A 144,179-nucleotide genomic window follows, 5' to 3' on the forward strand; every position below is an offset into this window, starting at 1 on the left:
ATAAAATCAAATATTCCCACACAAATAAATAAAATCAAAAGCATGGTATAAAAAAATGAATCTCTGCAAGACTTGTCCCTGATCCTTTCTTTGTCTAGTAAAAGTTACTTTTCAATTTCAGAATTTGCTGAATCCATAAGAAATAATTTGCCTTTCTGTGTTCCCTTCTAGAATTTCTGAACTGCTTCTTCCTTCAGGGGTATCTATCTACTCCAATTGTCAGAAAAAGAGTTAGACGTAGTAAGAGTAGATCATTTTTCTTAACTTCTAATTTGTTCATTAATTTTTATCCCATTTATTTTGTATTCCATTTTATCTGATTTTAATACTAAGCCATCCTATATTTTGACTAAACCTACATCATCTTATTGGCAAAATAGTTGAGCGAAGTTGGAAGAGAGAATTTTTCATCTCCTGTTGTGGAGTTATGGTTGAGTCTTGCAGTTGCTTCCGCCTTAAGCATTTTATGTCTTATGTTCTACCACCTGCTGAGTCGAATTTCTCTGAAATAATGAATTCACTTTCCTTGTAAAAGCCAATGCTTTCTTGCTTCAGGCAATAACTATATGATTAAAAAAAAATCAAATGGCCAATCTGATATTTAATAAATTTGGGCTGAATGAGTTGGTCCAACTACAAAGCCATAACTTAATTGGTTGCCATGTATAAAAACTTAATAATTGAAAAGCTAAGAAACGTTTTAGGGAAAGTTACATGTTATCACAAATGGTTAAGGTATAAAGATTTTGTTAATAATAACCATAGTTACCAATTGTTGAAAATATTTTAATGTATTACCTACTTTATGGCTATTATCTCATGAATATTCCATGTAAAATGAAGTTATTAATCCTCTATTACAAAAAAAGAAACAGAAATTCAGAAAAATTAAGTGGCTGAACAGTAAGTAATTGACAGAGAAAGAAAACGTCTGACTCCAAATTCCACTTTCTTAAATATGTTATTCTGCTTCCCTGTACTAAACATTTTTAAAATTTTAATTCATATAATTACATTTCTTCACAAACCGCAAACTGTGATCAGAAATATATTCATGAGTCTCTCATGACAGTTCTACTCCCAGCCTACGAGGAAGGGACTTACCTTCACTTACCTTATAATCATGAGTTTTTGGAAGCCACAAAATCGATGTCTTCATTGGGTTCAAATCTGGGCCCTGAATTATGAACCAGGTGTGTCTAGGAAAGTCCACTATTCTTTTGAACCTAGGTTCTCTGTCTATGAACAACATTATTGCAAGACTGCAATAGCAAAGATTATGTGGGGGGAGAAAAACAACACAGTTTCTGGTATACTTTAGCTACTAAATAGGAGATCATCTCTTTTATGGGGGGAGGGGGAGGCATTTTAGAATTCATTCTCTCACCTCCTTAAATGAAATTTAAGAACGGTCCACTTTATGTTGAAATTCTAATACTAAATGTGAGTAGTAACAAACAGTAAGCCCGCTCTATTGCTTTCAGAACTACACTTTACATCTTTCAAAGGCAACTTTGTGCTGTCATCTTTATAAGCAGATGAAGTGTGGAACAAGTAAATCTAGCTTCACTTGTCATCTTGATCCTTTATGTTAAGTTGATATTGGTCTATATGGTTTCTGATGTTGTATGTCTTTCCCCATCTAGAGCAATGCTTTCTGGACTAAATCTCCAGTTCTCATGGGGGATGGTCCACATTCCTGAGATTTGCATGGGCTAATTGTTTCATAAATGAAATTACTCAAGAGTAATTATTACTCATCTTTAAAATTCTTTTGTTCCTTCCTAACCCTGCCCAAGATCATATATATAAATAAAATGGAAGTTGTGGAATTTTCTCCAAGAGAAAGTATGCTGAATGTTCTTATAAGCAAAATAGGAAGTGAGTTAGGTTGAGATTGTTTAGTTGTAAATTATAGTTAAAAAAATTTAATTGGTTCTATGTTCTACATTTAACACAAGGACATTAGATGATTTGGGATATATTTATGACCAACCATAATAAAAATGCATCCATAGCTACAAACTCATTTTCATTTGACTCCACAGAACACAATTATTGTAAACATCAAAAATTGGGAGCTACTGAACAGATGGGGCATTAGTGTCTTAATTCTTGATCTTTGTTCTAGTAAATCCTTCCATTTCATATCCTTTCCACAAATCCTATGGCCATTCAGGGCATGATGAATGATTTTTTAAATGCTGCTTTAACGTTTGTGTCACTTTTTATGTTTTATGATTTCAAACAAATATGTAAATGAAGCTGCCCAACAGGATAATGAGGCCATGTTAAAATCCTCAAATATTCTAAACTAGGTGTATCCTTATCATGTCAAAAGATTCTGCATAAACTAAATGCAATTTCTTGGTACCAACATGACTTTTTTTTTTTTTTTTTTTTTTTTTACTGTTTCTGATAAGTAATCTTTCTAAATTGATTCCCCAACTCAGATCTTTATTTTTCCTTTCTGTATGCTAGACACTTAATAACTGATATTGATTGAAGAGCTATTCATTATGTTCACCTTAACAGAGAAAAATAAGGGCAAATATGCATTCTAATGAGTTAGAGGAGTTTATCCAGACTATGTGTACATATACACACTTGAAGTTTACCAAAGAAGACACATCCTGAATGGCTTAATGTTACCATAAAAATAGAGAATGCGTGTTTCCTCAATTCAAGTTATATAGGATATGCCATTTAAAAAACCCAATCTAGAGTTGTGACAACATTTTAATAGACTATGCTCATTTTCTTACCTCCCTCCTGACTTGCATTGCAGTCTTCACATTGCTAATGGAATCTAGAGTCTAAAATCTTCTCAAAGTTTTGAAAATTATTGATACTTGATATTTGAAAATAAATAATTCTTACACCTATCAGCTTATTATCATTCCTCTGAACTCTGAGTAAATCTGCGTTTTCTTGCCTGGGTTGATGTGTTTGACATCTGTGAAAAGAAAAGATGTTGAAAGAAAATCGGTGAATCTGGGTTACACGTGAGTTGCTGATAAACTGAAAACTGCCACAAGAAAACTGGGTACTGTCCTAGTTACGTGACTATTAAAAAGAGTCTGGCTCTCACACATATGTTTTATTCCTAAAAGGTATTAGTTGTGTTTTTCTTAAATCTTATGGGAAAACGTTGTAAAATGTCCCTTGGGGGGGGGGGGGTCTGTGGCTGACTGTAGAAGCTGTGGTTGAAGCATGTGTTGTGGTTGGTTCTGTCTTGGAGCTGACTCCAAATTTCCTGGTTTAGAGTGTATGTTAAATATTCAGTGCCTAAGGCAGGTGTAGTGAGAAGCATTCTTCTTCTCAGAACAACATAGAGATAAGAATATGGGCCTGGGATTAAGCCTGGCATGTAAGCCAGCTTGTTGTGGTATCTTGGCCAATAATGGGAGTTCATGTTTCAGTTAAATCTAATATATAATAGGGATAATAGAATCATTATTGTGAGTTATATGAAGATGCTGTGCAGAATGGATTACAGTGCTTGAAAAATAATGAATTTGCATTGAGATAAAAGAGCGTGAAGGAAAGTGGCATTCATTGGATACCTCCTAGGTGTATGCAAGAGGACTATGTGACTCACATTTGTTTTCCCATATAATGCCACAATCAGCAAATGAGGTAACATGACCTCATTTCATTTATTTTTTTCAAAGATTTATTTATTTATTTTAGAGAGAGCGCGCATGAGTGGGAGGAGCAGAAGGAGAGAATCTGAAGCAGACTCTGTGCTGAGCATGGAGCCCCATGTGGAGCTTGATTTCACAACCCTGAGACCACGACCTGAGTGGAAACCAGGAGTCCATCACTTAACCTACTGTGCCACCCAGGTGCCCATTGCATTACCTCATTTTAAATCTTCAGAAAATGCGGTTCAGAAAAGTTCAGCAATATACCAGTGGTCATGAAGCTATTAGATACCAATGACTTCAGATATATATCCATGTGTGCCATGCTAACCCAGGTTCTACTTCTACAAAGATCACAGGTTTTTCCTTACATAATCTTTGATCTGTTAAATTGGTTGGGGCAGACAATCTCTAAATCCCTTTAGAGTGCCAAACATTTATGAGCCAAACATGAGAAAATGTTGATTTTGTTTCTATTATACATACCCTGTCTCTCACTATGCTAAGATGTCAAACTAGCCGTCTAGCATGGGTAAAAAGAATTTGTCTAAGTAACCCAGATGACAAAGGTGTCTAGGTGAAGGTACAAAAAGTACTCTATTACTTAAATCGCAGTTCTTTTTCCCACTGAGCTATTATTTCAGTACCAATTAGAACAGAAGGTATAGCCCTCTGGATGTGCTCATATAGTTCATTAGCAAGATGGTTTGTATGATAAATAGGGAATCAGAAAAGGGGGACTAGTTTAGTGAGTATAAAAATTCCATTTTAGGGGCATCTGGGTGGCTCAGTCATTAAGCATCTGCCTTCGGCTCAGGTCATGATCCCAGGGTCCTGGGATCAAGCCCCACATCGGGCTCTCTGCTTAGCGGGAAGCCTGCTTCACCCTCTCCCACTACCCCTGCTTGTGTTCCCTCTCTCGCTCTCTCTCTGTCAAAAAAAAAAAATCTTAAAAAAAATTCCATTTTAATACCCGAGTGTATATATAAATAAATGTAGGTGGCATCATGTTTAACTGCAACTGTACATTTATTGTTGCAGAATGATAACCATGTTTCCTACATGTTAAAATGTACTTTCAGCATACATATCTAAGCCATGCAAAGACATTAAAAAGACCACTTTATTCTAGATTTCAGTTGACACTTATTTGATATCTCATTATTTTTACTTGCTTCTTCTTCTCCCTCACCCCAAATTATTTTGTAAATGATAAAAAGCCACACTGAATTAATGAGAACACTCTTGCTACTTTTTTTCTCATTTGGTTAACATTTAGTTGGAGAAAGTAAAAACATTTTTGTTGAAAAGAATCAGTACCACTTCTTCAATTAGGTCAGGGCTTCCTGCCATTTAAAATTGACAGAAAAAGCAAAATGTACCAGACTACAACACTGGAAATAGAGCTATTAGGCCTCCCCAGGATCTGTGGTCCTAGGTGTGACCTCAAATCCCTTCTGCCTACAACCAGTGATGGTTTGGAGGTCCTTTGAGGGAGTGGCCTCGTAAGAAGGAAAATAGCAGAAACCTCTGAAACACTAAAGTAAGCCTGACACTGTGTTGCAGTTTGATGCACTAAACCAGCATTCTAAAGAAAGAATCTTGTCCCGAACAAATATTTTAAAAAATGTTCAGAGGTAGGTTTTATGTAACTGATATGAAAATGGTAAACATAGATATAAGATGAATAAAACAGATTTTAACGTGAACTTACAACTGTATAGTAATTAAGGAAATAAAAGTAATGTAGAAGGGTGGTTAAGAAAATAAGCTTTGAAGTCAGAAGATCTGGGTTTGCATTCTAGCATGAACATTCCATACCTATGTAACCTTTGGAAAATCTCTCACTCTCTCTAATCCATAATTTATTGAATGATTTGTAAAGCAGGTATATTAAGACTATCTCTCACAGACATGTTTTGTGAATTAAAGTAAATGATTTATGCAAATTTGTTAGCATATTACTTGGCACCAAGTAAACACTTTAAGAATATTAAATATCATGGTTATTACTATTTCAAAAACTTACTTCAATCAGATGCACACACACTTTGAAGGGATTTATTCCCCTAGGTAGAAGAAAAAACAAGAGTGTCACCAATTATCTAAAAGATTCAATATAACAAGACAACATAAAGTAATTATTTCCTTGCCATTAATTTCTTATATTATTTCTTTTATTTATTCCTTGGTATTATGTGTATATGTTAATGATACCTTGATGGGAAATAATAAACACACTGATAATTTAGAGTTGCAATTGTTATTTTTGGAGTAGAAAAATTATCAATGTTTTAAACAGCCACACTTTATTTATTAAATTCATTTATTAAAAACATATGTCCCAGGGCCCCTGGGTGGCTCAGTCGGTTAAGCGTCTGCCTTCGGCTCAGGTCATGATCCCAGGGTCCTGGGATCGAGTCCCGCATCAGGCTTCCTACTTGGCGGGAAGCCTGCTTCTCCCTCTCCCTCAGTCTGCTGCTCCACCTGCTTGTGCTCTCAGTCTCTCTCTCTGTCAAATGGATAAATAAAAAATATATATATATGTCCCAAAACAAATCATACATATATCATCTAGTAAAAACTGCCTTGTTTTACTTAGAGGATCATAGTATGGACATTGCCATTTCCATATATGCATTATACTTTTAAGATAAACCCAATAATTATTTATAAATATTTATTGTTTTAAAACGTATGGAAATGCTGTGCAGTTGTATCCTGTTGGATAGTCACATAACATTTAATCTGAAGAAAGATGCGATTGACATTGTTCTCAGAGTATTTTGCAAATGATAACGTTTCAGTAACTGTAATTGAAAAAAAAACAATCAGTAGAGTGATTTGTTGTATGGTATTAGATATAGGATATAAAGTTATTCCCATTTGCAGAGGAGAATAGAAGGAGCTGTGACAGTTTTACCAGGAGGAAAAAAAAAAGATGAAAAGATTACATTTCTAGGACTATCAGTCTTTGTTGAATCAAAACAAAACTATGGAATTGCATTTTATATTGTCAGGTAAGAAAACAGTATTTTCTAATTATTAACCCAGGGTTTCAGAACTTTACTGAAGTGAGTTTTATTCTCAGAACTGCTCAATGAGTAAGTGAATTAATGGATAAGTACATAAGTAAATAAAAATTGAGTAATGTCATATAGGGAAGCTGTGATGATCCTCAATGGATATCTTTAAGAATACATTGACCTTTGTCCTATCTGAACAGAGTAGGCAACATAAGATGATCTTCAAATCTCTCTTCCTTGAAGATTTATTTCTAAAATCATTTCCCAGTAACATTTCCCTTTCAAAACTCATGATTACCAAGCCTGATTCTGAATGTGGTCATCAGTTTTATTTTCCTTGTTTTTTTCAATAGGATAGGTTTATTTTCAATCACCTGTCCTAAGTTTTAACCACCTAAGCTGGTTGCATTGCAGCACAAGGTCAAGGAAGGCTTCTAGCCTCAAAAACCAGTGAGTGGTATAGACTGGCCATTTAGGTTTTTCTTTACTTTGCCAAGCTCCGCCCCTATTAAAAAAAAAAAAAAGTCTCCTCTGCTAGAAGTCTTCTTGGGCAAAATAACTAGGGAGCTCAAATTTCGGACCTTACTCACCAGAAGAATTACCTGGAGGCACCCTATCTTTTCAGCGCCTCCTACCTAGTCTGGCGCAAGTACTGAAGGGACAGTTTCCAGAGCTTCGGGCCATTTCAGAAAGCACCCATCTAAAAAAAAAAAAAGAAAAGAAAGAAAGCACCCATCCCCTCTGTGCTGCAAACACCCATTCACAAAATCCGAAGAGAGAACTACGTTGCCCCTGGTTCCTTGGAAATTTAGTTAGATTGATATTGAAACACACCCTCCTTCCCTAAGTGTATAATTATTCGTGGGTGGAGAGTCACCAGGGAGGGTAATAGAAGAGGGCAGGAAAAAAAAAAAAAAAAGTAGAAGACGGTTTTGCCTGACTTCTAAAATCTTTTTGTTAATCTTCTCTCCTCCCCCTCTCCATTTTCCTAATCCAGAGAATGATGGAGTTCGAGGCAAGGGAATGATTCCGGAAATGGAGATATGACTCTCAAACCTAGAAATGATCTGGGTGATTTATTTAAAGTTAAATACTCCTCGTCTTGGGAACCCAGCACAATTCTTATTTAAAGGAGGCTGTGTTTTCTCCTTCATAACATAAACAGTTGCTTCCAGAGATTAAAAACCCTGTTCCGGAGCGCGTTTCTTGCTGCCCTCTAAGCTACTGACGAAGATGGAGTGGAAAGCACTCACAACCTGTGAAAGTGCGAAAGCCTCGAAACCTGGGGGCCAATTCCCTACTGGCCAGAACTCTTCTCCGCCATCCCTCATCATTCGTGACTCCGCAAGACACAGGGACTCAGACATGTGTGTGGGAGTGCGTGCGAGGGAGGCAGGCGAGAGGACAGTGGCTCTCCACATGTGCAACCCTGCAGCTCCCTGCATTCATTCAGATGCATGCAGTGGTTGAATCTTTGATCAAAGCTGGACTAGTTACACTGATCAGTTGTTTTTTTAATGGACACACCTTAAAATAGTGTTCATGAATTGAAAGTGTGATTCTGAGTGGAGTCCCTAGGTCTCTAACCCTTTCTACCCTTTCCTCCCCCCATTCCTACTCCCCCACAAAAAAAAAAAAAAAAAAAAAAAAAGAAAGCTTGCAGCAGATTGTTGAAGGATTTGAGTCTGCAGCCAGAGAGAAGGGGATTAGGGCCAGAGCGGTGCAAGTTAAATTGTGCTGCATATAAAAAATGGGCGGATTGGTCTCCAGATCCAGAGGCTGGTACCACCTTCCTTTCTAAAATAAAATCTCTCTGGCATGAAGTCACCGCCTATTTCACATCCGGTTTGCCCTGGGACGTATTACTACTGTCTTGGTAAAGAGAAATCTTTTGTTGTATAGCTGCAGATCGGATACTGGGAAGCAAATTTGGGTGTGAAATCTTCAGCAAAGGAGCACGCAGAGTCCATGATGGCTCAGACCGAGTGAGTGAGAGGCAGAGCGAGGACGCCCCTCCGCTCCCTGCGCGCCCGGACTCGCGGACTCGCGCTGGCTCCAGGCTCTCCGCGATTTTCTCTCGCACACTTTTCCCGGGTCTTGAGCGATCCTGTGCCCAGAGGGGGCCCGAGGTAAGTGCGGCTTCGGACCTCTACACACTGAGCTTTGAACGTGGCTTTTCCTAGCTGGAGAGACAGGAATGCTAGAGAAAAAAAGAGAAAGAGGGAACAGGACAAGAGCCTGATCCCATAGCAGGTAGAAACAACGAATGTTTTTCTTTCAGGGTGAAAACCGCAGCGATGTAGAAGCATTATTTTCCCCCCTCTGTATCTCTTCTTTTCTTTCCCCCTTTCTTAGGCAGATATGAATTTATTCCGCGGGGTGGGTGGTGACATGTTGTTTTGATTCCTTTTTTTTTTTTTTTTTTTCGAGAGGTAGCTGAGATGAGCTGGGGAGGGGCTTTGGGGGGCATCATCTAAAGTTAAGATGCTGGGACAGAAAGCCTGTCTTAAGGTTCCAACCTAGGGAAGGCACTCTCACATTCTGGCTGCAAAAATGCCTCTTTTCTCCTTTCCAGTGGACGCTGCTAAAATGCCCTCTGGTGTAGGGGTCTTTCTGGTTCTGAACATGAAAAACTCAACTTATCATTTGATATGGGTGGCATGGGATATGGGTGTTTGGAGGGTGTGTGTCTGGTGGGGGAAGGTGGAAGGTGGAAAAGGGTAAGGAGGCAGTTTATGATTTCTTTTAAACTATTATGCTTGTATTTGCAAGAAACTTTCTTACTCAACAACTCAAGTGCCATGATAGGTTTGTTTTTCTCTTTAAAATGCCAGAGGAGGACAAAAAGCTATGGTACCTTATCTTGGGATTTTGTTTTGTTTCATTTACCCCTTCGGAAATCACCCTTTTTTTATAAAGACCAATAATTATTAAGAGGGTAAGAGAAGTTGCTTTTCCTTCATAACAGATGTTGAAGATTAATGCAAGGATGAATTATAACTGTGCAATTTAGATGCAATATTTTAACATAATGATATTTATCTAATATTTCTTGTCATCCATGCCAAAACCAGTGACTAAATGAAGTAAAAACTGTGAAGCTCACAGCTCTTATATGTAGATCTAGACCATTTCACTCTAAACACATTAATTATGTTTCATTGCTTACATGCCTGTTTGTAATGGTTTTTACTGATATAAATGATCCCCAAGAGTGTGGAAAGCATTTGTGTAGATGTACTTAAAGGCATACCACATTAAACCATAGAGTGGTCAATGAAAAACATACTTTAAAAGACATGCAATCCATTAATCACTGACTGTACTAAGGAGTATAGATTCAGGGAAGTGCTAATAAATACCTTTAACATTTCTCATGTTATAACTGCCATTAATTGTAGCACATTAAATAAAGTGTTACCATATCTGCTCCTTAACGAGGTAGTGCACCAATTTTTAAAAATTGACTCCACAAATAGATCATAATTTTTTGAAATTCTCTAAGCTTTCCATACTCCTCCTTTCCTCCAGCATCCCACTATCAAGTCTAAAATTCAACAATCAGATGGTGATTGATTGCACTTTACCTAAGAGGGAAAAAAGATTCCCGTATTCATGCAAAGCAAAGCACTCCAGCTTCCATCTGTTTGAGATGAAACATTTTCTAGCAGCAACCTGGCAGAATATAAGAGGGCTTAAAAGATATGTGTGGGCATGTTTGTATGCATTTACGTGAGAGTGGTTTGTGTGTATGAGAGAGATCAGCACATGGCTTGACTGTAAAGTGTGTCCTTTAGCCTCACAGAAGCATTAGTGAGCATATTTAACAAGGCAATCACAGGCAGAGAATATAAGCACGACTTCAGCATTCAACAGTGTGTTTCCTATTTTTTTTTTTTTTTAAGATAAATACAGTTGCTTCTGAAATCAAGGTACATCCAGAATTCAAAGATGAATTCGGTCATCGAAGCATATTAACCTACCCCATCTCAGCTCCAAAACATGCTTTCCCCGTTATAGACACCAGCTTAAAAATTTCAATGCACAATTCAGGCAGGGAAACTCCAATCAGAAAGGTCAAAATTTTCAAATGATAAACAAGAAGAGAGCAATTCACACTATATTGGAAATATAAAACCTAGAGGAAAAAAAAACTCACAGTTTTTATGTTGAGCAATATTGTCACCTGAAAGCATTTCAACTTGTATTCTTTTACAGGAGAAATTAAGACACTGATATATTTCTGAATGGAGAAATGGAAGGGAAAGTGGAGAATGGATGGTCCAGGTTTCCATTGCTTCCAATGAGGTGTCATATCCCAGTGAGGTCATTTCCTGACTTCAAAGCATTCATCTGAACTGCCTCAGTCAGCCCTAGTGGTTATAAACCTGATGTTTCTTGCAAGAGACATTGATCTCTACTTGTTCTACTTTTCAGCTCCACAAGCCCGCGATGAAGAAAAGTCCGGGTCTCTCTGACTATCTTTGGGCCTGGACCCTCCTTCTGAGCACATTGACTGGAAGAAGGTGGGGGCACTTTATTTTAAATCTGCATGAGAATTTCTGTAACTTTTCATTTATTCTTTCAGGGGGAAGAAAATTGTCCTTGGATGAATTCATGACTAAGGGAATTCAAAAAACTTAATGGCAATAAAATCCCAACTAAGAATAAAGAAGAGCAGTATGAAAAAATAGCCATCTTATTTGCGTGATGGTTAGAATACACTTAACACGTTTTTGTTTAAGGAATGTATTAATTCAACATTTAAGTCTTAAATTGAACTTTTCACTGTTCAGTTGTAACTGAATGAAATATGTGGTTTCCTAATTCATAGAGAAAGTTACCCCCATTAATGTCTGCATACTCTATGAGTTGATTTTCCACCAAGAAAATTTCTAGCCGCATGTAAAGATCATAGAGTAACTTGTGACTCTATCAAAGTGGAAAGTTTAAAATAATATTTGTAGTTCTAAAGTCCTAAGTCTCTGTAATGCGTGTGCATATTATGTTTTGAAACCATTCTTTGTATAATCAATAGAGGTAGAATACACCGAACAAATACTTAAGAACATTACATAAAATCGAACTTCTCTATCTAAGCGTAACTACTGTGGGGACAAGTTATGAGAAAAATGTAATAATATGCTTAACCATACTCAAAAATCTGCTAATGATCAAATCAAGCATATAAACATATTATAGTAACAGTGATATAAGTGACCAAATATTTCAGATTCTTCTTTATCTGCTTTAATACTTCTTGCACAGTCTACTCCTATGGCCCTTAAGAAAGTCTTAGACATATTAAAAAAACCTAAGGTTCTTCAAGATGTAATGGAAAGTGAACTCTTAACAAGTTAAGGCAGAGAGAAAGAATAATCTGGAAAGATATGAATTTAGGAGGATTTTTTTTTAATTGAGAAGTTGTCTGTTTTTATTTTTTGCTGTTGTGTGTGGTAAATAATGACTCCCAGATGAAGAGGAGATTCACTATTGCCAGATACTCTTAATCTGAGGAGTTAAATGTTCTCCATTGCTTTTGAAAAATTATATGAAGTGTTACTATTGTAATGACCTGTAGATGGAGTTAGTGCACAGTGTTTTATTATATAGTGGTTCATATGGAATCAAAATCAGGTACTGTAACTGACATTTCTCTTCAAATTATATATTCAGTTTAGGAAACCTTACATTGGCATAAGTGTTTAAGAGCAATAAACAATCTTGATCTTTATCCTGGGGTTGTTCTCTAACAGTTATAACTGGACATAGTAAATTAGAAGAGGAGATGAAGAATAACCTGATTAGAAAATCACAGGAAATAAAGATTACTATTCCAGTTGGGATAGCAGAACTAGTTTTCTGGGAGGGACGGAAAAGTCTCTTTTGGCATTTGCATTCTGATGCATACAATTGGTGGAAATGACATTGAGAAGATAAAACCGGGGATGAAAGCTTTTCCTGAATTTGGTATAAGCTTCAACACAGAGAAAATGCAGGAAAAGGTAATAGACAACTGCATATTCTAGGAATTGTATCCAGAATCGAATTATGCTCTGTCACTCACCCCATCTCATCTTTACCCCTTATTTTGCTGCTTTCTTCCTTAGACTACTTGATCAGGCCCTCCTCACAACTTAAAGTGTACTGGCATTTCTTTTCCACCTTTATCAAGATGACCTTCCTATATCCTTGAAAGATGCATGCATGGCAGTTTGTTTTGTGACGAGTTTTTATAAATAATTGCATTTAGACAACTATTTTTGCTTTACTGGTATTATCTGCTAATGAGACATCCTAGAAGACACAGAGCTCAGTGAAAATTGGATTTCAAAAACTAGTAAGATGTTTAATTTTGCCAAAGGAGAGTAAACCGTCAATCTGTGTGGTATTAATGTTGAATTTAGGAGAATGGAAAATTATTCCATAGAGTTGCATTTCATATATTTAACATCCTGAATAGCTTTTAGTTATAATAGCTTTAATTATTAAATTAAAATTTTATCAGAAAAATGGCCATTGAGCTTTGCCAATATAAAAGTAATTACCTTTTTAAAAATAGTGTTTGTTTTTGAAATGATACTTTCATTATATTTCTTGTTCCTGTCAAATAAGTGAATCCTGGTTTCAGATGTTACTATTTTTTTACATTGATCGGTAATATAAACACACAAGAGTGAAGCCAAAAGCATATTAAACAGAGAGTATGAAAGTGATATTTTTGTGGCATTTCTTAGTTTACACTCTGTATTCATTTTTTTTTTTTTACTCAAGGTTAGAGCTATCATTGAAATATATCAGTGAGTGTGATCCACTGAGATAAAAAATAAACTTTTCTCTCAGAGGATTTTGGAGGTGTCTTCCTAATCATTACATAAAATATGATTCAACGACCATAAATGATAATGTGATTGATAATAAGAAATATACAGTATTTGAACTGTAGTCACTATGTGGTTGAAACTCAAAGACTCGTAATGATAAGGGGTAAAAACTATACCTGCAACTAGAAAGAAGAATTATAGAAGAATAGGATTAAAGTTTTAGACAAAGTTGAAGAAAACAGGGTTCTAGTTCAAGCTCTGCTTACAGATTGCTGTGTTTTCTTAAACAAAACACTAATCCCACACTACAGTTCAGTAAACCATAAATTAAGAATATTGGACCATATCTTTTTCAAGGTATCTTTTACTTCTAATACAGAAATGACAAGAATTCAATTAATTAGAGGTTGAATAGACACATTGTAAAAATTGGTTCATAAAACTTAAGGGGAATGGAAATTACACACTGATTTGAAACTATAATTATCCTAAGAAACAAGTTTTAACTATTTTTCTCATCTAAATATCCTGAAAGAACATCAAAAAAACAAATATATATATATAAAGTGGATGAAGGAAGTGTATGTTGGTAGGTGAAATCTTAGGCTAATGCTACACGTTAAATTAAATGAAAGCAAAACTACTAATTTGATAACTCATAAATACATATTTTTTTTATTTGGGAAGAAGTTTGCCAGATTTTTTTTCTCCCTAGCATGCATTAACATTCTTGCCCAGAGAAAACATGCATTATAGCATTGTATACATACTGAGATTTATACATGCAGAGACAGAACTCATTTCCTGTAATTTTCCTTCCATAGTTAGAAATACTAGAATAAAGAGCTTATCATGCCTGATAACAAATATGAGAAAATGGTAAAAATTAAAATATGACTTTTTTTTTTTTGCCAGAAGGAATTTTCAAATTAAAATTCAATAGAAAAGGAGACAGGAAAATCTAGGGAAGGCTTTATTTGGGGAAGGGTTTTAATAAAAAAAAAAAAATTGTATAATTTATATTGTTACCTGCCTTTATGTTTTTTTTCAGCTGTGGACAACCCTCATTACAAGATGAACTTAAAGACAACACCACTGTCTTCACCAGGATTTTGGACCGACTCCTAGATGGTTATGACAATCGTCTGAGACCAGGATTGGGAGGTGGGTTGCATTATTGTGTTATTATTATTCTTATAGAGAACAGTATCAAATCTTTACTAATGAAGCCTTGCTTTCCTTCTAAATGGTAAAGTAATAAGAATGGCAGCATGTAGTTTAAGGACTAATCCTATTTTTAATAGATTGATCAATGTGAATTCAATTTACTATGGTAATTTTGTGCACATACCTATATGTAGTAAAAGGCAGATACAAACATCTCATCATTACGTAAAAAATGTTATTTACTTGGCAATCATAATGTTTTCTGTGCAATGATTTGATTATCCAGGGAAAAAATGAAGATAATATTCTCCCTTCCAGCCCAAAGATTGCATCTACTTCATTTGGCATTGCTATGTTTACGTTGAATTCAAGTAGATTATCTCTGAGCCTAATGCTCTAAACATTTATTTTGGAATATTACATATTGATCCACTGTTTTGCATTAGATTAGCACCAACTCTGGGATAAAAGGTGAATGAGGTAGATGGTAATTTTTTTTAACCATGCATTTGAACTTAAACCCTAATTTTCTATAGTAAAAATATGTTTTTCTTTGTATACCAATTAATTAGTTACACTAATGGGTTTCTACTTAGGAAGAAAAAAGCACTTAATAACACAGTATTTATAACAATAAGAGTAAATAGTGCTAAACATTACTCACTTATTTGAATAACATTTGAATAAGATAATCAACCAATTTTATTTAGTTAAACAGAGACTAATGAAGCCAAAACAAAATACTGATCCCAGACTAAAACAAGGGAAGCAAGGAAATAAATTATTGTTTAAAGTCACACAGGAAACCAAGGTGAGAATCTGTGATTCCCAACTATAGCTAATGCTACACCTTCTCTGAAGCCTTTGTTGAAAACTACTTAATAGCAATATTTAAATTGCAATTAAATGATGATATTAAGAAAATCATCTCTTCTTCACTTAGATAGCAAATATATACAAAAAATAAGCTTAAGAATCCAAATTTTGATTTTAGAACTGAATGATACATGGATTTAAAATTTTTTTTTTTTTCAATATTTTGGGTAGTGTAATCACATGGATGTGGATCATAGGTCCGTTTTGAGGCTGCCAAACACCATTAGTGTCTCAGAGGCTTAAGGGGAACTGCTTTGTCAAAGACACAACTCAAATATGCGTCAGAGGCCTGACCAGGTGTCCTTTCTTGTCAATTTCAAACATCCATTCTTGGACATGCTCTACAAATTCCTTCAGGTTTGAATTCCACCTAGTGTTCCTTTAGTACATTCTGAGAAAAAAAATCTTAAGGAACAAAATGTATCGGTCATAAAATGGAATGCATAATTGGGTATGTGATGTATTACAATAATATTTGTGCATATCTAAACTTCTAAATTGGCTTCAAGAAAATTGTTCTTAAGTCATAAAATTTGAAATAAATTACAAAGACTGTAGGTAGGGAAGGAATGCACAAAAAAAAGAAACAAGATAGCAATATAACTTTTAAAAAGTAAGGCTTTCTAGAGTACTAATGGGCATGCATCTGATTCCTGTACTTCCCACTCCATGATATCAATCCTTACTAAATCAACAGAATTTTATAATGCATCTAGGAAACATTGTTTTCATTCTAGTTTAGGAAATGCCTTTTAATACTTTAACATGTAAATATGAGTATCCTCTATAAGCTCTATGCATAATTTTCAGTTTGTTAAAAATTTTAAACACACACACACACACACACACACACACACAGGCACACACTTTTATGATCAGTTGTATTGTTGTTTGGAGTATAAGTAACAAACCCAGGACTGCTCCTTTACATTTAATTATATATAATAATTCTTAAATAAATGTGTATGTTAACTCTTTAATCAAATATAGTGTAAGCAGGAAGCATTTTACCTACTTCTCATCTGCACACCCAGACTTTGGAGAGCCACAAAACTTGAGGATGTATAATATAGACTAAGAATGAGTTGAAAAGCTAATTTTCAAGAACTGAGATAATGCTAGATCTGTTAACAGAAACAACTGCATTGATTCAACCTGCAACATTACTATTTTGGTAGAATCTGCTTTTAATATCTATTTACTCCCCAAAATAAGAAAAATAGACATGTATTTAAAGAACAGAAATAGTAGTTGGCCAAATGTAGTCTAAGTATATTCTTTTTAATTGAAATGGATATAATGTGCCATGAGAATAGAGAATTTGACTCAAGAAAATTTAAGAGAATAGATATACTTTAATTTTTGCTAAAGATGACTTTTCTGATATCTATGATTCCTGGAAACAGTGATTTTGAGGGTATGGTAGACAAAACAAATTAAAAAGTAGCTCAAATATTTACCTCTGTTTCTATTTTATGTATCATCCTGGAATGTACTACATACAATTAAATCTGATAAATTTGACTGTTCTGAAGAAGCTTTAATACTAACTTAATTTTTGTTAAATATTTTGGAGTGCATCTTTAAACCTTAAGGGGTATACTAACACGTGTTTATTACATGTATCTCCAGAGTCATCAATATTTTTATGTACATTTTGAGAATGTCTCTCCGTCTTTAGAAAACTACACCTTAAAATATTAAATACAGTTTTTAGGTATTTTCAAAAGCATAATCAGCTACAGAATTAAAAAAATATTACCACCATGCTTTCTGGATACTATAAACTGAAATTATTGAATAAATATTTCTCTATAGTTATTTAATTTCGTTTCTTTCCATAGATTTCTGCTAAGTATGACATACATTCCAGTAGATCTCCATTGCAGAAATAGACCTTTCTTGTTGTTGTTGTTGTTGTTGTTGTTGTTACATGATCCATTTACTTTTTTATCTACCCATTTTCATAGATGAAAAGCCCATGTAAAGCAAATACTTGAAAGATTATCAGTTTATAAGAGGGTAAAAGTTTCCTCTTAACAGCTTCATGATCACCACTGAGATAATCTCTTGCGAGAGAAATGGGCCCACTCTCTTCTCTATTATGACAAAAGTCTGGTTTTATAAAAAGAATAACGTTATGCAGAAGGCAGGGATATTTTATCCTGAATGTCCTCAGAAGGTATAGAAATGTGATAAGCTGAGACTAATGGAAGAAACTCTTTATGTGCAAATTCATCATGACCTGTTTTTCAGAAAAACACACTGCCACCCAAAGGCATAGCAATACTCTTTGGAGATACACACCCTGGGTCCAATAACTAAGAAACAAAATATGTACAAAATATGTAACTTGGTTCACCTAGATGATAGAAATCAATTTGCAGATATTGTTACACTATTTAAAAATTCTACCTTTTCAGAGCCCAGAGAGCAATCCTGAGAAGACAAAAATGAAAGGATAACATAGAGATATCTGGGAAGGGATTTTTTTCTTTTTCTTTTCTTTCTTTTTTCTTTTCTTTTCTTTTTTTTTTTTTTAGATAGAAGACATGAAAAGAAATACAGTGTGTGGAATTCTAATGATGTAATGTACTCTATTCAGGAATGAGAGAGAACAATAATTTGGCCATGTTCATATTTTAAATACAAAGTTAATGAAGGAAACTTTAAATAGACTTGAATTGAAATAATCAGTAGCCAGAAAATACAAATCAAAATTGTCAGAAATTGTGGAATTCATTCTCATTTAAAAATCTCTTTTTTTGAGGGCAAGGTGTAGAGGGCCACTTCTTCCATGCAACCAGGGACTAAAGAATGTTTTTGAAAGGCTTTTGCCTAAAGCCTGGTCAGTACAGAAGAATAAAATGGTTGGGGGAGGGGAAAAGGTAGAAGCCAGAAAGAATGGCAAGATAGAAAAGAGAAGGTTAGAGAAGAAAAGTGAGCAAAAGGGGGCATTGAAAATAAGGAGAGGGAAGTGAGAGGGATAGAGAAGGTGAAGGAGAGCAATACAAAAAATGGTAAAAGAGAGGGATCTGTGTTCTAAGGATGGGTAGCTTCAGATGTTCCTTGAATCAAGATTCCTGTTCTCATTTTAAATCAGAACCAAACCAAGCACGTTCTGAGACAATTCATTTTCCGAAGGTTTCTCCTTATTGACTGTGATTAAAATATACTAAAGAAGCCTGAATTTTCTCCAACTTCCTAAACAGCTAAATGATACAGCCCCTGAACTGCAACCATCTAAGTTAAATGTCGCCCACCATCACATTGGTTCCCCCTGCACTCTAGGTGGGGTAAAAACAACCTAGAAATGCAGATCCCAAACTTAACTCTGAAGGGAGGTTTCAGGTTTTTAAGGATAAGTAATGCCCTTCCAGTGATATCTTACCCTTCCCTTTGGCCCAGCCTTATGTACGGGCTACACTTTATGGATGATATGACAAAATGCCAGGGTGAGCTGGGTTGATGTGTACAGTTTATTGTCTGGAACATACCACCAGGCTGAGGGGTTACCCTTCCTCCTGTTCACAGGCTTCTTCTTAAGCGTCTTGCTCACAAAAGACCTTTTCTTCTATAAACAATTTTATTTCATTACTTGGAAAACTGATTAGGGTAAAACCATTTTTAAATAGAACTCAAACAGGATAGTGCCAAAGGAATGAGATCTTGGTTGAGCCACATTTTCAAGGGACTACAGAACTTTTCACTCTCTCCCTCCCTGCTTTCTGGAAATATTATTCTAAATTTCTAAATATTGCCTTTGGTTTAATCTCAATAAATAATATATAGGATGATGGATGCCTCTCAAAGATTTTATCATCAAACCATAAAGATGAAGATGGTAAAGGAAAGAGAGTAAATGCATACTCACCATGCAACAAACCCAAGTGGATGGAAGTAAATAAGTAAATGAGTACATAGGAATGTAGGTAGATAATGGACTTTATTTATCCCTACCACACCCTTAACAGATATTTAGTTAAGATTTTCTTCTTTTTCCTGTAAGTCTATAGAGTTAGGGTTTTTATTTATTTGTGTCATATTTTACTTGAATGTATTAGTCAGATGAATATTTATAAGTGGAGTATAATTGGGGTTTTCTCGTTATTTTAGCACTAACATAATGTTTAACAGACAATCATACTGCAAAGCAGACTTTCTGCTTATCTTCCTAATTTCCCAACTTTGGATTTGTAATGCTATATAAGACCTTTTAGATTTCCTTTAGCCCAATCATTGCACGAGATCTCAGCTTCAAGATGTAAACGTCTCCAGCTAAGCACAGTGACCCGGTTGGACATGCATGTAACTGGCAAAGTGGTGTTGACTCCCTGGGGACTTAGCTTCGGATCTTCCGTTATGGGGTTTTGTTTTTTTACATCAAAATAAGTAAAGGTGGAAAACTAAGTGCTCTGGAAAAAAAGCAGATTAACTTTTTGGAAATTTTGTGTAACTTTGTAAAGTTTAGGTGACTAGGGGATAGAGAAAGCATCATTTAATTCTTTTTCAAAATTCAGCTTTGTTCTATCTCAGGATTATAAGGCATTAATATTCATGTAATTTTAAAATTATTATTAATTTATAATTTATTTATATATTTATTATTTTATTATAATTATTATTTTTATTTGTATCCTGTGTGATGCTGAGATCAGAGGTAACCATTTTATTCATGTTCAACTGAAGTTAACACACACATTTTATATTTCTATTAAACAGCCAGAATTTCAAAAATTAAGAGGATGAGATATTAAGAGGACAATGTGATGGCTTTTGGCAGAATAAAAAGATTCTAAATTACTAACAATATCCAAAAAAATTTAAAAGGTTAGGTCCGTCTAATATTTTTTGTTGGTGGAAGTGGTGTTATATTTACTTTACCAGATCATGGCTTTAATATTATCTTTTGAAATTTGACTCTGGAATCCTTCATTCTGAATTTGCTGGAGCCTTATCTGGCTCTTTTAATGCAAGGTGTGGAGCAGATACTCAGACTCTGGCATAATGTAATCCATTTCCACAGAAATACTATACCTAGACATTCCATAATTCAGTTGAAGTTTTGAGAAAAAGCAGTTACCAAAAACCCAAGAGGAATTGTTAAAATGAACAGAGAACACCTTTCAACCTTTACTGGCTGAGATCTCCAGTCAGCTCCTGAAGCCAGCTTGTCTAATGAATCCAAGCTGGATACCCAAAGGAATGTTGTAGCATGTTTAGAAACTTTCTACTCTCATCTTTTCCTGTTGTATATAAATCATCGACTGATCAGTGCCAAGAATTTCCTGGGGTAAAATGTAGCCACTGAGACTATGCTCAAGTAATAAAGACCAAATTATTAGTAAACAGCTGCAGCTTATTTTCTGTGCAGTTACTTTTGAACTTTTTATAGTTTTCATTTCCTGTCTTGATTCTAGAACAAATGTAGGATATTTTTTTAAATGTTTTCTGTAGATGATTGTTTTGTTTTGTTTTCAGGTAGAATCTGAATTCCTTACTTGAAAAATAATGTTGTAGTGTTTCTGAGATGAGAAACTGCCATTTTGAAAAACTTAAGAGAAAACAAAGTCCTAAGTGGTTGCCATATTCCTCCAAAGATTGCTATAGTGTTAGTCTTAAGTAACTAAAATGCTGTGATGGGAACAGGAAGTATGATGCCTCAAAGCTATTACAGGTTATACAATTTTGATCAAGATTTACATAGACCAAAAGAAACCCATTCCTCCAACACAGACATCATATTCTCTATAGATTACCCCCTCCCAATAGAAATTGCTTATAACCTAAGGAGGGAGGGAGGGAAATTCCAAATGGAAATGAGATTAATCTCTGCCACAGTAAAATTTACTTTTTTTTTTTTTATTCCCCTAGAAGATGCTTGTATCATTTGAGTATTTGGAATGTGAAGACACAAAAGGATCAGGGATTAGTTAGACACCTCGAAATGTGGGTTTCTACCCCATATCCAGATTTGGTAGCTGAACATAGCCATAATTAAGTAGCTCTACATATCAGCTAGGGAAAGTTGCCAATTATTTTAAAGAATTTAGGGAATGGAAATGAAGGACAGGGAGCAAAAATGTTGCCCCAGGCAGACTGGCAAGGAGTTGAAACATTGTCCAATCCAGGAGTACACACTGATGGTTATGTAGGGAGCCCAGAATATTTTCAATTTCCAAACAGGACCATTTCCAAGTGGGGTTTTAAGATATACTTTATTATGATAACTAATGTTAGTCCATTTAGTCTCCATACAGAGACTGCCTCTGTAAATTAATAGATACAAAGTAACTTAAAGGAGGCAATAAACCTCCTTCATAAGTTATAAGTCCACACAACAGGGCCTAGTGAATGTTACTCCGAGTTCCTCAGTAGACAGCATTTCCAGTGAAAATATGGCCAATACCATATTAAATAAATTGTTGTGATAGACATTCCTAATAAAATAACACCTATAATTCTTCATTGTTGATTCCCTATTCCATTTTTTAATTACACTCTTACAATGCATTATTCACACAGCATCAGTTATCTTCTTAAACTGCAAGTAACATCATTTCACTTCATTACCCAAAGGCTTCTTACTGCATTAGAATAAAGGTCAACTGCTTAGTGAAATGCACAAAGCTCTTTAGGTGTTGCCCCACTTGCATCCGGATTGTCACCTTGTACCATGATCATTGGCATCACCAGGTTCCAGATATATTATTGGACTTTCTGTTTCTTTTTTTTAAGATTTTATTTATTTGAGAGAGAGAGAGAGAGAGAGCACAAGTGAGCAAAGGGGCAGAGAGAGAGGAAGAAACAGACTCTCCGCTGAGCAGGGAGCCCGATGCGGAGCTCAATCCCAGGACCCTGGGATCATGACCTGAGCCAAAGGCAGATGCTTAACCAACTGAGCCACCCCTGGACTTTCTGTTTCTTAAACATCACACATTTACTCTCACCTCAGATCTTGTTCTTCCCTCTCATCCTTTAATTGTCTTTCCCTTTCTGCTCATCCCTGAATTTTTCTCATCATTGAGGTCTCCGTTCAGAAGACATTCTTTCAGAGCATTTATAGTGATCTGAAATGAATTAGTATAATTTGTGTATGTTTGTATATAACTATATGGAATTATATCTGTCACCTTCCTATCATATACCAATCCATGTGTCTAATCTATCATCTATTTATCTATCTTAATGTTTCTAATCTATCTAAAATAAGTTTTCCCCAAGACTGTAAGATGTGTTAAAGAATAGGAACATTTGCATTTTTGTTCACCAATGCATTACTATTACTTAGAACAGTGCCTGTCTATCAGGTAGAAAATGCTCAATAAACATTTGTTCGTTAAATTAATATACCCAACAAATACATCTCAAAGTGTTTTTGGCATCAAATCTTATTCCACCCTTACTCTAGTGTGATGTAGTCAACTGTGCAGGTGTTATTTCTTCACTGAAAAGGCGAAAAAACAGGCTCAGAGAGATTAAAGGATTGTACCTAAAATCACACAGCTTGTTCTCCAGGAGAATCAAGTTAAAATCTGAGTGTTTTGACTTTTAATCCAATGTGCTTATTACTTACTACACTATACTGCTTTTCTCATTTCTGCCTCAAGCACTAATCATCTTTTTGAATTATCACTTCAAAACATCTGTTATTTCAATACTTATCAGCAGGATATCAACATTGGAAGAAATCTCTGGTAAAAACAGATTTACTACTGTCTAACAGCTATAGAGTACATAATACAGTATGTGTATATAAATGTGTGTGTATATATATAGTGTGTATATATATAGATATATGTGTATATATATATAAAACATAAATATATATAAATCATATATATAAAGTACATAAAGCATTTATATATGTATATAAAGTATATCTTTGAAGGACATGTTTCTTTAAAGACTGATTTTAATTAGTTTATTTATCATCAAAAATTTTATTTACATTGATGTACTATTTTAAGATGTCCAAAATCACTATAATAATCATCATCACCATCATTATAATCTCATTTTACACAACTATTCCATGATTATCCCTGTGACACTTGAACACGTATATAAATTTATACAAGTTATAAAGACAGTTGATTTTTTTTTTATAATGGACAGGGAAGGATAATTGTGAAGAAAATACTTTAAAAATTATTTGCTAATTAATCTGCTCTTTGAATATTTCCTCCAACTGAGTTATTTTAATTGATTTCCATTTTCAGAAAATTTCCTAGTTACATAAGGGGTTCATTCATGTTTAACTTTGGCTAACTGTAAAATCACTCTAGCTGAACTTCATTAGAAGTTCCTGACTCATGTTGTGTGGTCTTAAATAGAATATTTTGAAATATAAAGTATCTTCACTTTTCCTCATGTGATCCCTAGAAAGGCCTTGAGTACTTTCTAGATATTTCTGATAACACTTTAGAGTCCAGTGCTGAGTCAGTGAAGTCTGGTATTAGAGCATGCAATTTGGATTTTAATGATTTAATGTTCCTTAAATAATAGATAATTCCTTAAGTAATAAATAACTTCCTAAATTTCTTTCTTTCTTTCTTTCTTTCTTTCTTTCTTTCTTTCTTTCTTTTCTTTCTTTTCTTTTCTTTCTTTTCTTTCTTTTCTTTCTTTTCTTTCTTTTCTTTCTTTCTCCCCTTCATGGGGATTTCAAGTTGGAAAGGAGGGGAAAAGATGACTAAATTTTCCTAGAATTGGGAAAAAGAAGGTTCCTCAACAATTCTCTTAGATATCAGCCAAAGCACAACTGTATGAGCATATCTTTCATTTAAGCCTGGTCCTAGACCTAAAGAGGTCTTGATTTCAGATCATCATTTCTTTGCTCAAAAGGCAAGTTAACCATGTCACTTTTTTACAATTTGACTAAAGTACATTCATAACAGTCCACTATCTTGAGCCTTTGCACTCTGAATTATAAATCTTCTGTCTAAAGAATGACATCGGGGAGGGTGTGTGCTATGGTGAGCGCTGTGAATTGTGTAAGACTGTTGAATCACAGACCTGTACCCCTGAAACAAATAATACATTATATGTTAATAAAAATAAATTAATTAAAAAAGAAAGAAAGAAAGAAAGACTTCATGTATCACTAAATTGCTGGTGAGCTATAGTGAAAGACATACTTTTGGTCAAAAGAACCTATTTCTTGTCACTGAAATTGTATTCAACTGAATGAGAATGTGGTTTGAGAATAATCATTTGAATAAAAAAAAAGGAATACATCAAGATATTAGCAGTAGATTTATGTGAATGAAGGTATTCTAGGGGGGTTAATTTTTTTCAATTTCTTTTTAAATTTCCAAACATACTATCAAGTTTAAAAAAAATTAAATAAACAACATGATAAATTACATTAGCCTTATGTTTACCATAAAGCTTTTGTAACATTTTATAATAGCATTCTCAGATAAGTTTGGGAAATACGGGGGTAAACAAGGTTGATCACATTTATTTAAAACATGATTTCTTAGAGACACTGGCATGCTAATTTTGGTGATGAATCTTCCAGAGACAGACATAATAAGCAGAGTTTTTCAGCAATGGAAACTGGCCACTCACAAACAGCTGATGACAAATCAAAGAAAACTGTTTGGGTATGTGGCAAGGAAAATATATTAGAGGGAAAAATACAGAAAGTGTTGTTCCCTTTCTCTAATTATCTTATCCCAAGTTCCAGATGGTTTCCTGGATCTCATTTCACCATCCTCCTTCCTCTTCTGGTGCCATGACCCACCTCTTCCATTTAGTAGCTGAGTGTCCCTGCACCCCTCCCCACCCCCACCAGGCAACCTTCAGTTTGGTGACTTGGACATTTTGCTACCTTAACCTTAGGGTTTGTGAATATGTTTGGAGGAGAAACAGGATGAACAGAGAGCAAAAATCAGAAACTCTTTAAGGATATCTGTATGATTAGAGTACATGGTGAGAAGGTCATCTGAAGGACTCAGGTGAGGGCTCTCAGTGAGGGTACATGCCTTGGAATATTAAAATGGTGACTTTTGGGAAATATCAGAGGGAGATAACTAGTAGAAAATAAGGTCAAGCACTTGAAGATGATGAACTGCTATGGTAAATATACTTAGGGGCAAGGATAAATAAAGGATTAAAGAAACAGACTTTTAAAATGTGATTATAGCCATTTGTGTGAACTGCTTTGCATTTATGCCTAATCTTTCTATATGGCACACTAACAATTATGTGTGGCAATAAATGTGTATAAACTTAACCATGTTATACATTCTATTTTGTTGGTACAGTAATCTTTATAAATAGGTTTTTTGGTCTTTATAGTTTGTTAGTTATATAGCATCATCATTTACTAACAATTTAAAAACGGCAGAGGGAAATAGCCCATATATTTGGCAAGTGGATATCTCACTTCTTTAGAGCACTTTATCGTGATAGATAAAACAGATTGGTTGCTCCTAAAACATCTGCTAAGCCAGTTTTTGTAAAGCTAGCTACCTCGGGGAGTTACCTTGAAGTGCAGAAATTATGCCCTCCCCACAATCAAGAAATAGATAATGGGGATAAAGGAGTTCAGGAAAGCTGCCCCACACTGCCAAGCACTTGCAAATATGCAGACAGGGATTCATACCTATTTCCCAAATGAACATGCATTTAAAGTAGATCCCTGCCACAAAAATAAAAATGAAAGAATGGACATAATTTTAATTCTGTAGATGTTACCCAGATCTATAAGATATTCACCATAAGTCCCACAGTTTATAATCTGCAGAGAATGAAAACTCAACCTTAGAAACAAAATTAGGTTGAGTCAACCACTTAGAAAAATAAATAAAATAACAGGAGGATCCAACTATTTCAAGATTTATGTAGAAAGAAAATATAGATAGTAATTTGATCACATAATATAGGTGCTTTTAATTGCAAGAAATTAATCTACATAAATAATAAGAAACAAAATTATTTCCAATAAGGAGCATACCTGGGACACTAGGAATTAGGATGAAAACATGCCCAATTCTGTATTATCTGCTCTTTTTGTACTTTTTTCATGGCAATAAGTGCATATTTTTTCATATCAAAGGCTCCTTTGCTTGAACTAGAACGGAAAATGCTGAAAGAAAAAGGACAAAAATGAGCTCAATTAATAAAATAAATTCTAGCTTTTGGGAATAGATAGCATGCATTTTCTTTTTATTATTGTTTTAATTGAAAGTCAGTCCTGGCATTCTAATAAAGTGTGAGCTCTAGATGGAGTCTTAAGAAATAACAGATGTTTAAACTAAGAAAAAATGCTAGTCGAGTAAAGAATACATATGGAAATTGGGTGCAGGAGAGAAAGAGAGATGTAAGCACTAGGAAAATGACTGCAGAAGGGGAGAGAATGGAGACAGCCAGAAGAAACCAATGGTTACTCCAGCTAAGACATTGCTAACGGCTGTTCCTTTCAAGCTATGTAGTTGCTGTAGAATGTTAACGCTGACTTTGGAAGGAAGTGAGTTCTAAAAATACAGCTCTATTTTCTTTTCTTTTCTTTTTTTTTAAGATTTTTATTTATTTATTTGTCAGGGAGAGAGAGAGAGCACAAGCAGGGGGAGCAGCAGAGGGAGAGGGAGAAGCAGGCTCCTCACTGAGCAAGGAGCCCGATGTGGGACTCGATCCCAGAACCCTGGGATCATGACCTGAGCTGAAGGCAGATGCTTAACGACTGAGCCACCCAGGAGTCCCAACACAGCTCTATTTTCTTTGTCTCAAACTATGCCCTCCATTTTCAAGTTTTTAAAGAGTAAATCTCAGATGATTCTTATGTCAAGGGGCTTATTTAAGCATTTTTGGAGCCAATGAAATTGTTAGAAAAAAAAGGAAGAAAAGAAAGAAAGGGGGGGAAAGGGAAATGAGCCAAAAAATATTGTATTGGTTATTGAAGGGATAATCTCTACCTCCAAATTATATTCTCATTTGTGGTACACATTATGTATAGTATATAACATGACCTTCTTGAGAGAAATTTATACTGAAAGTATTAACTGTTTACAAGTGAATTGCTGAGAGATAAAATTCTTGATTTTCAAAAGAATTCATTACTGCATATATTGGATCACCTTTTTAATGTCCTACCTCAGAGATATAAATGTCCTGATAAATAAAATGAATTGCTTAAGATACTGGACCATTATTTCTCAGAGCTAGAGTTTAAAATTAAAAAGCCATCTTTTTCATTCTCACCTCTAAACAAATTGTGTCCTTTTGTGAAAGCAACATTTTTCTATCATTTTTTTGGGGGGGGGAGGGTGACTGAATTTCCTTGAAAATGCCTGTGTTGTCACCAGACTACAATGAATATGTTTTATTGGTTGATGTATATGCCTCAGAGACTAATAAAATAAAATCACATTGAACTTGAAATGGAATCTATTAAATGAACTTTTTCTGTGCCATAATATATTCTTCTTATCCTCAAAATTGAAAATATTTATATAGGTTGTCAGATTTTTCCCAGGGAGTAATTTGGATAATTCAGTTATGATTTAGTGCCAGAAAGCATCATTTACAAAACATACCCTTGAGTCCTTAAGAGTTAATAAAGCTTGCCACAGTATACTGTGTACTTCCCAAGAGTATCCTAAATACCTGGAGGATCTGGTGAGCTCTGTAAGAATATTTAAGCTTAAATGACACCCATATGCTAACATATTTTTTTATTACAATGTGAAATGGCTTGGTATCATTTAGGAAAGTGTGCCCATTCTTGAGGAATTCATTAAGCAGCAGCTGACTTCATAAAGTCTGCCTCCCAAAGTGGCATATTTAGGCTCTGTTCTCCATTGAAAAATATTAACTGTGAAATTTCATGTGTAAGCAGTAAATTATCAGGACTACACAGTGGACCAATTTTAGAAATAGCTAATCAAAGCCAATAAATTTCCCATTTGGGTGTGAGTATGTGGTAGTGAGATCTAATAAGGACTGTTGATAGACATTCACTGTCCCAATTTCCTGCTTCATCAGAGCGTGTAACTGAAGTGAAGACTGACATCTTCGTCACCAGTTTTGGACCTGTTTCAGACCATGATATGGTAAGTGACACTGCATTTTTGGTTTTCTTGGTATATTTTCTAAATTTAACTTTTGAAAGGAAATTACAGACCAGGTATTTAGAGAGCAACTTGAAATAGCTTGGCTATATCTTTGTGTCTTTCTGTATGCATAATATGTAATATATACTAATATATAAAATTTATATAATAGACAATACCCACTTACTTTCCAGACCAAATGTATTTATGATATCAACCACTGCAGTCTTCTTTTTTTTCCATCCCTGAAATGATTGCTTTGCCTTGGTTTATGTTCTGTAAGCCAAATAGTATGATCTGCCTTACATTTTATTTAGGAGGGCATGTTAATTCAAAGATGCTAGGTCTCAAGATAACCAGCACTCATATAGAATAGCCATGAACATCATGATTTCTGAATTATTCTTGGCTAAAAAGGGGATGTGAGTATAAAAGCTGAGTTGAATACTTGACCAGAATTAGAGAAATAGTTAAAATAAACACACTGATGGGAAATGTTCAGCTTCACTGCAAAAGAAATTCATTAAATTAGTACCAAGAATGAAAATAAAATTAATACATACCTGTTCTTTCTTTTCCCAACCCAATAAGTTAACATGAATTTCTCTTCTTTTTGATGGGAATTGGTAAAAGAGTAGAGCTCTGTTGTAATATTTGTGTACTCATAATAGCCAAGCTCCTATATAATCAAAAAATCATAAAGAGGCCATGAAGACACACCTTTATGAAATATTTCAAAGATATATTTATTGAATATTATTTTTAAAATGCCTTTTTGTTGACACCATCTTTACATAAAAGTCCTCTGACTTCATAATAGTTTAAGTGATTGAGAATAAAAGTTACAGAAAATACCAGTTTGGACCAGCATTTCTCAAAGTGTGGAAATTCGCAAGTGTACCCACTTTGGCAGAGTAAAATCTCTGACAAGTCCTGAAGTAAGGAAACCTGTTTAACTACATTTAACCTAGTGTTTTCCAATCATATTTGTCCAAAACCTTTTATGCGATACCTGTTGACATTCTGTAGAGCTCGTACTCTGTGAGTCAAACACTGGGAAATGCTGGCTCAGGATAGTTAGATAGTTTAGATCTTAACACAGGTTATGAAATGTAGTGACTATGCCAATTAAAGTCAGCAGAGCCTAAGAGAGTGGTAGGTAAGAATACAGAATACAGATTTCTGAACCAGAATGCTGCCTTGGTTTATAATCCCAGGTTCTGCGCTTATAAAGGTGTATTGTTGGGGAAGTTCCTTAATATCTCTTTGCCTCAGTTTCTTCATGTGTAAGATGGGAGTGATGATAATACCTCATGGGGTTATCACAAGTATTAAATAAATTCATACATGAAAAACATTTAAAAGTTCTTAGCATATAGGAAGCACTCAATGAATGTCAGCCATTATTACTATGCAAGAAAGAGAGATATAAGAATTAGCCAGAATTGTGGATTTATTCCTTTGGCAAGTTATTACAGTGGTTGATCTGCAGTCCACTTTCTTGAAATATTGTTATACACTATGTTTTGCTAAACTGATCACTCTGAGGACCTCTTGTGATTCTCCCATGTTGGAGCTCTGTCTTACAACACTATTCTCTCATGCTACTTTTCTAATTAAGAACATTTAATAGAGCCCAGTCAGGTTTAAGGTCAAATTTAAACTCCTCTGCCTGTATTTCATATAGTCCACAGATGATGTTACCATTCGCCCTCACTTGTTCCTAAGATTGACTATTTAGTTGTTTGCTTAGGTACTACTTTCTGTGAAGCCATACCACTTGGGGGTGAGCTGAACTTGTCTAGGATCCAGGCTGGCTGAATTCACATCTCACCACTACCAATAGCATGACCTTGGGCAAATCACTTACGTGTGTAAGCCTCAAAGTCTCTAAAATTGGTATATTATTATAATTGCCTCTCCTTGTAAGATAGTTAGGAATTTTAAATGAGCTATGTAAATAAAGTGTTTATAGATAGCACTCAATAAATAATAATTATTATTATTTTTGTCCCGGAACTCCTTATCATGCTGTTCCCTTCATGGAAAATTCCCTCTATTTCCCACCCATCTGAATCCTACATTTCCATAAAGGCCCAAATCAAGACCCAAAAGCTTAATGAAAACCTTTTTTTATTAATCCGATAACGGATTAAGTTTCCCTTCTTGTATTCTAGTCACATTTATTGACTGTAAAATAACAACTTAGCTTTTGTCCTCATTATAACACTGTTTTGTGAAGTTATTTCTCTTATATAAATGTCTTATTTTCCTAAAGTAATGCCAAAAAAATGTAAAGACATATTTGTTTCACATCCCTCACAGTATCAGTGCATTGCTGGCTTACAGTAAGTGTTGAATTACTACTTATTTAGTGATAGGTTTAAGAGTCTATATTGTCTTTAAAAACATAGTCTTATGGGACTCAATAAATAATACCCTCCTTCCTGAGTTCCAAACCTTTTGAGAAATAAGATAATAGAATAAGGGATTTGGAAAGTGAGAATATCATCTTTATTACTAATAATTATGGTCCTGCAGAAGGTGGTATATATCTGTAGACATGAGAGTTTCCAGAGAATAAACATCAGAATCAGTCAGATTAACCCACCCAGTCACCTGGCAAGACTTTGGCCTCCCTCTGTTAGGGCAGAGACTGTCCATATAAAACTTCTAGCATGGAGAAACATCAGAAATTGTGAGTCTTGTGGACAGTGCAGCAGGAATAGGCTGAGATAGGCAAGATTGATTTCTCCTTCCAGATTTACCCATCAAATGAAATCATTCTTCTCTCTTACCCTCCCTAAATAGAGGAGTATGAGGGAATGGAGAGCATTCAGAAGTTTCGCACTGGTGAAGCTCTCTTCTCATAAAGGGAAACATCGAAAGGGATGAAGCATTACAAACATCACACACTGATAATGATATTATTCCTCCTCCTCATTATCATTATCATCATCATAATTAAAAATGAATATTCTCTATCGCTGGCATCTTTCATAATGCCTCACAAAGACTAGATGCTCAATAGGAGTTGTTACGGGACAGTGCTCAAATAAAGGCACATTTTCTCTTGAAAATATTTGGTATACCTTTGAGTTATTGGTTTAGATTGTCATTTAAAAAAAACTGATTTTTTTTTTGTCTTGGACTAAAGGTGTATGTTGGGATTTTTGATATACCATTAAGCCTATCATTATCGTGGATTACTTTTCATAAATGGCCTTTGGTCAAATATTAGATAGGAGGAAGGAACAGAGTGTCTAAGCCAGTTATACTCCCTGTTGCCTAAAATTCCTGAATGAGATAATGTTTGAATTGTTCTGTTAGAGGACCAAATTAGCCATGCCTACAACTGATATGCTAAATGGCTAGTGGAAATTATACCTGGCCAATTCATTTGAGGTGACTCATTTAAACCACATTTTGGGTGAATTACACATAAAGAGCAGTATGATTTAGAGTCTATCAAAATTAGGCCAATAACAAAGCTATTTTTCAAGACAAGGAAAGCTTTGTAGTTTTTAAAGTGAGAACTAATAAAATATCTAATAAGGATAACCGTAATAACAGAATTCAACAGTATTGAAATGCTTACAATATGTGAAGCACCATGCTAATAGGTTTATAGATCATATTTCATCTAGTACCCATACCATGATTTTACCTAGGCATTATCATTATCCGTATTTCCCAGAGGAGGAAAGTGACCTAGCTAGGTAGCAACTTGAACTCAGGCTGTGTGTCCCTAGAGGTTCCACAGCTCCCAAGGCATCTGACTTCATCTGGAATAGAAAACAAAATTAGGACAACTCCTTAACTTTATTTTAAAAACCATTAATTGGCAATCAAACGGCACATTCCCAGGGCACTAGGTTCTGACAGAAATATCCAGGCAGCGCAATCACAGAGCCCTCTTTTCCATGGTGCTTAAAATGTATGAAGTCAAAGCACACACAGATGGTAATAGATGGTGCAAGTGGGAACACTTCAATACAATATTTATTTAGGAACATAACGGATGTTTTGTCCCAGTCTTCAGAGTAAGACTCACATTCTCCAGCGACCTACTCTATTGAACAGGGTAACGTGGAGAGACATTTCACTTGAATGGTGGGGGCTGGCACACTGAACCTTGAGCAACATCTTCGCCAGAGCTTCCTACTTGTTCAGACAGTGTTCTGTAGGGTCTTTTCCTTTGCCTTCTGATTTTACTTTGCTTGGTTATGAGCACCTCACTTTCCTCAGGTTTCCTATCCTGCTACCAGTCCAAACAAAGAGCAACTTTTCTCATTCCCAGCTACATCGAAATCTAATTTAAATTTGTGTTGATAAAGCAAAGAAATGGGGAGACAAATAACTTCTAATGTTTACTGAGAACTTCCTATGTTTCAGACATTCTGGCAAGCTGTTCACTTGCATTATTAACTCACTTCTCACAGTAGGCAAGTGAAATCACTACTGCATGATCCCCACTTGATAGAGTGGAAACTGGAGTTTAGAAAGGTAAGAAAATGACCTAAAGTCACACATCTGGCAGACAATTTAGCTCTAGTTAGCAGGTTTAGAACTTATATCCATAACCATTATGCTATGGCTCTGCTCTCCTCCCTCTTATTCCAGTTTCTTGAAGAAGGAGCTCTGGCCCACGTTGGCCTAGTGCACTATGACCCCGAGGGTGAGGTCATGCTGAGAACCTCCAGCTGCTACCATGGCAATGTTGCAGGGGCAGTTCTCAGAAAATGGGAGACCAAATACTTGCACTCTTGGTTAGACAGTATCTGATCATGATCAAGTGTTTTTATTTCAGTTTTCATTTCCACTTCTCGCGGAAGGGAACATGGAAACGAAAGCTTATCCAGTTACTTTTGCAGTGTGTGTGTGCATGCTTGTGGGGCCAGTACAGTATTTGAAGGGAGAATATCATAAATGAATTTGGGGATTTCAATGTCTGCCATTTAGCACAGGTAAGTAAAGCTGGTTGTAAACATGACAAATACATAAACATGAGGAATTTGGCAAGGTTTGACATAATTTTTGGAATCATTGACTTTGGGGTGTATCTATTATGATTTGATAATAAATATATTTTAAGGTTTTTAAAATATTTAACATTTATTTCATTTTCAAAAATCTCCTTGGAGCAAGTAAACAAATGAACAAAATAAAATTTTTGGATTCATAGGAATATGGTCAGTTGGGCATCTTGATTTACAAGCGACTATTCCCTCTACTGTTTGACAGGCTGAAGTAGTTCAGTTGGACAGAAAATAAAGCTTATGTGGCTGATAGAAATATCCTGATTATCGTATCCCTATCTCATAAGCCTGTCGTCCGAAGAAGAGAACATACACAGCTCAGGGTAAATCCATCCATTTGCTTTCCTGGCAAGCACTGCTACTCTGTATCACTTCCCAATGTAGTCCAGAGGCTCCCTCCCCATCTCTCTCCTCATGGAAAATATCATTGTAGGCCCATCCTACTCCACGAATTTTCCTTACAGCATCCAAGTTTAAACAGTTTCTCCCTCTGCTAAATTTAAAGATGCTTAACAAATGGTTCCTGGTATGTAAATTCCTATCTCTTGTATCTCAGTGCCTTTTCACCTCACACTTCCAGACACAGAAAAACCTAAACAACAAACAAGGTAGTTTCTCTTGCCCATAAACATAAACTGGCATCATGTTACACTTCCTTGTTGCTGCTATCTCAGTCGACATTTAGCACTATGCCTCGTACGCTGTAAACTATCCAGTGATAATTATTAGTTACTGGATCAGAAGGGCTCAGCTATATCAAACGTGCGGCAGAAGGATAAACCTTTATCCAATCTTTACCCAATCTTACATAAAGCCTGTGAAAAAGACAGGTAGTTAAACTCATGCACAAAATGCCTAGACACAGACATTATTTTTTATGCATGTTCTAAAGATGATATGTATAAGATTTAAAAAAACAAACAAACAACAGCTTTCTAATGCATCAGAGTTTAGGGGATTAAGAAAATGTAGCATGATGTTTTCAAGTTAGCCTTCCTTCCAGTTTGGAGCATGCTAAGATTAATGGAGAATGTGGTAATCTTTATTTCAAACCATTAAGTTCCAAATTTAGTGTCAGTGTAGCAAGTGCTGCAAGGAAGATGGATATTACCCTTTTCTGTTTTAGGAGCTGGTAAGTCACATTGCTTGTTTTCAGATTAGCAGATGTTTGTCTCTGGGTATTGCCATAAGGAATGCTGTGTTTATTCAAATAAATAGATTCCCTGGCTGTGAATGATGATGAGCTTCACACATTTTTCATGTGTCTTATACACACATATACTCAGATACACACTCACACACACACCCGCATATTCTACATTTTTTTTTTTTTTTGCGAAGATCCCAATTAACAGTGAAACAGATTATTTTCATAATCTTCTTTGTTGTGGAAAATTGAAAGTCTGTATACATTATCTGTAAACAAATTTTTTTTTTTTACTTAGCCAAAAAGGAGATGGGGTTATCACGCTAGTATTAGAACCATGGATGATTTGAAATTGTGAGGTTTTCAGACTATGGAAGGGCCCCCCGAAATACTATGCTCTATCTTTGTAGCTGTCATTATCTAATTTAAACATTATCTAATTTAAACATTTAAACATATATATGTAGTAAGCTCCAGTGTGAGTTTTGTTTTAATGTGTACTGTATTCTATTTTTTTGAGTGCTGGTGTGGTAGAGGTGTAGGGAGTAGGGCATGATTTTCTTTTCACATATCTGAGGAGATAATCGTGGAATTTTTCTGACCAAGAAATATTTCAGACATTTTAGATATTTTCAAAAATGATTATGCTGACCATTGATTCACCTGAAACCAGTATGTACAGGCCACCACAAGTTTACTTCTGAAAACATCACCTAGCTCATATTTTGCTTTTAAAGTTGCAAAAATTAAGCATTGTCTGTGTAAGCTATTTGCATTGCAAAATACAGCTTAGTGAACTCTGCCATTTTCCAAAATTACCTAGGAATATACAATAGATGTATTTTTCCGTCAAAGCTGGAAGGATGAAAGATTAAAATTTAAAGGACCCATGACAGTTCTCCGGTTGAATAACCTAATGGCAAGTAAGATCTGGACTCCGGATACCTTTTTTCACAATGGAAAGAAGTCAGTGGCACACAACATGACCATGCCAAACAAACTCCTGAGGATCACAGAGGATGGCACCTTGTTGTACACCATGAGGTAAGGATGACTGCGTTTCTATCTGTGCATCTTTCTGTACTTCTTTCTCTTCCATATATATATGACCATGAAGCTGGTGGGCTATGGTGGAGCATCTGGTTTCCTGTTTGCCCTCTTTTTCAACCTTAACAATTACTCCGCTATGAAAAATAAACTAACTGAAGTCTTATGCGAGTATTAAAGCATTAAGTAAAATGATTAGATAAAGTGGGGGGGAGTTTATAATGTATATTAAGTAATATATCTCAAGTATCTCTCCAACCTGCTCTAATTCAATATGAGGAACTTCTTCCCCCTACTACTAACCTCATATATTCCTGCATCCCAATAAGGTCTAGATCAGGTTTCTAGAAGCTATCTCAAGGTATGTATCCAAAAATGTTTCTACTTAAAAAGAAGGAGAAAAATCCAAAAAAATTAGAACAGTTCAAGTGTCTTAAAAACCATAGATTCATGTGGAAGTATACATTTAGGAGAAGTATATGAATTTATAATGACATTATTAGAATGAGAATATAAATATTCTTAATTTTGTTTAAGTTGAAGAATATTTATATATATGAGTTATAGATAGATAGATAGATAGATAGATAGATAGATAGATAGATAGATATAGATATAGATATTTCTGCTTTACAAACATTTCTCCCATTTTGAGATTATTGGAAAACCTGGCAGCTAGTATCTTCACTTATGGTTCAATGAAGGAAACATGAATCAAAAAACATTGTTAATATTTTTAAAGAAAAAATGTTTAAAATATTCCTAATTTGTAAGCAATTAAAAATTGTTCACAACTCATTCTTAAGGGAAAAGTTCTTTCATCCCCAAGAGACTTGTTAGAATGTTGTTTTTGTAGATCTGGACAGTACTTGGTAATTCAGACTGTCCAAGTATTCCTTTGGCACAAAAAGGTAATGGAGGCAAAACCCTAGACTTGGTGGGTTTTGTTTAGTGTGGGAATAGAGTGATCCTTTGCTTTTGAAGAAAGCTGCCAGAATTTCTACCTTTTTATACGAAAATATCCAAAAGAAAAAGAAAGAAAAAAAAATGCTTCAAGAGCCGCTTTAGATGTTGGACTCAACTAATAAATATTTAATAGAATTAAAGAATGACAAATCTCAAAAAAAAAAGAGAGAAAATGGAGGATCAGTGGAGGAGACATGTTGAGACCTTTCCAGATCATCCAAGTAGGACCTATTTATAAGTGAAACTTGAAACATCCTCCCCTTATAAAACACCCTCCACTTGTTTTTGAGCCTAAGTTCAGTATTTATTCCTCCCAGCTGGCAATTTTCTGGGGCAGAATTTGCACCTATTGAAAAGTTGATCAATTCTTACTTTCTGATGCATGTAATGTTCTTCGTCAGTAACTACCCTGTTACTGCCCATCTCCTAAACTTACCACCACCTTTGCTAATACGTCATCACTTTCCTTAATATTTTGATTTCAAAATGCAAGTTTGATCATTAATTTATGCATTTCATATTTGCTTTAATCAGTATTTTAATCACTTAATGAGTTTACTGGCTATAAAGCCATCCCTACCACATTTCTTGAGCTACTTAATAATATGGGTAAATATATTTTATAAAAACCATGTGAAGAATTTGATATAAATTCCCTCATGATTCCACCAAACAAAATCAAATATATTTCAGTGAATTATTTTCTTTACCCTTTTTCAAATGTAAATAGAACTGAAGATAGGGACTAAAGAGAAGCCTAGCAGAGTCCGCCTTCCATTAGGCAGTAAATTTGTATAAAACGAAATGGTTGGAATATAGTGAAATCACCCACAAACTCTCCTTTGCCTATTCCTTTGTTGTTTTATGCTGACTGGTGCTGTTTTAAGGAAGGAGATGGGGAGAGCTGCCCTGAGGAGAGGAGACATCCTCTTCTCTTCCTAGCTATCCATGTCTTCTTCTCCACCAAGTCTTTATCCAAGTATTTATTAGCTTACATTTAGTTTTAGTCTCAAAAGATTTTCTGGGTCTAGGTGGTCTAGGTGGATTAGGTAATGATGCTTGTCTTGGGAAATATTACAAATGCTTGCCCATCATACAAAATCATACCTATTTTCTCAAAACAAACAAATGGATAGAATCCAGTCATTGTTGTAAATAATTCCTTTTAGATCTTTTGGTTAACAGCTCAGTATCATGCTGCAGTTTGTGCCTGCCTCTCTTGCTTTTCTTAATATATTTGCTATAGGTAATAACATCCTGGTCGTATTTATCAGTAAGTGTCTAATCTATAGGGCTCTTGATTATATCTTCTGTTTTCCTTCATTGATAAGGCTGACGGTGAGAGCTGAGTGTCCAATGCATTTGGAGGACTTCCCTATGGATGCACATGCCTGCCCACTAAAATTTGGAAGCTGTGAGTAAATTTTTAATTTTAATGTTCTTTATTCTTATGAGAGACCTAAGCCTTTGTTTTTTTAAAAGATTTTATTTTTTCATTTATTTATTTGAGAGAGTGAGAGAGCAGGGGGAGGAACAGAGGGAGAGGGACAAGCAGATTCCAGGCTGAGTGCAGAGCCTGATGTGGGGCTCAATCTCAGGACTCTGAGATAATGACCTGAACCAAAATCAAGAGTCAGATACTTAACTGACTGAGCCACCCAGGTGCCCCTGAGATACCTGTCTTTAAGCAAGAAATTTCCAATTAGTAAAGTTTGTTAGGAGACAGATAAAAACCATGAAGAAAGTTTAGTGATTTGCTGCAAATACCTTCTAGGGGTGCCTGGATGGTTCAGTTGGTTAAGGTTAAATGTCTGCCTTCAGCTCAGGTCATGACCTCTAAGTCCTAGGATCAAGCCTGCATCAGGATTCCTGCTCAGTCTATTTTTCCCTCTCCTCCTACCCGCTCCTCTTCCCCCACTTCCACCTCCTCGTTCTCTCTCTCTCCTCTCCCTAAAATAAATAAAATCTTTAAAAAGGTACTTTCTATAAGTAATAATCTTTTATTTCATTTTTAATGTTATTCAGGAAGAGATTATTATGAGAAAGAATGGATTTAATTAATTAGTGGAAAAATTCTACTTTTGTTAAAGCTGTATTCATAGAAAAGCAAGTGGAGTACAGATGTTTTTACCCCATAGATAATATCTCCTTGCAATAAATGGAGATCACTGTACTTATTTTGTATTATTGCTGACATTTGTTTGACCTTAAGAATATTGCAAGTTGTTTATCAGATGAAAATATTGGTAGGTGGCAGCAGTGGATGATAATCGTTTCTTAATAATGAAGTCTACTCCTAAAAAAATACTGCCTGACAAGAATTTACCCTAATCAGAGTCTTTCGAAAAGTTCTAGATCTGTTTGGATATCCTATGAAATTCATGTGTGGTAATGCTTTTGAAGGTATCCTAGATAACTTTATGATAACTGTTGGGGCTTCTGCTATTTGAAACTATGTAGGCACACATTAGAGGAGCTAAGAGAACAGTGGACAGCAGAGTCAGGTTCTCGGGTGTTCCTCTACCCTTCTGCTTTGGACTAATACGCATATATAAAGGGAGTGAGAAAAATGTATTCCTGGTTTCCTGCAGGAGAGTTACTTACAAGGACTGCGTCAACTCCTGGACTACCTAGCCAGCTTTCTGTTCCCACCAGACAGACAGTCTAAGCAACTATTTTGGTGAAGATATGATTCATAGAAAAAAAAAAATAGTGGTGGTGTAGGAAGACAGCAAGCAAAGAAAATAGCAAAGGGCCTTCAGGCTCCTAGCAGCACTAGTCATGGAGAGACAAGTTTATTTATAAATCTAATTCTATACTGAAACCCAAGGACAAACTACTTCAAAAATTGTCAGCCAAATAGGCTGTGGTGATAACTCCCTCCTCCCCACTCTTTTCCCAATTTAATTTGTATTCTATGTTACGGACTACTATGTTTTCTCCTGATTACCACTTCCATTCCTAACAATATTATGTGTTATGCGTTACTTGTATGCCAGGCAGTATATTAAACCTTTGTATGTGTATCAGTTCATCTAATCCACAAAATAATCTTATACTTAAGAAGATCATGCATTATAGTTTGCCTGGGGCAGTAATTATTTATGCCTAATATCCTGGTATAACTACTAATAGTGCCCCCTTTTACCTTCAGAAATACCTTGTTTTGGACAACAAATTACTTGTTTAGTATACTAGTCAGGAATGCTTCCAAGCATGAGTATAGCTAGCTGAAAAGAAGAAGAGTTTATATTTTTATATGAGATGAATGATGGTGATTGTTGGTTGATTGTTGGTTAGTCAGCATCTTAACAAGGATGATGTTTTAAGATGCCCTTATATGTACTTCCTGATCACAAAATGGCTGCTGCAACTCCAGCCATTGCATCTGCTTTCAAAATAAAGAACAGTGCACTGACAAAGAAGAAAGAACCAGCACCTGTATCAAAAAGATAGAAGCTTTCCCTAAAATCCTAGCAGACATTTACTCACATCTCATTAATCAAAGATGTGTCTCATTGCCAAAACTGACAGCAAATGAGGCTGGGAAGAAATATTCTTAACTAGGCACATTGTCAGCCTGAAGAAAATAGGAAGTATTTTTAGGAAGGAGGAAATGGATAGTGAGTAGAAAACAAATAGTGTCTCATGTAAGAAAACTGAAGCTAAATAAAAATCTGCTTTCTACCTCAGAGCTTTTATATATGCTCTTTTCTCTACTTGGGTTACTCTTCCCTTGGTTCTCCATGTAACTGGCTTCTTTTATTTTTCACTTCTCAGCATAAATGTCATCTTCTGGGGCCTTCCCTAATGACCTTGTCTAAATTTACATACAGTCCCACCCATCTTCTTGATTATAATACATGTTTAATTTAGATGTATTACAGCAATAATTATTAGTTTCATTTATTGGTTGACATTTTTATTGTCTGGAGACTGTAAACTCCCATGAGAGCACAACCTATTTTGTTCAGCATTTCCTAGCACAGAGCCTAATATAATGTAGACACTCAATAAATATTTATTGAATAGATAAAAATTATAATAATCAGGTTTTAAATGCCCCTTCAGTGTTTAAGTCTTAGAAAAGATAGCTTCAGAAAAGGATTTAAGACCCATGGGGAATTAAACAGAGAAGACTTGACATTGAAAAGTAAGCATCTGAGCTCAATGGGAGAGCACCATGACTAATTACCATCGCCTGCCATTGGCTTGAGAAGAAGCAGTGGTGGTTGATTTATTGTATAGTTAGTTCTCTGACCTGGCCTAATTAGCACACTTCTGAAATGAAGAAACTGAGGCAAAAATGGGCTAAAAATTCATTGACCCAGTTTTTGAAGCAAACATCTTGCCAAAATCTCACAGAAGAAAATAAGCAAGAGATAAGCTAGGGGATTTTGTAATAATTTAGTAGAACACTATATAATAAATGTTTATGAAGCAATGTCATCCAAATGTTGATAAGAACTAAACTCAGAAAAGCAGATGTTTTCCTCACCACTTTCCATGAGACCACGATTGTCAGTGTTATATCACACTTTTTGCTTTTTGGGGATAGAGCCTTCTTCATAAGGCCAGATAACCAGAAGACAATGTGCATGATTTAGCTGACATCTTTTAACTCCTTTTTAAGGAAAATACAAATAAGGCTTTGATTCTAAAAGAAGAGATTCAGATAATATTCTGACAGTAAGATCTAGGCAAGTGCTAGATCTAGTATGGACCTGATAAATGATGGTTTCCTGACTGATAATCAAGCACAATGCCTTGTAAATAAGGAGGGCGGGATAAGTAGATATTTAAGTGAATTCTGAATAATAACTTTGGAAATTATTTAGTGCACCTGCTTCATACAAATGGAAAGACAAAGGCCCGTGAAAGTGAAGTGATAGTGTCTATTAGCAGATGCTCTTCTGATACCAAGTCTTCTGATACCAACTCTTGTGTTGTAGCACCACAAAGTTCTTTCATAAACCCAACCAAAGCTTTTTGTATTCTTTTTAAATTTTTTTTCGGAAGTAATCTGCTGATTTATTTGAAATCTGAGCTTAGCATTTTGACTAAGTAGCTGAAGACTTTTTAACCTTATTTTCTTTATACTCAATTGTCTCAAACGAAGGAAGTAGTCATAGGACCTACTTTCTAGATACTGAAATGAAGAAGTAAGGTGTATCACCTATTGTGATGCCTTAGGTATAGCTGTCTTCTACATCTTAAAACACCAACTTTATTTTTTTAAGTCTTTATTTAAATTCCATTTAGTTAGTTGGGGCACCTGGGTGGCTCAGCTGGTTGAGCATCTGCCTTCAACTCAAATCATGACCCCAGGGTCCTGGGATCAAGCCCCACATTGGGTTCCCTGCTCAGCAGGGAGTCTGCTTCTCTCTCTCCCGCTGCCCCTCCCCCTGCTCATGCTCGTGCTCTCGCTCTCTTTCAAATAAATAAATAAATAAACAAACAAACAAATAAATAAATAAATAAAATCTTAAAAAAAAAAATTCCAGTTCGCATGCAGTGTAATACTATTTTCAGATGTACAATGTAGTCGATCCTTAAAACACCTGGTGCTCCTCACAAGTGCACTCCTTAATCCCCATCACCTATTTAACCATGTGGATCCACTCTGCATTTTGGGAGATTTCCATTGAGAGACATGAGCAATATGTAATCTCCACTTTCACAACAATACTGTGTTTATTGTAGATTTCGTACACAATGGAGTTTCTAAGAGATTGCAAGTGTGAGACATTGAATTATATGAAGTGAAAAGTGGATGGTAACAATTTTTTTCCTCTAAACTATATTAGCAGCCCATTGGCAACACCTGATGAGGTACAAAATGGTAGAGTCCAGGCACTGTTGCTAATGATAGTGCAAATACTGTAGCAAGAGTTTTTTTATTTGTTACAAAATGACACAATCTCTAGAATTGGGTTCATCCCTAATTACTTGACCACCAAGAATCCGTGCTTGGATTTTGAGCATATAATATACAGTTTTTGCCTAGGAAATGCTTATTAATAACATTAGGGGAGAACGAATGTCATTCTATGCTCTTACCTCAGTTTTCCCATTAAATAGCTAAATATTTAAGCCCTTAAATAGGCTATTCAGTGTTTCTGTGCTTCAGTTTATCATCTGTGAAATGAGACAAACTATATGACCTCTAAAGTCCTTCCATGTTAACGATCAATGATTCTGTGTTACCTAGGTAAGACACTCCCATTAAAAAAAGAAAAAATTTATCATGATCAGAAAAATATTTTACTGAATATGGGTACCTACAAATTGTAAGCAATATGGTTCTTCTCAAACTAGTGTGCTCTGCACTTCTTTGAGGCATTTTTAAAATAAATCATGTTTTAGATGCTAACAAATGCAGTCCTCCTCCTTAACAAATGCGATGCTGAAATGATTCAAAATTTAAGTTAATGAGATGTGTTAACTCAATGGTAGGAATTATTTCACAATGTATATGTATATCAAATCTTCATGTTGTACACTTTAAATATCTTATAATTTTATTTGTCAATTTTATCTTAATAAAGCTGCAAATAAATACATATATACACAAAAGTCAATGAGGACAGCCACAATTAAAAAAGAAAAATCAATTAGAACAAATTCCAAAGCCACTCATTTATCAATCTTACACATTTATGAAAGAAGCAGTAACCACTAACTTAATTCCTAGCATATTCTCTCAAACTTCTGAAGAAAATTGAATAAAAAGATACCTGATTGTAAATTGGTCCAGAAATGATGCTGGAGCGCACCAGACACCCACATAAAATCAGGAGAATACTGACTACGCTTTTCTGCAAAACTCGTCCCAGAGACAAGAAGAAGTTTTGGTTCAGAGAATGAGGGGCATGGCTTTCATCTTTCTTATGGCAGCTTCACATGTGTGTAAAAATGCCACTATCACTTCACATCTCATAATGTTTTAGCTTGGACAAATACAGATTTGAACAAAACACTCAAGTTTGGTTACCTTGGGGTGGGCGTCAGGTGAAGCAAGGATACATTATGACTTTTACAGGCTCAAGGCACTTGTGTTTGTGAACAATTCCTCAAAAAATAGATTAAAACTATATTTTAATTTATAGTTTTATATTTTTAACTTTTATATTTTAGGTTAATATACTCCAAGCAGGGTTATATTCACTTTTTTCTGATTAAAAAAAATTAACACATTGCTTGGCCACCTAGAAGTATTGTGGACCCTGGACACTTTGTCTACTGTGCCTAATGCAGAAGTTGGCCAAGAGGTAAAGCTTTCACAGTAAAGCCAACTTTTGCTATCATATCTGCCTCTCAAACACCCTGGAAACTCTTTACTTTTGCTAATGTGCTCTTCTTTTAATTTTTAATATCACTCTACATCTAAACCAAGGAAAGTATATACTATCATTCCATCCCCTGTGTAGTGGATGTTCTGTGACTAGAAACCAGAAAAGTTATGGAATCCCTTCTTCTTCTCCTTTTCACTCATTCTGTACACCTCTTCCCCCAACCTTCCTGAATTACGGATCATGTAGAAGGATGGCTAGGTTAAAAGGGACGTGGCGAATGAAAATGATTGAGAAGTGTAATGAGCTAAATGGTGAAACTCATCAACATCATCGTCATGATAGTAAACGTCCATAAAAAGGAGAATTAATTTAAAAGGAAGTAAAGTCAGACTTCCTTTAAAAATGGATGCTTGGTAAAATTTCCGGTGTTAATATTTCACATTTATCATGACCTTCCCCTGGCCTGATAAAATCTGGACCCAGGCTCCTTCTGTATTTCATCTCTCATGTACTCAGCCTTAGCCACATTGGTATTCCTGTTCTTCCTCAAACTTATCAAGCTTTTACCTGGACCAGAGGAAGAAACTTCTTTGCTCCACCTATCCAGCAAACTCTTCCCCAAGACATACCCTACTCTCATTTCTGTCATGCATATAACTGTCATTTCCTTAAGAACCCTCTCTGAGTCCTTTACCTAAAATAGGCCCATGTCCTTCATTCTCTACCCCCTTAGCCTATTGTGTATGGCTTTACTGCATTTAATGCTACTTGAAATTATGTTTATTAGCTTGTCTGTTTTTGTCCCCATTACTGCTGTGCATGTTCCACAACATCAGGGAAACTTGTTTGTTACAGATTTTTTTAGCAAGGTACTTTGTCTTTTGTAGATGCTTAATAACCATTTGTTGTAAGAGTGAACAGATGACTGAACAAATCAGGAAAATGTGTTTTAATTTTCCTAAACTAAGGGATATGGGCTCTTCTTTCTTGGCCTGCCCTCTGGAACCATGCAATTGAAAATACGAAACTAACAGGACTCACCAGCTAATGAGGAGTATTGAAGTAGCGTGACACATGGACCATTTTCTTTCCTCTCCTTCCAGATGCCTACACCAGAGCAGAAGTTGTTTATGAGTGGACAAGAGAGCCAGCACGCTCAGTGGTTGTAGCAGAAGATGGGTCACGCCTAAACCAGTATGATCTTCTTGGGCAAACAGTAGATTCTGGAATTGTTCAGTCTAGTACAGGTAAGTGCCAGTCAATTATTCCAGAGATGTCAGAAGAAATATAAACAGTCTTTGTGAGAATGTGAAAATTCAGTAAGTTCTTCAATAACACAAGTAGAGAGAGAGAAAATTTCACTAACCTGAGACCAGTTAAGCTGGGAACTAGTGTAAACTCTATAGATTTGTACCCTTGGATTCCTCATTTAATGTCTTTTGGCCCCTGTTTCTTTGTTTGCAAAATAAGATGCTAGTTCTATGTGATCAGGGTAGCAGAGTATTTAGAAATGTGAACTTTTGGGAAGAATGTATGGATTAAATCCTTACTCTTCCACCTTGCCTGTTGACTGTGGTCACCTCACAGGGTTATTGGAAGGCATAAATTAAATCCATGAAGAGTACTTATGATAGCTTGTGGCACATAAAAAAAACTCTCAATAAATGTTAGTTATTAATATCATCTAGGCCTGATTATTATAAAGATTCAATGAATCTTGGTGAATTTGTAGCAGTGATCATTTGGTATACATAAGATACCAAAAGAACTAGAGCAGATACTATTAAGCAGCTGGACCCAAATTTTAAACTTTTGAAGTTGTTTCAAGAAATAAGAGTTTAGGGGCGCCTGGGTGGCTCAGTCGTTAAGCGTCTGCCTTCGGCTCAGGTCATGATCTCAGGGTCCTGGGATCGAGCTCCGCATCGGGCTCCCTGCTTGGCGGGAAGCCTGCTTCTCCCTCTCCCACTCACTCTGCTTGTGTTCCCTCTCTCGCTGTGCCTCTCTCAGTCAAATAAATAAATAAATAAAATCTTTTTAAAAAAAAAGAAATAAGAGTTTAGTTATGCAAATACCCGTTTTGTGACTAAATGTAATGTGATCATTGGGCTGGAGAATTATAAAAATTTGGATTTTAACCCTCCCTCAATCCCAATAATTTTAATTATGTTCAATCAGTGAAGGCTTAACAAGAGCCAGCGGTTTTTATAGCTGTCTTTAAAATTTTAAATTAGTTCATTCACTTTGGTAATTTCTAAAAAAAATACAATTAGGTAACAAATAAGCGCAGGAGTGCTATTCTTGTCAGAAAAATTTCTTCCTTAGTTTTCAGGCTTTATATTAGGACTCTGATAATTCTAACAAGTTCATGTAATAGATCAATATATCTTATTCTGGTTATTGGAAAATCCCTGCTTAATGGGATCTGCCTTTTGCTTATTTTGTCACAACCATGGCTACTCTGGAAGCCCAAATATTTATGTTTCTTGTTTTGAAAAATGAAGAAGACTGTTGCTCAGTTTTGCCCGCATTAAAAATTTATGTGGCATAGTGGAAAGGTTTTAGGCTTTGCAGTGAGAAAGATATGCACTCAAGTCCTGGTCCTGCCACGTAGAAGTCTTGTGACTTTGGGAAAGTCATTTATCCAACTAGAAACTCTGGTCTCTTCTAAAAAGTGGGGATTTTATACTTTTGCATTAAAGATGAGATAATATAAAATACTAAGCAGAACATTACATATGGTAAGTGCTCAGAATGTTATGTAGTCTGAGATCCCAGAACATGGAAAATACTGAACATTTCTCTCCCTCCTAAGTTATGTGGGAAAACATACTAAAATGAGCAGTGTTCATTTTTAAGAATCAAATGCTATTATAAGCTGGATATTGTGGTAGGCACTGGAGAGTCAATGATAGACAAGGCGGAGAGCTTGCTGTCTTGGAAACCGAAGTCTAAGGGAAGACAAACACATAAACTATAATTATCAAAATGGGTGGTAAATGCTGTGATTAACATTTTTGTGAGGGCAGGGACCATATCTGTCTTCTGTATCCCTACTATAGTAGCTGAAACAGAAGAGGCACTAAATAAATATTGTAAATGTATCCAGCCTAGGACAATCAAGGAGGAATTGCTGCGGGGGTTGACTTCATGTTGTTAATCTGTATTTGTTGGGAACCAAATAATCACTGTTTTAGGCCCAGAACATTGAGAATAATAAACATAGAACTTTCCCTCAAGAAATTCTCCATTATCATTAGAATGAGGGCTGAGGGATGTGAAAGCAACAATAATTCAACCCCAGTGACCAGTGACGTGCATTCAATAGTAGAAGTATATACAAGCCAGGAGGGTTACTCAGAGGAAGGAGTGCCTCCACTCTAGTTCTAGTGGTAGTGACCTTGACATGTCACTGCATCCCTCTTTATGACCTATGTCCATGTCTGCAAAGTGAGTGGCTCATTCTGATGAACTTGGAGATGTCTCTGGCTTCATCAGGATTTAGCCTACATACATTTTAGTTACTCAGAAATGAAATATAGGCATAAATGGAGCTAAGGGATGAGAGGGAGTGGCCCAACCCACCATCACCAAACTGGTTGCACCTCAGATGTGGGCGTCTGTTAAAAGTACTCATTCTGCACTAAAGCAGCGAGGTTACCTATACAAATAAGAGCTTTTTCTTGTCATTCCCGTAATGGATATGGGGGGGCGGGGGAGGGAGGTGAGGAAAATAGTGAGCAAATTCTCAGATGTAGGAACTCAGTTTGGTGTACTTTTCAACCTCACAATAAAACACTGAACTATACTTCCTCTGGGTCTACTTTAGCTCATCAAAAATCCACCCTGATAGATTTCTGTGGGAAGAAACAAAGATCTTTTCAAGATCTTCAATCCCATATTTCACATATCCTTGTGGAGCCCTAAAAACATTAAGATAAATAGCATTGAGTGCTTTACCTCCCTGTTTCTGCCAGAAGACTAGGAATGATAGCAAGAAAGAGCACCACATGGAGAATGATTAGATAAAAACCATCTTCCTCTACCTTAAAATTCTCTGCAGGGAGAGAAACAATTCAGATCACCCCTTGGAAGGGGTTGCCCTACTTGCCTGAGCCAACTCATATGTGAACACACATTCGTACATACTACCAGTGATCTCTTTCAAGCCAAACACCTCTAGATCACTCCAGTGACATGGGGTTGTGGGGGGGGGGGGGGAATATAAGGCTCAATCCAATGCTTGGATTTTTTTAATTCAGTGTGAAACCATTAGAGGCCCAGTATCTTTCCTGGGGTCTGCCATAAGTTTTGGGAGAAGACAATAAGTTGGAGGTTTAGTTTGAAATACACCTACTCACCTGGCAGAGAAAAACCTTTACAGTCACATAAAAGGATGAGTCTAGTCAGCTCTCAAATCCAATACAAGTTTATGTCATTCATTCATTTATTCACTAATTCCTTCAACCATTTGCTCACTTACTGTGTTTGACATTGTAATTGGGCCTGGGAAAGATAGATGAAGGACATGTAATTCCTGCCCTCAAGAAGCTCATAGTTGATTGATATAAGTAGCTAACATGCACTTGCCATTGTTCTAATAGAACAATCCCAGGATAGAGGTATTAATGTTATTATATCCATTTTATAGATGGGACATAATTGAAGCCAGAGAGATTTAACTGTTTTTCTTAGGTCACACAGCTAGGCATGGCAGAGCTGAGATTTGAACCTGGAGGTAGGCTAGCTGCAGAGTGCTCTCAACCGCATGACAGGCAACATAGACATGTGTGAAATGCAATAATGTAGTGCAGCATGGATTTAAGAGTATGGACTCTGGAATTATACCATGAAGGTTTAAATTGCTGGTTATACTACTTATTAACTGTCTGACCTTTGGCAAGACATTTCTCAGTTCCTCTTTCTCTTGTACAATTTGGAGGTGATAAAAGGATCTACTGCATGAGCTACTGTGAGATTGAAATAAAAATGCATGTAACCTGCTTAGCAGAGTATCTGACATATAAAAATTATGTAATAAATATTAGATATTACTATTAATAATAATGATAGAGTTAGTACAAGGGAGCTACATAGCATAAAGAAGTCATTTCTGCTTGAAGTATCAGAGAAGGCAGTTTGGAACTGGACCCCAGACATGGCGCCTTATCTCATTCTATTATACCCCATTATGTTTCCTAAGTAATTCTTTAAGGGGAGCCCGTGCAAAAATTACAACAGTGACTAAAGAGCAAGAAAATATGACTTACACAGAGAAACATAATAATTAAATTAGTGACCAGGCATAATGATAATATCATGGCCAGAAAACAATAAGAATATAATAATAGGCAATGCCTTTATGAAGTAAATGGTGATGGCTATAAAACCTTCATATTTACTTAAGTCAATAGACAGATTTGATCAAAGGAAATTTAGGTTAGCTTTGCTGAATAAGAATGTTTCTTCTTTATGAATGACTATCTTTTATCCTTAGAACAGATGACCAAGAGAAATTGTGAGATCCTCTTTCTTAAAGTTAGTGTTCTCTGGATGAGTTGATTTAAGGATGACCCTGCAGGGTCAAAATGAATGAGGAAAGCAACCATTTTCCCTGACCAGGGAGCAACAGTGGTGATCGACATTCACCCAAGGAGCTTCAGGGCCCCCACTTATGAAGCCTAGTACATCATCTCCAGAGAAATAATTGTAGCCATAAAATGTAAAAACTGGGGATTGGGTGTAGGGCAAAGAGATTTCTATAGTCATCTGGTCAGCCTATTCATATTTCAGATGAAGAGACATGTCTAGAAAGGCTAAGCGGCCTAGAACTCTAACCATTTTTTTTTTCTTATTTCTATTCCAGAATTCTTTGACACAGATATTAAAACACCAATTCCTCCCTCAGTGATATTTTTGATTCCTCAATCCTATTACACATGTAACGTAGAAACTTAGGGAAAACATAGCTTAGAAAACACAAAGTTTAAAATACTTGGAAGAAAAGTGACAGGTTCATGGGGACCTAATGTTCGCTACAACTTTGTTGACATGAATGGTTGCTTTCTAGAGCTGGAGAGAATACATTTCTATTGTTTCTGTCTTCACACTGTCAATCTGCATGTGACTCAGCTTTTTTAAATGACTTTCATATCTATCATTTCATTTTGTCCTCCCAGCATCCTAGGAAATAGTTAAGTAAAGCACTATCATTTTAATCAAACAAATGAGGAAACTGAAGCCAAATAAAGTTAAGCAAAGTATTTACTCTTCAAGTAAATGGAAACCATTTACTAAACAAACCCTCGAAGCTGCTTTATAGAATTATATCCTTGTTTTTTCTCTTTCTTTCTCCTTAATTTTGTATGGTAATGTATCAGAAATATTGTCACATCTAATTTACAAGCTTCCCTGAGGGTTACATGATATGCAAGGATATTTGAATTACAATTCTTTTAGACTGTTGAATTAGAGGAAAAGAATTTGACATGTTTAGTGCATAAGCACTTAATGTCTAGAGATACTCTTTCAATTCAATTTAGGAGATTGATTTTTTTGTTGTGTTTTTCTTTTATTTTTAAACTATTACAACATGATTCTGATTTTGCTGCCTTTTTTTCCTCCTTATGTGTTTTGTGCCAAAACTTCTTAGATTTTTTTTAATTTAAGAAAATGAGTTCAATAGATTTGAAATCCTCCTATTCTTTCTCTAATTTGTTAGTGAGAAAGTGATTTATATAGCAAATATAATGTAGAATAATAGCTCCTCCAAATTAATATTCTTTGCAGAATCTTCCTAAAATGTCACATTGTGGACAACAAAAGATGATAATGGAATATATATAGACACTCATCTTTCTGACATTATATGAAAGATGGAATTTTTTTCTTTGAGCTGATGACATTTTACAAACCACAGTTGAATGAATGGTTAGGAATCATAATGCATACTCCTGAGAGGGTGAAATGTGACATGGCCATGTCCACACAAGACTATATTTTACTAGTCCTGGGAAAATTGGTTTTCTGCCTTTTTCTCAAATTTGAATCACTTATTTCTTTCAGATGACCTTGGAATCATCACCCAAGGTATCTACAGAAACTGAAAAGAAATTAGTAAACATTGTATTTCCCCTCCCAAAGAGAGAGTCTCATGGATGTTAATTTGAGTGAGTGCCCTTAAACCTCAGTGCCTCCCTTTTCACCATACACAGATGTTGAATACTTAAAATATGTAAAACCATGCTATATTCAAAGAACTGTCCCTCTTCCCAATTAACTTTCAGTTTAATGAGAGGGATATAAGCATATAAGTTAGCTAAAATAAAAAGTATGAGATTTTATTATAAATGTAAACAGAAGCTATAAATAAATTTGAAGTTACTTCCTAGTGATCAATGGCAATTGTTATCATTATTAACAATTAGCAGTGAAAGCATACTTGTGTGTGTGGATGATTTTCTCCTATAAAGAGTAAATGCATTTATTTTACCAATATTTTTAGCAATTCTGATTGGAGGGAAAAGAGAAGAAAATGGAGAAAGGAACTAACATTTATTTTAAAACTCTTACATAGCATGATCTTAATTAGAGCCCTTATTCTTTATTCTCCCCACAACATACTTCTCACTTTTTTATAGATCAGGAAACTGAGGATCAGAGACTGTAAGCGAGTTACCCAAGGCTATCCAGGAAGAAAATAGCATATCTAAGTTTTGAACCCAAGTCTATTTGCCTCCAAAGCTAATAGACTTTCCTCTACAGTGCATTTCTTCCTATTCTGCTATGGACTGAGCCCAACCTACAGATGAACAAAATATTCAGCAATAATAGGTGTCAAGTAGAGAATTTTGTATCAAGATACTGAAATGTGAAAATGTGTGGTAAGACATGAGACATGATACTGAAAAGCATATTAGAGCTGTGACATGGAGAGTCTTAAATCCAGGTAATGGAGGAGTTTGCTTGTCAGTAGATGATACTGGAGACATTGTTGATTGTCACACTGGGGGAGGGCGAAGTGTTTGCTAGTGGCATCTAGTGGGTAGAGGTCAAGTGAAAAATCCAAAAACATATAGGACAGCCCCCACAACAAACAACTCTCTTGTCTGAAATGTCAATAGCGCTGAGGTTGAGAAACCTTAATGTAGATAATGGGAATCCATTAAGGTATCTTAAGATTTCATGTACGCTTTAAAAAGATTACTCTGACATCAAAATTTAGGGAAAACTAAAGTGAGGAAGTGACTGGAGATAAACAAGGCAGTTAATAGATCTACAAAAGAGTTAAGAGCAGTGACCATGAGATAAGAGATAGACTAAGAGATACTGCACAGGAGAAATTAAAATTGTGATCAACTGATTCCTTTCCCTCTCCCTCAGAAGCCCTACTTAACATCCAAGGTTTGATTCCAGGATTTTAGTCTGAGTGAGCAGACAGATGAGAGAGTACCATGAATTTAGAGATGTACTCTAAGTGGAAAAGCAACACAACTATACATTGGTTATTATATTTTTTTATGGGAAAGGTTAACTAATGTCAGTTTTTGAACATATTTAGTTGGTGATGTCAATGAAAAATCAGTATCTCTGAGATGTCCAGTAGATATTTGGGAATACAAGTTGATTTTGAAAGAAAGCAATGTCACTTAGAGCTGTAGATTTGGCAGCCCTCTAGGTACAAATGATGCTAGGGGCAGGGGTGAGAAAGGCAATTTCTGGTTAGAGACCAAAAAAAATGGGGAAGAAAGCTGAAAGCAGAACTATACCAGGAACCTCTATGATTACTTTGCAGAAAGATGAAGATTGGGATATTAAGAGATCATGAACAGTTTTAGCCACATTATAGGGGCTGAAGCAAGATGGCCATGGGCTAAGACATAAATCCACAGGTTGTGTAGGGCAAAATTTGGAGTTGAAGGGAAGGAGAAAGCTGGAGCAACGTGAATACCAAAGAAAGTGATGTTTTCTTAGTAAGAACACACCTATTTCTCTCCTACCCACCCACAGATAGCTAAGTATATATTCAGAATGGATAAAGCTAAAATTTTAAGATTTATAATTGAGAAAATATAACATCAATTAAAAAAAAAAACCTCCTATAATTTGGGTTGCATGTCAATCGCTTTGGATTTCTAGATGAAATCAGACTTTGATGTATACAAAGACCATGAAGTGTGCCCAGCTAGTCCACTGTTTCCTAGCCCAGGCTAGGAAAAATCTATATTGAAGTGGATTTTCCTTGGCCTCCCTTAAAGAATAGTTTGTATATCTAGGTGGGACCTGAAGAACTGAATGTTTCAAAACCTTCCCAGGTGATTCTGGTGAAGGTATTCCTCAAAATAAATTTTTGAAAATCCCTGGATTCCATCCCACTCTCCTCATTCCAAAGATCAGGCTAAGCTAAATGACTTACCTAGGGTCACAGAGCTGCTGAAAGGAAGCGCTGGTGTTAGAACTGGAATTCCCCTAACTTGGACACCCAAGCTCCTTCATTAGACAGCCTAAATGTCCTCCGCAATGGTAAACTGGGGATTTGGTCTGTTCTAATCCATTAGTATGTGTCGTCAGGATCTCGCACATTGCCTTCAGGGTCATTAAAGCCAATCTGTAAATAGATGCTCAGCTATGTCTGTCTCTTAAATGTGTGATATACCAGGATAAGGAGGTAGCAATATCCATGAGATCGCTGGCACCTCAATCGCATCCTCAAACCCATTCTGTTGTTTTTACAACATCTTTGTTCTTTCCTGGATAAACATTTTCTCCTCAGGAGCCAGATGTCACATGGAGACAGGATATGTCTTAAGTCTAGGTTTTTGCTGCTGATGGAAAAATCCAGAGATAACTTCTTTTCAAGGTCAAATTGCTCACCTTACTGTCTGTTTCACCCTCTAGGAGAATATGTTGTTATGACCACTCATTTCCACCTGAAGAGAAAGATTGGCTATTTTGTTATTCAAACATACCTGCCATGCATAATGACAGTCATTCTCTCCCAAGTCTCGTTCTGGCTCAACAGAGAGTCTGTACCAGCGAGGACTGTCTTTGGTAAGTGCCAATCAAGACTTGCAGGCGAGGGTCTGGGGAGCAAGTTATATCATCCTGATGACGTTGCAAATGGAATGAAAAAATAACTATACATTAAAATCTGAAGTTAGCACAATAGAAAGGTTCAAAGAATTACCATTCTCATTATGGTGTGATTTTAAAAAACTCTTTAAATAGCAAGCCGTTTTAATGTATGTAAATAGATGCATGTGAATATCAACTAGGCACATGCTATGTTTAAGACTCTTTACTATGGAATAAAAAGCCTTAAGAAGCTTATAATCTAAACTAAAGATTATTCATGTGCAGAGATCCCTATGGTATCATTCTTCAAGAATAGGCGAGGTATGGAAAATCAGTTATCTCAGGAAAAAAGCAAGACTTTGCTACAAGTGCCCAGAAAAGAGTCTTTTCTTCTGAATTTAGCAAAGTGCTTCCAGGTTAGAAACCACCAAATCTTTGCTCTGACAGTAGCCTAGAAACACAGGTATATATATTAAGATCCAGAATGATTCCAGCTGCAGAGCACGAGAGTAGTTCATTTCAAACTCTTTTTTTATTACCATTTGTTAATATTAACTAGTGTTGAAGCCACTTACTAGAACTGAAGATTGAACTATTGTCAAGATGCTTATTTATAGATGTATACTCAGTTTGAGCCCTTTATTCACTGGAAATTGAGAAAAATAGAATAGAGAACATATGTTATGTTTTATGTTTATTTTTGTAGAATGAACAATAATACTATAGTGAAAAAGATTTTTTTAAATGCTCACTCTTCCCCCTTCTTACCCTAATAAATCCTACCCTTCCTGTTTGAAAATTCTCTAAAGCATTTTGGAATGTTTTATAAGTCAAAAACCTTACTCTTAACATTTTCAACAATCTGATATTTCAGCCAACTCATGACCTTTTGGTGAACATAACTACATATCTGTAAACTCAACTGTGCAAGTATTTCCGTGTATCAAGTTATATATTTCAATGTTTTAAGTTCAATACAATCACAAATACAATTTCCCAAGACCTTTAACCTTTTAACATTTACTTAGAACACGTTCCTATTGTTTTTAGTCTCAACTCGGAACATTCCTCTGTGCTGGGTGAAATGCCCGAGAGGGTCACAGATATTTAAAGAAAAAAATACACAAAGGAAAAAGAAAAAAAATTGTACTTTGTAACAGTTTATTATAAGGCATCAAGAATGCAACATGGCTGAAGCCTGTTTTATGTCTTCAAACCCCATCTTCTTGCTGGTCCATGCTCTCTGTCATTTAGAGGCAATGTGATCATGTAATTTGGTTGCCAGATAGTCAAAGTATTAGGTTCAATCTTCATTTTTTAAAGATTTAGTTGCCTATAAAATGAGAGTGCAATTAAAGTAAAATAGTGCTGTTTAAAAGATTGAGAAGAATAAAATAAAATATGTCAATTGTCAGGTTGAATTCTTGGAACTCGATAGATGCTCAACCCATTTTTGTTCTTTTCCCTGTCCCTATAGCAGGAATTGTAAGACCACAAACACACACACACACACACACACACACCCCTCTATTTATGCCCTTCTTAACTTAATTTATGGATACATTTGGTTTAAGAACACACATTCCCAAATTACTTCTGACAGTTACCTACATGAACCAAAATTTGAGAAAAAAATGGAATTCACTGTAGCAGAGATTTATTAACAAGGACTGTAGTTGTCAAAGTAGTTAATAGCCATTAACTTTGTTCAATGTTAAACACTTTATTACAGTAGTTTATTTAATACTCATAATAATTAGCCCTCTGAATTAGACTTACTAAAATTAATTTGCAAAGAAATATTTTTTTTAAGAAAACCAACAGAAGTTCAGAATTGTGAGGCAATTTTCCCAAGGTCATTCAGCAATTAAAGAGCTGGGACTTGAAACTGGGTTGTTCTGTTCCTCAAATATCGACATTTAATTACCTTGCTCTTTGCTCAAGTTAATATTGATATGTAAATTTAAGAGCTGTTCACCAGCCACTATTTCTTAAAACATTTGTTGGTTACATAATACAGATAATGCCCCAGAACTTTCTGTAACATCTCCAAAGTTTAAAGTAAGTCTATTCCCTTATATCTGTGACCCTGTGTATCAAAAATATGATTCAATAAAAGTCTATGTTTCTTCTTAATCTTATCACTTCCTAACATAGTTACAAAGATCATCTACCTTAAAATTCATGGAAAACTAGGGAATATTGAATGTTTTAAAGCAGCTATGAAAAATTAACCACCTACCAGGTGTGGGATACTACTGATTCTCTAAAAATTAATCAAAAGGGGTAATCATAGATATGAGTTTTAGACATATCAGATGACAGTATCTTCCACAGCAATAATTTATCATTTTTAAAATGTTTTACATATTGTTACATTTAATCCTCAAATAATCTTGTGAATAACTGCGGAAATTTCTCTTAGAATTTCAGCAATGATAGATAGTTGAGAGAATAAAATCTAAATCCCCCCTCTTACAGATATGGAGACTAAGGTCCCTAGAAGTGAATTTGCCTATGCGGCCGTTGAACTAGTAAGTGGTGAGTCTGGGACTAGTCATGGGAAAAGGTTTGAAGTTTTTCCATACCATGCAGCCTACTGGGTTACTGTGAATTTTTTAATACCCTTTCAAATGGCTTAAAAGGTGTCTTACAATATTAGATCTTACTGCATTACATATACTAATTATCTAAATAAGCTAAAAACAACTGACTTGAAAACCGCTTTGAATATTGGTAACTTTAATCACTAGGGATGGATATGCAGACCAAGGGCAGATGAGGCAGCATTAACAGAGAAAGGGAAAGATTGTGGACATCTGAATCAGGCAAGCTTGTGCTCAAATGTTTGTTTTGTCACTTCTGTGCCGTGTGCCCTCAAGCAGGTGACATGCAACACATTTCAGGAGTTTCTTCAAAAAAGGAACTATATCAGGATTAGGGGGGAAAGATAGTTTAAAAGCAGAAGAGTTTGTAACAAAATATTACCCTAAAATAATTCAATTATCTATCAGTGATTAACAAGAAGCTGTTGGCTTCTTGGTTTATACATTTAGGATATGCAGATAGAATATTAAACAGAGCTAAGGATCCAGCAGTTTCTTGTGGATCAGAGACAATGAAGATCATTGCTTTCTGTTTCAAAGAGTTGGGGAGAGTGAGACAGTATTACTTCCTTTCCTGACCAGGACACCTTGTTCAAGGCACCCATTTAAAGGAATTCATGATCTTATTAGCAGCTTCTCAATAGCAGAGCAGTTTATCTCTCCAAGAGATCCCCCTCAATACTGCCATACTGTGAACTGCCAACTACATTGGGGTTAAATTAAAACTCATCCATCCCAAACCAAAATGGGATGAACTAAACAACACACTGTATCTGTGGTCCTGCTGGTTTCCCTTTGCCCAAGTAAGCTGACCTCCAGTGATCAAATTTTGTAGTGTGAACCTACAGATTCACTTAATTTCTTCCTTTACAGGAGTAACAACTGTGCTCACCATGACAACTTTGAGCATCAGTGCCAGAAATTCCCTTCCTAAGGTGGCTTACGCCACTGCTATGGATTGGTTCATTGCAGTGTGCTACGCCTTTGTGTTCTCAGCTCTGATCGAGTTTGCCACGGTCAATTATTTCACCAAGAGAGGTTATGCATGGGATGGCAAAAGTGTGGTTCCAGAAAAGGTAAGTACTTCAGTATCCCCCATGATCTGTCACTGGTATGTCTTATTAAACCTGTGAGATGGCATGTTTGGACTTTGGGGAATGGGTGAAGAATGCAAACACAGAGTAATGAGGATTCTCTGTTTCTTGTATCATAAGTGACTATCTGCTGTGGTAATTTTGGTAGTGCTAAAGAGAGAGGTTGTTTAAGTGAGCCGATGTGCAAAGTAGAGTGAAGGAGATAAAGGAGGGACAAAGGTAAACATTTCTGCTCAAATATGCTTTCCTGTGGTCTCTATTGATTTGAGAACAGTTTTAATCAACTTGACATTAGGAGCAAATAAATTTATGCCATTTATAATTTGAACTTGAAAATCAAAGGTTTTGGTTGTTTTCTGAGCCTAATCACTTTGGCCATAAATATCATTAACTCTAATGCCTCAATTGAATTTAGTTTACAAAATGCATTATCTACAATTTTCAGTGAAGTAAAGGACAGGAAATATATTTCCTTTCCAAATTAGAGGTTTGCTTTAAGGATCATACACAAATCACAGAAAAATTCTTCATTGTAGAAAATTATCAAGTCAAGCTCATTACCTTTTTCCTAAATTAGAACCTATTTTAGATTGCATTTTAAAGCACATGTGGCGAGGATATTTCTACTTGTATGGCTTGAAGGAAAAATATGTCAAAATGGAAGAAAACCTTGGGATGGTGGAAAGAAGGTCAAAGTCAGAGACACAGAGGTTGTAAGATGTCTAGAAATAATCTAGGAGGAATCACTCTATAGCAGCTTTTTCCCAAAAATCTATTCCTCCGAGTACTAGTATCATGAGATGGTCCCTAAGAATAAAGTTCTGTGGTTGAATACACTTGAATAATGCTGCATATTATATCACAGAGTCACGGGATATTCAAGAATATGAAAGGGTCTATTGTAAAGAAATTTACTTAGTGGTGTTTTCCTCATAGCTCCACAGATGTGCTAGAAAAGAGAATGCTTTGTGGTAGAGACATCTACCTTATTTAAACTAATTTAAGGTGTTACTGATTACAAGATGAGCTATTAATATATGCATAAGTAGGAAAGAAAAGATGCTGCCAAGTAAAAGCTCTTTTAGATTTACCCCTCAGGCACAGATGAGTCAGCTGAACACCCCAATGATCTCCTTCACAAGTGAAAGCAAAAGAAGGTCTGTGTAAATGCACTATGGCAGCCAACAGAACCTTAACCAGGCTCTCAAAATTCACTTGCCTTGAAACGTGCTTGCCAAGTATTAAAAAAAAAAAAAAATCTGAATTTGCAAACCAAGGACCTTGGCTCAGGTTCAGTAGAGAGAAGGGACAAGACAAAGGGATTGCATTTACTGGTTGGAGAGAGGAGTAAAAGAATGAAGACAGAGTGATTGTCAGATACTTACTTTAGACATTGATGGTCTCCATTTGTCCTAGAACAGAAGAGCAGCCCAAAGAAGAGAGCCAAACATGGAGAATAGTTAATCATAAGACACTACCAAGTATAAGACATAACCCAGAGTCATAGATGTGAACATTTTTAAATTCACATCTTAGAATCACTGAAATAGTCTGCTAAAGTGCTTCAGAATTAATGATCTGCAAACGTGGGTGATATACAACTGAAAAGTGATATGCCAACATGGGGAACAATTGCTTTTCTATCTGAATACTTTGTTACAAGAGGCCAGTGTCTTTCTGATTGTCTCATCAGTATCAGTTGTTAATGACTTGTTAGTTGAATTTGGTCCAGAAAACATAGAATTTGGGTTGAGGCATTGGTTGAGCTCAAAGTTAAGTTATTATCTCTGTCTGACCCTGTATTTGTTTCTCAAAGGAAATACTCTGATCTCTATCAAACCTATAGTCCATGTTATTCAGTATACAAATATAGATGTAGATAGAGTTGTATCTTACCTATATATATATATATATATATATATATATATATATATATGTATATCAATAATTGATATATATACATATATCAATAATTCATCTATATCCATCATCCAAATGAGAAAGGTAATATTTTCTGTAAATTATCTATGCCTCTGTAAAAATCTTCCCCAGGGCTTTGCCAGTTTGATTGGCTTTTTACAGGGAGTGTGAGCACAGTGTGATCCAGGTCTCATTTTGACATTCAGAGAGGATGAATAAAATATATTTTCTATGACCAGGTGAGTGTTTTCAGGAGAATTAAATTTTCAATCTCTAACATGGTGTAACTTGAAAATAAAAAGAAAATTTCTGTAAGTTATCACATTATCAACTGAGCATTCAGGAGCCTGCTTAAGATCCATTTTCATATGGTAAATTGTTAAAAGAAATATCAATTTCTTACAAATCAAAACCTCAGTGAGATACCACCTCACACCAGTCAGAGTGGCTCAAATTAACAAGTCAGGAAATGACAGATGTTGGCGGGGATGCAGAGAAAGGGGAACCCTCCTACACTGTTGGTGGTAAAGCAAGCTGGTGCAGCCACTCTGGAAAACAGTACGGAGGTTCCTCAAAAAGTTGAAAATAGAGCTACCCTATGACCCAGCAATTGCACTACTGGGTATTTGCCCCAAAGATACAAATGTAGTGATCCGAAGGGGCACGTGCACCCCAATGTTTATAGCAGCAAAGTCCACAATAGCCAAACTATGGAAAGAGCCTAGATGTCCATCAACAGATGAATGGATAAAGAAGGTGTGGTATATAAATACACAATGGACTATTACACAGCCATCAAAAAAACCCCACAAAATCTTGCCATTTGCAATGACATGGCTGGAACTAGAAGGTATTATACTAAGCGAGATAAGTCAATCAGAGAAAGACAATTATCATATGATCTCACTGATATGAGGAATTTGAGAAACAAGACAGAGGATCATAAGGGAAGGGAGGGAAAAATGAAACAACACAAAACCAGAGAGGGAGACAAACCATAAGAGACTCTTAATCTCAGGAAACAAACTGAGGGTTGCCTGAGTGGAGGGGGTGGGAGGGATGGGGTGGCTGTGTGGTAGACACTGGGGAGCGTATGTGCTATGGTGAGTGCTGTGAATTGTATAAGACTGATGAATCACAAACCTGTACCCCTGGAACAAATAATACATTATATGTTAATAAAAAAAAGAAATACCAATTTCTTAAAGAGTATAGGGAGCTCAACATTCTCGAAAATTAAGAAGATTATTAAGTATTCTTTCCCAATAAGCCAACCAGATATTTCTCAATATTTTATTCAACATGATGTTGCAAATAAAAGCACTTAACTTGAGAAACTTAGTACTGGAGTATTATAATAATTTGGCACTGGGAGAAATGAAATCTATCAAAAATATAAACTCTTCTCCAAGAATTATTCCTGCTGCAGGTTATTCATTTCAGTTTATCTAACAGGGTGTCTGTCACTCAACAACTTTTGATTAGATTGGAACCCATTGCCTCTCTTCCACAATAGAGTACATATACATTTTATCTAAAGGACATGCATGCTTTTTCATGTATTCTGCAATGTTAGAACTCTTACTTTTTAAGAAATGGACTAATGCAAATTCAGTTTGGCTTTTTAACTGGGTTGAAGTAATCAACCATATCTACTTTTTTATTCTAGTATAGATGATAGAAAATGTTACATTAGTTTCAGATATACAACCTAGTGATTCCGCAACTCTATGCATTAATGCTATGCTCACCACAAGTCTAGCTACCAAGGGTCACAATCCAATGCTGTTATGATACCATTTACTATATTCCCAAAGCTGTGCCTTTTATTCCCATGATGTACTCACTCCATAACTAGAAGCCAGTATTTCCCACTGCCCTTCACCCATTTTGCCCATCCACCCCCATGTCCTCCCCTCTGGCAACCAACAATTTGTTCTCTGTATTTATGGTCTGTTTCTGCTTTGTGTTTGTTTATTCATTTGTTTTGTTTTTTAGATTCCATATATAAGTGAAATCATATATATGGTGTTAGTCTTTCCCTGCATAACTTACTAAACCATATCTATTTTTGACCTGTAGTCATTTTGACATTGAAGAGAGAATCACTTTTACTTGTTTTATTTTTGTACAAATTATTATGGAAATTTCTGTCACTCACTCTTCATAAAGCTTAACCAAATCTGTATTCACTATAAAATAGGAGTACACTTGGAGTAAGTGGTCTTACTTTTAATGATGTAATACTAGAAAGAAAAAATTCTGGGCTCTTTGTTGTTGTCTTAATGTAATTGTAAGGATTCGGAGAGGGGAGAAAAAGTAGTAGATAGTTCACAGGGCTGGATAAAGAAATTAACCTGTTAAAATTCCTGACTAGTGTGTCTTGTGAAAAGCAGCAGGTCTTCTGATAGGTAGATTTTATTCTGATTCAATAATAAAAATACAAATTATTCAGAGAACATTGAGTCTGGTTGGTCAAGTTTAGCTGCTCATCAGTTTTCTCTGTATACCCTTTTGCAGTGTCAGTGACCAGACTCTGCTCCTGAGGAATTTTGATTCAAAATATGGATTGTGCCCAAGATATTTGCCCTTGAAAATTTTTTAACTAGTGATTTAATGTGCACAGAAGAGTGAGAACTACTCTTCTACAATAATGCTGTCCAGCAGAAATATGTGAGACACAAATGTGAGCCATATATGTAATTTAAAATTTTCTAATAGCCTTATTTAAAAAGTACAAACCAGTGAAACTAATTTTTTTCTTTTTTTTCTTTTTCGAGTTTTTATTTAATTTCTAGTTAGTTAACATACAGTATAGTATTAGTTTCAGATGTTGAATTAGTGACTTAATAATATGATTTAACCAATATATCAAAAATATTATATTTACAATGTGTAAACAATAAAAAACACTATTAAGGAGATATATTGCATTTTTTTTTTATAGTAGGCCTTCAGAATCCTATACATATTTTATACTTACACACTAGCCACATTTCAAGTACTCAGTCATCGTAAGTGGCTAGTGGCAACTGTATCAGACCACATAGCTGTAAACAATGATCCACTTCGGTTTTTAGAAATTTCTATATGACAGAAACCCCAAGAAATGCTGCAGGTTGTGACTCATTGCACAGATAACATGGACAAGCAGCTGACATTGAACAAGAATTGACTTCAGGATACCCTGAATAACTCTGCTTTATCATTTGCCCACTTGCAACATAGGGAGAAGGAGCACATAATAACTGGCTCAGCACCTTACTGCTGCAAAACAAACCACTCCAAAACTTAGTGCCTTAAAGTGACCACCAGGCGCTTGGGGCTGAGAACAACCTGGTGGTACTTCAGGTTAGTAGACTGTGGCCTCCGTAACATGGTTGCAGTACACGAAAGGCTCCACCAGGGGGAGAGCATCCACGATGGCCTCTCACTCGTCTGGGGCCTCATACTGGCGGGCCCTCTCTACTGCACATGATCGCTGGTCACCCAGTTTTCTAGTCCAGGCTTCTTCATGAGGCAGTAATATGTTTCTAGAGGGTAAAGGCTGAGGCTATAAAGCTTCTTGAGGATAGGCTCCTAAACTGGCATCACATCACTCTACCTCCTGATTGGAAAGCCTGGAAAATACTGTGCATTTTTTTTCCAGCGTTATTGAGATATGTGACACATGACATTGTGTAAGTTTGAGGCATACAGTGTGGTTCATATGATACATTTATATGTTGTGAAGCAATTACTGCCATAGCATCAGTTGCCATCTCCATCCTGTCACAAAGTTACCATTTCTTCTTTTGTGGTGAGAACATTTAAGACCTAGTCTTGGCAACATTCAAGTCTAGGACATGTATTATTAGCTGTAAACACTGTGCTGCACAGTAGATGCTCAAATCTGTCCATTTTATAACTGGGCATTTGTGTCTGCATTTTTCATTTGTCTCAATAATACAGTCATACATTACATTTCTTACGTTTTAAACAAAGCATAGGTTTGGGTTCCAGAGTAAAGGTCACTTTGCTCAACAACTTATAAACTTTCTTCCCACAGTTTACCGAACAAAATGATTTTACTCTTTCCTTCTACAGCCAAAGAAAGTGAAGGATCCTCTCATTAAGAAAAACAACACTTACGCACCAACAGCAACCAGCTACACCCCCAATTTGGCCAGGGGTGACCCCGGCTTAGCCACGATTGCTAAAAGTGCAACCATAGAACCAAAAGAAGTCAAGCCGGAAACAAAACCACCAGAACCCAAGAAAACCTTTAACAGTGTCAGCAAAATTGACCGACTGTCAAGAATAGCTTTCCCGCTGCTATTTGGAATCTTTAACTTGGTCTATTGGGCTACATATTTAAACAGAGAGCCTCAGCTAAAAGCCCCCACCCCACATCAATAGGTCCTTTCATTCACATTCTGTTGTTCAGTCCTCTGCACTGGGAATTGCTTTCTGTTCTCAACACAGTGATTTCCACCTGCTTTATTGCCTCTGTCTTAAAGAATTTGAAGGTTTCCTTATTCCATAATTCATACAAGAACAACAGACCCCTGTCCAGCAGTCCAGAGCAAAGCAGAGCATACAGCTGAGAGACAGGATTCTGAGAGAGGAAGCAAGAGAGAAAGTCACGACAGAAGGAGACAGAATGAAAGAGAGAGGAAAGGCTGGGGGAGTAGGTCCAAGCTATGAAGAAAAGTAGAAGGAAAATAAAACTTTAACTCTATAACTCCAGGTCATTTGTAGATATATATTTCCAAATATTCTAAAAAAAAAAGATACTGTATATGTCAAAAATATTTTTATGTGGAGGTGTTTCAAGGAATAAATTATAAATGTTTAATGAAAGAAATTTTAAAAATCTATGTCTTTATTGCACAGATTGCAGTGTACTTTACATTTTGTTTTGTTTTTTTAAACTGATGTATAGCTTTAACACTTTGTTTCCAAAGCTAAAGATCCCCATTTTTTTCTCCGTTTAAAAATGGCTAATGCATTATTCTGTTGTTAAAGAATATTTTAAAATTCATGGAAATTGCATAGGCAAACGTGCAGTTCCTTACCGTTAAGCACATTTAATCCAAAAGAGAGAAATGCTTTAAATAGGTTACTTCACCATCATCTGAGCTTTTATCACTAGATTCAATGAGGAATCATTTTAATAGAGACATACACTCAATAAAAAATAAAAAATAAAACAATTAAAAAATATTCCCTTTGCCACCCTGTCTATATCCAGATAGCACATGCGTCCAATAATCACTTGATTCTCATTATGAAAGATGTTTTTAGAGGGGCAAACATTTTGCAAGCTCTAGAATTGTTGAATGTATTATTTTATATAACAGTACATTAAAAGCTTTAGATTGAAATTTATGACTAGTAAGCAAATATAGAATATATAAATTATGTATGTAAATATACAGCATGAGATTGTACATTTTTTACTTTTTTAAAGTTGTGTTCTTAAAATATTGTGTAGGACTCACCGCTCTTAGCTGTTAGAATGTTGTAAAGTGCTATGGAAATACCTTAGAGCCTGCATTAAAAACAGAACAGCCTGTGGGAATCAGATGGAATTTAAAATAGACGGGTATAAAGTCTGCTTATATAGAGAAAGCTTATAATTTCAAACTATCGTCTGGTGTATAGTAGTAAATCACTTGCTCTCTGCTCAAGTCATGCCACATTTCCCTATTTGAGGCTCTTGTAAAATAGAAAGAAAATGGAAAAGCATTAGTTGGAGCTAGAAAATCAACTGTATATTATTGCTATAATTGCTGATACCAACTATCTCAATAAGTGTTATACCATATGTAGCATTAAATATAAAAACACATGAAAGAATGTACAGGAAATAGCTTTTATTGAGTAACATTATTACATTTCATTTATACTGTAGCAATATATTTGTAGGTATACTATGTAAGGGCTTTAACTACAAGAGGTCCATTAATACTCCCTATAAAAATTCTGGTCTGTTTCATTACTTCCCAGATGTTTTAGAGATGAATATTTATGCAGAAGGTATTTTTGAAGTCTCCTTTTGTCTGATAGAATTTCAGAGATGTTTAAAATTAGCATCCAGAATCCAACAGGTCATAGTCTAACCACATTTAGAATACTATAACATAAGCCTATCAGCATAATTGCCAAATAAGTCCGTTGGGATCCGTACCCAAGTTTTGAGCAATGTTTCTTTCAAAAAGCTGCTATCCAATGATGTAGGAAAAAACACACTTTGTGTTTTCCTAAACAAACTCTGGTTTTCTTTTTAAATGTGCTTTATTGTTTGATTTGGTCCTGCCTAAATTCAACGAGCTAGGCCAATAAAGACTGAACCAAGGACGTTTCATCCTCTGGTATCATGTGTAGATATTATGTATAAAAAATAAAATGAAATATGGCTCTAATCTCTGTGTTGCTGTTTATATCTGTTATTTTTCGGCGTTAACCCAATGTGTTTATTAAGAGCATTTTATCTTCCAGACTCCTCATGGCTAACATTTGGTCTGTATTTTGCTCATTAGATGTGAATATTTCTTACTAGTCTGCTTTCTGCTATGCAATGATTGCATTTCTATCATTTCTTAGTTTGTTAGTATGTGTGAATAGTATTCTATTGTATAAATTGATTGCACAATTTATCAAAGACAAATTATTCTATGTAGCTTTTCTACAGTGCTTTGCTAAACCATGTAATACTAGTTAAGTCTTCCTTGAAAATAAAGATACACTCTTATAGAGGACAGTTCCTGTTTACTCCCAGGAACATTTTTTAAAAGATGACACTGAATGTTTATTGCACCTTAGTGCAGTGAAGTGGCAATAAAACCTAACATGAATCGAGGTTGTTTATGGCAGATGCATGTATTGCTTTACAGAGGTTAGCAAAAGCTCTTAATTTTATGTCATACTGTATTCTATTACAATAATAAAGCTAACATTATTCAATAACCAAATGGAATGCTTGACTCTCTTTTCCTATTGTTCATAGGACTTACCACTGACCTGTTTTAAACATTTTCGTGTGGGAGCACCTTAAAGTGCCAAGTGCTAGCAAGAATCTAGGGTACAGAGAAGAGTTTTGAAGATGTGTCAATAGTATGACCCTAAACTATGATTTTAAATGAATCATTTAAAAAGAGGAATTATTAAATGCCCGATCTCTGGTGCAACCAGTAGCACTTCAACTCAAAATTTATAAAACATAAATAGAACAGAATCAAAATGCTGAAATGATAGTAGAGTATTTATTGTCAATACTGCAAATCTGTTTTCTGAACTACTGCGCAGAGACTGGTTTGTTTTGAGGGAGGAGTCTGAGCATTGTCATTTGAAAAGCTCCCCTGGGGCTGTTCTTTTCCTCAATGTTTCTATGACCACAAAGTCAGATTAAAGTACAAAATACTTATAATCACTTGAAAGACAATAGAGAAATGATTTCAATGACAGGGATAAAACTGTACTGGGTTTCTACAGACAAGACTATGTGAGGCAAAATCTTTCTGTGTTAGATGGTGGCCAGGCAAAAACAAAATAAATTCTGTCTCTACAAATAATCTATCAAAAAAATGATTCATGATTTAGCAAAATTAATAATTTTAAAATCCTCCAACCAAATTGCTTATTCAATCCAAATAAAACTGCTCACGTAAACTAGCTGAATCCACATTCACTGATTTCTTGGCTCTCACAAAAATGTAGTGAACGATGGTAATTTTGGCTATCAAAATATATCCATGTCAGGGCCCACCATAATAATTAGCTAAGAAATCAAAATCGGAATGGACCTGGCATAATTGCTGACCATCTGTTTGAATTTCATTATACCTGTTTGTTAAGACCTTCTGTTGGAGTTTTCTAAAATCTCTCCAACTCTGGTGACCAACAAGAACAAGCATCTGACTTGATTACATTATAGCCACATTTCAGTCAAACTCCAAATGCTAATTTAATTATGCTAAATTCTGCTAACATTTGCTGAGTCTCTATCCTGTATTAAGTATTGTGCTCCATGATAAGAGTGTAGACATAAATATTTCATGGCTTTTTTCCTTAAGGAAATTGCAATTAGGAGAGGAAGACAGAGAATCAAGCAAAGATAATATAAATACCGTGAGAAAAGTAGAGGGTGCTAAGAGACAAATAGCAGGGCTAACTTGGCACTCTTCATAACTTACATAGTTGTATCTGTAGGAACTAATCATGCCCAAGCTAAAACTTGAACTGTAAGAAGAATTGAAGTGGTCCAGGACCATTTGTCAATGGACTGGGGATATAAGGCCAGCCTTACGCGTTGTGAGCCATTTAACCACCATCTAACACCCTTCAGCTACTGTGGTAGGTACTGAGATGACACAAGTGAAGATGACAGGATGACCTTGGAAAGTTCGTAATTCATAGAGAATCCAAGTGAACCTAAAGTTACAACATTTTAAACAAGATGCACATCTACCAATAAATGTACAAGGTATAGGGCATTTAATACTTGGGCAGTTTTATGAGTTTTTAAAAGATGACTCAATATTTATCAGGCATTCTGTTGTTGGGGATGGCTGATGATGATGAGGGACAGGCCTTTCATTGAAAAGTGATAGTAACATACTAACACTTAACTCAGAGAGTCACAAACTCTATTGTCAGGGAACTAACATGTGTGTGAAGTAGACCCAATATGACACTAGAGCAAGCGCTCAGGCCTGTGAGAAACAGGCCACGTGCCCAGTCTCCTTAGCCTCAGCCACAGCTATTTTGTACCAGGTGGAGAAGGGGGCTGTGTATTGCTGCAGATATCCCAATGTAACAAAAAAACACTTAATACTGAAATTCTTTTTAACTCCACAATTTTCAAACTACTGTATTTGTCAAATATAATATATGAGCCAGTTGAATTTGGGTAATTCAACTGATTAATGACCTCTGTTTTTCAGAAAATTGATACAGATTCATACATTAATTTGATAATATTAATTGAGCAACTGTAATATGTTTGGTGCAAGAATTACTTCACAGAGAAAGGGAAGGTGTTCCTCCTTATTAATAGTGAGCGAACTTCAAAACTGTATTTGAAACAATGCTGATTACCTACATTTTCTAAAGTCACATTATTTTTCAACAAAACATTTGTGGTCTAAAGAGAAGTCGATATCTGCATGGGGCTGTAAAATATTAAGGTTCTTTTTGGTTTGGGTTGGTAACTTACCTGTATTTCTCTAACTGTAACATGTAGCACATTTTATTATGGAAAGTATGATTTCTTCATTAATAGTCCATCAAAGTATAATTATGGATATTACTTTCTTTGATTCTTACCATAAGCAGTGTAGTTATAAAAGAGAAATTTATATAGGTCTGTTGATTTGCCTAAAACACTGTGTAAGTAATATTGCCTTCATTATAAAGCTGATACTTTCAAAATTCACCTTTTTCAAAAAAAATTTACACTGGATTTCCTTGACTAATGGTCTACGTTTGTTTGAAAAACTGATAATCTTATAAAATATTGCAAACAACACAAATAGTCATTTCATATCAAAAGGAAAGATCATGTGAAGTATGCTAGAGATGAATAGGGTGGCTCATAATGGACACTTTGGTACCCATCTCCATCATAGCATAAAAAGCCACTGAAATTAGAGATCTCACTTTAAATATTGACATGGCCCACTGGACAGTTCCTGCTGAGCCTTATTTATGCAGGAAACAGGAATAATAATAATAATTAATGTGAACATTCCTAGAATGGCAAAGTAAAGACCTGAGCAAATCTACTTTCCCAAGACAAAATGAAACTTGACAGGTTTTCTACAACAATAATTCAGGACTCTAGAAATCAACCAAAGCCCCACAACAAAGGAGTATTTATTCAAAACAAAAACTAAACAAGGCTGAAACTTTTGTAAGAATATTTACATGCCATGTTTGAACCTGGATTTACACTCATGATCTCTTTATCTACATTTTTGCAATAATGCTACCAGAGAAGGACAGGCTGTGTTAACAAACAGCTTCCCACCTGAAGTGGTCCTTAATTTAGGGCGAAGCATGCAGAAGTTCCATACCCATGGATATTGTTAGAAACAGTAGTAATCTTATAAGCAAATGAATAGGAAGACTAATACTGATGGTAACTAGAAGTTACAATCCCAGGTAGAGCAAAGAAAAGACCAAAAGAACCAGAAATGGAAATTTAACAGAACGATGAGGAAAATAAGGCATGCAGAGTGGGCTGACTTCAAAGCGGTATAATCAGTGTGTCTGAAGAATCAAAAAGCTATGTTCGAGTAATAAAAGTATTGTGACAATGATACATTAAATAGAGGATCTCATTAAAGACATAGAAATCATTAAAAAAGTAAATCTAAAGGGAAAATCTAGATTCAGAAATAAGAATAGCTAAAGTGAGGGGTGCCTGGGGGGCTCAGTCCATTAAGCATCTACCTTCAGCTCAGGTCATTATCCTGGGGTCCTGGTGTCAAGCCCCGTGTCAGGCTCTCCCTGCTCGGTGGGGAGCCTGCTTCTCCTTCTCCCTCTGACCCTCTATCTGATCCTGCGCTCTCTCTCTCAAATGAATAAAGTCTTTACAAAAAAATAGCAGAGGCAATATAGTCACTAGGGGAGCTCAAAAGCAAATTTGAACTATTATTTTATTATTTGCATGTGGTATCCATATTACCCACGGCCTATGTTTTTATGGGTTCATTGGTTTTATTTCAGAAACTAAAGTAACAATACAAGGGATGAGGAAAGAGGTAAGACTGAGGATTTAAACAACAAAGCATGGCTTTAATGGGGAAAGTATATACATTTTACTGTAAATGACAAGGAATTCAAAATTTTATTGAATTAAATCTTAGAGATTTTGTCTCATTCAGTGTAAAACTGATAACTATTATAAATCCCACCCACAAATGGAAAAGTGAGTACAAATAAAATGAAGAAATAAAATTCAGTGAACCTGTTAAAACAGAGGGGTTTTTTTCCGACATAATAAAATTTGAATATTTTTGAAAATTAAATTGCTTTGTCCTTTAAAGAGAAAACTCAATTTCAGACATTACAAATGAGAGTCTATTCTGCTCTCTACATTCTAGTACAGCTGTTTGTAGGTCATTCAGTAACATTTGCTCCTGCTGTTGGCAGCTCTCTCCACTTGCCCATGAGCTGCAGTTTTCAAATGATGTAAGAGCAGGAAAATGTCTGTGGACATTATAATTATTATAAATGTGTATGATCTTGAAAGATGAAGTACAATCTATGCTTAGAATGATCTAGTTTTAGAGGGTGGCAAATGTGCACACAATAATGAAACACTGCCTAGGTATTCCCCACACTGAAGGTTATGAAACAACATTGTTGAATAGAATTAGAATTTCCAGCATCACAATTAGCTCAGGGTGAGGGGTGCCATAAAGGGTCTCTTCAAAATACTGTTGAGCACTTCTCTTTAACAAAGTTATTCAGATACTAAAAGGTTAAACATGTAAATTTGGTTTTACAATAATGTGATTCTCTGTTCTTCAGCAGTCCTATTTCTGCACTGATTACCATTAGGAGTTGATGAGTTGACGTGGGGAAATTGAATCCACATATTTGGAGGTCAGTTGTCCACATTAAGTTCTGCTTCTTCCCTTCGTGGCCACTGCAAAAATAGAAGACACAGAAATAATATACTAAAACTGCTTTTTAAATTCAAGCCTTAGGTAGTACCAGTAAAGAAGTACTCTCGGGAACATTTTTTATTCAAAAACAATTTCTTGAGTAAAGGATTATTCAAAGGTAAGATTAAAGTGCTATGTGGTCCAAAGAAAAGAGACTTTTTCTCTTCAACCAGTTTTGACCAGTGCCCCAGTTGATTCTTGATGTTCAATCATATCTGTGTATTCCGTGGATCCTAAACAAAACTCCCATAGGAAAATAAGCCATTGTATGATATAACGGGAATAATAATCACTGATAAATTGTTCCCAATAACGTATTGCTTTCTTAGTGTCAGGGATTACACTATATTATTTTCATATACTATTTCATTTAATTCTCATATCGCTGTGATGCACTGATGACAATTCTCATTTTCCAGATGAGAAAACGAAGCCTTGGAAAGATTATAGAACTCACCAATTGGTTTGTAGCTATAAAATGCCAAACCAGAAATAGGAATGGGATCAGAACTAGGTCACTTTTTATGAGTTTAAATGGATTTATAAGGTAATCTAAATTAATTCCTTTATTTTACAAATAAAAAAAATTATGGAAGCCATAATGGATAAGCTCCCTGCTAATGGTAGATTCAAGATTATAGTACACATTTCTTGAATTCTCATAAGAAATAAAAATATAAACATTCTTCTATATTGGACTTTCCATTGTACTATCTGAATCTTCAGTTCTTATCCTTTACAGAGAAGAGAGATATTTAACTGAAATGATACCAAATGTTTAATCCAATCAAGATGTTGAAGGCTATGGGTATTCATTAAGCAGATATGTATTACAAGTCGATATGTGACAGGAACTGTGTTGGACACTGGTGTTCCCCTGGGAACAGATCTGCTTTAAGAACACATACATGGCACACGGAGTAATAGAATAAAGAGGCTTTTTTTTTTTTTTAAGATTTTATTTACTTATTTGAGAGAGAGCAAGCATGAGTGGGGGTGGGGAAGAAGGACAAGGAGAGGCAGAATCCTCACTGAGCAGGAAGCCTGATGCGGGGCTTGATTCCAGGACCAATAAAGAGGATTTTATATGAACATATATAAGGGAAAGTGTAACGGGTTGAATGATGACCTCCAAAAAGATATGTCTATGTCCTAAACTCTGGAAACTGTGAATATGACCTTATTTGGAAAAAGGGTCTTTGCAGACATAATTAAGTTAAAGATCTCAAGATGAGGTCATTCTAGATTATCTGGTCCTAGATTCAGTGACAAGTCTTTTTAAGTCATTATAAGAAAAGCATGGGGAGAGGGCTTTGCCACAGACAGAAGATGAAGCATATACAGAAGAGAAGGCCATGTGAGGACAGAGGCAGACAGCAGGGTGATGCAGCCACTGGGAACTTTTGAAGCCCCCAGGAGTGTGAAGAGACAAAGAATTCTCTCCCTAAAGCCCTCCGAGGGAGTGTGGTTCTGCTGACATCTGAATCTCTTACTTTTGGTCTCCAAAACTTTGAGAAAATAAATTTCTGTTGTTTTAAGCCATCAAGTTTGTGGAAATTAGTTAGAGTTGCCCTAGGAAACTAATACAGGAACACAGGTGGATTTTCCTAGACCTAGAAGAAGAGGTGTTTTCTCTAAGCAACAGTATTTTCATTTGTCATTGAGCTCCTCCTCATGCGTCGGTAATCTAGATAGTGAACAGATATAGACCTTCCTTATATCAAAGCAAGGAAGAGTTAAAGCTTTTAATTTAAGAAATTTACCTATTATCTATTACCCAAGGATCTGAGTCTTGAAGTATTGACAACTGTTGACTATAATCCATGGTCTATTTCTAAGATTTTATCACAGTAATATATAATGGTATAATAATCTATTTAATGATATATAGTAGCTCTTCCATAGCCAACATTTGAAACCAAATAATTAATTCTCATAAATCCAAAAGCACGCAAGTGTTATTTACAATAAATTTAAAAACCTAACAAAGGTGCAACAGAAATAAAAGCATTGTTTTCTCTTTTAACCTGTGTCTCACTGGGAGAAAAATAGTATTTTTGACCAAACTAACATTCTCATTCTCCTCCTCATTTTTATCATTTTAGTCATCATCCAAAAAGCCTTCATTTACTAAAGTCCTCCATCATGGATGGTACTGAATAAAAATGCCAAGATACAGAAGTAACATTAACTTGTAAGAAAAAAAAAGAAAAAAAAAAAACGAAGTATTATATATAAACCTGAATGGGTTATTTTTAAATACCAGGAATTAGATCCTCTTAGTTTAAGAATGAAAATGCAGGATGTGAGACTTGAAAGCTACATTCGGCCAATAGCCTCATTTCACAGGTGAGGTTATTAAAGCACAAAGACATGATTTACCCAATCTGCACAGTTTATGGTAGAGATGGTGTCTAAAATGTGATTTCAACTTCCCAGTCAATGCTATTTCTAAGATGCCCTATTTGCATGTTCCTATCTAAACAATTGTAGTATCAATGTTACTTAAGACAACTATTGTAGGCGTTGGTTTAGGGAGAAGAAGCTAGAGAAGATCCTTCTATTGTAAGTGTCAACAAATTTCATATAATTACAACAAAATTCATATGCAAATAGTGGCCCAAATTTTATTTAGCAATCATGGATATCTGGAAATTATTTTGATGGCTTAAAAAATAATATGATGTCTCAATAGGTGGTATTTTCTAATAGATGGCATTAGGCTATTACTAAATTCTCTTACTGACCCACTGAAAGCACATAGAAGGGTTTCTAGTCAAAACACAGGTCTTATCTCCTAAAGCTTGCCAGGCTACTATGGGATTATTTATTTGAACTACACTTCCTTGTCAAGTCATATAGAAGTTTATGATTCTTTTATACATTCTGTCAAAAGTAAGAGTTACAATGTTAGCAATACCCTTAGCAAGAAAATAATTACTCAAACTGTACTTGTACGAATATAAATATTACACTAATCAGTACAAACTGCTGTGCAATTTTCCTCATGAAAAGTCAGTTTACCAGAGCAGAGGGCAGGATAGCCACGAAAAAAATAACGATTTTTTTTTCTTTTAGAAAATGGGGATGATCTTGGTAAGCATTTGAAACAGCCTTGCAAATAGTTAAGTTTTATGTAAGTAACACTAACCTTCCTTTCTCCTTTACCATAAAAACCCTAACTGAATATTTACACACAGAATAATGAAATTGCTTATGGCATTGAGTGTGATGATGATTTAACAGGTAGATACTTATCCCCAAACTCATCAAGTTGTATATATTAAATATGTACAGCTTTTTGTATATCAATCATACCTCAATAAAGTAGCTCTTAAAAGTTAAATCATTGGGGCAACTGGGTGGCTCGGTTGGTTGTGTCTGCCTTCGGCTCAGGTCATGATCCCAGCGTCCTAGGATTGAGCCCCACATCAGGCTCCCTGCTCAGCGGGATTCTGCTTCTCCCTCTCCCTCTGCCTCTCCCCCCAACTCATGCTCTCTCTCTCTGTCTTGCATGCTCTCTCTCTCTCTCTCAAATAAAATTTTAAAAAAATTTTTTTTTAAAGTGAAATCATTTAGATAATAAGTACAATGAAGAACATAAACCAGTATAGATAACGCCTATGGTTGATCTTTGTGGGAAGTCAACACATGTTCTGAGACATGAATGACAAGGAAAAGCCAGAAATTGATAATCTACCCCAGCCAGATAGAAGGCTGTATGGCTGAGATAAGCTAGTAAAAATTCTAAAGGATCAATAAAGTACACATGCTGAAGTGTTATGGGTAGGAGCTGTAGGAGATGGTGGCCAGGTATGTGGGGACCAGATCTTAGTATTGTAGACTATAAATAAGAGGCTGGAATTAATTTTAAGTTTTTGAGAATCTATGGCAGTTAATCAAATGCTAGTGATTAGGCTTGTCTGAATTAAAAATTCAGGTCCTTTCAACGCTACCAATATTATACCCCACACCTGTTTTCATAAGAGAGCCGGGGAGGGGGGGCACGGGGAAACATGTAGAGTTGATTTGAAAATAGATAAGAATTGCTTTGGGAAAAAAAAATCATTATCACATACCACATAGATTTTAGGGAAAGAAAAAAAGACAGAAAGGAAATAAAGAAAATAAAGCATATTTCTCCCAAAGAAAAGAGCAGTTAGAAAACCCAGCCAAGAGATTATTAGGTCTTTAAATTATTTACAGATTTAAACAGTATGTCTTCTGCGTGGGTATGTACTGATATTTGAGTTTTATTCACTTTTTATTGATCAGGTAATGTATGGAAAGAATGGAAATATGAAAAATAGTAGGCACAGGTTGGAATGTGTTGTGAACTTAGACATGTAAAGAAAGACTGTCAATAGTAAATGAGAAAGGGCCAGTTGAATAATGAGTAATAGATGAGGGTGAGGTTGGGATAGGAGAATTAGACATCCACAATTATTTTTAAGAATCTAAAAAATTTTGCATATATATTTTTCCAGTTTTATTGAGATATGAAAATCTGCCAACAATAAAGCTGCATCCTGCAAGGCAACTAAAGGTGAGTGTCTGGTTCCCCTTCCAGATCAGGCATGGAACTTCCAGTTCTTCATAACCCCCCCACCCTCTCGTAGGCTTTTGCCACCACCCAGCACACCTGTCTGGTTTCGTTCATTGATATTATCATTCTCGACTTTGTAGGCATTTGGAGGCCCCTAGTCTATAACATTGGGCACATCTCAATGGAAACTGAGCCGTCAGACTCTCTAATGCAGTACCTTCTTCATAAATCTAGGTATTTAACTCTTTCTCTCTTTCCTATATTTGGGAAAATAATAACTATGTATGTATGTGTATGTTATGTAATGTGTGTATCTCTTTGCATCTCTCTATATATACATATATAAATAGAAAAAGAAACAGAGACAGACACACACACACATCCAAATATACATACATAGTTACTATCTCCCCACATATTTCCTCCTATTTGCAGAGCCTGGTAAAAAGAGGGTAAAAGGCATAACAAAGATGGTGGCCACATGGTTTTTTGGTCTAGAATTATAACAAGCCCACAGGTGATCTTGATTCTAAATGAAACTTCTCAACAGTTAATGGCTTCACATGGTGCCAATGACACCTGCATTTTTTAAAGTAAAGAAAGGGCAAATTCACTATATTGGCATCCTTGGCTTTCGGGTACCTGTTTGCTTTTGTTGTCGCCAAAGGTTATTGGGACAAAGCAGAAATGACAGATTGTCTGGACACCATAAGGCTGGTAGCAGCCCACGGCAGTCCAGACAGCACCAGGGAGCAAACCTTCCACAGACTGCCAGGCCCTGTGCTCTTTCATCAGGACTGCTGACGGATGCAGGTGGCCTGGAGATCAGGACACCCTCGTATAACACAGGAGAAATACTGAATATTTCCTTCCCACCTGTTCCATTTGGCTCTTCTTCATTTGATACAAATATCCTCAGGAACAAAGAGGACTTGCTTTTAAGGAGAGGTCAAATATCCTCTTTTTTATATCCATAAGAATAAAAAATAAATGCAAACCTAAGGAAAAACAAAACAAAACTATAACAGCAAATAAATCTTGTTTATCAGAAGCAGAAAAGGGCAGAGATAACCACAAGGTCAAAGATTTCTATAGCTATGACAGATAGGATGTGTGATTTTTTTTTTTTAAAGATTTTATTTGTTTATTTGTTAGAGAGGGAAAGAGAGAGAGAGCACGGCAGGAGGAGTGGCAGGCAGAGGGAGAAGCAAGCTCCCCGCTGAGCAAGGAACCCGATGTGGGACTTGATCCCAGGACACTGGGATTATGACCTGAACCAAAGGCAGACGCTTAACTGACAGGTACCCAGGCATCCCAGGATGTGTGATCTTAACCTTTCCCTGCCCTGGAGAGAATTATCTCTTGCATGTGTTTGGTCAATTCCCTGGACAAAAACGTAACCTCCCTGGGAATATTTGTCTTACCGGGTATATCTCAACCACTCCAAAGTCCTCTCCAACCTCTATGGTGGAACTTTTGTTTTAGATCGATTTCTAAGTTTTATTCCTCCCATTGAATAGCAGGTTTTCCCTTCCTTATTCTCCTTATTCTCTTCTCTCGCAACCCAGGCTCCATGTGACTTGCCCAGTGTTCATGGCCTCCGGCTCTATCTGTCTGTCCCTGGATCCTGAGACTTACTGCCCAACTGAGCCACAGTGGAGGGTCAGCATTATCCCAAAGGCAAAGCGACTGTGCTGTTGAATTGCCCACAACCTCAGCCCTGATTGACTCCAAGGACTGTGCTCCTAACCTCAGCAGAATTTCACTAAAACCACAAGAAAAAGAATGAAGGGACAAAATGCACTGTGAGTTCAGAGACGAGTGTATCAGCTGGAGTTCAGAAAATTAGGGAAGAATGTGACTTCAGTCACCCCAAATGGATAGTGTCTGCATAAACAGACCAAAAGTAGGCAGCATCACAAGAGGGAGAAGTGTGTTGTGAGAACGATGAGAAAGCAGGCTGTTTAAGCTATTTTATTTTTAAATAGGGGACCAGTAATGGAAGCTTGCATTGTAAGACCATGTTCTAAAATCACGTGTCTTGATGTTTGATTTATTTCCATTCCCTTATTAGAAGGGGTCTAATAAAGTGCAGTACTTATGAGTATAGATTCTACTCTAGAAAGATCAAATTCAGATTTCCTCTGGCACTGTGTGAACAAGGATAAATTCCATATCTTCTCTAGGTCTTGTTTTCCTGATTTAGAGTGAGAATAATATGATTTAGCTACCAGATTGACTAGAAAAATCGAAAGAGGTAATGCAAGGAAAAACCAAGTACAATGCTTAGCACATGGAATTTTTCAGGAATTATAATATATTAATATATATTAATAATTAATACATATTATATTAGTTATTCAATCATCCAATACTCTTTTTGGAGCATCTATTCGGTTTCATTTGCTGTGCTGGGCACTAAGCATAGAAGGATGAGTGAAATTGATTTCCTGTTCTCACCTCATTATCTATTTGAAGAAAGTGGAAATTTAACCAACGGTTTCAATATCATATCATGCATAATGCGATTAAGGTAAGAACAAAAGCCTTGGGTCTGCTGCAGTGGAGTGAGCAGCCCCTGGGGCTGAGGGGTTGAAGAGCTTACCTGATTCATGCTTGGGAGGTCAGTTTCCAAGATTTCGAGGTGATGAGCTAACAAGATCCAGGAAGGTCTTCCAAGCTGAGGCAACAGCAGCTGCAGAGGCCTCACAGAGTTCAGAGTGGGCCCCACCAAACAGTTCCACCCAGCCAGGATCGATGCGGCTGGAGGGTTTCCGAAGGATCTGCCTTTCGTTCACACTGATGCGAGTGGGGATGGTGGGGGAAGTCACTTCCTGAGTGAAAACCACAAAGAGAAAGAGGAGAGAGGTGAGTGCTTCATTTAGTTTGCTAGAACAGCTAAAGGCATGGACTTTAGAAACATGACGTTTTGTGTTTTTGTACTTGGTTTTTACTTTTGTTACTTTGGGCAAACCTCATTTTCCTTATCTATAAGATAGGACAATTCTTCTCACAGAGTTGTGTGATTAACTGAGATAATGTGAATAAGTGGTTAGCTCAGTGCCTAGCATATAACAAAGACTGTGTTTGCTAGCTCTGCTTACCAGTCATTATTGTATTAATGGTAATAACTGCCAATTAAGAGTGTTGGGCAAAGTTCCAAAGCCATGCCTCCTGATGTCACCACCTCTGCTTGTGTAAATAAAATATAATAATTCATAAAATTTGTACAGAGAAAAGGAAAACTTAACCTTGAAAATAGAACACCAGATTACAAAAGAGATGGAATTAGAGAAAACCTTGTTTAAAATATCATGCCTGATACTTTGGTTTCTCTTCCATGTTTCCTCCTTCTCTAGACTTCTCTCTGTTCCCCAGTTCTCCTCTCCACTTTCTTCCATGATCCACATCCTGCCCACGATTTTCTAGACCGTCTTCATCCCTGTACCGTATGAAACAGAGGAAAAGGTCATATAAAGAAGTCGCAATGGAATGGGTAGCCCTTTATTACATGGGACCCCACTCCCTTAAACAGCTAATTTTATCAAGGCTTGAAAACGGACACAAAGTTTCTTCAAGGAATTTGGAAGTTTAGTCATTTGAATGTTATGTTTGAACTAAAATGTGACAATAGAATTATCTGATAGCACTTAATTTCTTACCATGTGACAAGTATTGGCTCATAACTGCATATATAGTATAGGGTGATCCAATTGTTAACTATATCTTTCTTATTTAAAAACAGAGGACTAAAGTAAATTGGGGGAGTCATCACAACTAATTGACTTTTATTAATTCAGAGTCTTTGGTTACAAACAAACTCTTAAATTTGATTATGTAACCTGAAAACTCCAAACCAGAAAATAGAAAAAATAAGTTTCTGGCTAATCAGTTGGTGGGCATTTATGGGCAAGCCTTCTTCTCTCTAACCATTGACTTCCAAATTTGTAATGTCAATAGATATGTTTGAGACATCTTAACAATTTTATGTTTCTATAATTTTATATGAGTAGATTTCTCAAACTGACATTTTCTGCATCTCCCTGGGAAATTCCTGGAATCATTTAATTCAAAAGGTAACTAGAGGATAATGGATTATACCAGCATATGAATGGAAAATACCTATCACTCCTGTTCAAACTTTCTCATTCCTCTTCCAAGGCAGATATTGCTAATCAATCACCATACTCATTCATGCCAAGCAAGACTGGATGAATCCTCATTATCCCACTAAAAACCAGACTGACATGTGAGATAAAACTTACTTGTCAACAGATCTACATGACGCTGAAATGCTACCTTACAAAAAGCTGATTTCACAAGCACCCTTCGAATGCAAAGGTTGCAATGCTAGGCCAAAATGTTTTCCCCATGTCTTGTCTGCATCCGTCCCAGGTAACCTGACCTAGCACAGATCTATCTCTCTCTTGATCTCAATCTCTTTCCTTTTTTTTAGTAGCCAGAAAACTCATTGCCTGGACCTTGATTATATTCAATGGGAAGCATGATTATACAATGTCTTATAGAGTTAAATAAGTTTTTCTTATGTTCATTCATTCACTCATTATTCAACAAATATTTGCTAATTTGCTTTTATGTACTAGGCACTGACCTAGGCACCATGAATAAAATATGAAGAAGATAGACACAGATTCTCCACTTATGGAACTCCATCTCTCACAGCAGGTAAGCAACAACTGAAAAGTGTAATAAATGGGTTATAGGAGCATAAAGTAAAAGCATCTGGGATATAAAAGAAGTCTTCCTGGAGAAAATACAGGCTGAATTCTAGAGGATATGTAGGAATTAGAGAACTACAGATAAGAGGAATAGAGTTTCCACAAAAAAGGGGGGTATGGGGAGTAAATATCTAGAGCCAGATGAAAAACAACTAGGGCACTTTGTGAGAACGATGGGAAAAACAGGCTAGTGAACTGATGAAGGACAGAGAATTCAGTTAAGTCTCAGATGAAAGGTGGAGCATTGCAAGAGATGGGGTTGAAGGTCAATGAAGGGGTCTGTTAATAACTGTTCTTGAAAGTAATCCAAACCAACTGTGGATAACTTTTTAGAAAATAAGGGAACTTACTGAACTGGTTAAATCACATAGTTATTAGAGAAGCTATGTAGCCAGATCCCAAGAAATACAGGAATTAGAAGATTCCCAGGAAACTCAGTAGCAGGAATTCATGGCATTTTCTTTAAGGCACATTCACTGCATTAACTTAACTCCAACCACTTTGGGTCATTTGGGGCACAATGTGGATTCAATTCTTGGAAGACTGTGATTGGTCTAGCTTGAGTCACGTACTTGCTCCTTAAAGATACTGTAGTTGGCCGTTCTAACAGAATACTGTGAAATGGGAGAGTAGTTTCTTTCAAAACGAATATGCATGGAATATGCTGTGCTAACAAAAGGAGCTAGAATAAAAGGAATAAAAGGCAACAGACTCAAGAGATGCCTACTATATCATGATGGGAAATGTGAATGCTAACCTGAGGGCAGTGGAGTGACACTGAAGAGTTAATACCGTAGAATAATATGAGCAGGCCTGTATTCAAGGAAACACATAAGGAAGAGTGGATTAGGGGTGGATCATCCTGGGGGCTGCAGGCATAGAGGTATATGAGGATGGAGGGAGATTTGTACGAAAGAAAAGTAGGAAGTGCAGTGAGAAGAAAATTGGTTCAAGAGACATTAACCCTGTAGAATGAAAAGGGCAAGAGATGCTATATGTATCATAGCAGCTAGCATATTTCCAGGAACAAAGCAGGAGCTCAGCAAATATCTATTGATCTGACTTAAATGCAGAACCCTCTGGTTTAGGAGGCGCTTATAAATTTTGGCATTTGTATACATTCTATGCATCATGATATCTACATTTTTCCCAACTTGTTCTTCATTTTTCACATCATTTACAATAATTATTTGTAATCCCACAATTTTATAGTTTGTTGCCTAATTGTAAGTGCACACTTGTTCATAGGGAGAATATAATCATTCTATTTGAATGAGAATCTTCATCTGAGAAGAAAAAGGAACATGTAGGAAAAAACAGTGTTCCAAAATTGCAGGTGTTGCTTAAAATGCAAGACAGTAGAAAACCTTAGTAAGAGAACATGTAGGAATAATTGTGATAAATATTCTAAAACTTTAGGTTTGTTAATAGTAGTGGCTTTTAAAAAGCTCAAATTTCAGCTTCTCTCTCTTTCATAACTATAACACACACAGCAATGTTCTTAAGCCATTTCTTTTTCTTTTTCCTTTCCTTTTTTTTTTTTTTTTTGAGAGAGTGACAGTGCTTAACTGTCTGAGACACCCAGGCACCCCTACCCATTTCTGAGAAAACAGAAATAATTGACACCACATGGAATTTGACAGCAATTAATCGGAAGATACAGATGTTAATGTTTTGATATAATCTGATATTAATTAATTAAATAATTTTACTTGTTAGATTAGTAGAATGGCAGCCCAAATTGCAAATAATTTTATGTTTCTGGAAAAGAGAGAGATGAGCAAGGGAAAAAGAAAATCACCAAAGTTCCAAAACAAAACAAAAGGAAAACATTCTAGAGAGAAAGTTGCTATAGCATACTGACTCCAGTAGAGATTTGGGAGTTACTGATGAAAATCTGTAGTCATCACTCTATGCACCACTGTCACAAAAAGAAGAAAATGAGAAAGCAGAGCCAGGACTCAAGAGAGTCAGAATTGAAATATAAATTAAATGTAATCATGCCATGTATTACCACCTCTGTTCCCGCACAGCTCGAAAACTCATTTCAGTATAAACACAGGGCCATGCTGTTTCATCTGTAACAGGTTGACCTCAAAGGGGAAAAAAATGATCTATTCTCACAACTGAAGCTTACTCTTGATTAAGGGAATGTGATTGTAAGGGCAGTTTCAGCACACCATTGCAATTCAAATGAACTCTTCAAATTTAAAAGAATCTCATTGATCAACCTGGCAGTAAAGTTTTCCTTTTCTTTCCCTCTTAGTCTCTCTATCTTTTTTTATTGTTGAGCTATATGTTATAACATATATTATAAAAAGCTACCATTCTACTCTCTACTTTCAGTCTACTGTATATTGAGGATAACAAAATGGTTAAAATGAAAGAAAAAGATAGGACACATAAGATACCAGAAGAAATAAACACAAGACAGACAACTACTTTTATCTTCAAAATGCTGGAAAAAAAATACTGACAAACTAGAATTTAGTGTGCACCTAAATTATCATTTTAAAGTGAGAGAAAAAATAAAGACATGTTCAGACTTATAAAGAATGTGTGAGTTTACAAATTAACTTTACTAAAGTAGTTATTAATCAATGTAATCCAGAATCCAGAAGGAAAGTACACAATATAAATAATGAAAAAACAGAAACTCCTAAACTCTATATAGTTTAATTAAATATACTTTCATTAGCAAAACTAGGTTCAATTAACTCCTAATTGTTTAAAAATAATTTTTTTAATTTATTTTGTCAGCTTCTGGCTATAATGGAATAACTAAGATCAAATGTACCTTCTCATTGCAAACAGTTAGAAAACTGGAATAACACAAAAATCCACAGTATTCAGATGTTAAAAGATAGACAAGAAAGACCGGAACTGAGGTGAGCACTGTGATCATCCCAGCTTTCTGTCTAGGTACAATATCCTAATGTTTCAGCAAGGGTGTTGCTAAGTGGGGGAGCATGGTGGTCTCACTGACACGAAATGATGCTCAACATCATTAATCATCAGGGAAATGCATATTAACACCACAACAGGCAGGTCGCCTGGGTGGCTCAGTCATTAAGCATCTGCCTTCGGCTCAGGTCATGATCCCAGGGTCCTGGGATGGAGCCCCACATCGGGCTCTCTGCTCAGCGGGAAGCCTGCTTCTCCCTCTCCCACTCACCCCTGCTTGTTTTCCCTCTCTCGCTGTGTCTCTCTCTCTGTCAAATAAATAAATAAAATCTTAAAACACACACACACACACACACACACACACACACAACAGGGGCAGTTGGGTGGCTCAGTCAGTTAAGTGTGCGTCTCTTGATTTCCACACAGGTCATGATCTCAGGGTTGAAAGATCCAGCTCCACGTTGGCTTAGGCGCTCAGTGGGGAGTCTGCTTGAGATTGTCTCCCTCTGCCCCTCCCCCTGCTCGTGCATGCTCTAAATAAATAAATAAATAAATAAATAAAATCTTAAAAAAAATCAAACCACAACAAATACCAACCCCTACGCACCTGCCAAAGCAGCTAAAATTAAAAATATTGAAGGATGTGGACTCGTCATGTGATCTAGCAATTGCTCTCCCAGGTATTTGCCCAAGAGAAATGAAAACAGGTCCATGTGAAGATTTGTACATGATACTTATAGAAACTTTATTCGTAATAATAAGAACAGAGAGGGAAACAACCCAAATGTCCATCAACAAGTGAGTGGATAAATAGTTTGTAATATGTTTATTCAATAGAGCATTATTTACAAATAAATGGAACAAAGTACTAACATACATAGCATCATGAATAAAAGTAAAAAATATGCTGAGTGAAAGAAGATAGACAGAAGAGACTGGGCACTGCATGATTTCATTTACATGAAATTCTAGAAAAGAAAAATCTAATTGAGAGTGACAGAAAACAGGTTAGTATTTGCCTGGGTCCAAGAAAGTGAGAGATTGATAGAAAATGAGCTTCATTGAGACTAAACAGGTAAATTATTTCATAATTTGTTGAAACTACACACTTTCGTTGTTTTTAAGCTATACCTTAATATAGCTCATTAAAATGTGATAATGAAAAATCTAGGGAAACATTATACAGCTAATACACATATGAAAAGATGTTCAACTTTATCAGGATTTAGGGAAATGCAATAATACACTATAATCAAATTTGCAAAAATTAAAATGTCTGAAAATACAGCTGTGGACAAGGATGTGGGGAATCATGAAATCTCATACTTGGGATGTGGGAGTGTCAACTGATACAACAGCTGTGGACAATCTCTGGTAGATTTGGAGTATGCTGACCTCAGGGAGCTACATGTACATGACACTTGTAGTCAGATGGCCTTGGTTCAAATCACCTTATCTAATCATCATAAACTTTTGATTCCTTATTTGTAAAGTGAGGATAATGAGTAGAGCCACTTCATTAAAATGTTGGCAGCAGATCAGTTAATATATGTAATATATGTAAAATCTTAAAACAATGCCTGGTTTGATCTGGGAAGGTTACACAGGGAATTTTAATTCTTTCAACATTTATTTTTGCTTTTTTCTTTGAAAAACATTTGAAGCAAATTGGATAATGTCACATTTTGTAAACCATGTGTTGAGTCACAGATGTTTATGTTACTCTGTTCAAATGGTTCAAGATATTGGAGTTTCATCTTAAAATCATAATTCTTCATGTGTTTATAAAAAGTAAGAAAATAAAGGATAGGCATATAAAACTTTACAGTTTTCTTACACTGGAGCTAATTGATTTGTTCATCGTATCAGCAAGCCCCAGCAGCAATCATGTTTATAGTCCCGTCTCTAAACTAATGAGACTTATTATCAGCATAGCTTTCAAGCATATTTCACATTTACATTTTCATACACATTTTCATCCAGGTATACATACCCTTGTAGTTTTACCAGATATGGATACTAAAACTGAATTTACATTACTAAATATGAATATAAAATGTTTCATTTTTTCATTGTATCTAATATAATTTCTTTTACTAAAATTTTGCTTTCATTATTTTTTGAAAACTTTTTTTTTTGCTTAATTCCTCTATACTCTAGTCAGGTTTAAAGATGGAGAGCCTAGACTCAAGCATCTGGAGGTAAGTTGCTTTTTTTAATGAGTTTAACTGTTGATTTTATGCATTGCTCAGAGAATCATTAAGTTTTTATCCTAGTGCTCCAGATTCCATTATTGGTTATAATGTTTTTTGAAAGAGCATTTTATAATTATATCAAAAGTTATTTCTGAACATTTTCCAGAAATGAGTGGATAAAAGTATGTAATTTCAACATTTCCCTTAGAGGAAAATTGAGTTGTCGGACTGAATGATCTGGGAATTAATAAAATTAAATTAAAAATGGCTTTTTGCGAAAGAAAAAGAAAGGGAGAGAGAGAGAGACAGAGACAGAGAGAGACAGAGGGAGAGAGAAGGAAGGAAAGAGAAAGAATGCAATGAAACTAATAAAATATTAGTTTGTAACAAAAGGTCTTCCTCGTACAGACTCTCATGAAGCTGAGATTTAGAGCATTTAGATCCATCACTAAAATAAACAATAGATGCAGTGAGAAATAAGAACAAATATTTGCTAAATAAATTTAAAATAAAAAAAAAATGTTTGTGGATATTTCCTAAAATATAAAGAGAGTAGATACTTTTTAGCTACTAGGATTTCATTTTCTTTATTTTTTAACGCATAGTTAATTACAGTGTTGGTTTTTTTCCCCTAGGTGGTGGCATTAGAGGTGATATTTATTATTTTTGAGCTTTATGTTCTAATAAAACATATATTACTTTTGGAAAATTTTACTGTTAAAAATTTATCTGGGAATCGCAGAAAAGCACAAAGCTTAAGGTAAGAATTAGATTTGATAGTCATGGCATACTCAACATCTAGGAACATTCCAGTCCCTGAAATTAGCCAGTTGTTAAAGAAAGTAAAACAATATATTATATATAACCCTAATGTGAAAGATACAGATTTAACTTATTTTTCTGAGTAGCTACAACATGTAATCAATCACACTGTACAGCACAGGGTGGTTAAGAATGTGAGTTTTATAATTTGCATTTCTGAGTATACATTTTCCTACCTGGGTGACCTAGGGTGAATTACTACACATTTCTGTATCTCAACTTCCTCATCTTCTAAAAGGAAGATATTAAAAGTTCTTAGTCTCATTGGTTTGGTATCATAATTAATAAATTAATACATGTACAGCACAGAGTGTAATGGACTGAATGTTTGCATCCTCCCAAAATTTATATGTTAAAGCCCTAACCCCCAATGTGATGGTATTTGGAGGTGAGGCCTTTGGGAGATAATTAGGTTTAAATGACATCATGAAAGCAGGGCCATTGTCTCCCTCTCTCTCTCTCTCTCTCTCCCCACCACAGGAGGACACAGAGAAAGGGCTACCATCTACAAGCCAGGAATAGGGTCTTCGTCCAGACGCCCACCATGTTGGCACCCTGATCCTAGACTTCCCAGCCTCCAGAACTGTGAGAAATAAATACCTGTGGGTTAAATCATCTATCTATGGTATTTTGTTACAGCACCCCACACAGACTGAGACATGTAGAAAACTAGTACATAATAGTAGTTACTAAATAAATGTTATTTTATATCATTTCATCTTTTGTTTGTTGCTGAGTATGTAATTTGCACTCAAGTTTTTGATTTCGGCACATTTACTAAAATGTGAAGGAAGGAAACACAGAAATTTAAAACTAAAAGTCAATCTGGAACCATTTGCCCTCCTTCACTTTTGCGATTTACAGCACAATCATGGTCCAACATTTCACAACCACACAAATAGTCAGTGAATAGGACCAGGATGGAACCCAGGATTTCTTGTTCCAGAGTCAGCACTTTTTCCGCAACGCTTCTCTTACTGATCCTTAAGTACCTTTTCAAATAAATAATAGGTCATAACACCCTTCTAAGAATGTAGTTTAGAGTGATAAATATTAAATTATAATTCAACTCCCACGTCCCACCCACCCAAAGTAGCATATTGGAAAACGTTTCTCTAGAGAAATTTGATTGTTCCAATACAAAATCAGAAATCTGGAGACACTAAGAATTTTTTCTACAGAATTTTTGACACATGACCATTTATTTCTTTTTATTTTTTGTTTGTTTTTATTTGTTTATTTTTGACATTGAAAGACAACTGAGAGCTTCAGGTTGAAACCCATGCCATTTGGACATTTCCTATTTTTTATTTCTGCTGGGTTGTCTTTCAACTGTTCTAGCAGTCCGTTGGTCTGCTAACTTTTCAACATCCCCATGCCTGTTTGGTTCAAGGAGTCATCATTCCTCCCCTGCAATATCCTGATAGCTTCCTTAAATGGGCTCACAGCCTCCTAAATGGTCTATTTTTGGGGACTTTGTGTACTGTAGCTACTGATTCCTTCAAAACGTGGGTCTGCCTCTGCAATTGTGATGTATTGACTACCATTTCTACAACACCCAGAAAGATTTTCTAAGTCCATGTATCATTTGTCTCTGCTTCATTGCTTGCTTTTTGCTTCATTTCTTTTCATTTGAAAAAGTAATACGTGCTTATTACAGAAATATAGCAAGCAGATTATGAAAAGGAAGAAAGTAAAATTACCTATACTAACACCATTCAGACCAAGGTGAGTTACTTTGAACATTTTGGCATGCATTTTTCCAGTAAAGCCAGGTTTTGACCTTTCTACCTACACTAATTTGGTCATAAGGACATTGTTTACTATGAAGGCATTTTGATCTCATCATTCATTTGCTTTTCATTTTGAAAATAGCATAGATGGGACACCTGGGTGGCTCAGTCAGGTAAGTGTCTGCCTTTGGCTCAGGTCATAATCCCCGGGCCCTGGGATCAAGTCCAACAGCAGGCTCTCTGCTTAGCAGGGAGCCTGCTTCTCCCTCTCCCTCTGCCTGCTTGTGCGCTCTCTCTCTTTTTCTCTCTGTCAAATAAATAAATAAATAAAATCTTAAAAAAAAAAAAAGAAAATAGCATGGACATGTCAAGAATAGAATTCAAAGTGGTCAGAAACAAATCACAAAACTATCACTGTGATAATATCTATCCATCTTGAATCACAGATCAATACTGAAATAGTGAGATAATTTATTCAAAATTTTGTAAATTAGCTAAGAAATAAAATACAAATCATAAATCTTTTATTCAGTTCATAAGCCATATAACTACATAAGAACATCAACCTAGAATAAAATAAAGAGTAGCTGGCAGTTAAAATTTGACATAGATGAGAAAATTTCAATACCATTTAGAAGTTACACTAACTGACACAGTAAAAATTAACTTTGTAGAAATAATCAACAGGGAAGAAAACTTAGAGTTTCTAAAATTATTTGGTAAAAATTTTATTGCCTAAAATTGGTACAAGAATTGATTCTTACTGACAAAACATGACTTCAACTTGACTTCTCTGTGGTTTGTTTTCTTATCAGACTATTGTCCTATCAACTTCGTTTTTGGAATATATGATACAAAGAACTGAAAAGAAACAAAACCACAGGAACTACAGTTAGCAAGAATCAAAATAAACAAAAATTCACTAAATTAAGTGAATCTTTATTGTAAAACATGTCAGGGGCACCTGGGTGGCTCAGATGGTTAAGCGTCTGCCTTCGGCTCAGGTCATGATCTCAGGGTCCTGGGATCAAGTCCCACATCGGGCTCCCTGCTCCTTGGGAGCCTGCTTCTCCCTCTGCCTCTCTCTCTCTCTCTCTGTCTCTTATGAATAAATAAATAAAATCTTTAAAAAAAAAGTCAGAAAATAACTGTTCCTCTTGTCAATTATGCTTAAACTGTCCTATTCATACTATTGATCATAGAATTACATTTGCTCTATTGCATTAATATCAGAAAACACCTTTTGGTAAAAATCCATTAATATTGGTATAATTTGGCTTAAATATTCCCTAATGAACTGAGACTGAAAAGGTTCTGGGTCAACAGAGCAGGAACAAAATGGTGGGATCACATTTCATACACCTCTTATTCCCCCCTCATGCTAGATGGAAAGCATCATGCTATACATTTTACTTATCTCTAATTTTCTTTAATAAAGAATTCAAAATAGTTAAAAATCATCAAATATAATTACACATCTAATTTATTTTGTGTCCAATCTTACTTATTCTAGACTGAGAATTTTTTATTCAAAATACTGTCATGTCATATTTTGCATCTTAAAAAACAAGAACCCCTTGTAGCTTAAGAATGAAACTATGACTAATGCTGTTGAGCCTCTCTGGGTCCTTCTATGCTCACATTCTCATAATTTGTTATAAACAAAAGCTCCATCATACTCCTGATACGTTTCTTCTATTTATAACCATTCAAGTCTCTAGACAGACCAGAGCTTAAGCCTGGTTCTGCCATTTATTAATGGCAAGATCTTTTTTAAGTTACTTAATCCTGATAGCTCAAAGTTCCCTCAGTGAAAAATTGGGGGAATAAGCTTACCATATCTTTTGTGTTGTTGTGTTGACCAATGGTCATTCATAAAACCACTTAGCACTGTTCTTGGTGCATAGTGTATATGTAATAAATATTGAGCTATTATTATGGTGATTATCTTTAATAAAATTAAGATTAATTCCTGAATCCATATGATGTCCTCCCTGTGTGGTGGCTTTCAACTAGAGGCTTAAGAATAAAACAGTTGAAGGGTTAGGAATAAATATAAAACTTAAAGTAAAAGTCACACTTTACAAAAGACATCAAATTGCCATGCAAATATTGAATTATTTGTGTAATAGTACAATAATATTTGTAATGTATTTCATATTTTTTTCAAAATGTATAAGTAACTAATTAACTGCCTTTAAGGCAGTACAGAAAAATGTCTTCCAAAAGACAATGGTGAAAATAAAATAAATTACAACCTTCAATATTGGCATGGTCTCTATACCACTTTAAGACAGCTGATGGAAATTCTTTATGCACATTGTTACCATAACCTGTGTGCATGAAGAATAGGTGACATACTACCAACATTTGCATGATATCCATTTCATATTTGAAGTGCTAAATATATTTCTGGTCATTTATTTGTTTGTTTTTAAACATTCTCCTTGGTAACGAAATCTAATTACACTTAACCATGCCTGTGTTTATTCATATTCACACTAAGGAATAATCTTAATCAAAAAAGGATCACTCACATTTTTGAGCCTCGATTAGGAACATTGAAAAATAACATTTTGAAGATTTCCAAATGCAGAATATGTAAACCATTCAGGAATTGTTATCACATAATCCAAAATAAACTATGTTTAGTGTCAAGTGAGAAAAAGGGGGCATGGGAGAATACAATGTTAAATCAATATGACAAGAAAAATATTTTCTGCAGTAATTGCACTTCCAATGCAAAGACATAATGTTAAAACATATTCTATCAGCAATTTATGTTAAATCACATGTATTTTTTATAAAAATTTAATGAAGTAGAAATTGCTGTTTAACTTCCAATTGGCTTGTCTTTTGAATTGTTCAAAGGAAAAAGTAGCAGAGTATAATTTAAATATCATCAATCTTCAGGGTTATCTTCTAATACAACCACTAAAATTGGGTACCTGTAAAGGATATCAATGATATGCACATATGTCATCAAATACATCTTTAATATAAAGGTATAGATATAATCAGTGCTACTGATCAATGCTTATCTCTCACTTGGTGAAGGATCAAAGACGTGGGAAAATAAACCAGAAGTGGAATACTTTTTTTTCAGCTGTGTTATAAATAGCTAATGGACATAGTACAGTTAGGCCTAAATATATTTAATATTGCAATATTTTTATTCTTAACATGAATTTCATGGAATGGCAACACATATATTGGCCAAAATAAATGTTTACAGTATAGCATTCTCAACCTCTTCATTTTGCAGGTTTATTGATTCTAAGAATTTCAGTTTAAAAATCACTTAATGTTTTAAAGTATGTATATATATGTATACATATATATATAAACACATATATACAAGAATATTCTTTGCAGCATAGTTTCTAATCACAAAATATCATAAAACTCTGAAGTCCACCAATATGGAATTGAGTAAATAAATTATGATACATTATTACAATTAAAGAATATATCATCATTAAGAAAATAAAGTATATCTACATGATCTTGATGTGCGACAATCTCAAAGATTTATTTTTAAGTGATAGTAAGTTGTGTAAAAACAAGTGGAGTTGAATAACATTGAGATTAATAAAGAAATGTACACACACACTTATAGAGATATTGTAGATTAATTGATGGCAAAAATTTCTCTAGAAAGAAGAATTAATGGCAGTGAGGTGGGAAACTTAGTTTACTCTATACACATGAATACATTTAAAATTTTTTATCTACACAAAAAGTAAATAACCTATTCTTTTTAGGAAAAGAATATCTACCTAAAATATTTGTGCTTAAGTATTTTGAGCAACTGTAATATCTGAACAACAAGTTACTGGTGCAATCATGTTCAGAACTAAATTCCAAGCTGAACATCCCAAACAACTCTACCAAAGACAATAAGAGATATATAGCATAACTCTATATTGTATAATTGAAATATGCTAAGAAAGTAGAACTAAATGTTTTCATTAAAAAAATGAAAAATGTAAATATGTGAGATGATGGGTGTGTTAATTAACTCAATAGGGAAACCCCTCCCAGTGTGTGTATACATATGTATCTATATGTCAGATCATCATACTGTATTCTACAATCCTACAATATTATTTGTCATTTATACCTTAATAAAGAAAAATACATTTTAAAAAATGTTTAAATGAAGATATATAACATTACAGATAGAAAGAGAAACATTCCTATAATCTTGATAAAGAAGCTAGCTATTGAGATGAAGTTAGGAAATTAGCAATGCTAGTTATAAAATAGTGAAATATTGTTACTATTTTAGTGATAACTTGGATTATTCATACTGAAAGGCTACCATATGCAATATATTCATTATATATGAGGCGGACAAGGATGCAGCCAAAAAGCTCCAATATGCTGACATGACCCAATTTATTCAAGGTCACTCAACCAATCTGTGTTAAAATCAGAAGTGAACTACAGCTCGTAATGGAGCCCTCATTTCACTAGACAGCACTGTCTGATAGAAGCGGGTGGCATTCATCATGGTGACATATTACCTGTAGGCTGCACCAATGAAGTGGGATATCCATAATGAAAGAAAAGTAGTAAAAAAAAAATAGAGAAAGAAAGTCCATTTATTCAAGTTAAAGAGTATTCCCCTTCTACAGTAGTTCCAGATTAACCAGTATACTCATTTTGTCCCATGGGCCTATTATAATAAGTAGGAACAAGATGGAAAAGCAGTATTTGGGGTTAAAAAAAAAAGGCATCTGGAGTGACATACGAGTTTTAGATGCCATCCCTTCCCCTTTAGTCCTCTGACTGAATTTGTGGTCAACACTAACCAAATGCAAACATACTTTATAAAGTCACTTTCTCAGCTCCCTATTGTTTGCTCTCCTTCGTTACTATGATTAAAATGCATTTTCAGAAACAGAAATGTATAAAAGGTATTCAAATCTGACTTATTGTCCTCTAAATATGGCTCACACCTTCACTTATGACGTTACTTATCTGCAAAAATCAAATGCAATTTTATTAAATGGATGTATATTTCGCAGCTCACAATATTCAAATAAGTTTGAACAGTAATTGCATTCCTCAACAGTCTCCTGGGAGGAAATAAAACATGATTTTTTTCCCGACCTTCAACTGTAGGAAAATGACTTCATTATTACTTTCCTCTGTTTGTTATAGACTGTCTCTATAATCATTTACTTTGATGTTACATAATCTACAATATTTTTACAAATAAATGAAAAACATTTTCCTTCAAAGATACCTTTCTACACACACACACACACACACTCCCCAGAATGAAAAAGTTATATCAAATAAATATTTGAAAATATAGACAAAATTCTTTTAAATTGTCTCTTTTTTCAGGTTAATTCTCTTCAACATTTGCTAACCCATCTATGGATACATTGCCTTTATGAAACCATCTTGGAATGTAATATCCAGTACCCAAAGCAAAGAATTGTTTTCTTCCTTATGTTGACTCTATCCTTTCATTTATTATTACAAAGGAGATCACAATTATTTTTTAGGTACTTTCTACTATGGCTAGTATTGAATTAAAATTCCTACATCTTTTCTACCTTTATTTCAGTGGCTAACTAACTTGTTCTTGTGAATTTCCTTATGGCAAGCAAGCATACATTTGTGTCACTTAACATTTTTCTTCTTAAAATTATTTCAACCTTTCAAGGACTTCTTTATTTCTGAAACTGTAATTGATCATCTTTGTTTCTTTACAGTATCTGTCACCTCAAAATTAGATAGGCAAGCTATCAGTGTCCTCATCCAAGTCATTAATAAAATTTTGAATGTGCCAAAGCCAAAGAAAATGCCATAACATTCTGACTTGACATTGACATATATCATCACTTTTACACTGATTCCACCCCTCTCCATTATTAGCTATGATATATTTCTATACCTGGTCCAATAACATTTCTTAGAACCCTGTCAAATACATCACTGAAATGCAGAAGCACTATGACTTCCAATCTATGAACCTTGGTTTGGGGACAGGCACAACAAATAGAATATTCACTTTGGTTACAATAAATAGCTTAACATGCGTGGCTGTCACAAAAAAAAAAAAAAATCACTAATTCTAAGCAATATTATTAAAAAATGATACCATATATCATTATCCTTTTTAAAAGCCTCTTTACTCTTACTTTTCTGCATCATCTACTTATGTCCTTATTTCTATGCCTCATTTCCTTTCCACCAGAATTTTGGATTTCACATGTAGTTAAATTAAAAAAAAAGAAAGATCCCAGTAATAGAAGTTGCCAGCCTTTTAGTTTTCTAAGAAAATATAAACTAATTCATTTATTATTGCTTTTATTTAATTAAAGAAATAATTTTTTAAAATATGTATTTATTTTTTAGAGAGAGAGAGAGAGTGCATGTGTGGGAGGGGCAGAGGGAGAGGGAGACAGTCTCAAGAAGACTCCGTGCTGAGTCCAGAGCCTGACGTGGGGCTCGATGTCATGACCCTGAGATCATGACCTGAACTGGAACCAAGAGTCAGTTGCTTAACCGAAGGCACCACCCAGGTGGCCAAAAGAAATAATTTTTATCATTAGAATAAGAAGTGCATATCTCAGAAATTTGAAAAAATAATAATTACATTTATCTTTATGAAACTGACCACATTTTCTTATTTGCTTTTTTCACTGGCCGAGAAAATATTTCCACAGACCATCTTTTAAAGGCCACTGATCTAGAACTTGTTCTCAGTAGACCAAAAAAAGACATACGCCATTTACTCAATATACATACAGAAAAAAAGTGCTACGTGTCAGAAATTGTGATAGGTGTGCCAGGGATGGAACATTTTTGTAAGATATGCTTTATTGAGGAGAAACGACAGGCCAGCAAACAGATAATTATGGTACAGACTATAGGTAAGTGTTCTAACAGGGTCAGTATAAACTGCTGAGAAAACATGGAGTGAGGGCTACCATGTTAGCTAAAATGAGCTAAAGAAGTCTTCCCAGAGAAAGTGAGGGTTAAGTTAAAAGCTAAGTAATTGACAATGATAATGATTACAATTATGATGATATTAAAGAGCAGTAAGGAACGAGGGAGAGAGAGAGGAGAAGGTTGTTCAGATATTGGAAGCAAGAAATGCGGCCAGGCATTGAGAACAAAATTGAAATTTTACAGTCACTAGAAGTAGTTTAGCATACAGCACAAGAATCCAAGTATAAGATTGATCGGACATGAGAGATATTATTAGATTATTGAAGATAACAGTGCCTACTTTCTAATTAGTTTCTACTTGATGCTTTATAGCCATTTATTTAAATTAATTTCATTCCTACATTTTTCTTATATTTAACAAGCACTTTTAAAGCACTTTTATTTGCCAGACTTTCTTCTAAGCGAGAGAAAGGAGAGAGAGACTAATTTAATCCTCAAAATATCTATGTATGTATATTATTTTCCCTGTAATATTTATGGGAAAACCAATGCATATAGATACTGCATAACTTGCTCAAATGATAGAGCTGGTAAGTAGCAGAATTTGGCATCAACACCAATCTAGTTCCAGAATCTATGCTCTCAAATACTACATTATGCATAAGAAATGCATAGTATCTCCATTTTGAAGTTGATGAACTCACTAAAAAGACTGGTCCAAGATTACGAGGACCAGAATTCATGTCTATCCTACCTCAACTTCCTGTTCTACAACTGAAAGAGCTTAACTATGAATATTCTGAAGCTGGACTGCCAGTGTTCATATTCTCAACTCTACTATTAACTACCACTTATTAACTGTATTACTCTGGAAAACTTTTCTTGCTTTCCTATGCATCAGTTTTTCCGTCTATAAAGAATTCAATTGTAAAATATATGCCATATAAGGTCATAGGTAAGAATTAAAGGACTACTACTTCTAAAATACTTTAGAAGAGAGCATAATTGATAATGCCCAATAAGAATCATCTGTTACTATATTGTTTTACACGGCTTCCTGGTAACAGCAGGCTCCAAAAGTATTTGTCATGATCAAACAGAGTATGTTCAAAGAAAATACTTTCTGTTTGTTTTATAAAACCACACCTAACCAGATCAAATGAGCAAACTAATCATGTAACTTTCTAGGGCACAATTGGACCATTAATAGTTTTAATATTAAATTAATCATTCATTTTAAATGTTTTGTTTTTCTTGTTATTAAAAGTTTAGATTTAGGACTTGCAGGCATTGGTTTTAACTAATGGGGAAATTAAAGAGATTCCTTGGCTTGGTTGTTGAGCCTTTTCGAGAACTGGATTTCTGTTCAAGAAGAAAGCCAGTAAGCCCATTTAGAATGGTATGATCTGTCAGCTGAATGTACCATTTGTTGATTTCAGCAATGAGATGCCTACAGTTGATTTTTTCTTTCTTTTAAGGCTCTTTAAAAAATTAAATACAATAGAAATTTGGCTGAAATTTAGTGGGGAAAAAATAAGATGAATTACTTACAATGAAAATGAAATTTTCAGGTATAACTATTCTCTAAGCCAACCTATAACCTCATAAACTTGTCTTTTGTACATTTTGAATTCAATAAAAAAAATTCTTGAGTGTCTATTGTATGTTAGGCCTTTTCAAAAATCTGCTGAATCAGGACTATCATATTGTGTCACATCATGTATCACACTGTGTGTCACGTACATGTGTGTCAGACGCCGACCATACACAGAACAACAAGAAATCGTCCCTGCCCTAAAGGAACAGTCATGTTTCTGTTATCTTATACTTCTAAAATTTATGGGGCTCCTGGGTGGCTCAGTCAGTTAAGCGTCTGCCTTCGGCTCAGGTCATGATCTTGGGGTCCCAGGATCCCCACGTTGGGCTCTCTGCTCAGTGGGGAGCCTGCTTCTCCCTCTCCCTCTGCCTGCCCCTCTCCCTGCTTGTGCTCTCTTTCTCTGTCAAATAAATAAATAAAATCTTAAAAAAAGTTTAAAAAATATAATTTAAATGACCGCTAAACCTGATATTTAGCATTGATATTTATTCAATCAACAATAGTCAAAATATTTATTGGTTGCTATACTGTTAGTATCTAATTAATATTTATCTTCCACTTAAAGGGAAAGGGAACATACAAAGATACATTCATTGACATTTTGTTCATGGAGATCTCTCTTTCAAATTAACAAGTAGATATTTAAAAATTTGGTATCAATAATTTGGCCTATCTTAGATCCAGAATCAAGAATTATTACTCATGGGGCGCCTGGGTGGCTCAGTCGTTAAGCCTCTGCCTTCGGCTCAGGTCATGGTCCCGGGGTCTTGGGATCGAGCCCCACATCCGGCTCCCTGCTCAGCGGGAAGCCTGCTTCTCCCTCTCCAATTCCCGTTGCTTCTGTTCCATCTCTCGCTGTGTCTTTCTCTGTCAAATAAATAAATAAAATCTTAAAAAAAAAGAATTATTACTCATTATTGATATAGTTCTTAGTTAAGAGAAAATTACCTCCACTTTTGTATGGGTAAATGTTTTGTACTTAAGAAACAAACCTTATTCTCAATTAGAACAATCAGATAAGTCCTTTCCAAGGTAAAGTATAGCTAAATGTAAGCATTAGCATTGCACAATATTCAATAAAATTTCCCAGATAAAGTCCTTGTTCCTAAATGATACTGGTCCTTTTGATTTCTGCACTGATACTAACATTTTTTTCTGTACATAAAAAAGAAAATAGTTATTAGCATATTTTGAATAAAATGCTTATTTTTCCATCAGGTATAAAGTAAATGTTTGTCACCATTTTTTTTTATGTCTTTTTGCTCTCATCTGACAAGAACTGCCATTAAAGAATATTTCATAGTATTGTAGTTAACCCTTCTTTTTATTTCCCCAAAGCAATTTGTTTAGAAAGTATTTCAAGATGACTTTCTTTTTCAAAAGGAGAAACACAAAAGCATCTGAATGAATTAGGGGGATAAATAATCATTATCCATAAAGATGGAAGTCTAGATATGCCATTATATTAATTGTAAATAACATCCCTGATGCTAATCTAGAAGAGAAATAGTTCATCAGCTTAAATTAAGACTGTGCTTGTCCCTCTACAGAGTTAGTGAGTGGAAACATGCATGCTGCATTTGACCTGCAGTAAGACAGGAGATCCTGAAATTTTATTATGAGTTCCACATCAAATTTAGCAGGACAGTCTTTTAGGTTTAAATTGAATGTATGTGCTCTCTGAATACTGATTTTTTTTTAACTTCGAAAAGGAATATTTTATGCATGAATTGCTATGGGATGACTTAGTTGAGAAAAATACCCTGATTATCCTTTTTTTTTTTTACTGTGATTATCTTAAGATGACATTCAATCAGCTCCCTTTCTATTAAAAGCAATTGTGTTTCTATATCCAGAGGAATAACTAGACAGTTTTCTTCATCATTCGAACTGACACTGTTTTCTCTAATATTACAAAAGAAATGTTGGTCTTGCTCTGAACCATTCCACTAACTGCAAATAGGAAGAATGATAAGTTTTTACTAATTACTCACTTTGACCTTCATCCACTTACCTCCATTAGGAGGAGCTCCAGCAATATTTGGCCCAGCTGGGTTTAACTTGGCACGCCTCAGAAACTGGTCATTTTCACAGTGCTATAAAACACAGTGAACTTTAAAAACCAGAACACATGCATTTTCTGTGCTTTCCCTGTCCCTGTAACAGCAAAGTGCTTTGTGGGTTTTTTGTTGTTGTTGTTTTGGTTTTGGTTTGTTCTGTTTTTTTTTAAATATATACCTCTTAGAGTCTACACACTACTTTGGTTCTGTTGATACATGCAAAAGGCCTCTTCAAGAATATTGGCTCAATAACCAAGTCTTTTTTTTTTGAAGCACTTAGAGGTGGTGCTGGAAGAATCACAGACAAAAGGAATGGTAGGGACCTGAGAAGCCAAGTAAGTAAGCAGGGAACAACTTACTCAAATTCTTACTCAAGTATAATTTAATAATTGATTTCTGATGTTTATATTATACAACAATAACTACAATATTTTGAACGCTTACCATGTACTGGGGCTGTTCGAAGAATTTGCTATAGCTTATCTAATTTATTTCTAAATAACTTGTGATGTAACTAAAACAGAAAGTTCAGTAATTTGCCCAGATTACACAGCTAGGAAAGGAAGAAATCTGGCTTTCATTAAATGGCATTATTTATTATTCAAAAATGTTCACAAAGATTTTTTTTTTTGCCCAGACCTCTCCTACCATGTCATTTTTTCCCACTCTAATAATCAAATGAGGAAACATAAAAAGAAATTGGAAATATTAGCTTGTTGCTATTGCTTTCATTTTGGATGCTAAGAGATATCTGATTTTGTTTGTTTTTTTTTTTTTTTCCCAGTGAAATTGTCTCGTTCTTTAATATCCTGGGTTGATCATGAGCAAATCTTTAGGTTCGTTAAGCTAAGTTTCAAAATTCCTAAGAGTGGGTTTTCAGGTTCATAGGATAATGGCAGCTAATTAAATTAAAATCTGTTTTTCAGGCATAGACAGATCCATAAGAAGAGATTTCAAACAAAAACAGAAACCCCATACTGTATAATCAAAGCATATAGGGTAGCACTGCTCTCAATTTCCATGTAAATGGCAAGACAAATTCCTAAGCTTGGCACAGCTTGCTCTGGAGCCCACGCTGAGTGAGGCCCAGTGATGATGGAAAACAGGTGTGGGCACTCCCTAAAAGGGAAAGACACACCTGAGTGAGGAAATAATAACAGACCCAAGATGAACTGGGATCAGAAGATGGTCTACGGGGAAATCAACAGAAAGGGCCTTGAAATTGGCCAGAACAATAAATGACCGTTTTGAAAGAGTATTGCTTCCGACATATCTTAGAAGCTTGGGGTAAAGGGAATGAATAAAATGGGCAGTGGAAATTAACGTTCCTACAGAACAAGGTGAATTATAAGCCTCAGCAAGGAGTTCAGCTCTTGTGAGTATGAAGTTCATTACAGGCCCCTGGAACATAGAACTCACACAGTTCTATTAATCCCATAATGGGCATACCTGCTGTTATAATCTTTAAAATGGAAGGAAAACCTAAGAAGCAAATGCCTCCATCTCTTCTTAGAGGATAGAAATGTTTTTCTATTAGACATTTGCTCTAATTAAATTATACATTGGTAAGTGTCTTAATTAACTTATAGATGAGTCTTAAGTCTACCTGGCTTTGTACCTTATGCTCTTTACCATGAGTATCACAATTCTACTCTTTACTTCATCAGTGTTCCCTCAGTTTATGAACAAACACATGAAGGCACTCAAAAAATATATGTTGTGTTAAAAATTTAGAATTAAAAAAGCTCCAATAGAACAAATTGAATCACAAAATCGAACAACCTACCAAATATTCTCTACCAAAAGAAATATTGCTTATTAAAGACGCTGTACTTTCACTACACAGCAGATCAGGACACTTCTAAAATAAGTAACCTAGTAAATTATCCTAACTTTGGCTTCCTATCTACATGTATCTGTTTTTCTCGTCCAAGAAAATCTGTTGTTTTAAAATTGACAGAAAATATCAGGCAACGTATACACAAAGTTACAGTAGGAAGGAAACAGAACCTAATGCAAGGATTTAGTTGCAAGCAATTTATTTGAGATATGATCCAAAGACAGATGATGAAAACAGGGGGAAATGAGGCTCTGAAAGCCTGTGCAGGGCATATATTAGAATTATCCCACTGAAGAATGTAGGAGCTGATTGATTTTTCCACCAACTCTGTCCCTCACTGGTTTAGGGTAACTCCTGGGACAGCAGCTTTCTAGCAATTCCGGCCTGTTCTGTGTCCAGAGTGCATATGCTTATAGTCAGCGAACATTCTCAGACAGAAAACTCAGGCTTTTATAGACCTTCCAATAGCCCTCATATTTGTGCTTCATATTTTCCAACTATATGCTATTGAGTTAACAACAAAATTCTCTCTTTCTCTTTCTCTTTCTCCATGTATATGAGTGTGTACACACACACTCACACACACAATTATTTAACTTGTTTGTTTGTTTCAAATATGATTAATGTTACCTTCTTCTTTTTCCATGAATAATCTTGTTTGACTATGACATAACAGATGCCATGACACATCATCATTGAACATCCTGGACATCATCTTTGAAACGTTTTAAGCCTCTTCAATCATATCTAAACATTCATACCGTCTTTGATTCTTGTCTAACTTCTCACAAAATCAAATAATTCATTCCATTCTCACTGCTATAGTCCTTTCTAGGCTGGATTACTACCACAGCCTTCTGACTCCACTCCATAATGCTGACCTTATCTTCTCCAGGTAAAGCTCCATAGATATTATTTGTTCTAAACTCCAAACCAACCAGATATCACCCCTCTCTTTGTAAGACTCCAATAACTACCCATTGATGGAGGTGTTCCCCCCTCCCCACCCTGGGGCCTTTATGCCTGAAACACTTTCTCCAGTTTCTCCATATGGAAAACTTAATCTTTCGATATCAGCCCACTTATCTCTTCCTTTCCCCTCCTACTGCCAATCTTTGTCAAATGACCTTCTCTGTGCTTCTGTGATACGCTGTATTTCCCCATCATTGTAATAGCCTCTTTATCTCTCTGTCTTCCCCTACTAGACCATGAGCCCCTTGATGGCAGAGGCCAGTCTTTCTTATTTACAGTTTTGTTCCTGATGCTTTGTAGGAACATTAAATTTTGTTTGGAGTAACCAATGATGTCCTAAATGAGTAAATGACTATACATTTAAAGATTGAGTGATTATTGAATATCAGATACTGGGAAAGCCAAGTTTCAAATGTCCAGGGAATGTTTGGTTAAAAGTGTATAATAAAAAGTGTATAATAAATTTAAGTGCAGATGGAAGAGTTACTGAACTGGAAAAATGGTGTATTAAAAGATTTACTCCATATCACTGGAAATTTACTTGAAGCTAAAAAACACAGTAGATAAGTTAGTATTAATTAAACTACTTTCTGTTACACTAGATTTTAATTACGTTTTCTTCTTGTCTGATGATTTGTCCTTTTCTATCATCTTTTTCTCACCCCAGTATTTTTTGCTACCTAGTAACCATTACACAATTCTCAATAACTTACAATGTGTCTTGTGATGCTAACTTTGAATTTAACAAGGCTGTTACTGAACAACTTTAATTAAATATTACTTTAGTGGTTGGACATACATAGAAAATCAAACATCTGGGAGAAAAATATGGGCCTTTTAAATTTATTAAAATGAAGTACACATGAAAAGATAACTGTACTCAAACCCCAAAACCTCCAGCCCTACATGCAGATATACCACCACAACCCACAATTTTGGAAAAAGCAATCCTTCGTTGGTTTTGCTAGAAAGCTTTTGCTAAAAACCCTCATTGGATGTCTTAGTTGTAAGGATTACATAAGTCATAGTAGCATGCCCTATACCCCCAAATGTTGTCAATTTACATTGTAAATATTTAAGCATTTTTCATCTAATACCTGTACCTTAATTCTTTTTTTTAAGATTTATTTATTTTAGAGATAAGAGAATGTGTGCGCAAGTGGGGTGGGGGAGGGGCAGAGGTGGGAAAGGGAGAGAGAGAATCTCAAGCAGACTCCCTGCTGAGTGTGAAGCTAGACGTCCAGCACAGAGCCAGGCACGGGGCTCGATCTCATGACCCTGAGATCATGACCTGAGCCGAAATCAAGAGTCAGACACTCAACTGTCTGAGCCACCCAGATGCTCCCTTTAATTCTTTTTTTAACTTTTTATTTTGAAATAAGTACAGATACATGGAAAGTTGACAAACAGCACAGGGAGGTCCTGTGTGCCTATCCCCTGTTTTCCCTAATAAATACTACAATATTAAAACCAGGAATTTGAGATAACTACAATGTGTGTATATAGTTCCCTGTCATATTATCACACGTGTAATTTGTGTAATCACCACCACACACAATCAAGACACAGAAGTATTTCAGTTCCACAAAGATCTCCCTGCTATTATCTTTTCACAGTTACACCCAATCCCTCCACTCCACTATTCCTAAACTATGGTCATGGCTCTGTTTTCTTCTATATAATTTTGGAATTTTGAGAATATTATATAAATGAAATCATAGAGTATTTGACCTTTTGAGATTGTCTTTTTTTCACTCAGCACAAGTGAAATAATTTGTTTTTTTTTCTTGCTGAGTTGTATTCCAAGTAATGGATGTACCACAGTCTGTTTAAATATTCACCTATTGAAGGCATTTGTGTTATTTCCAGGTTTTTACTATTACATAAAACTGCTAAGACAATCTTGCACAAGTTTTTGAGTAGACATCAGTTTTCATTTTTCTGGGATAAATGCCCAGGGGTGCTATTGTGTTGGAGGAGGTGATGAAGAGGATGTGACTTTCATTTGACCTTGGAGCTGGACCCACGCCACTGGAGCCTCCCCCCCGTCCTGGGAGGGTACTTCTGCCCACCATTCCCACAGCTGAAGCCATTTCAAGGTTGTAGCTTTGAAAGAGTAATGCGTTGTTGAGATCATCTGGAATGGATACATAATTAAAGCTCATTAAGGCCTCTATATAAACTTTAAGATCCTGGCTGGCCAGTGTGGGGGGTCGGGGAGGGGAGTGGGGGGTTGTGGGTAAGGGAGGTGGGGGCGAGGGAGGGGCCTCTCTGTTAGGTCCGGGTGTACCCGCCGCCTAGTGAGTACAGGGATGCCTCCCAAATGCCGGCTGGTTTAATATGGTTTTTTTTGAGGAACTGTGCACAGTTTGATACGGAAAAACAATAAAGCCATCTTTGAAGAGCTAGTTTCTAAGTTGAGATCCGAAAAATGAAAAAGAGATCGTCATTTGTGGATTTGAATATGACTGTGAGATGGAGGAGTAGGTCAATTTGAACGTGATCATGTTTTAGGCTAAGAGAACAGCAGTAAATTAGAGGATGGGGGCAAGGCAGGAATCTTGGAATTTTTGAGGAAAAGAGAGGAGGCCAGTACTCCAGGCAATATTGCATGCGTGTTAATGTGGCATAGGATGGTGCTGGAAAAGGAAACAGTCAGATCTTACACAAGGAGCAGTGGAAAGTCATTGACAATTTTGAAGTTAGGGTAATATAATAATTTACATTTTAAAAGACCCCTTCTTGTTGCTGTGTGGATAATAGATCATCTGAGACCAAGACTGAAATAATAACAGAGGCATATTGCAAGAGATGGTCAAGGTGAGAAAGGATATTTTGGTCACAAAGGATTACAGATTTAGAGACTCTGATGCTAAATATCTAGAGGACTTGGAGATGCTTTGGATGGATGGATGTGGCAGGGGAAAAATTCTTACAATATATACTTTTTTATGTTTTGATTTATCTTCTATGTTATAATATTTGTACATATGTATTTTTATAACCTACCGTTGAGTAGATAGTGCACGCAGTGTCGACGAGAGCGTCAGTTCCGGACTCAGTCCATCTGGTCTAAAATCCTATCTATAGTACTTATTGCTCATTGGAAATGAGGAGATGTGCTTCATTTCCTCCTTGGGAAAATGAGAGTGCTAAAAACCACAATACTAACGTGTGGGTTGTAGGGAGGTTTAAATGGGAATACAACTACAGCATCTGTAACAAAGTCTGGGATTTTGTATCCAGTGAAGTGCAGTATAATAGAGTGAAAGCATTTATTGAACATATGGGAAATAACTATCAATAGTACCTGTGCAAAGTCAGGAATGGGTTTGTAAAAAAAAGTGGTACCTTGAGGCTTGGAATATCAGAAAACCTGGGCCAGGTGAACAAAGCAGATAAGCGAGAAGTGAAATCTCTTGATTTAATTGGAGGGGAAAAAACTAATCCTGCAAATAAACATATCAGTGAGAAATGTCTGTAGCGTATAGGACACTCTTGTTCTTTTCAAGTAATATAAATCAAACTGAAAGTGAAGTTTCTTTTCCAAAAGCATTTTGAATCCACTTACTGGATTTAACGTTGCTGCATTTTGTTAAGATTTTATGTTGATAGTGATGCTGTGCTCTTCTCATAAATCAGTCTGAGAGGCCACCGATGTGTAATGCTTATCCTGCATGTCGTAGGTCTAAACCCATGAAGCTCGAAAATGTCTGTCAAAGATCCCTGCAAGGCGAACCTCCTTTGGCTGGTACTGAGTAGCATGGACCCCTTTCTGCCAGGATGTTTATAAATCAGGCAGCCACTCTTTTCATTCAGGCTCTTCCAATTTATATTATCTCCTAGATCTTTGCAATGTTCATGTTAATCCCAGTCCTTTTAATTTTTTTAAATATTTTTCCTAAATGAGTCCCTGAGGTTGCTGGAGTTCATTTAATGAAGACATGGAAGGAACATCTGTAGTTCCTCATTGAAAGCAGTTCAGTACCAGGGCTTTAGTAATATCTGGGGCAAAATAAACAGCTGCCAATGCCCTTTGTGATATCTTCATATGACCATAGATTATTGAGAAGTATGTTGTTTGATTTCCAGATATATAGAGACCATGAGCGATAACTAGTTATTAATGATTGCTAACAATACCATTTTGGCAAGAAAATATAGTCTGCTTTATTTTTACCCTTGAAATACATTGAGACTTGTTTCATTGCCCACTGTATGGTCTGTACTGGTGAATATTGTCTATGTATTTGAAAGGCATGTGTGTACTACAGTTGTTCAGTGTGTTTTAACATGTCAATTAGAAGTTGGTTGATGCTGTTTTTCAAATCTTCAGTGTTCTTGTGGATATTTAATGTGTATATATTATAAACTGAGAAATGCTATTAAAATCTCCATGATTCTCTATTTTTGTTTTCTCCTTTAGTTTTATCAATTTTTTATTGTTTTATAATTGCTTAATATCCCATTAAGCACATGCATATTCAACATTATGTCTTTCACATGAATGGATCCTTTTTATCACTATGAAATGCCATTTTTATCTCTGATAATATTCCTAATCACAAAATCTATTTTATTTCATTAAAATTACAGAATCAAGGCCACTCATGCCTTAAAATATTTTTTTTAATGTTGCTATCTGTATTAATTAGATTAGTGGCTCAGATTAATTTGAGATCTTATTCTATGAAGGGGTGAAAAAATGAAAAAAATGAGTTGCTCATTTACCTCCACTTCGATTCATGAATTCATTTATTCAACTCAGACAATAAAGAGCACATATTCTGTGCCAGGCATTCTTCTGGGTGCTGGGAACACAGTAGTGAAAAGAAAAACCACTCTCCCTGCCTGCCCTCCCACCCTCCAGCTTATGTTAATCAGTCAGAGACGCTCACCTTTTTTCCATTAGAATTATATTAAATTCTTAGCCTATCATTCACCCCTAGAATTTAAGGAAAATATATTGTGTTGATAATAAAGTCATTGTAAATCTATTTATATTCAGAGTTTAAATAACTAGATCTTGGGAACTGACAGCATAAAATTAAACATATTTACTTTCCATTTTATGAAAATGAGTGGCTTTTGAAGCCCATGCTGCTAAATAGCTATACCTTTCTAAAAGCGTCAGAAGGAAATGCTAGAAGGAAAGAATAATTATAATAAGCTTAAAATATAATTAATGACTTTAATAGTTATTTACACGTGCCAGAAAAAGAATAAATTGTCCGAAGATAGGCTTGTAGAAAATGTCAAATTTGAAGCCTAGAAAGAAAATAAAAGAATGGAAAATACAAGAAAGAAAGTAAATCTGTTTTGGAACATAGAGGAAATGTCTCATGTGCTTTTTTTAATGTTGAAATGAACATAGATTCTGCAAACTTTCAAATTGGAAACCCATGAAGTGAAAAGAACTGGATGGCTCTAGATAATCTCTGAAGACTTACTATTTTCTGAAACTAGTGAGCTAAAACTCACATGGTTAAGAGTTTCTAGATACCCTAAGTAAAATAAATCCAAAGAAAACAACACTTGAGCATATTATGTTAAAATTCTTGAAATCTAAAGATAAAGAGACGATCTTAAAGAAATAGAGGAGGGGGAAAAAAGGACATAAATTATTAGAAGGAGCAGCTAACAGCAGCATTTTGAAAGGGTGGAAGGCAGAAGAAAATCAAAGGTCATCTTTAAAGCACTGGAAGCTGGAGAGTTGCTTAATTATTATAATACCAGATGAAATAGAAATTAAGAAATTTTACAAGTATAAAGAACTTACCATACTGGGGGGAAAAAAAAAAAGATGTGAATTCCACAGGCAAATACAGCCATGCCAGAGTTCTATGCACGCAATCATGTAGTCTTAAGACACACGCAGTAAACTTCATTAGGGCTTTGGTGAACATTGAAGTGCTAATATCCTCTTGAGGTCCTGATTGGAATTTTTTTGGATTAATACCCAGAAGCGGGATTGCTGGATCATATCTTAGTTCTATTTTTTTGTTGAGGAAACTCCATAACTCCGTAACTCCGTGCTGTTTTCCACAGTGACTGTGCCATTTTACATTTGCACCAATAGTGTGCAAAAGTTCCAATTTATCCACATCCCAACCAATACTTGTTGTCTTTCGTTTTTTGATAATAGCCATCCTAACAGGTGTGAGGTGATATTTCATTATGGGTTTGATTTCCAGTTCCCTGACGATTAGTGGCATTGAGCATCATTTCACACACCTTTTGGTCATTTGTAAGTCTTCTTTGAAAAAATGTCTATTCCAGTCTTCAGCCCATTTCTTAGTTTGGATTATTAAGGTTTTTGTTACTGTAGGAGTTTCTGATGTATTTTAGAAATTAGTCCCTTATTTTCTCCTGTTCCTTAGGGTGCATTTTCACACTGAGGTTGATTGTTATCTTTGCTGTGTAGACATTTTTTAGTTTGATGAAGTTCCATGTGTCTATTTTTGTTTTTGTTGTCATTTCCATGAAATCCTTGCCAAGACCAATGTCCTGGAACTTTCCCCCTTTGTTGTCTTCTAGGAGTTCTATAGTTTCAGGTCTTAAATTGCCTTTCATCCATTTTGAGTAATTTTGGTGTGTGGTGTAAGATACGGTTCCGGCTTCATTCTTCTGCATGTGAATATGCAGTTTTTGCAGTTGTCTCAACACAGTTTATTGAAGAGCCCCTGCTTTCACCGTGGTGGTGTAGTTGTGGCACCCTTATTTAGCATCAGCTGACCATAATTGTTGGTTTATATCTGGCCTCTCTATTCTGTTCCGTTGGTATATTGTGTTGCCTCTACGTTAGTACCATACTGTTGTAATTATTATTGTTTTGTAATATATTTTGAAATCAGGTGATGCCTCTAGCTTTGTTCTTTTTTTAAAATTGTCTTGGTTTTTTAGCGTCCTTTGTGGTTCCATATGAATTTTAGACCTGTGTTTTCAATTTTTGTAAACAATTGCATTGAGATATTAACGGGGATTGCATTGCTATCAGCACAATATTTACTGCGGCACAATTCACAACAGCTAAATTGTGAAAACAACCTAAATGTCCATCAGCAGATGAATAAAGAAAGTGTAGTATATACATGCAATGGGATATTATTCAACCTTTAAAAAGAAATCCCTAAAAAATTTTAAAAATAAAAAATAAAAAGAAATCACTGAAATAAAGTGTAAACATGAGTAAACCTTAAAGACCTTAGGCTAACTGAAATAAGCCAGTCACAGAAGGACAAATACTGTATGATCTCGCTTCCACTCAAGGTGTCTAACATAGTTAAGCTCATAAAAGCAGAGTAGAATAGCGGTTGGCAGGGACTGGGGTGATTGGGAAGTAGGGACTAGCTAATCAATGCAAACTTTCAATTATGCAAGATGAAAAGTTCCAGAGATCTGTACATTTTGTCTATTGTTAACAATATTTTGTACACTTAAAAAGGTACAAAGGTACATTTCATGTTAAGTGTTATTAGCACAATAAATAAAGTCATTGTAACTAAAATGGCAAATAGATCAATACACAATCATAATCGAAGATAACTCCTTTCTCTTTGTATATAAAGCAAATAAAAGACCAGTAAAAATAGATGAAGAAAACTGATTTTGGGGAAATAGAGTGTCATACTAACCCAAAGCAGAATAAATACTGTGTGTTAGTGCATCTAGAACATTTACTAAAATATACCAACACTGGGCAATACATTCTCTACCACAGAGAAATTCTTCACAGGAAATTATTTACCCCCACCCCCCTTCCATGCTTGGGAAATAAGAAATAGCATTCTATATAATCCAAGTGTTAAAAATGTCACATGGGAAATTAGAAAATACCTTAAACTAAATAATAATGTAATGCAACATATTAAAATCCAAGGAATGGAATTCCATGTTAATGGAAATTTATAGCTTTATCTCTGTAGAGTATATAAGCATACACATGTAGATCCTCTTCTAATTCTGCTGTAGTAGGTTACTTTAATGAAACTGTTTGGACAGTTGGTAATCAGGGGAATTATAGTCTCACTTGTCACAGCTATCCACAACTTTTCTGTTAAGTTCATTATATTTTAAATTATTTTCTTAAAAAAGTCTCATTTTAAGATATATAATTGAGATCTTATTTTTGCTTTTGTTTGTTAAAAATAACTCCTTACTATCAAGTATGACCTTATAAGATTAAGGGCACCTTTTCTCCTTCAAGGCTACCAGGCTACCAAACAAGTATATATCAGTAGAAAAACAACCCATGTAAGGAAAAAAAAAAAGTATACTTGGATGTTAATAAGTGAAATTTTATTAATAAAAACATTGAAATGCAAAAATTGTACATCAGAGAAAAACATTCAGTGCATTTAATGAGATAAGCTTTTGGTTAGCTAGTTAAAGACATACTTTTTAACTGAGCACATTACTTCTGTTTTCTTAACAGAAGGAAACTTAACAAAATTTTAATAATAGTTTTTAATCTTTGCTTCAATAAAGTCAAAAGTTCTTAGGAAATAAAAAAGGCTCCCCTGAAATAAGAATTAGGAGATCTGTATCCTACATATGCATGGCTATTAACTAACATTAAAACCTTGTTCAGAATTCTCTTAAATTTGCTGTTTAGAATCCTTCTTTACATAAATTAAGATTTCATGAGCCTTGATTATGACACAGTGGTGTCAAGGTCAACTGATGCAAAGTGAGGGAGTTTGCAATCTTCAGTTTAACTCACCCAGTGGCATTATATTAGGGTTGTAAAATTGCTCCAAAGCTTTCAGTACAACCCAAAATTTCCTAAGGAAAGAAAAGCATTCATGAGCAATCTACTCTTTAAACACACACACACACACGCACACACAATCTTATATTTGTTAGTTTATGAAGAAATATTTGATAAGCAACTTCACCACCCAAAATAGGATTTTTAGCCAAATGTCCTTTCATTTCTACATTTATCAAAAAGAACCAGAATATGAAAATGGCAGAAAATAGCTATATGTTATAACATTACTCTTTTATATACAGGAAAAACTTTGGTTTGATAAAACATAAAGTTTATCCATGAAGATAAATGTAAAAAGTTATCTACCTCTAGCATGCTGAACTAAATGAACCATAATTTACTTGACTTTAAAGATAGCCCAATAAAAAATGCATTATTTCAAAAGTGGGAATGAAAAATTCATCTTGCTACCCTCCTTATCAAAATCAGAAAACTTCCTTTAATCACTGTTGAAAAAAAAATGGCAGCAAGATTAACTAATACAAATAAAATGGTGAGAGAACTTGCATTCTATGTACTTACTAATTATCAGACAATAAGTTGGAAAACAAATGATTTTAACCTAAATATTTAATCAAATACTCTATCATCATGGATGTAGCCAAATGGCAAAAGTGACTGTTTTTAGTGAATGCCTTATTTCAGAGTAGACATTAGGTTTTGGAATCCATGTATAGTTCCAAAACTGTTACTTATCTTCATCTATAAGATGAATGTAATTTCTGAAAATCTGATTTTGTTGAATGGAAAATATTGATAAGTAGAAAGATAAATTGTATTCTGGCATTTTCTATGCATACTCGTTATCCTATACAATCTATAGCTATCATCCAAATAACAATAGCTATAATGACTATTAATATGGCTTTGAGGGAAAAGTATTTCTTCTGTGTATAATATTGTCTAGAGTTTTAGTAATTGCCTAACAAAAAATCAAGTCCTCATACCTTCTTCAGCATTTATCAAAATAGAAAAGTTTTAATATCACATTAAAATATTGAGGTATCTGGGCACCTGGGTGGCTCAGTGGTTAAGTGCCTGCCTTTGGCTCAGGTCATGATCCCAGGGTCCTGGGATGGAGCCCCACATCGGGCTCCCTGCTCAGCGGGAAGCCTGCTTCTCCCTCTCCCACTCCCCCTGCTTGTGCGCACGCTCTCTCTCAAATAAATAGATAAAATCGTTAATAAAATAAAATATTGAGATAGCAACCCAAATTTTTGTCTCCAAAATCCAGTTAATTCCCTGAATAAAATGTTACTTGAGTTGAAGTTTGAATATTTTAAAAACCAGCTTTATTGCAGTAGAATTTATATATAGTAAAATTTACCAGTGTCAGTGAATATTTCAATGTGTGTGTGTGAGAGAGAGAGAGAGAGAGACTATGATATAATTATCATAATACTAAGAACCCCAAAAGTTGTCTGCTTGTCCCTCTTTAGTCCATCCTCTTTCCCCACCTGACACCCCTGGAAATCACTGATCTGATCTGTGTTTCTTACTAAAGCCTCAATTTTTCTCTACTTTCACATAAATGGAGTTCTGTGATATGCAGTCTTTCTATCTACTTTCCTCCACTTAGTATGGCTTTTGAAATTCATCTATACTGTTAGATATATCAGTAGTTTATTCCTTTTTATTTCTGAGTAGTATTTCACTGCATGGTTATACCAGAATTTCTATATCTACTCACCAATGGAAAAACTTTTTCAAATGAAATTCTCAAAAGATGTTTTCTTTCTAAATGTCAAAAGTAAATAACATTGAGGAAAAAAAAGTACTCAAAACCTTCTAAAATCCCCATCTTCCAAAATCTACATCACTGTTAATCACCATATATGCAAAGTCACTGAGGGCCCATTGCCAGACAGTTTTATAGGTAATTCACTTTTTTTCCCTTAATGAAGATTTTACCAAAAAAAAAAAAACCTATCAGATTCTCAAAGTTTTGGTATGTTTTTGCATTCTGTCTGAAATTTCCTATCTCAGTTTTGGTTTTTGTAATGAAGCATTTAATGCCAGATACTTCCACGGTCATCTTGAAAAGAGGCTAAACTTCTATGTATTCAACTCTCTTAAATGTTAAAAATAAGAGTGTCTCCACTTAGGAAAGAGGCAGTGCAATGTCCTAGTTAAGAGCACAGTTTCTGGAACATGTCTGGGTTCATGGCTCAGTCTTGCCACTTAGGAGTTGAATATTTGGTCAGTTAACTCAATCTCATTGTACCTATGTGGGTAAACTAGATGAATAATAGTACCCACTTCGTAGGGTGATGATTATATAACTTAATTCATGTTATGTACTTAAAACAGCTTTTTTTATATGCACTGTTCACTACTAGCAGTTATTAATTAGATAATTGACTTGGTTCTAAAAATGTGTATACTTTCTGTAAATTGAGTTTACTTTAAGAGTCTAATATTAGAGAATTTAGATATTAAAACAAAAATCCATAAAACAAGTATTTTGATCTATTTCTTTAAATAGCTTTTAATTCTATTAGGTTATATTTTAACTAAAAGAAAATGTGTACCTAGAGAATTAAAGAATTTAACCCTGCAGGATTCAGATGGAATGACTTTCAACTGGGTGAACTCTGTGATTTTTCTGGTTTGCTTCTGGATGATTCCTAGGCCTGCTCTCAGACATCTTAGCCTGGCTATCTGACCTACAGCCCTCCCCATTAGTCCTTCTATAAATTAGGTTTTCTTATATTCACAATGGAGATACAGAATCTTCAGCCTAGTCATCTCATCGAGATACTCAGACTTTTTTGAAAGCACACAGAACTCTTTGTACTGCACATTTCCTTGTAAAGAAGTAATGTTTTTCTTCATATTCATAAATACCTACCCAAATCAGAAATATAGATGGCACATAAATCCTAATCCTTTTATCCAAAGCTTACATTCGCAGGACTCCTTTTCTTTTGGCATTTGTCCTATTTTGGCATTTATGTCCTATAATGTTTTAAAATCGATGTTTCAAAAGCCTCCTGTAATCAGATTTTCTATGGCCTTTATCCTTACTAAAATGTTGACTATCTTAAATTGTACCCGAGTCTGGCTTTGTCACTCAGACCTTAGACTAGGAAATAGGTTTAATTATAGTTAAAGAATACATAATCTGTCTAAGCTAATTCTTTGCTTTGGTATTACAACAGGAAAGTCGATTTATGAGAATAAGCTAAACAGATTATAGATCCCTCTAATATTTTTCAGTTTTGACTCTTTTATTTGGGCTCTAGAAATAATTTTCATTACGAGTACTTGTTAGAAAAGTAACTTTATTAATACATATTACATATTACTAAGAATTTAATACCAGCTTTGGTCTTTGTATTGTCTGAGATAAAAATAGAAGTATAAATCTCCTATCTTCTTGATTGCTAAAGATATTACAGAGCATGACTAAAAATAACTCCAGACAGTCAAGTTTGACCTTTTAAGATTCAAAAAGGTTTTAGGCCATATTTACTTTCTGTTTTAAGAACTGTTCTTTAAAGGAATTAAGATTTAATTCTTAATATATCTCAGAACAAATTTTCCTGTGTTTAGATGTATATTTCACTTTTTTCTTTTTCCAGTTGAGTCAATTTTTATTTCTGTATAATATATATATATATATTCATTCTTCAAGGTCAAGTAACTGCTACATATTATAGTAGATAAATAAACTAAAATTCCCCTAAAAAAGAATATATGCTTAATAATGAAACAAAATGTTTATGTATTTCTAAAAAGCTAATCACAGAGGCATAAATTAGATCTCCTATATGAAATGACATTTAATACATCAAGTGAACATAAACTTTCAGTTAGCTGGCTAGGTATATCAATTTTTCTAGTAATGTTGATGCTTCTTTTACCTTAATAAAGAATTAATAGTATTTCACTTCGTCCTTTCTAGATGAGCAATCTATCAGCTTCACAGATGTTTCTAATTCATCAGGAAAGTAATGAACTCTCACTCTGTGTAAGTCCATGCTCTATAAAGGACATAAGGCCAATGTGGCATTCTAAAGAAATGAAAAAAAGTTACACTTGGAATAATTTAAACAAGACAGTGTTTTGTGAAAAACTGTATCTTTTCAATTTTTGCCAAAACAGAATACAGAGCCAGAAAGATCTTGTTTTACTTAGGTTTTTTTCCTAGCAAATCTACAGAAATAAAAATTGGGTTTTAGTATCTCTCTATTACTAGACTATGCAAATAGTGCTGGATAGATTTTTATCAAATGTGGAGAATATTTGAAATGATTTGACTTGAATAAACATGTTCCTTACCTGATAAAATAAAAGTCTTTGGTGATTGAATTCCTGTTCTCTTGTAAAATATTCATGGACTTTGTGCAGAGCACAGTGTTTGGAATGTATCTGGATTTGAGTCCCAGTACCACCACTATAAGATACTAGGAAAAGCTTTTAATTATGATCAGCCCCAAGTTCCTGATTTATAAAATGAGGACAATAAATTCTATACCTCATAGGGTTGCTACCTGTTTAAAGGTTTGAAGTGGCCAGCAGAGTATCTGGCATATAGCAAGTGCTCAGTTAACATTAGGTAGCTATCGTCAGTATTATTATTCTTAGGCAGTTATTATGCAGGTTAGTGCTTCTTGACTATAAGAAAATATGAAATTAAATTGGACTTCTGAATAATTGTGTAGAGAGAATGTATTTAAATCCCGCCGCACCCCATCCCAAGGGCAGCTTTCTCCTTGTATTACTAGTTCATCCATGAAATGTATTCTAACAAATAGCAATCATCCACTGTTACCCATCAATCAACAAATACAAGTACAACCATTACCTGTTTAGTGGCTGTTATATATTATTATATAAAGGTCCACCGGGAGATACTTTAGGGGTATGTCATGGATGGTCTATGATCTTGTCATGCATTTTTGGCTGAATTAGATAAGACAAATTCACAGGAGTCATTTATGAATAGTAGAATGGACTATAAAATTAAAGGCTAAGTATCCAGGCATAAAGTGTTGACGTTGTGTATTTGTAAAGAGTCTTCCAGATGCAGGTAATAAAATATAACTCAAATTAGCTGAAATAAAAACATTAACTTACTGCCTTATATAAATGAAAGCTTCAGGGAAGATATTGGGCATTGGCTGGATCTAGGACATCAGATAATTTCATCAGTCCTCAGTTTTTCTCTCTTTCTCTATTATATTCTCTTCTTTGTTGACTTCATTTTCATGGAGACCCTCACTGTAAACTGATGAAGTTGGTGTTGGCATCTCCTGACTCACAAAATCAAAATGTAGCAAGCTAAAGTCCAAGAATGTATCATGAAGTCTTTTCTCTTTTATCCATATTTCAGCCAGCTTTGCTTGACTTGTGTCAGGTACTTTCAAGCTCTCTCCACTAGGTGGCCTCTGACAGTCCGAAGGTACATCCTCACTGTCTCAAGGACAAGGAGTGAGAGAGATTGTTTTAATCATCTCCACAAAATCCATGACTGCATCATCTACTTCACTAGTTCTGGTATGGCTACTTACCCATTTCTAAATTAATCACTCTGTATGTGTAAGGGAGAGCAGAGGGAGAGGGTTGCAGAGCTTTAAATTGGTAAAGTCTGAGCTGCAAAGTTATTCCTAAAGCCAGAAATGAATACAGTACCACCAGAACCAAATCAAATGGATTTTCTTATGGAAGGGTTTGTTCTCCAATGAGAAAAATTCAGATATTATCAAAAGATTTTTGGATGCCTGGAACATTCCAAAATAGATGCCTGTTATATTGCTTAAGGCAGGTTGGATTCCAAATCACCAGTTCTGACTCTAGAAAACCCCAGCACTGCTTCTAAATTTCCTGTAAAATCTTTAGCAACAACTACTCAATTAGTAAGCTCTAAGTTCCTTTTCACTGTGTTTTCAAATACTTCAAACCACCTCATTTACACATCCGTATTGTGAGGTAAAACCCTCCTATTGCAGATGAGGAAATTGAAGCATATCTGGGATGTGTGCAAACCCATAGGATGAGTTAGGTAAAGAGCAAGATATGAAACCATATCTCTGCCTAATGGAATTATCTTATTTTAGGAGCAACAGCCTGCATTCTCTTAAGTCAAGAGACATAAACTTCACTGCCTATAGGAGAAAGGCAGTATAATATAAATTCCTAGAGTAAGCAGGGTAGAGATGAACAAAGTCACAAGGATGCATATCTTTTGCAGATGGAGCAGCTTCTACATAGGGACCGATAAAGCTGCCATGCAAACCTGTAGACCAAATATGTTGGCTCTTCCAAAGTTTAAAGAGAAGCTAAATATTTGAATGCTGTGTTAAGTTTCTTCTACTTTAAATCTTGGCATTTTGTAGGCTATACAATATATTTCTCATGCTATCGATGGATGGTCTGCTACTTTAAATAGCTCAATGCCCTCACTCTCACTCAATGTCACTACTACAGAATTAAGTGTGTTTACTCCACCTTCCTTTCTCAACCTGCTGTTCCTAGAATGAATAAATGCATGGGAACATTGTGCTATTCCTCAGATAAATGAGCTGCATACTCCAATCTCCCTCTACATCATTTCCTGGTGCGCTCTTCTTCCTTTGTTGCATTATTATTAAACCTCCATAAATTGTGAAAGAAGTTGGGGGAGGAGGAAAATCGTATAGAAAAAAGTTGGAGGTAGATGAGGTAGATTCTGTCTAGCTAAATTGGGGATGAAAGGACAGCGATAATTTAAGAAATGTTTCAGAGATAGAATTGAAAGGGTTTTCTTCCTTTGGGCGACTGAGAGAAGGGAAGAGTTAAGATTCTCCTGATCTTTTAAGAAGAAACTGGTCTCAAGAGGGCTTGTTCAGATCCGCAACTGATGGCAGAGATAGACCTAAAACAACCTGAATGGGACTTCCAGCTGTCAGTTGCTTATCTCTTTAAAAGTTCCAATAGGTTCCCCCGCCCCCTGCATCTTGCTCAGGCTCTGGGTGTGTGAGACACAGTGAGGTGACAGCATGTCACAAGCTCCTTGTTTTTGTGCATGATCATAGGAAAGTATAAAAATAGATAGGATGTTAGGCATAAAAATAAGTAAAACAACAAAAACAAAATTCTCATTTAAATTTCAGTAATCAAATTCCTTGTGCTTCTAAGCTTTAAAATATTTCCTTTAAGAAGAGATCCTATTTTTCTCTCCCTGTGACCACCTTAAAAAATAGCATGCCTGTGATACTGTATAAGAGAATGTATCCTTTCTTTCACTGGAATAAGTTTCTGCCTATCACTTTGTTCTAATTTCCCTACATTTGCTCCCATTTATCACTTTCTCCAGTGGTATTAGCCCCCCCCCCTTTTTTTTTTCACCCTCTTTCCTTGAACATGCCAAGATCTTTTTCATTTGTTCTTCCTTCTGCCTGGAATGTTTTTGTCCCAGATTCTCACTTACCTTTCTAATTTTCTCTTTTTAGGCACAGTTCAAATGTCCATTTACTACTCAATCTGAAGTTACCCCCCTCAGTTAATTATTGTCTCGTACCATTATCCTAAAACAATTATATATATATATAAAATATATAAATATATATATATTTATATATAAAATATATATATAAAATATTATATATTTGTTTAGTGCTTTTTATTATTTCTTCCATTAGAATGCAAGCTCCATTTAAACAGTCCTTATCTGTCAATATCACCATTGCATCCTCAGATCTAGAAGAGTAACTGACACATTGGAGATTTCAAAGTCTTTGAGAGGCCACATCTCTTCCACATGTTTTCCAGAGCATGAGAACGAGACAGAGAATGAACAAGAATGGCAGATGAAAGCCAAAGCATCATCTACATTACCGGCTATAATGTATAGACATTGCTCAAGGATTAGTAGACTCTGCTTCACTATCTTAGGCAATTCCGGTCTGGAATGCAAAAGAATATACCCCTGGAACATCAGATGAGATTCCTGGTTTATAGTGAAAAAAGGAACTAAACTGAACCTGGCCAGTTTATTCTTCTCAATCAATCTAATCCTATGAGGTCACCTTTATGTATTTCTAAAAAGCTAATCACAGAGGCATAAATTAGGTAGGATGTTAGGCATAAAAATAAGTAAAACAACAAAACATACATTGAACTTCAGAGTGTTACCATTTTTTTACCCTGCTGCAAATAATATTGCAGTAAATATCCTTACATATGTTTCCTTCGAAACTTGTAAAAGAGTATCTAGGTTATGAACCTAAAGTGGAATCAGATATTCAATATTTTCCATTATAGTAGATAACATCTAATTATTGTCTGAAGTTACTTTGCCAATTTATAATCCCAGGGAGGGTCACCTTTCCCTCCCAGAGAATCAGTATGTGAAGAGGCAGGGAGAAGCCAATAGATACATTAACTGATCTCTTTTCACATGGAAAGAAATACCTAAAGTGAGAGAAAAGCATGACTTCTAAATATAATCAATAAATATTCTTGGAATGAATTTATATTCTTTAGTTCTAATTATAGGTGGCAAAAGGAGATGCTCTGGGGTTAAAAGGGATTTTCCCAAGTTTATGTAAAGCAGGTGTCCTATTCTAGTCCAGTATTCTCCTACAATATTGTACAACAGTATTTCCAAGCTTGGAGCTTGGTGACATGTGAAGGCCACAGAAACTATGATGAAGGGTAAACAAAAGAACACAAATATGCCCTGAAGTTTCAACAGAGGAAATGAGACCAGTGTTAATATTCTGGTCACCCATCAGCTTGGGCCCTAAGAACCCATTTCCTCTGCTCCTCGGCTGCTCATTTTCAGTGAGTCTCCATTACTAAAAGAAGACAAACCATCGGCGGAAACTAATCTATCCTCATTCAATTAAACTGCGAAGCAATTACTTTTTTCCCCTAAGAGAGTGCAATTAGTCCCCTTTGAAAATTTGTTCCAGCTCCAGGAGAAAAACAGAACCTCTGAAAATGTATGTCGAAAGCAAAAATATGAAGAAAGGCTCCTCACCCTTCTTATCCATCTGCAGCTTCAGTTTTCCCTCTTTGGGCCCAGCCTCCACTTGTTTGGTCTTTGCCCCCCTAACATGCTTTTCTGCATGACCCCTTTTCCAGTGAGTGACTTTTTCTCCTCATTCAAACAGGCACGTGGGTTAGGATCTGAGACTGTGTAGAAGCAGCTTGGTATACCAGAAGGCCATGTGGACTTGGAATTCTCGTTCTCTGCTTTGTGACTGTGGGCAACCTAGTTTCCCTCTCTGGGCTTTATTTCCCTTATTTTTAATTTGAAGTATTTGGATTCACATGGATATTAACATAGAACACTTTTTAAAATTCTTTTCCAGCAAACTCTCAAATAAGAACGTGTAGCTATTGCAGTTGAAGTCAAAAGGGGTGCAGTGGTGGTGTAGGAAGAGTAAAAGCAAAGGGTGTTCCCTCTTAGCAAACTCACAGTCCCTCTTCGGCCCTTCAGAATATGTGGAAGAAGCCTCTGAACTAAACTAGACCTCTGAGGTTCTGTCTTTAATAACTCTGATTTCTCCTATCTAGGAACATGTTTTGTTGTTATGAGATAGATCTAAGTTTGCACACAAGGATCTTCTTGACCCTTGGAAATTTATTTACTCTATGAAGAGTTTCCTCTTTTGCAAAATAGGGGAAAAATGTTTATTTATTTGACAGAGACACAGTGAGAGAGGGAACACAAGCAGGGGGAGTAGGAGAGGGAGAAACAGGCTTCCTGCTGAGCAGGGAGCCAGATACGGGGCTTGATCCCAGGACCCTGGGATCATGACCTGAGCTGAAGGCAGACACTTAATCGACTGAGCCATCCAGGTGCCCCTGTTTCTTGTTTTTGTTTTTTTTTTTTTAAAGATTTTATTTATTTGAGAGAGAAAGAGCATGAGCAGGGAGAGGGGCAGAGGGAGAGGGAGAAGCAGGATCCCCACTGAGCAGGGAAACTGATGAGGGGCTCAATCCTAGAACCCTGGGATCATGACCTGAGCTGAAGGTAGACGCTTAATGACTAAGCCACCCAGGCACCTGGGAAAAATGTTTTTTAAAGAAATGTTAGCATACTTTTTCTGAAACATTCTTATCACTACAAAGTCTTAGCATTCTTTCTGAAAAAGTAGATAGAAATCTTTTCATCTCTGTAACTAATCCATACTGTTCCAAAACATAGACCTACCATAATTACCATTCACCTTGTCATTGAACTTCAGAGTGTTACCATTTTTTTACCCTGCTGCAAATAATATTGCAGTAAATATCCTTACATATGTTTCCTTCGAAACTTGTAGAAGAATATCTAGGTTATGAACCTAAAGTGGAATCAGATATTCAATATTTTCCATTATAGTAGATAACATCTAATTATTGTCTGAAGTTACTTTGCCAATTTATAATCCCAGTAATCTTGAACTTGATTACCCTTTTTGCCATAACTCTATCAATATTTGAATTCATCACACTCTTAAATTTGGGAAATTTAGGAATTTTGTGTTAACTGTCACTATCTTAGAGCTAATACAGAATAGCTCACTCTGAGCTAAAACATATTAGGTACTTAACACATGTTTATTAACCTGGACAGATGTTATCTTTCTAATAGACATGAAAATAAAGTATTATATAATTAGCATCTTTTCTTGACATGTTAAGCAATTAAAATTAAGAACTTCTGATTATAGGTAAATTAGGTGTTAATGCCAATAAGAGGGAAATTTGGAAGCCAGGTCTAATATGAGATATAATTTCATATTGAAAAGAGCAATTAGTTTGAAGTTGGACAGACTGAGTTTGAATCTCCCTTCTCTCCTTGCTACTACTTATGTTACCATAGGAATTTACTTTATGCACTATCCATTAGTTTGTAATTTGTAGAGTGGAGGTTGCGTAGCCAATTTTTCAGGACTATGAAAAATGATTCACATATAAGATGGCCAATTTAGTCCATAGTAGCTGTCAGACATTATTGGTCAGGCCTATATAGCATGCCAGTCTGGTGATCTACACTACAAGGTTTATATATGTTTTCCAAAACTCCACAAGATAGATACCAATATAATTCCTTATTTGGCAGAAAAGGGACTCAAACTCAGTTTTGAACTTCTAGAATATACAAATTAAAGGAGACACACATCTAAGAGAGAAATAATCCAATTTTCAGTTCGCCACTTCCCCCGCAGTAGTGGAGAAGGCCAGGTCTATGACAGTTGCTTAATAACTTTTATGGGAAACTCAGGCTGTCAGTCTGATTGCAGGATGAATTCAGGCCTGGAGTTAAACAAGGACATATAAAACTTCAGCATTTGTTTATCCATCATTTGGAAGAAAGACCTAGAAAGACTTGCAGGTTCGAGGATGGGGCAAAACAATTAGGGAATGATTTGTTTAATTATTTTAAATTCTTCAAATAAGACGCCAGCCATCTGGCATTTGGCAAGGGAAAAACTCATTCACTTGACTCTTGGGAAATGCTAGGGGCTTGAAAGAATGTGTCAAAAGATGAAGGCAATATTAGGCATAAATAAAATACTTGCTACCTCGGTTTGCTCACCTTTGCTCCTGCCAGCATCACACACCACATGTCTCACTACCTGAATGTTGCAGTCACTCTCCAAGTGGTCTTCCTCATGACACTAGTTATTTTTTTCCCCAGAGAATTTTATTTTATTTTATTTTTTGTCTTTGTCTTTTGCAAAGAGTTTTAAAGCGAAACAGGACAAAAACAAAAAACTTTCAAAGGCAGCTAAACATGATTCTGGTGCCATGACTGACATTTCTTGACCTCCAGGATTCTTCATGTTTTCTAAATCATATTTACCTGCAGAGGCTCCAAGCCTTGATGTACTTTTCTCTGGACATGTAGCATGTCCATGACCATGATGGCTGGCCTCACTGTGACTTTGTGGAAACTGCCAGTATCTTGATGGAGAAGACAGAAGGTGTAAATAGCTCTGAGAAATGAATTGTCTGAAAGGACAGAGCTGTTCATCCATATGTCTAGGTGTAAATAAAAATTGCTTACCAAGAACCATCTGAAGTCCTTGGGGTTAGAATAGGGATTTCCAGGTTGATGTCCAACATCCGAGAAAGAGGGAATACGTGTGATGGGGAGGAGGAGAAATAAGATGGAATAAAATTCTAAAATCCCATGCCATTAAGTGAAGTTAATTCCAACTCCATTTGAATATTGGGATTCAGTAATATTAATAATAGTCTTAGTCGTTTATATGTTAACACTAATGAGCATATGTGTATGTCCATCTGCTTGATTGATGTTTTAACTTAATATCGGAGGCAGGTCAAACTTAACATGTCCAAAAGGTAGCTTACCACCGTTCACTTCAAGCCTGTTCCCCTTGTGGGTTTTTCATTTCAGTAAATAGAGCCATCATCCACCCAAGGGCCCAAAGCAACTGATGCCCCCATCCAATTAATCACTACTAAACCTCTTTAATTTTCTTCAGTCTGTCCCCTTCTTTTCAACCCCACTATATCTGGCCAATAAGACCTAACAATTTCTCATTTGAACTCTTAATAGATTCCAACCGGGCTTCCTCCTTCTACTCTTATTACCCAAACTAGCTACTAATCTTTCAAAAACACTAATCTCACTATTTAGTGGTATGCTGGTAAATATTTAACAGCTCTCTGGGGAAAATAAAAAGTTCCAGGGATGCCTGGGGAAAATAAAAAGTTCCAGGGTGGCTCAGTCGGTTAAGCATCTGGGCTTCAGCTCAGGTCATGGTCTCCAGGGTCCTGGAATCAAGCCCAATGTCAGGCTCTCTGCTCAGCAAGGAGCCTGCTTCTCCCTCTCCCTCTGCCTGCTTGTGCATTCTCTCTCTCTCTCTCTCTCTCTCTGTCAAATAAATAAATAAAATCCTAAAAAAAATAATTAAAAATAAAAAGCTCCAATTTGTTTTGTCAACTTCTTTGATGTAAATACTCTACTAGGACCAATTTCAAGTTACAATATGGTATCACTGAATACAGAATTGGAAGAAAAAAATAATTTAAAAATCACCTTGAGAGTTTTCTCTCCCATTTACAGAGAATATTCTTCTCTTCCACTTAACCTTAATTTTTAGACAAAAATAAAACTTATGCATCGCTAGTAGATCACGTTCTAATACAGAGTAAGCATAACAAAAGTTTTTTTTTACTGCAGGCCATGCTCTAGGGCGTGGTTTCCACAACCTCTACATTATTGACATTTGGGGCCATAAATAATTCTTTGTTGTAAGAAAGCTGTTGTGTGTATTCTAGGGTAATTAGCAGCATTGCTGGAGTCTACTCACTAGATGCTAATAGAACATCCTTCCCACCCCCACTTTTGGCTCCCCAACAATGTGTGACAACCAAAATGTCTCCAGACATGGTCAGATGTCTCCAGGAGGAAGGGACCAGGTTGTCTTTGGTTGAGAGCCACTAATATGTGAAACAATTTTAGGTAATTCCTTACAGTCCCATATATGTGTACAAGATGAAGGTTTCTACTCTCAAACTGCCATCTGTCTTCTAGATATCTAGAGTTCTACACCTTGTTTTTCATAACTTTTTTTTTTTTTTTTTTTTAGCAGGGGCAGAGAGGGTGATGCTGTGTCTTTGTTTGCATCGATGTTTCTAACGTTTTGCTCTATTGGCAAAAGGAGGGACCTTGTTGGCAAGGAATAATTTGGACAGGGCTTGGCAGACTGCACATCCTTTCTGCTGAACCTGTTAATGTTGGTTAACAGGTCTTAGATGGACCGTACCCTCTGTACAGTGTTAGACGGCATTCACTTAGGTCTCTAGATATGGTGCAGCCCCCCCACTGGCTCCTGGGCAATCAGTCATTGACAACATGCTCCTGGAAAGTCTGTTATTTTTGTCCAGGATCCCACAAAAATCTCCAACTTTACCGAGTGTCATTCTTAGGCTGGAGGAGTGAAGACAGATTTGTCTGTCTTTATTTTCTTGCAAATATATTTTTTATTATATGAGCTTTCTCTTTTTTTAGGGCTTAACCTTTTGAATTCCAAATTAGCAAGCTCATACAAACTAAAACCTTTTGCTTTCAAGGTTAAATCCTCTCCAAACTTTCAAGGGTATTTTTTTAACTTTTTTCTATGCATTTGATCCATCACTATGATCTAATTTAATGTGAATAGCTACATAAAAAGGGTGATGGGGTGACCTGGTGGGGGGGAGTAGAAAGGAAAAGATATATCCAACAGTTATTATATCCAAAATATTATCCCACTACAAACTTAAATGGATTATTTCAATGTACTGTGAAAAGTGTAATATTCAAGTGTTACAGGTCTGTGAAGCCATGGCTATGTGGTTATGAAGCCATGACCCCTGTGATTTAGCCTCTAAGGATTGTTTGCTATTTTGCAGCATGATTTACAAACAGGGGATATTAAAGATGGATTCTCTTCTTTCTTCACACGTTCTGAAGGAAATGGCCTGATTAATAAATGCCTAGAGCAAGTTTTCTAATACATCCTCTTCACCTTCCAGCATGGAGATATGCACTCCCTTCTGAACTCTGTCCAAAGATCTCTTGTCCTTCCATCCTCCTCTTCTCTAGATTCTTCAAGACCAAAACCACTTAACCCTAAAAAGGGAGAATACTTTCCTATACTTTGGGGAAGGAAAAAAACAAGTTCTAGTCGCTTTTAGGTACAGGCTGAAGGGAAAGACTCAGAACACAAATGTCCTAGCAATCTGTGCTAAGTGCTGTGAGAGCACAGAGAAAAGAAGGTTTACATCTGTCTCTGCCTGAGAGGAGGGGGGTGGGGGCTGGCTGGGAGGTGGGGGGAGGGCAGGAAAACATTTATGGAGGAAGTGACATTAAATGGGATCTTGAAAAATTAATAGTTTGACAGAAAGGGCAAAGGTGCAATTTTCCCCCTTATCTCTTCTATTTTAAAAGATTTTATTTATTTGAGAGAGAGTGCATGAGAGAGCACAGCAGGGGGAGGGGCAGAGGGAGAGGGAGAAGCAGGCTCCCCTCAGCCACACCACGTGGAGCTCCATCCCAGGACACCAGGATCAAGACCTGAGCTGAAGGCAGTCGCTTACCCAACTGAGCCACCCAGGTGCCCCTCCCTTTATCTCTTCTAATACATACTTTTCTCCCATGCATCTGTTACTTAATACAATATGTGGTTGTGTGTGGTATCCGTACATTATCTCTTCAATCATATGATACAATTCTTGAAGGTAAAACTATGTGTTACACTTATTATTCCTAACAGCTATTTAGTGAATTATAGATACTTAGTAAAAGCTGTTGTTTTGATTATTGATGAAAAGGTGATAAAAATTGTATCATCCCTCTGTCTCCCTTCCCCTCCACAAACCTAAGCCTTCTATGCTCAAGGCAGATTACACATGGCTACATGGAGGACTTGAAAATCTTCAGCCCACAGAAGGGAAGTGTGGTAACTGTAACTCACAGGATGCTTCTTTACTTAAGTGGAGCCTGTAATAGAAGTCTGGAGGAGGGAAATTCCACAAATGAATACAGATGTATTATTTGCAGATTAGCTAACATATGGCATGTTTATAATCTCAACAGCAAGACTAAAATTGATGGTTCATTTTTAAAGTTTCAAGTTATAGAGCCTTTTAAACATCATTTCCAAATGTCAGTGTTTTAACCAAATTACCTAAAGCATTTTTCATAGTTTAAAAGATTGAGTTGGAAATTCCAAAATGACTGAAAATTTAAGGGGAAAAAAAAGATTTTGAAAACAGGTTGACTTTTCATTCATATGTTAAAATCCCGATTTCTTTTCTTTCTCTTCACTTTAAGCAAAACCATAAGATTTGGAATAAAAGCACATTGTTAAGACATAATAATTAAAATCTTCCTTTCCATTTATCTTGAACAATAAAAAGCATAAAAGGTGCATTCAGATTAATGATAAACTATTCTTCTGAATGACTTTTTGATATTTATTTTGTTTATGATTCAGTGATACTACAATATTGTTCTTAGTTCAAAAATCAATTTGGGGGTTTGCCTGGGTGGCTCAGTTGGTTAATCAGCCAACTCTTGATTTCAGCCCAGGTCATAATCTCAAGGTCCTGGGATCAGGCTCCAAGTCCAAGTCGGATTCAGGGCTCCATACTCAGCTGGGAGTCTGGGATTCTCTCTCTCCCTCTTCCTCTGTCCCTCCCCCCACTCACACGGGTTTTTCTCTTTCTCTCTCAAATAAATAAAACTTAAAAAAAATTAAAAATCATTCTGGGGGAAAAAGATACAAACCAAAATATTGCAAAACCACAAACCAAGTGGAAATTTTGAATTTTTATCTGTAAAATTAAAAGAATTCTCATGAATTTCTAATATCATTTTAGATTATAAGTTTTCTAAAGTTGTGTGACTAGAGATTGATAATATTTTTTATTTTTAATGTAACCTATGTTTTATTTCTTCTTATTGTGATATATTTTAACCACATAAAAATGCATCAAACATGAATATGTAATTAGGTAATTCATGTTTAATTAAAAAGTTAACATGCACCAAACCACTATCAAGAAATATATTGAAATAATATTTCTTAGAAGGTCCCCAGTGCCCTCCCTCAGTCAAATTATCCTTCTATCCCTAGAGGTAATCATTATCCTGAAATCCATAAATGAATTTTATCAGGACTTTCCTAGTTTGCTACTTAAAATGCAGTATATTTCACGCTTTTTTATCAAATTGTTTTTCCGAATCTATTAACACCAGGGAATTTTCTAGTTTAATCTCTGAATTTGGTGGATTACATTAATTTCCTAAAGTTAAATGACCTCCTCCACTTTTGGTGATGCCCACATCTTCCTTATTACTCATTTTCGGTTGTTGGTTTTCATTTGCTATTATTTTGTTAGGATATTGATATGGTTTTAAGTGTTAGGGTCTGGAGCCGATGACCAAGGAAGAACTCTTGAGATATCTTTGGTGCAAAAAGGTGGTTTTATTAAAGCACGGGGATAGGATCTGTGGGCAGAAGGGGCTACACTGGGTCATGAGGAATGACAGATTATATACTTTCAAGTTGGGTGGGGGTTAGGGACAGCAAGCACAAGCCTCCAAGGCATTTGGAAACAAGGTTTCCAGGACCTTGAGGGAGCCAGCTATTGTTAGGAAAAGGTCATTTATTAGTGTTTATTAAAAACTCAATCCTGAGACCATTCAGAGGTTTTTAGGGGGTCATATGCTTGGGGGATGATTGCTAACATACATCTTGGTGGGTAGAGGTAAAGGAAATTTCCAAAGGAATTTTTATATGTTAAAGTAGACTCAGAGGATCCTGGAGGGGTCAGGATAATGTTAAGCTAAGTTTGCCTTTTGCTTTTAGCGAAGTATTAACATCTAGGCTGCCGAGTTCCTAGAGGAATGTCACTTTGCCTGTCTCAAGGACTTGTCGGTGGGCTGTAGGCAGGAAGGACATTTAATTTTTTCTTTTGCCTTTGTTTCCCACATCAGATATTGCTATATTAATGAAGAAGCTTGGGATATATATATATATATACACACACACACACACACACACACACACACATATACATATATATATGTACACACACATATACATACATACACACAGAGAAATATATGTAAAAATCATTTTAAATTATTTTCTATAGAAAATAATCTTAAAAGTCCTGTACCACCCTTCATCACCTTACTTTAAAAAATGTTTATTAAACATATTTGGGAATAAGCATGGCCACCCATATTGGTGGCCATTTAATACTTCAAGATGTCTAATTTTTACACAGATTTACTATCATGATTAAGTGAAATGTTGTGAAATATATTCTGCAGTCTATTGTCCTTTATTCCAGAAAATATTAAGAATATCATTTGGTGTAAAGTTAACGGATGTGTGAAATACACTGTTCAAAATGTGAACTTTTGATTTTGCAGCCATTTTATTCTCAAAAGGACTTGATAGATTGTTATGCACTGACATGCATACATACACCTACCAGATGGTATCTTGTTCCTAGCATTTTCTCAAGAGGGAGAAAAATTCACTTAGGCTGTCATTATGTCCTCTCCAAAGGAGAGATTCTAATTTTAGTAGTTCTCTATCAGTATGGGTCTAAGTTAATGTAGGGTGACTATACTCTGACATTAATGCCTCAAGGTTCAGTGGGCTGGAGGCTGTCCTCAAGAGCTTGAAGAATTTATGTAAAAATTATTTCAGGTTTTTAATTTTGTCTGAAGCTAAACAGAATTGTATATGCTGATTTGTAAGTGTAATTGTCTCCATTTCTGGGTGTCATTTCTTATTTCAGAAAGTTGTCTTCTGAAACTGATCAGGTCAAGAGTTTTCTAAAGAAGCATCATCTCACTGATTGTGTTTGTTTGCTCTTAGTAGCATCTTTTGGCTTGTATATGTGTTCCAAATTTTAAAGAGTAATACATGCTCATTGCAAAAAGCTCAAGAAACAGAAAAAACACAGAAATTTTATTTTTCAGAAATCACTCCTAATTCACCATTCACAGAGATAATTTTTAGCATCTTAATGTTTTCACTTTCAGATGTATGAGTTATACATGTTATATATACAGTGGATGTATTCATGATACTGTTGATAGACATTAAGCTATTTTTTAAAAAAATACAATCAACACACAAGGTTACATTAGTTTCAGGTGTACAACATAGTGATTCATCTTCTCCCTACTTTATGCTCTGCTCACCACAAGCATAGTACCATCTGTTACTATATAACAGTATTACAATATTATTGACTGTATTCCTTATGCTGTGCCTTTTATTCTCATGACTTCTTCATTCCATAATAGAAAGCCTGTACCTCCCACTCCCCTTCACCCATTTTGCTCATCTCCTCATCTTCCTCTCCTCTGGATCATCAGTTCTCTGAATTTATAAGTCTGATTCTACTCTTTTGTTGTTGATTCATTTGTTTCATTTGATTCGACATATGAGTGAAATCATATGGCATTAGTCTTAGTCTGACTTATTTCACTTAGCATAATGCCCTCTAGGTCCATCCATGTTGTCACAAGATCTCATCCTTTTTTTATGGCTGTATTAAATTCTGTTGTGTTATATATACATCTTCATTATCCATTTGTCTAATCATCAAAGAAATCAAAGCCAAAATGAGATATCACCTTACACCTGTAAGAATGGCTAAAATAAAAAAAGAAATAAGTGTTTGCAAGGATATGGAAAGGAATGCTTATGCACTGTTGGTAGGAATGTAAATTTTATAGCCACTGTGAAAACAGTATAGAGACTCATCAAAAAATTGAAAATAGAAATACTATATGATCCAATAATTCCACCACTGGATATTTACCCAAAGAAAACAAAGACACTAACTCTAATTCAAAAAGATATGCACTGTTATTTTATTGCAGCATTATTTGCAATAGGCAAAATATGGAAGCAACCTAAGTGTTCATTGGTAGATGAATGGATAGGGAGGATGTGAGATATGTATATATACCTCACATATAATGAAATATTATGTAGCCATAAAAAGGATAATCTTTTTTTAATTTAAACTGTTGTTGGAAAAAAAAGCCTGCTAGAACATGCTGTATCTGTCTTTTAGTGGATCTAAGAACTATTTTTGAATTTATACCCAGTAGTGCTACTGCTGGGTCATTGAGTATGCATGTTTATCTTTCTTAGAAACTGACAAATGGTTTTCCAAGTGACAATTCCAATTTACTAGCATGGTAACAGGCAGCGCATTGGTAACACTAGGTATTGTCATTCTTTCTAATGTTAGTCATGTTTGTTAGGTACATGGGTATATTACATTGTGTTAATGATTTGTATTTCTTTGATGATAAACTATATTGCTCACTTTTTGTTTGCTGATCAGTTAATAATCTTTAGAATTTGCTGTTTGGGGCTTTGACCAATTTTTTAAACAGGTTTGTTTTTGTTTTGTTTTGTTTTAATTAGTAGATTTTGTTTTTGTCTTTATCTCTCTTGGCTACAAGTTGCTTGCCATTTTGATCTCTTTTTTTCCTATTTTTTTAAATGCTCTGTTACTTTTTACTAGTAAGTAGTAGTTCATCGTATGAATGTACCAGGTAACTATCCATTCACCTATCGAAAAGCAATTTGCTAGCTTAAAATTTTTGAAAGTTATGAATATAATATGTAACATTCACAAACAGGATTTGTGTAGATGGAAGTTTTCAAATCAGTTGGGTATGATGAGTGTGATTTAAAGCATGTGGTAAAACTATGGTGAGATTGCAAAACAAGCATACTGTCATCCAAAGTTGCTGTACCATTTTGCACCCCTATCAGTGATGAATGAGAGATCCTAGGATTGTGAATCTTTACCAACAATAAGTTATTGTCAATTTTTTTTTTATTTTAATCATTGTAATATACATCCCGGTGACTCTTCATTTGAATTTTCATTTGCCTAATGACAAATAACGTTGAACATATTTTCATATATTCATTTGTCATCTTTATATCTCTTTGATGAATTGTCTGTTCAGATATGTTTCTTCCCATTTTTTTAAAAAAAAGATTTTATTTATTTGGCAGAGAGAGAGTGTGAGCACAAGCAGGGGGAGTAAGAGAGGGAGAAGCAGGCTCCCTCAGGGAGCCTGACGTTGGGCTTGATGCCGGGCTCCATGAAAGGCTCGATCCCAGGACCCTGGGATCATGACCTGAGCCAAAGGCACACTTAGCCAACTGAGTCACCCAGGAGCCCCTGTTTCTTCCCATTTAAAAAATCTGGTTGTTTTCTTATTTTTGAGTTGCAAGACTTCTTAGTATATTTTATATGCTTGTTCTTTATAAGATATATTTTGTAAATATTTTGTCACAGTATGTGACTTTTCTTTTAGTTTTATTAGTAATTTCTTTAATAGAGCAGAAAGTTTTAATTGCAATAAGATCCAATTTATGTTTTTCTTTCATGAATTGTGCTCTCAGTTTTATATCTAAAACTTTTATCAACTCGGCTAGTTCATGTGGATTTTTTCCTTTGTTTTCTATCAGAAGTTTTATAGTTTTGTATTTTACATTTAGTTAAATGATCCATTTTGAGTTAAATTTTATGCCAGGGGTAGGTTCTATGTATGGGTTCATTTTTTTACATTTGAATATAAAATTGTTCTGGTACCATTTATTGAAAAGACTATCCTTTCTCCATTGAATTGCCTTTGTGCCTTTGTCAAAGATCAATTGACTATTATTTGCTTAGATCTGTTGTATTATAGTTTCTGTATTCAGTTCCACTGATCTAAGTATCTGTTGTTTTGCTAATACCACAATGTCTTGATTACAGTACCTTTTTAATAAGTCTTCAGATAGTGTGAGTCCTTCAATGTTCTTTTTTTTTCAATATCATGTGGATTATTCCACTTCCTTTGCTTTTCCGTATAAAGGATTAGGTTCTAATTGCTGGGATTTTTATTGGAATTGTGTTTAACCTACAGATTAAGTTGAGATAAATTGGCATTTTAATAATACTGATTCCAGTCCATAAATGGAATAATTCACCATTTATTTAGATCTTTGATTTCTTTTATATGTGTTTTGTAGTCTTTCACATATAGACCATATATATTGTTTGATTTATAACTCAGTATTGCATTTTTTCTTTTTATTGGTATTGGTATTGACTTTGTAATTTAAAAAATTCCACTATTCATTGCTGGCATACAGAAAAGCAATTGACTTTTGTATATTAACCATATATCCTGCAATCTTATACATGCTTTTAACTTCCAGGAGGTTTGTATTTTTTTGTTTTTGTTTTTGTTTGGTTTGGTTTTTGAAGATTGTTTGAGATTTTCTACATAGACACTCATGTCATCTATTAAATGGAGTTTTATTTCTTCCTTTCCTATATGTATACTTTTTATATAATAGAAAAAGTAGACAACATGCAATAACAGATGGGTGATAGAAACAGAGAGATGGAAACTAAAAGGAATCAAAAGGAAATGCTATAAATAAAAAATGTGTAAGAGCAATGCACAATGCCTTTGATGGGCCCATCGGTCCTCAACATAGCCAAGAGAAAAAAATCAGTGTTAATGTTATTCCTTTATTAGCTCTTCACTAACACGTTCTTTTGTAATTCATTTTATTCTTTTAGTGGTTACATTATAGATTAAAATGTGCATCCTAGATTTATTACTATTGATTGAATTCATTCATGACCACTTCTCAAAGAATAAAAGAAACTTATAACACTTAATCTTCACTTAACACCTCCTATCCTTTGTGTTAAATATGATTTTTCAATATACCTTTCACAAGACATTATTTTTCTTTTATTAAGTAGTTGAGATTCATATTCAGTTATATTTATTATCATGTTTACCTTTCTAGTATTTTTTTCCCTAAAATTCTCTGCTTCCATTTGGGATCAGTTTTCTTTAACCTGAAGAAGTTCCTTTGCTAATTTTTGTACTTAGCCCTGCCAGCAATAAATTATTCAAATATCAGTTTTTTTCTCTTAAAGAAAATCCTCCTTTCTCTTATTTTAATTACTGAAGAATATTTTATCTGCACAGAATTCTAAGTTGGCAGTATTTTTATTTTAATCCCTTAAAGATTCTCTTTGTACTTTGATAAATTTTGTTCAAAAGTTTGCCTTTAGTCTTATTGCTTTATTTTGTTTATGTACTTTTCATATGGTTATATTTAAGATACCTACTTTCTAACTATCATGTAGTTAGGTGTCATTTCTTTGTATTTATTCTGTATGGGATTTGCTGAATTTCTTGAATCCATGGTTTTTTTTCATCATATTAGGAAAATGATTGAACAGTATTTCTTCAAACATTATTTATGTTCGAGTAGTACTCTTCCCTTTTTAAAGAAACATGAACTGAAAGATGGTACGCAGTTTGTGCCTCACATGTTTCTTAGACGCTATCTTTAAAAATCTTTTTCTCTTTTTACTCCAGTTTGGATCTTTTCTATAAATTTCTATAAATTCTTTTAATTCTCAAATCCAATTTTCTTGTCTCCAGTTAGCTCTTAAAAATTGCCTGAAGGATTCCTAGTTTCAAATATTATATCTTGCAGTCCTAAAATATCCATTTAATGTTTTTAAATGGATTCTGTATCTGTTGAAATTCTGTATTTTTTCCCCTCCATTTTCTATCCTTTTCTCAGTTGTCTTTATCGTATGATTATAGTTATCCTGATGACTTTGTCTACAATCTCTATCTCAATTATCTCTGACTTTGCTATGACTGAATCTTTTTTCCTCTTGATTACTCGTCACTTTCTTCCATTGGGCACCATGGAAGATAGGTGGTTGAAAAATATCAGCTTCTAAAAAGTATTTAATTAAAATCTGTCAGGCAATTAGATTACAGACAGATCAACTTGACAGTGTTAAACTTTGAGGCTTTTGGGGTATGATTCCATTTCATTTTTCCCTTAAAATTAGGGCACAATCCTTATTCCATAGTCATGCCCTTCGGGGGTTTCTCAGTAGCTGGGCTCAGACTTCAAGTTCTGTCTCCCAGTATCCTGCCAACTCTGAAATACTTGTCCAGCTCTCCAGCCTCTGAGTGGTTCTCACTTCGAGGCCTCCTCAAATCTTCTGCTATATATGTATAGCTTAGGGGTTGGTAAAGAAGCCAAGAAGGGTGGTTTCTATAGGTTTATATAGGTGGTTTATATAGGGTGGTTCACAATCTGAACAAGGATTGACAAATACTTTAATGGAGTTTGTTGACCCCTATTGTTACAACATTCTCTTAGGACAAAAGCCAAGTAAAGGTGGAATTCAACAGCCCTGCATCCCTTCTCTCAATAATGGCACCTGCTATCCAGAATATACCAAACAGCAGACAACTGATTTTTTTAAAATATTCTAACCAGCTTTTATAGTTTCTTTTTTTAAACAGTAGGATGGCCTGCTGACAGCTACTTTATCTTTGTCAGGACCAGTAGTCTTCTCTTATTCTTATTTCCATATGAAGTTTATAGTTCAATTATAAGAAAAAAATAAATATCACTTAAGATGCAGTGCTAAATTTCCCCGGCTGACCTCAAAGAAAGATGTGAGGCATAAGGCTGAGAGAGAGTAGGGGGTGGCAATGAAGGCAGAAGAAAGAAAGGGTGGGGGAAATCTTCCTATACTGTTTTGCTTCAACCAAAGAAGTTGAATTATCTCTCTGCCTCAAAAAGTAAAGTTTAAGTGAATAGCAAGGCTTTTAGCTTAGAACTTTTAAATTTGCTCTGAGTCATTTCTCATTTCATTAACAGAAATCTTAGATATTTTCTGATCAGAGAAATACATCATTATATCAGAGCAATATATAAATAATTTGAAGCTTGCTTGAAGTTTGAAATTCTCTGAACTATTTCCCATGTCCATTAGCATGTATAATTAAGAGGTCGTCTATTGATAGAGGCTGTTCCATTCTCCTGATCCTTTTTGTAAAAGAGTACATTTAAGAATACATAAAAAAGATGCCTTTTCAGAGTGTTGTGTTGTAGGGCTTAAATAATAATGTTACTTGAGAAGCAAGTTACTTAATAGAGTTTTTAACTTAAAGCTCAAATATCTTAGGATAGAAGTTATTTTCTTTCAAGAAAGTGTTTTCCAAAACCAAAGAAAATAAGTAATATTTTCCCTAAGTAGCTAGAAAGAATTGGGGAAAAACCCTACAAAAGTGAATCAGGTACAGTACTTACCTGTCAAGGTCGTAAAGGCATTCAAATTCTGACTTAATTCAGTTCACAACATTTTCTTCACTCTGAAGTGATGTTTGTGGATGTTAAATACAAATGACTTGTTTTATTTTTACCAGCATTGCATTTGTAAAACCACAAACCTATTGCAAGTAAATGTCCTTGATTTAACATTTACCTCTAGTGAGCTCAATCCAATGTGAAATAAAGAATATCAAACTGGCTCAGAGACATTCCTTGCTGAAACTGCCTGAGGTACATTCATGCAGAAGAAAGCTTTGAAATATTTCCAAAATATAGGTGGTTAAGTTGTCTCTAAAAGGAAAGTATTTAAAATCTCCCTAAGTATAGTTCAACTCCTTACATGTCATATAACTGATGTTCCCATTCTAGATATAAACTCTGACATGTAGAATTAAAGATTAAAGGACACTGAGGAAAATTCTCTTTGACATATGTTGTAATTGATGGCCTGTGGACATATGAACTCACTTTGTACAAGAAGAACTCCACAGATTCCTAATAAAAATTCCAACAGCTACCACTTTTTGAGTACTTAATACAATGTCAAACACTTTGCATAGGTTATCTGTTTTAAATCTTCCAATATATTATAAAGTTTTATCTCCATTGTGTAGCAAGTGAAACTGTGACCCAAGATGGTCAGGGGATTTGTTACAATTCTAAGGGCTAGTCCAAAGCAATGAGCTAGTGTCAAACATTGTTTACCCCATGTCTCTCTGGATTCAAGGCTAGGGATTTCAATGCCTTGCCATTTTGCCTCTGAACTAATATGACTTATGCAAATTTAGTTCAACAGATTTTTGGCTAGACAATTATAAGTTCAGAGAGAGCAAGACCATTTCATCTATATCCAACTGGATGTGGTGTTCATTTTCATTATTTGATTCAATCATTTGTTAACTCATTTAACAAATATTTATTGAATGCAGATCTCCTGGGCATTAGAAATTTACAAGACAGACAAAATTCCTTAGTTTATGGAAATCACCTTCTAGTAAGGAGACTGACAATAAGCATTAGAAAAATAATTATTAATAATAATTAATAATCAAATAATTTCTCATAGTGAAAAGTTCTTTGAAAATTATGAAATATGATAGAAATGGAATGAAATTTAGCTAGCCTGGTCCAAGAGAACTTTCTAGTTGAACTAACATTGGAGTTGATAAAATGCATAACTCACCTGCAACATTTTAAAGCCTGAATTTCAATACCTATCAAGTCTTAAGTTTGGTTAATTTGAATTCAGATTTGCTCTCCATTTCTGTAATATTGCTTCAGAGAAAGAATCACTGAGCTCCTCAAATGGAGATGCATCTTTCTATTGCTAATAGTCTTTTTATAATCACAGATACAGCTTTATAGTAAGAATGTTTTCTTGAAAAGGATAATTGGATCCTGTGATAGTATAACTTCAAAGAAAAAGTGATTATTTTTTCCACTGATGTTCCTTACCATTTCAAAGAGCCTCTGTTGCCATTGTTAGTCCTGTTGAACATGGTTTCAAATGAGGAAAGTGATCTGCCTAGTGGAAGAGGTATGCCAATTCATGAGCTGGTGGTGAGTTTCTTTTTTCCCCTCTTATGTTAGGAAAAGCATTAACCAACCAGGTAGATAGATAGGAGAAATGTCTTCAGAATACCCAGTATTCATTTGGGCACTACTGTTTAATTGGTTTTCTTGAATTAAATAACTGTTTACAGCTTGTATGAACCAAACCCTTCCCTAATATTTACCTTACAATATAACAAAAAAGAGTTCAGGCTAAAATTAAACACATACACACAAAAATTCCTCTTGCAATGATAATACATTGCTCTATTTATTGCCCGCTTACTTCACTAAGGTAAATCTGGAGTTAAATTTTTATTTGTAATGTTTTCTGATAGCATCTGATAGCATCAAATAGAAATTTTGTATATAGAGGCAGTTAGAAACTTGCCTTGCACAAGGGAAAATGTGGCATTGATGAGAAAGGCTTTAGGGATATTCTTGGAGGACAAAATATCCAAGGCCTATTAAAATTCTAAAATAGCATTATAAATTGTAATTATGTATTCTTTTACTATGGTCAAACTATGATTAAAATAATATTTATATTCTTATTACCAAAAAGGTAAAGCACATTTTTGCTTCCTATTAATTGAAGTGATAATAATCTCTAAAGACGAGAATAGCACCACCTGTTCTCTTTGCTTCCTTTAATTATTTTGTGTTAACTTGACAAGGTGTTACTGCAGTTTTATTGCAAAGAATTTCACTTTACTAGTGCTTAGGACTTACTGTGCAAGCATGGCCAAACCTTGATTCTCTATGGCTTGTGTACATGGCTTTGAAATAGCTGTATTTCCAAAACAAAACTCAAAATCTGTAAAAGAGGCAAGATATGACAGGTGCCATATACAATGAACAATTGCTAAAGGCAAGATTTGATAACCAACATTTCTTTTATGTTAACTCCTTTATATCTTCTCTGAACAATCATTATGTCTTTCTGAATTTTGGTTCCACAGATGTTCAATCCTGTTTCTCTAGCACATTCTTTGTAAGATACATTAGGGATGGTTTTTTGGGAAAAAAAAAAAATTCCTGTTTTTCTCCACTTGCTGTCTCTTTGTTATGATGTTAAATAGTGATCCTTTCTTCTCCAAGAATCTTCTAAAAATCAAGTGTGACTTCATTTGCCTACCAAGTAACTTCAGCTAATTTATTCAATTATCTGAAATGCCTAGAATAATTCAACATCTCAGCATTAATATGAAAACTTAGCTGTCCGTTTCCTATCCCTCCCTTCCCACAACATATACATGAAGATGAGAGTGTTTCCAGAGGGATATGGACAAACCAGATAGCTTGAACTACCTGTTATCTAACAATTTACTCAGGATTGTCTATCTATATCCCTGGCCTCTTATCCACTTCGTATATTAAAAGTAAAAAGTAATTGTGCACAAATTCACAAATGGTGTTGAAATAAAAACACGTGAATCTAACCCTGTAAATATAGTAGGAGTTGAAGTATTTATTTAAGTATTTTTTCATTGTGGAAAATAACTATTTTTCTGTAACTTCCAGTTATGGGAAATTATGAATTTTCTTATTAAACTGAAATTGATACTTTTTATTAATTTGCAGCTCAAAATAGCCTGATACTATATCTCAAGCACTATCAGTGGTAATGTGGTAATGTAAATCATTGCACATTTTTTGGATAATTTTCAGCAAGTAACTATAACTACTTTAAAAAAGTATACCTCCTTTGACCTAACTACCAACACCAGGAATTTAACCTATGGAAATAATAATTATATATATATATATATATATGATTATATATATATTCAATGATATATCTATATATACATATAAAATCATTCATAGATACATTCACTGTAAGTTGTCTGGTTTTTTTGCTGCTTTTAAGTCAGTGTATCATGAGGGTAATTTTTTTTTTTTTTTTTTTTAAAGATTTTATTTATTCATTTGAGACACAGAGATACAGAGAGAGAGAGAGCATGAGCAGTGGGAGAGGCAGAGGGAGAGGAAGAAGCAGACTCCCCGCTGAGTCAGGAGCCTGATGTGGGACTCGATCCCAGGACCCTGGGATCATGACCTGAGCCGAAGGCAGACGCTTAACCACCTGAGCCACCCAGGCGCCCCTCATGAGGGTAATTTTTTAAATGCCTACTTGGCACCTCCCATCAATTGTGATTTTCTAGCTGTACCAACTACTGGGCAGGAGGCATTACATTTTTTGTATCTTAATTCTACATATATGACTTGAAAGGTTTACACTTTAATACACACTCATAATGTACATTTTATATTTTATAATAACAAGATGAAACTTTAATTCCTTCAACAGGGAAAGATTATCTTCTTGTACTACATTTTACGAATTTTAGCAAGTCAGTCCTCTATTCCTGTACACGGAGGAAATAGAGTTGCTAAGAAGGAAAATGATTTACCTAAGACCTACAGGTCTTCTGTTACACAACTGAGAAATTGACTTGAGGGTCAGCATATTTTCAAATATAGTACATGCCTTCCCTTCACCACTGCCTTTCTATACAGAAGATTTAAAAACAACAGATATCAAATATGTACAGATATTTTAAAACATTGCTTAAAAATAGTTCTAGAATATAAAACTATTTTTAAATAAGCATATATTTAGATTAGGACCTAGCATAATGTTTATCACCTCATAAATCACTCAATATTTTTATTGAAAGGAAGGGAAGGAAGGAAGACATACTCTTGACATACATGAATTATAAGGTATGTCAGCCATACTTGAATTATCATTCATTTAAAAACATATCTATAGCTAAGAAGACATAAGTAAACTTTACAAGTATCTTCTTTTTAAAGATCGTTTTAAATATATTTGGCTGCAGAGGTTTTTAAAGCAAATACAAAGAAAGATTGATGGATTATGGTTTTTCTCACACATTAAGGATACCTGCTGGTTAAAACACTACATTTTCATTTGCCATTTTGTCTTTTAATTTTATTTTATTTAGTGATAAATAATTGAACGCCTCTCATTATATATGATATACTCATTAATTACATTAACAAAGGATATTCTCATCTCATAGGAAGTTAGCTCTCTTGCATTTTCATTTATGTACGAATCTTTTGTGAGGAATATGTGCTGATGAATCTAAATGTTTTCTAAATGAGGGGGTAAAGATGATATACTTAATCACTGATTAGAAACTATAAAATGGTAATCTTAATGCTTCCTTAAAAATCGTAAATAGATAATATCAGATGTCAGTGACATTGTTGAGCTACTGGATATATTGCTGGTGGGAGAATAAGTTTATGTAATGACTTTGAAAAATAATTTAGTATTACCTGATAAAACTGACTTTACTCATAGCACACGCCTAGTATTTTCATTCTTAAATACCTGCCCTATATGTTCAATCAATCCTTGTTTATGTGCACCAGAAGAAATATTCAAGAATGTTTATAAAAGAATTAGTTTGTAATTGAAAAAAGAGTGACTAATCCAATAACTACCAGCACTAGAAAAGGTAAATAATTTGTTTTAATTTGTGATATAGTAATTCAATGGACTATTCTATGGTAAATAAATATATATATATATATATATATATATATATGTATATATATATATATATATATATAGCTAGATAAAACAACATGGATAAATCATAAGATGTAAATTGAGGGGGGAAAAAAGTGGAGGATAGCATTGTAATTCCATTAAGATATATTTCAAGTGAAACAGAAAACTTTTAGGGATATAAACATAAACAGCTAAAGGAAAGCAAAGAAACAATAAATTCAATACAGCGTCTATTCTGAGGATGTAGAGATGGTGAAGAGATTGGATATATAGAGAACTTCAGGTTAATGCTAACAGTCTTTTAATTAAAATGAGTGTTGTGCCCACAGGGGATTGCCATATCTTTTTTCTTTACCCCTCACATATATTGCATACATACTCTCTTGCTATCTACTGACTATTCAATTTAAAATTATTTAATGAAGAATGACAGAAAACTGTGTAATATTTCTGTTTTAAATAGGCATTTTTTTTCTTAAATAAGAATTAAGACTCAGAACAAAATTTAAAAAGAGAACAAAACCAACGGTATTACTTGGGATCCCTGGCATTAGTTACTTTCATTACCTGTTGCCTCCTGTGGTGTGGTTGAGCTGTGGAATCACACTTTGCCTATCCCTAGATCTTATTTCTGGCATAGAGAACATTAAAAAACAAAAACAAAAACAAAAAACTGATGAGAACTAGAATTGCTAACTGATAAGAACTAAAATCGGTATCATTTTGACTCTCACGGAAGCCAGATTCTTAGCCAAATGTAAGTCTGTATTTCTTTTGGAACAGATGTGCATGTGTGTGTGCTTGTGTTTGTGTGCATGCACACACGCCACACACACGCAAGGCGATGAAACCAGCTCATCCATTCAAGACACCAGTTTCCATTCAAGAGCTGCAAAGTACTTTTGATGAATTGAATGGAACCTGATTGTTTGATGATATATCACTTTATTTACATGGTGAATTGTCCATCACAAGGGAAGTCAAAGCTGTCAAGCTCCAAAGGAGAGGTATGGAAAGTAGAAAGTAGTATAGTCAACTCATACAAGTTTCTCCTTCCTGTGTTACAGCTTGAATTCAACACCCCATATCTAGCCGAAAGCTGGAGACTGAAGCGATGTTCAGTTCTTTAACTATCATAAAGTTGGTTCCACCTAACACAAGTTCTGCAAAATAGGCTTCCATGGGCAAATAAGCTTGGGAAATGCATTGTCAAACAAAGGTAGTAGGTTTCTTTACTACAGAATATTTTAAAGGATGTAACACAGTTTTGTGATCCTCCTAAGTGGGAGACCTTGTACACATTTTTCCTCAAATTTATTTGATTCTGATGCCTCTTCCACTTTGGAGGATCATTCCATGGGATTATTGACTTGTGTAATAGATTTTGAGAAATGCTGTCAAAGATGGTTCTATTCTCTACCTTTTCCTAAAAAGGTATAGTAATTAGAGAATTTAGGATATCCCAGTAGGATATTAGTTTTTATTATGGGGGGGCAGAATGGTCAGAGAAGCAAACTGAAGTGAAACTATACTCTATAAAAAATATTAGAAAAATATTTTATAAAAGCTTAGGTTTTATCTATGGATCCCTTAAATTGCTACTGAAGACTTCCTTTGCCTTTAATATTTCCTCATCGTCCTGTTCTACCTACACACCTACCACCCTTATCTAAACCCTGAAATATTAATCTGGACTCTGGAGTTAAGAAAATAAATAAATAAATAAAAGCAGAGGTCTCTGGCTAGGTTCACCTTCTTTTTAATCAGGCCAAAGAATTTTCACTTTAAATATAGAAGTGTGTCTCACTCAAGTTTCTCTACAAATATCCTACAGCCCACATCCTACTTGGCTGTTTTTAGATTCTTAGTTCTCATAAGAGGATAAGACCAAGAGGTGAGAGAAGTCAGGTGAATGTTCTGAATGGAATGGAATGGAATAAAAAGTTAACACTCCATATGGAACTATGTTTTATTTAAGTGTGAAATTGGGAGAAAAATAACCTGTCATGCTGTTAGTGCCTTTTGGGTTTTCGGAATTTGAAAAGTTGTTTCACATGTACCAGTTTCTTCCACAGCTTTGCCAAGGTTGTGCATATGTAGAATTATTATTTTTGTTTCTATATAATAATTAGAAATGTGCAAGACACAGCAAATATAGATACCCTGTATAAAGTCACAGGGGGTGACAGGGTTAGATTAAATGACCCTTAAGAGCTGGTTCTAGATTTAACATTGTTGGATTCTATACTGTGATAATGTTCTTTCTAGTCATAATTTTATTCCAGAACATCAAGGAGATATGGCAACAGGGAACACAACCAAGAACATATCTCAGGAATAGTCTTGATATTTGATATTAGCCACATGTACTACCTTGATTAATTTCTAAATCAGCCATTAATTTGGGGTCAAATGGGTAGCATGTGCTGGCTGAGCTGGAGTCCATTGCTTGTGCATTTCCCCAGGCATGGGAAGAAGGATGTTTTTTTAGGCCTTCGGTCTACAATAAAGGAAGGTGGAATCCTGCCTGTTACTAGTACAGAAGACGAAAGGGCATTCAGAGGCCAGATAGATTAAAGAAATTAAATACACAAAATAAAGTAATCCAATTCCTGGTTCCATAATATCTGTTCCATTGATTGGATGAGATTTATAGTTTTGTAGAACTGGAAAACTATCATTCAAAATGGCCCCTCTGTATTTTATGAATTATTAGTTCAAGCTTGTGCTTTGAAGTCCCCAGAAAATGAAGTTTGGTGGTAATGTCTGGTATTGGGTGAACTTCAATGGCAAGTATACTTGGTAATGACTCTTGGAGCTTCCACATGTATTATTTGTATACAGGAGCACAGGATAATCAGATGTGGAGATTAAAGTGTCAGTAGAAGTGTAGAAAAATACAGAGACATGATCTATCTTCATTCCTTATCTTGTGCTGAAACTGCTCTGTAGACTGAGAACTGGAAGCCGGTTTTTGGTGGTGAAGTATACCTCTGAAAAAGATTAGGTGACGTTTGGCACTACAAAACTGTAGAATGGTAAATCCAATATTTTCATGTTTGTGTTTTGTAAGCCTTGGAAATGGTTCTTACAGATTACTCTGATAATTATTCCCATTACATAGAACAAGAGGCCATATCTCAGACAGGTTAAGTAAACTAACCAAGATTAAACACCTGAAATGACAAACTCAGAATTCCAATTAAAATGTTTCTGGGGGCACCTGGGTGGCTCAGTCGGTTAAGCGTCTGCCTTCGGCTCAGGTCATGATCTCAGGGTCCTGGGATCGAGCCCCACATTGGGTTCCCTGCTCAGCAGGGGGGCCTGCTTCTCCCACTCTCTTGCTCTCTCTCTGTCAAGTAAATAAATAAAATCTTAAAAAAGAAAAAAAAAAACGTTTCTGACTCCAGCACCTGGTATCTTAAACATTAAGGCATGCTGTCCATAAATAAATCAGGAGCATCTCTTAATGTAGAAGGCTCTTCTGAAGCCCTGATATATTATTGTTATTAACCCTCTGTGGAATGTTGGTTTGGCACCCCTCCCCCACTTATTTATCTTACCGTCAGGCACAAATTTATCCATATACAGATGTGAAATTCAGGATGCTGGTACTCTTTTCTACCTGGAAGAATCGAGGCAAATCACAAACCCCTTTCAGAACTCAGTTTCCCCTTTCATATAATAGGGAGGTTGTAACAGATGTTTAAGATCCCTTTCAGGTTGAACACTGTTCAAAATTACATCACAATTTTCTCTTTATGCCTGAGAAGATGATTTTAAAATTTTGCCAATACATAACTCTTTCATAAAACAGGATCATACAATAACTCATTAAATACATAATAAATAAAAAAATAAATAAAATTGCTGTGACGGG

General features: G+C 35.2%; 1 protein-coding gene across 1 annotated transcript; it reads left to right on the top strand.

Annotated features, from left to right (window-relative positions):
- The first annotated feature begins 8,331 nt into the window (after positions 1 to 8,331).
- On the top strand, positions 8,332 to 64,723 carry GABRA1 (gamma-aminobutyric acid type A receptor subunit alpha1). The gene is made up of 10 exons (XM_032403669.1): positions 8,332 to 8,802; positions 11,111 to 11,199; positions 14,549 to 14,661; positions 28,531 to 28,598; positions 35,608 to 35,828; positions 38,129 to 38,211; positions 45,196 to 45,339; positions 53,987 to 54,139; positions 57,643 to 57,845; positions 63,870 to 64,723. The coding sequence occupies exons 2-10, from the start codon at positions 11,126 to 11,128 to the stop codon at positions 64,179 to 64,181; spliced, it is 1,371 nt and encodes a 456-aa protein (XP_032259560.1). The 5' UTR covers positions 8,332 to 8,802; positions 11,111 to 11,125; the 3' UTR covers positions 64,182 to 64,723.
- Positions 64,724 to 144,179: the final 79,456 nt, after the last annotated feature.

This window comes from Phoca vitulina, unplaced genomic scaffold, assembly GCF_004348235.1.
Source record: "Phoca vitulina isolate PV1807 unplaced genomic scaffold, GSC_HSeal_1.0 scaffold6, whole genome shotgun sequence".
NCBI lineage: Eukaryota > Metazoa > Chordata > Mammalia > Carnivora > Phocidae > Phoca > Phoca vitulina.

Excerpts from the sequence above, each read along its gene's own strand:
- GABRA1 (XM_032403669.1), top strand. The coding sequence starts at position 11,126 with ATGAAGAAAAGTCCGGGTCTCTCTGACTATCTTTGGGCCTGGACCCTC. Across the intron at positions 35,829-38,128 it reads ACCTTGTTGTACACCATGAG|GCTGACGGTGAGAGCTGAGT; the intron begins GTAAGGATGACT and ends TTCATTGATAAG. Across the intron at positions 54,140-57,642 it reads ACCAGCGAGGACTGTCTTTG|GAGTAACAACTGTGCTCACC; the intron begins GTAAGTGCCAAT and ends CTTCCTTTACAG.